Source organism: Nycticebus coucang, chromosome 5, assembly GCF_027406575.1.
Source record: "Nycticebus coucang isolate mNycCou1 chromosome 5, mNycCou1.pri, whole genome shotgun sequence".
NCBI lineage: Eukaryota > Metazoa > Chordata > Mammalia > Primates > Lorisidae > Nycticebus > Nycticebus coucang.
The window spans coordinates 31,692,445-31,809,035 of record NC_069784.1 but is presented as its reverse complement, the minus strand read 5'-3'; the positions used below and the strand labels follow the sequence as shown (position 1 = coordinate 31,809,035).

The window sequence follows — 116,591 nt, the reverse complement described above, 5'->3', positions numbered from 1 at the left end:
GGTTTCCCAGACTGCCTGGTGAGGGGTGGCTAGAACTCAAGAGAAAGTCTTACTGGGCTTGAGCTGTTAGAGAATATAATTGGGAGCTGCTGAGGACCTGAAAATTGAAGTAGCAGAGCCTAGAAACAAAGGTAGCAAGGGTGGCGAAGCCGCCTAATCTGCATATAATCTATCTTTAAATGCAAGCTTAACTTCTGAACTGTACACACCCAGGAAAGACTCCACAGATCCTAGTGGAAAGCCACAGCTGGAAGACTGAAGAAGCTGAACAGATTACTGCTGTCTATTTTAAGAGAGTTTGAATTTTGATAATTGACAGGTAATAAGAACCTTGAGCTTCCTATCAAAACCCCAGAATGGCCATATATTAGTAAAGACTATTCTGAGGACTAGGGATTTGGGGCTAAAAGTAAGGACAAAACTTTTAACATAATACAAAATCAAAGGCTCCATGAAATCAAGGTGATTTAGCCAAAAATTTAAATTAGAACAAAACTTAGCTCTCTTCCGAGTATAACAAAATTATGTAACATATCAACAAAATTATGACCTTAATAAAATACTATGGTCTATCCAAAGAAACAAGAAAATAAGTCTTATGGTATATTAGCTAATGACTGAAGATGTTGAACATCTTTTCTTGTGCTTATATCCTATTTGATGAAGTATCTCTTTGTGTCTTTTGCCCACTTTTTAATTGGATTATTTTCTCTTGGTTAAGTTTCGAGAGTTTTTTATACATACATGTTCTGGATACAAGTTCTTGGTCAGGTATGTGATTTGCACATGTTTTCTCCATCTGTGGCTTATTTTTTCCATTCCCTCTTAGTGCAAAAGTTTTTAATTTTGATGAAATCCAATTGATCGGTTTAATTATATGGATCATGCTTTTAATACCATGTATAAGAATCTGTCACCAAATTCAAGAATACATAGATTTTCTGTTTTTTTTCCTAGAAGTTTTATATTTTTACATTTAGATCTGTAATACATTTTGGGTTAATATTTGTTGTGAAGTGTGAGTTTTAAGTCGAGGTTCCTTTTTTTTTTTTTTTTAATGCATATATAGATGTCTAGTTGCTCCCAACACCATTTGTTAAAAAGACTGTTCTTTCTCCATTGAAATGTTTCTGTACCATTGTCAGACAAATCATTTGGCCGTATTTGTGTAGGTCTATTTCTGGACTCTTGCTGTGTTGATCTACGGTCTCTCCCTTCGGTGATGCCACACAGTCTTCATTACTTTAGCTTCATGGTAATCTTAAAAACAGGAAGTATAATTCCTCTAACTTTCTTCTTTCTTTAAAAGTGTTTTACCTGCGAATGTTAGAGTGAGCTTGTCGACATTCTGTGGGCTTGTGAAATTTTGATTGGGATCGTCTGAGATGGCGTTGGAGTTTTGGCCTATTCTGGGTTTTTTCAAGCTTCTTGAAACTGTAGCTTAGTATCACCAAACTTGGGAGTTTGAAGCCATTGTTTCTTCAAACATTCTGTCAGTACTGCATACTGGCAGCCCCTGAGTTACAAACATCTGACTGACATTATGACTTGCACTCATGAATGGAGGCTGTTACAGGTGATGGGTAAATGTACCTTACATACAAATTTGACTTAAGAACAAGTCTGTAGAACCTCTCTCGTTCGTTAACCCGGGGACTGCCTGTACTTGATTACCATTTTGAAACGCGGATACGACATAACGTAAGTGTTAAGACATTTCTTACTGTTCCACAGGTTCCTGACCTCTGCTCATTTTTTTTTAGTCTATTTTCCATGTTATTAACATACTTTTTATTCATCTGTCTTTAAGTTCATTGACTCTTTCCTCAGTCTTCTATGTTCTATTGGCTCCATTCTGTCTGCTTTTCATATTTGGTTCTATTTCTATCTTTATTTTTTTAACATTTATTGCAGTATTATTTGTGATTGCTTGTTAGAGCATTTTTCTATAGCTGAGTATTTTATATAGAATTTGTGTATTGCTTCTTTGAGCAGTTTCAATAGTTGCTGCAAGGTTGTTAGGTAATCCCAACATGATGTTATATCACCCTTGGCATCTGTTGATTATTTTTCTTCTGCGAGTTGAAATTTTTTTGTGGTACTTTGAAGTTAATTTTGGATTGTAGCTTAAACACTTGACTATTATGGGTTCTGGGTCTTGTTTAAATTCTGTGAAGAATCTCAATCTTTTTTGTTTGAGAAGGTAACCAGCCAGCTAGGTTCTGGATGCAGTTACCAGGCTGCCTTCCGGGGGCTGTGGTTCCAACGTCAGTTCAGTTGTTTAAAGACTGCAATTCTTTTTGGATCTATCTCAAGTTTGTACTACCCACCTGGGACTTAGGAAGTCGTCTGTTGGATAGTTTAGTTCTCAAGTTTCCCGTGGCTAAAGAGGATCGGATCCAAGCATTAATGATTTGAGGATGATCCTTGGGCTTCATGAATAACTAATTTAGAAGGTGCTTTCCTGGGCTCTTCCCTGTCCATGATCTCCCTGCTACTTACTGGTTCCATGGGCTCCCCTTTTTGGTCAGTCCTCTGGCCAGAAACGTGGGAGTTCTGGTTATTACTCTGTTGCTGTCTTTCCTACCTTCATGCTTGGGTCCGTATCCTGACCCATGGGGATGGGGGGAGGACAGAAAAAAATCAAAGGGGTTTTGCTCTATCCTTTTGAAACTACAGCTACACTAAACAGAAGAATCCCCTTCTTGCAAAGTTGGGATCCTATGGGTTTTCATAGCTGTTGGCCACCACCACAGGATTGCCTAGAAGAAGCTTTTGGAAGCCAGTGGGAATATTGATCCAACTAATATGTAAATGTGGTAATTTTGCCTTCTAGGAATCAGTATGATTTTGTGTACAAACTATTGCTCATGGGGAAGTAGTATGATGGACAGATAACCCTATAAAGTGAGCATTGCAATGTTACTCCTTGCCTAGGCTGGGAAGATAGTAATGGTTAATCAGGTAGAACTTATTTATAATTTTGGAAGTGATTATGACATTTTTAAAAGTCCATGCCAAATGGTAGAGTTCTAATTGCTGTCACACTGTATGTGAATCCGAATTTACTTAGAAAATGTCGTGTTTTTAAAGTACTGTCTTGTACCTACATTTAGGAAATACTTTTTGGATCGCTTTTGTTTTTGTACCGTTTTGTTTCTATTCCTTTAGCTGTAGCAGTAGCTCTCTCACTAAAAGTACAGTTCACTTTAACAATTCACAGAGAACTATTTTTCTTTTTTTTTTTTTTTTTTTGGCCGGGGCTGGGTTTGAACCCGCCACCTCCGGCATATGGGACCGGTGCCCTACCCCTTGAGCCACAGGCGCCACCCAAGAACTATTTTTCAAAGAGAAGTTAAACTTGGTATTAACATAATTCATCCATTTATCCTTTTTTAAATAAATTTTAATTGCCTGCACTGTGCAAGATACTATCTTGCTGTTAACATTAGGTCTCTTGGTTATAGAAATTCAGCAGATAAAAGTTGAATTGTGCATTTAAATGTCAGGAGCATGTGCTAAGCCTGAACTTTGTGGTGATTTTCTTTTTTAAGCTTATAAGTGAAGCTAGATTAGCTGACAGTATTTGAAGAAACTAGAATCTCATTAAAGTGCTTTTTTCTTACTCTATTTGTATTTTTATTAACAGAATGATAGTAAATGTTCTCATTCTGTCAACTTCAGTTTCACCTGTCCACTCCTCCCTGTCTCTGCTGTCTTTCTGGCTTAGACTAATGAAAAGTTTGCTTATTGCCATATTGAGGGCAAAGAGATTGAATAGGAAAGGAAATAAAAGCTTTACGAATTTCCAGAGTTGTTAAGGAGAATTTGTATTTTATAACCATGAGGGAGCCACTCAGTTCCTCAAAGGACTGAAAGGGGAAACTGGGAAGCTTACTTAGACTGTCAGCGTAACACTGGTGGCTTCCAGTGAGAAGGAAGCAGAAGCTCTGGATAAGGAAGACTGGTTAGTGCCATATTGTTAACCCTGTGTGGAAACAGAGGCGGCTGCTCTAAAGGGGTGATGATAGCCCACTGTAGCATTAGGCCAGAGAGCACCAGAAGGCAGGGAGTGGAGCTCCAGCAAGTCCAAGTGCAGATGCAGAAGGGCCAGTGCAAAGTAATCAGGAAGGCCTGGCAGGACAGATGTTTTAAAAGGGCCTGGACAGAAGTCGGATTCGACACATTCCTTGTACTCCCTGCTAAAACCAGAATTGTTTGGGTTTATGTGTGGGCAGGGAGGGCTGAAATAGAGGTGACTAGAGCTGGGCAAGGAAAGTGATTCCGCTAGACGTCATCAATGAAGTCTGCAATAAAGCGGTGTAAATAAAAAAGGGGAATTTAAAGATTTCAAAGGAAGGAAGAGGACTTTGTGATAGGGGATTGAGGAAATGGAGGTGGTAAAGGCAATGTTTAGATTTCTAGGGATTCCGTAAAGAATTCTGGCAGAAACTGGTAGTTGAAAAGAGATTTTAGTGGGAAAGATAAATTTACTTCTCTATTTATAATTTGTGATGCTGACAATTCTGCCATGGATGTGACAAGAAGCCCCCAGGGCCTCTAAACTTGTACAGAATCTGATGGTCATGGCTTTCTAGCTCATGTAGACCACATACTCAGAGCCGGACAGCGGACACGCTGAGAGGAAAGCCCTTACAGGGGGCACAGACGGGTAGTGTAGAGGCTGCAGCTCACGGAGACCACATACTCGGAGCTGGACAGGGGACACGCTGAGAGGAGAGCCCTTACAGGGGACACAGACGGGTAGTGTAGAGGCTGCAGCTCACGGAGACCACATACTCGGAGCCCGACAGTGCACATGCTGAGAGGAGAGCCCTTACAGGGGGCACAGACGGGTAGTGTAGAGGCTGCAGCTCACGGAGACCACATACTCGGAGCCTGACAGCGCACACGCTGAGAGGAAAGCCCTTACAGGGGGCACAGACGGGTAGTGTAGAGGCTGCAGCTCACGGAGACCACATACTCAGAGCCGGACAGCGGACACGCTGAGAGGAGAGCCCTTACAGGGGACACAGACGGGTAGTGTAGAGGCTGCAGCTCACGGAGACCACATACTCGGAGCCCGACAGTGCACATGCTGAGAGGAGAGCCCTTACAGGGGGCACAGACGGGTAGTGTAGAGGCTGCAGCTCATGGAGACCACATACTCGGAGCCCGACAGCGACCACGCTGAGAGGAAAGCCCTTACAGGGGGCACAGACGGGTAGTGTAGAGGCTGCAGCTCACGGAGACCACATACTCAGAGCCGGACAGCGGACACGCTGAGAGGAGAGCCCTTACAGGGGACACAGACGGGTAGTGTAGAGGCTGCAGCTCACGGAGACCACATACTCAGAGCCGGACAGCGGACACGCTGAGAGGAGAGCCCTTACAGGGGGCACAGACGGGTAGTGTAGAGGCTGCAGCTCACGGAGACCACATACTCAGAGCCGGACAGCGGACACGCTGAGAGGAGAGCCCTTACAGGGGACACAGACGGGTAGTGTAGAGGCTGCAGCTCACGGAGACCACATACTCGGAGCCCGACAGCGCACACGCTGAGAGGAGAGCCCTTACAGGGGACACAGACGGGTAGTGTAGAGGCTGCAGCTCACGGAGACCACATACTCGGAGCCCGACAGCGCACACGCTGAGAGGAAAGTCCTTACAGGGGACACAGACGGGTAGTGTAGAGGCTGCAGCTCACGGAGACCACATACTCGGAGCCCGACAGCGACCACGCTGAGAGGAAAGCCCTTACAGGGGACACAGACGGGTAGTGTAGACGCTGCAGCTCACGGAGACCACATACTCGGAGCCCGACAGCGACCACGCTGAGAGGAAAGCCCTTACAGGGGGCACAGATGGGTAGTGTAGACGCTGCAGCTCACGGAGACCACATACTCGGAGCCCGACAGCGACCACGCTGAGAGGAGAGCCCTTACAGGGGGCACAGATGGGTAGTGTAGACGCTGCAGCTCACGGAGACCACATACTCGGAGCCCGACAGCACACACGCTGAGAGGAGAGCCCTTACAGGGGGCACAGATGGGTAGTGTAGACGCTGCAGCTCACGGAGACCACATACTCGGAGCCCGACAGCGCACACGCTGAGAGGAAAGCCCTTACAGGGGGCACAGACGGTAGTGCAGAGGGTGTTTTGGTAAGAATAACTGAGAAGGTGCAATGACTAGGGCCTGAGAGAAGATGTTACTTTAAAAAGGAACTGCTGGCTAGGTGCAGTGGCTCACACCTGTAACCCTAGCACTCTGGGAGTCCGGGCCAGTGGATTGCTTGAGCTCAGGAGTTAGAGACCAGCCTGAGCAACAGTGAGACCCCAACTCTACTAAAAATAGAAAAAGTAGCTGTGCACTATGGCAGGCGCCTGTAGTCCCAACTGCTTGGGAGGCTGAGGCAGGAGGGTCACTTGCGCCCAGGAGTTTGAGGTTGCTGTGAGGTATCACTCCACTGTACTCTTCCTAGGGCAACAGAGGACTCTGTCTCCAAAAAATAAAAATAAAAAAAGCCAGGCGCGGTGGCTCGGGCCTACAATCACAGCACTTGTGAAGCTGAGGTGGGTGGATTGGCTGAGCTCATGAGTTCGAGACCATGCCGTCTCTAAAAAGAAAAAATAGCCAGGTGTTGTGGCAGGCGCCTGTTATTCCAGTTACTTGGGAGGCTGAGGCAAGAGAATAGCTTGAACCCAAGAGTTTGAGGTTGCTGTGAGCTATGATGCCACAGCACTCGACCCTGGGTGACAAAGTGAGACTGTCTCAAAACAAAACAAACAAAAGAATTGCTTCTGACTAGAGGGAAACATTTGGAAAGATAACAGAGGCTCATGTCAAATGCTTTGGTCTTCATTTCATGAGATGACCCTAAAGAGTGAGGTAAGAGAGCAGTTTGGGGTTAATGAACATATCCAGAAATAAATACTTTGAGACATGTTTCTGAGGGGAAATGATGAGTGAGTGAGAGCCACAGTGAGGCTCTTCACCATGTGAGGACATTTCTCACCTCCTGACACCTCTTCTGTCCTGAGGAATTCTGCTATCTCCTGGTTCTGAGAATCTATTCCAGGAACAGGTTCAGTGTTCTCAGTTCATTAAACTGGTAGACACAATTCAAGTAAAGATTTTTAAACAAATTTTATTGAAAGAATTTTGATACAGTTCATGATTCTTTTTAAATACATCTACGGTTAAACAAAATATATACATGAATGTGTTCAAGTAGAAAAAGTAGAATATACATTATAGATTTGTATTGCACATAGGCAAATCCTAACTACTTGCTGTCACATATTCAAACCAAATTACAACACAGTCTTTAAAGATTTGACTTTACAGGCTAGCCTTGTACTCTAAAGCATTTTTAGACAGGTTTCGATGCCATAATCTTCACCAAAGGAATGAAACCCAAGCATAAACTTGGCCATATGTTTAAAAACTACTAAAGGCAGGGAGGTAAAGGGTTATAGAGGTGTTCAGAATATACTGAGAAGAGATTTGGCAATTTTTCATTCACATTATTTCCAATATAAAAGACACATTCTGTTTATTAAACTCACAAAAGCTGGGGGTACTTGGGAAAGAATTTCACTGAATTTTCTATTAGACGAAGCAATGAAATTACCTGACAAACAGTTGACAGGATATGTCTAATTCAAAACAGAATCTTCACTGAGGCTAACTGGTGCACAGTATGTGAGATATAAATAAAATTAAAATATTGAAATTCAAAGTAAAGCTTTTCCCCCCACTAGTGAGAAGTGGAAGTTCTACAGTGGAAGCAACGATTAAAAGAGAGGACACATAAGTGAAGAAATAAAGAGAGGCTCTTCTATAATTTAATATTTGGAGGGAACAAGGGGGAAAAAAGGTAAAAGTATTCTGGGACTATTTAAATCACTTAATGAATACATGCAGTGTTGTTTTTATAGAAGCACCTTCCAGAGTTTCAGACGATGGCACATCTAGGATGAATGAAATAGAAGACATGCCATGGTCCTCAAAACACAAATGTGGCGATTTTCCATAATCACAAAGGAGGACTCTGTGGTTCCTGGTTTGGCCATACCGAATATAAAAATTCAAATGACAGGTTCCACAGTCCCAGTTCTGCCAAGCATTCTGTCCAGCAATATGTAAAATGAATAACATCTGTTTACTTCTGTGTATTAAAAAGGCTGCTTGAAAATAAAATGGCCATTGTCAATATTAAGTCACTTATTTCTGGAAAAATACCAAAGAAATGCTAAATGTCTTCTGTAATAAACAATGAAATACTGTTTTTTCCTGTGCCTAACCCTTGCCTATTGTGTCCACTAGTATCTGTAATACACTCGTTAACCAGACATACTGAGCAGGTTAGTGTAAGCCCATGTTAAGTTTGAAAATAAAAGGACATTCTTTTTTACAGTCATTCCAACCTCATGATCAAAATTCCAAATAACAAATTTTTAAAGCTGCTGTAAGAGTTAAAAGTTAAATATTAAGTTTAAACATGGATTACTACTATTTATGAAATAGACTTCTTCCTTTTGAAAAGATGTATATAAAATGTAAATCAAATCCTAATTCCTTCTCCTGCAGTGCAAAATTATTTACACTCCTTGGGAGATAATCCCCTAATAAACTAAGTTAAGGTCTCTTGGGCGGGCAGGAGTTCAGTTTCTCTCCTCACTGGCACAGAAGGTGCAATGTTTTGAGTCAATCCCTTAAGCAGTATTTGGCAAGTGCCAGTAAAACTTTTCTTCCCCCCCACCCCCAGCCTTTAGGGGTCTTAAAAGTGCTTCTGGAGTTCTGATTTCTCTTTTGAACCTACACAGCTCAAGATGAATAGCAAAGGCAGTCAATACACATAAGACAGCACTGAAAGAGTCTAGTGACCGTCCCTGCCCCATCTCAATCTTGTCATAGTGACTGTTCGCTAATTTTATAGGAGAGTCTGTTTAGATCTGCTGCAACGTCTTGGACCTCTGAAGCATTGCTGAATGGCACACCACACATGGAACAGTAGCTGTCAGCACTGATGAGTCAGTGCTCTAGCACTGGTTATCCTGGAGGCAAATCATTTAAACAGCTTCCTCACCTGTAAAGTGGGGATAAAAATTCCTTCCTCACAGGGATGTTAAGAAAATATATTTGAAAAAGCTCTGTGAATCATAAAATCTTCCAAAATCCTCTACAGAAATCTGGGGGTTATATACCATAACACAAAGGGCATATTATCTGCCTGGCACATAAATCCTCAATAAGGGTAATCTCCCTGATTCCTGCCCCCTTCCCTTCTGTATAACTTGCAGTTGGAAATGGTTAAACATTTCCAAATCAGAGATGCCCTCATCAGAAAGACGCACATACATTTGGACTTTAAATAGAACAACATTTCTCTATTTCTTTTCTCCAATTATTAGTATTTTTTTAATATGTAATTTCTCACCATATTTGAGTCTGGTTGCGATCTGGATAACTAAGGCTTCTGAGAAATCACATCTTGAAATAATCCTTCCACTGATAAAACTTCCAATGAATGTTCTCCAGAGAGTAAGATAATTTCATTTTTCACTAAAGTTCTTGTGAATTGGGAGAGAATTTTGTTTTGAAGATGGTGATGAAAAGAAAAACTTTTTAACTTTCTCGTGGATAATGCTTTTATGAAGCATTAGTAATTATAGTTTAATATCTTGGGTTCTGATATGATTTCAGAATTTTAACCTTACTGAATTAAAAGATCTGTTTTATTCTATACAGCATTTAATGCTCAATTTTGCATGGTTTTGAGAGTCTTTAATGCAAAAAGTCTCCAGTACCTGGAAACCAAAGTGGTAAGATTGAAATGATGTCACCTGTGAATTAGCCTGGTTTCTGAAATGTACCAATTCACAGAATATAAAATAAACTCAGCAATTCTTACATTGGATTTAGCCTTGGGCAATTAAAAATCAAGAAAAATTCACTCCTAAGTTAAAGTAATTTGTACAGATGCCGTCTTTTTTAAAGTCAGGAATTGGTTTCATTAAAACAGTAAAAAATAAAAAATATATATTCCATAAGGAATACTATGGAAATATTCCAAACCTCATAATTATAAATGAAAAATGAGACAATAAAGCCCCATTTATAAAGTGCCTTCATGTACCAAAGTGGAGGTCAAATATCCTTTATTTACAAATGATACTTAATCACATTTACAGAAGGCAAATACTACACTGGAAAGGCAGCACAATAAGAGTATAAAGAACTCTCGACTTACAATCAGAAGATCTGAATTCTAGCCTTGGCTTTACCACTAATTGTTTCTGTGACCTCAAGTAAATACAGCTTTTCTGGGTTTTCTCATCTGTAAAATGAGAGGTAGACTGGACTGTCAGTCCCTGCTTTAGTGTAAAATCCTACGCTTAGCAATGTAATATTGTTTCCCCCAGCGTTATATGACGAGGTGCTACCATGTTAATAATCTTTGTAAAAACTGATTATCTCATAGTAGGTAAAAACATAGAACTGTGATCTACCGCACTTTGAGTTAATGATTGGTGGCTTGATAAAGGTGCACAAAAATCACAGTATTTTGGTTCCTGGTGTACATGTGTAGGCTTTCAAGAATGCTGAAATATTCTGGATACAATGGAAATCACAATACCAATGACATCTGTCACGGACTGGTAGGGATGACAGGAGGAGGCACTGACCCACAGGTAAACTAGATACTGTCCTTCACAAAGACACACAGGGCGTTAGCAAGATGAGGAAGTTGTGCATGTTAAAGCCCTTCACAGTGAGTAATCTAGATTAAAAAACCAAAATAAATATAGGTGTACTTCTGTTTGGAGAACTTTACCAGGCAAGGAAAACTTTCCCTGGCCAATACAAATTTGTTCTCCGGAGAATATTGGGGGTTTTTAAATACAGGCAAAATTATGCTCAGATACAGATAGTCTTAGCCTTTTTTAGTCTGCAAGAGTTAGTCTGATACCAAGGACATTCTAAATGTATATTTTATATATTCTATTTGTAACAATAACCAGGTAATTTTTTTCAGTGAAATTATCTACTTTTGTAATACATATGTGCCAAGAACATAAGAAGACAAAAGATTTCCTAAAAATGAGGGGAAAACCTGCATTTTCTTACACGAATTTTTTTTTTTTTTTTTTTTTTTTTACTTTTGGCCGGGGCTGGGTTTGAACCCACCACCTCTGGTATATGGGGCCAGCGCCCTACTCCTTGAGCCACAGGAGCTGCCCCCTTACACAAATTTTTTACTTTTGCACACACAAATCTGACACTTAGTTAAAGCAAGACCGTTAATGCCAAACTGCTAAATGCAATGAGCTGGAAATATCTTGAAACAAATGCAAAATTAGAGTTTCATGTCAGTTTAAGACTCTACATATATTCTATGCCTTATCAAAAGAAGGAAAAAAAAAACTTCATGCATTCGTGTACAGAGAACACTGTTAAATAAATACATATTTTGACAAAAACTTCACTTAGAATGGTGGGCCCAGTGAAGGCAGAATTGGATCTTCACATTGCACTGGTAAATTTACAGACCAGTGCAATTATTGTTAGGGTAGGGAAATAGTTACACATAATTAGTTTTTAAAGGCACACACCCCAAATCTCTGCCTTTATCTAGAGCTATCATTTTAATATGCCACAACCCATTGAATATCCCAAAGTTCTAATGGACTTGGTAGTGGCAGCAAAATTCTAAATGACTACTTAACATTTGTAATGAAAAAGCAATACCATTGTTAGAACATTTCCTTTTGTACTTTCCCTCTTGAAAGACCTCAGCAATTGTTTTAGTAAACACATTATATTAGCGACAGAGCTGCCTGGCAGTAAGCAAACGTTTTGAAAATACTACTTTATCTGCAAAAAGGAGACTACTGACAGTTCCTGGCTATCTGCAGTAGTTTACAAAGAGATGAAGTAAGTGGTCTACTTCTCCTAATATAGAATAATACATAAATTATAGGGGAAAATACTCCAAAACTTGGACAAAATCAATAATGATTTCTGTCACCTCAGTGAAAAAGTGCTTCTTGTTGATCTACATTCTTAATAATCGTTACTACCCTACAGTGTTTTTCTTCCAACAATTTCAGGGTTTTTTTTTAAATGAAAAGCAAATACATGTTGTGATAAAATGAAATATAATGGGGAAATGTTTATCCAGACGATTATCTCTTTATAAAACAGAATACTTAAGTAGAGTGGGCAAGCACTTGTCATCGCAAATGGAAACTTTATTTTTCAAATACACAGGACCTAGAAAATCAACTTGTCTCAGATACCTGTGTTAGGAAGAGTTCTACATAAGCACATTTGCTCTGTATGCTTTAATACTTCAAACTCAATCAAATGCTGCCTTAGGATTCCTAAAAGCAACTGTATTTGGATAAAGCTTACACAGGAAAATAAATTATATGACTTGGTATTTGAAGAATAAAAAGCAAAATTACACTGTCACAACCATTTCTCCCTTCAGTCTACATTGTCGTTTCATAAAATCCACAAAAATGGTAAGGAAAGTTTTATAGGAAAGTTTATCATAAACACAGTAGTTTTTACAGAAATTTAGAATTTAGCAGATGTTTTAAGTTAAAATAGTTTTCTGAACAACAGATGCATATGCAAAGTTCTGAAAATACAGTCCATAAGTAATTTAATGGGATAATTGAATTTGCTTTAAAAAGAAAATTAATACCTTTTATTTTTTGATGAGATAAAACCAATAGAAGGACAATTTTCATATATCTAAATCTATACTGTAAGTACACAAAAAGACAAAATAGGTTACTACCAAGAGTCTTATTTTGTACAGATTACAGAATATCCATTTAAAAAAAATATACATGACCTTTGATGGTACGTTTCTATGCTGGCAAATACATTTTCCGATACAAAGGCACTTTGAAACCCAATATGGTTTGGTTCGTAAGTTTGCAAGGTACAAACAATTTTACAAACATATGATTATACTGAAGAACGTCAACAACTGTGACATTACATACAAAACAGATTTCCATTTCTTTCTTTTCTTTTTTTTTAATAACACTGGTTTTGTGGGAATGAAAGCATTGGTTTCCAGAAGCTTCAGTGAAGACATTCCAGATGGTCGGAGGCCCACAATCTGAATTTCTTACTGGCTGAGATGAAGGGATGGAGGTGAGGACATTCAGCATGAAAACAAAAACACAAAAGAAAAAGGACAAACCAACACCCTGGAATAAAACCAGAAACTTCAGTAATCAAAATGATTTGGAGGGAAGAGTGCAGAAGTCCAGGAAATGTTCTTAATTCTGATCCCTTAGCTGTAAACTCCCGGCAGAGCACAAACAGCTGACTCGACTGGTCGACTTGGTACTGGGGAGTTGTGACAATTTCTCTATTTTAAAAAGCTGGGTACAATGTTTTGTATTGTACAGTACCAGAAAAATTTGGTCCAAAAGAAAGCATAATTTCTTTTCCTTCACTACATGGCTGCAAAGTCAATCTGTACATAAAGCTGTCTCACTCCGGCCTGGAAAAAAAAATTAGAAAATCAAAGGAGCCAATAACAGACTGCACATTTTAGAAAAGTGGTTGGTAGAACAAAAACTTCATGTTTCGAACAAGGATAAGTTATAAAAAAGAATCATCATTTATCCCTGCCCCCCGCAAAAAGGCCATGCTACGTCCCCTGAGTGGTATTTAGAAAAATGAGGTTACCCATCTGCTATTACTCTATTAGAGGACACTATGGTGCCTGACTGATTGGCTACTAATTAAAGTCAATAAATCAACCTAGTCTAAATCCTCCCATGACAAATGATTAGTGAACACTTTAGTAAATATAACCATCTACTGGTTATTTATGTAGCACTCCAACTCCTCTCTTTAATTTTGGATATGAATTTGCTACTAAAGCCTACTGTCACCTAAACTGTTCCTAATCTCTTCTGAATTATCAATTCCCCCTCACACACACACACATTGTAATTTTTTCTATTAAAAACTCCTACATCCCCTTCGGGGCTACAGTCCCAGTCTCACTCTTCTTTATAGCAAAAAGCCTCAAAAGAGGCTGGGCACCCAGACTCAGTGGGTGGGGCACTGGCCACATACACCAGGGTTGGGGGATTTAAACCCGGCCTGGGCCTGCTAAACAATAATGACAAGTACAACAACAACAAAAAATAGCCAGGTATTGTAGCGAGTGCCTGTAGTCCCAGTTACTCGGGAGGCTGAGGCAACAGAATCACTTAAGCCCAAGAGTTTGAGGTTGCTGTGAGCTGTGATACCATAGCACTCTACCAAGGGCAACATAATGAGACTACATCTCAAAAAAAAAAAAAGCCTCAAGAGAGTTGTCTGTATTTGCTATCTACAATTCCTTTCCTCTCTTCTCTGTCAAACCCATTTCAACCAAACTTTTGCTTCCCCACTGCTTCCCCAAAACTGTTAAGGTAGCCTCCAAGTTGCTCACACCAGTGCTCAACTCCCAGGTCCCATCTTGCTATTTAACCTATCAGCAATAAGCACACTTCTGATCATGCTCTCCTACTAAACACTTTACCCATTTTGGCTTCCAGAGAATATTCACTGGTTGCCCTTTTACCTCAGCTCCCTTTGCTGCTGCTTCTTCCTGTCTTTGAACACTCACCAGTGAAACAGACAAAGGCTATAGCAGAAGAAAATGAAGCTTGGTGCACGAGCTGGTAAATCTCTCCCAAAGTCCCTACCCACAAGACTCATCATTATAAAACTTGTCCACTGTGTTTATTTTTTGTTGTTGACCCCCCCCCCCATAATATGTACATAATCACTTCAAAGTAAAGGGTGTGCCTTAGAACTTCAATTAGTGCTCAGGAAGTATAGTAAGTGATTCAATAAGTATTTGTTGAATGAACTAAAATTCTAATTTCTTTTAACCCCAAATGATTTGTTTTCTTAAAGCAAACCATCAGTCACAATGAGTCCTTTCTTTCTTGTCAGTAGCATAGAATGAATGATAGATTGGAATATTTAATAAAAAGGAAAAAAACAGAATGATATATAAAAATCTATTAACACTACCTTCTTACAGTAATTTCTCAAAATGCTGCTTTTCAGGGTGGATTTTTTCCACACATACTATAGCAGGGCTTTCTTTACTTGAAAGGAGTCAGGAACAATTCTAATGGATAAAAAGCTGGAAAGACCTCAGAAGATTGTCAACACAGAAAATATATTTTAATTTTGCCTTATTAAAAAAAAAAGGGCAGCTAGGTGCAGTGGCTTTCACCTGTAATCCCAGCTACTGGGGGAGGGAGGGTGAGGTCAGCAGGAAGACCACTCAGGTACTTTATAGGGAGACTCCCAGCACGTTAAAAAAAGCCTTCCTATGTTTTACATAAATTCAGATTTATGTAAAATATAATTTAATAGCATCCTCTGTAGTTAAGATACTTGTAGCGGAAAAAAGGCAGAACTTAGTATCTGTATGTTCTTGAGCTAAAAATTAAAACAAATCTCACTTTTTCTCATTTTAAAAGTGCTGATAAATACCATCCCTATTAATCTCATCATGGCATCCAATATTCATCCAATATTTGACAAATATTGAATAAATCCTTGCTAAATACAAGGTACTATTATAGAATACTGCTGTAAACACTTGTATTTGATTATGGTTATATGATTTGACATATGCAATCCAAATGACCCCGGAAATAACTATACTTAGGAACTCTTTTGCAAAATTATTGCATAACTAACCTTAAGCGAAAATAACTACCCAAATTGTCTTAATTTCTCTTCTCTTTCAATTAAATTGTTAATGAAAGTAAAACGGGCAAAATGATTTGGGCTCCTTTTGTCTCTGCCATTTTCCTAAGTGCAGCCCTAACGCAGTGAGGATGGTAATAAAAAATAAAGTAGCCCAAGGCAATAAAAAGAAAAACAAAAAGAAAAAAGGAAAAACAAAGAGGCTAGGTAAATCGTATTTGCATAATCACCAGTTAATTACTCAAGCTGATATCTTCCCCTGAGGGGCACAGCTTGCCACAAAAGCTCAGTCTAACAGCAAAAAAAGTCATTTTGCTTCCTCCATCTGTCCTGATGGGACAGCTTCAAGTCTTCCAGCTTCCCATTTTCCTTTTTTCAATTTCCTTCAAAGTAGAGAGAAAAGCAGTATTTCCAAAGAACCCTCTAGTAAGTCACCTGCTCACTGAGTGAAAAACAGGTTTTCTAAAGTTTATTCTCATTACAAAGATGTGACAGATATGCCAGCAGATGACAACAGTGCTCAGGGCCATCAAATATTCTACCACTGGAATGATACCAGGAGGCTGAGGCCGTCTGGGAGAGCCTTAAGAAGTGAAAACCACATAACACTAATTGTGTATCCTGAGAATCATGTACAAACTATACTTCAGTCAACATTTTTTAAACTGGGAAAAACAACTAGTTTTTAAAACATTTACATGCTCCTAAGAAAATAAATGTTAACCTGGTTCCACAGGCTTAGATTGTCTTCAAAAAATATTCATTATTGTTGAACAAATAAGTAAAAAAAAGTTAGAAAAACAAATAGGAGTATGATTATAGAAATTTATTGGTTTAGTTATATTCTCTACCAATCAAAAACCACAGAAATATTCTACTTTAGTTTTTGACTGGTGGACACACAATACTTTTTCTTTTTTTTTTTTTGATACAGTCTCCTGGGTGGCGCCTGTGGCTCGTGAGTAGGGTGCCGGCCCCATATACCAATGGTGGTGGGTTCAAACCCAGCCCCAGCCAAACTGCAACAAAAACATAGCTGGGCATTGTGCAAGCGCCTGTAGCCCCAGCTACTTGGGAGGCTGAGGCAGGGGAATCGCCTAAGCCCAGGAGTTGGAGGTTGCTGTGAGCTGTGACGCCACAGCACTCTACCAAGGGTGATAAAGTGAGACTCTGTCTCTAAAAAAAAAAGAGAGACAGAGTCTCATTTTGTCACCCTTGATAGAGTGCCAGGCATTATAGCTCACAGCAACCTCAAACTCTTGGGCTTAAGTGATTCTATTGCCTCAGCCTCCTGAGTAGCTGGAACTACAGGTGCCCACCACAACACCAGGCTATTTTTAGAGTCAAGGTCTTAGTCTTGCTCAGGCAGATCTCAACTCCTGAGCTCAAGCAATCTACCTATCTTGGCCTCCCAGAATTCCAGGATTATAAGAATGAGCCACCACACTCATCCTGTAATACTAATCTTTATCCTTTAAAATGAAGTCTTACTCTTCCATGTGAAAGAGCTAAATCACTTCAGAGCTAGCAAAATTGAGAGTAAATGTGACTAAAGGGAATAACAATAACTTGGGTCTGGGTTTTCTACTCTGTAAATTATATTGTGAGGCTTGATTAAAAAGTTTAGGTACCTTTCACTGTGCTTGGCACATGGTGGGCTCAGTAAGTGCTAGCTGCTCCTACTGTTATCTCCAGCACTTAAACTACGTGGATCAACTAAAAACAAGCCGAGAAGTCTACTGGCCTCACACGTTGTGGCTGTTCACACCAACCCCAAGGAGGCTGGATTCTAGTAGACTTTAGGTACATATGACGAAAAGGTGGATAAGGAAAAAGTGCACCGTGAGCAAGCAGAGTTAACACATAAGGAAGATTAAAGCTCTCTACAAAAAGGGAAAATAAATAGGGATGGTAGAAAAAATAGTAACCCACCTGGAAAAGAGCGGCTACCTTCTCCCCCTCCAACCCGCACCCTCAAGCAGACATAACAAGGCGTGCTGAAAGACAAGAAGGAACTATGGACTCAGGAGAAGGATGGAGGTGGGGGGTTTCTGACACTTGGGAGCTCCCATTTGGGCTTGTGTGGAGGCTTTGTGGTTCCTTCCTGGGTATTAGTGTTCACTTCTCTTTTCAGGCTAGAGAACAGAGCACACAAAGCTGAAGCAGGAAGCCGGGGCTTAAGACTTAATAGGCAGAAAAGAGAAAGGCAGAAGAGTAGAAAAGATGGCAGAGAAAAAGGCAGGCAGAAGTTCTGTGTCAGGGAGTAAATACAATATTACGTACGTAGCAGGCTTGACTGTCTCTCTTTTTGTTTTGTTTTTTTTTTTTGAGATGGAGTCTCCCTTTGTCACCCTCAGTAGAGTGCCGTGATGTCACAAACTCTAGGACTCTAGGACTCAAACGATTCTCTTGCCTCAGCCCCTCCCGTAGCTGGGACTACAGGCACCCGCCACAACGCCCGGCTATTTTTAGAGACAGTCTCACTCTGGCTCAGGCTGGTCTGGAACCTATGAGCTCAGGTGGCTTCCCAGGGTGCTACGGTTACAGGCATGAGCCACCGCGCCCGGCTTGACTGTCTTTTGTACTTTGTAGAGGGTAATGAACTCCAAGCACAACTAGAATTTTTTAAATGTGTTTTCTTCAGATATTATTTCTAACAAAACAAAAATGTTACAATTGTGAAGTGTGTTATTAAAAATAATTAACAGATGATATTGGCCAGTTTATCTTTTTTTTTTTTTTTAAACAGAATCTCAAGCCATTGCCCTGCTAAGTGCTGTGGCATCACTGCTCATAGCAACCTCAGACTCTTAGGCTTAAGTGATTCTCTTACCTCAACCTCCCAAGTAGTTGGGAGTACAGGGCCCACCACAATGCCCAGCTGCTTTTTGTTGCAGTTCTCATTGTTGCTTAGCTGGCCTGGGCCAGGTTCGAACCCACCAGCCTCGGTATACGTGACTGGTGCTGTAACCACTGTGTGATATTGGCCAGTTTAAAAAAAAAAAAATACCAAATATTAAATTGCCTTCCTAATCCAGTATCTCTACTAAATAAACACACAAAATTTTCCTTCTTCACTACTTGCAAACGATAATTCAGTTTTTAAAAAACTAACGCTAGGAGAAAAGGGAAGAGAGGACCATGTTCTATGCCAACAGCAAACAAACCTTATAGTTTCAGAACTGCATTATCACTTAATCCCAAAAGAATCTAAATACTAAGTGACTTGCAGTATGTATTAGTCTATATTTATACACAACAAGTCATCTTAATCTTTAGCAGTTAAAGATTAATTGGGAACTCTGGAAAATGAGATTAAAAAGGATAATACCTAATATACGGATCTAAAATATTTAGTCACAAGGCTATAGTTTTATAAATAAAAGAGAAAGTTATAATCCTTAACCTTTTGATGTTGGTCTTTTCAGTTTAAAGTCATCTTCATATAAGTTTTAACAAGAACAATTTTAACCAAAAACTATTACTTAAATTCTAACTTAAGATCAGCTATAAGAAAGATGCCTATAAATGTAATAAATGAAAAGATATTAACTTATTGTTGGAAAAAATCCTTCTTTTGCATTTTGGAACTATGGCTACCAGTGTTTTAAATCTTTCTACAAGAAATATCCCTAAAACATTAGTGTGATTTTTGTTTTTCTCAAAAACAGAGCAATTTAAGGCCGGGCACAGTGGCTCATGCCTGTAATCCTAGCACTCTGGGAGGCCAAGGCAGGTGGATTGTCTGAGCTCAGAACCTCAAGATCAGCCTGAGCAAGAGCAAACCCCATCTCTAAAAAAACACCCGGGCGTTGTGGTTGGCACCTGTAGTCCCAGCTACTTGGGAGGCTGAGGCAAGAGAATCACTTATGCCCAAGAGTTTGAGGTTGGTGTGAGCTGTGACTCCACGGCACTCTACCAAGGGCAACAAAGTAAGACTCTATCTCAAAAAAAAAAAAAAAAAAAAGGAGCAATTTAAGTTTTTTTTATCTGTGATAAGTAGAAGTTATAAATGAGATATGATTTTAAAATAAAAAATTAATTAAATTTTACATTCCATGAAATGAAATGAAAATGTTCCACAAGACCTGGTATACACTCTTAGCATAAGGACATATATTACTAGGGTATAAGAAGAAAAGGAAATAAATTAATAAAAAAATGTCAATTTTGCGTATGTCCGAACTAAAACAGTGATTTAAAACAATTTTAAAACCATTACATGTAGGAATGAAAGACACTTCCCACCCCAGGAAAAAGTGTATTCAGCCACTTTCACCACAAGCCTCAAAGAATCCCTGGTCTCTGCAATGAATAAAAGAAAGTTGACTTGACTTTAGGTTGATAAAAAGACTTAAAATATTTTTCAGGGTTTAAAATATGCAAAGCTCAAATGCAGTTTCCAAAACCAAAGCAGCAGCTGAATAAACTTTCAACTTCAGCTATTTAAAAGCCAAAATTTCTAAGGTTACCAGAAGAACCTCCCTCCACCTACTTGAATGACAACTTCAGCAGTTCCGAAGCACAGACACAGCTGTTCGTACAACTCTAACCTAGAAATTGCATTTGTTTTCAGAAAGAAAATTGTGCTGAAGTCTTAGGAGAATATGGGGTATCCTAGAAGTCAATAGAAGTTCACACTATGAGCATGGCATAACTGAGAGAAAATACAGGGTGAAAGAGAGAAAAAAGTCCTGGAAATAGGGAAAAGAAAGGTTACTGCTGGCCTCCATTTTTGTCCCTAAAGCATGTAGGAGGCATGGGAAGGATTCAGACATGCCATGACGGTCTGGCCTGCTTCTTTATGAAATTCATTATGATACTGACTTACAGCATTTGTTACGAAAGAGATCTAGTTGTTAAATTTCTGGAATAAGTGTTACCAATATATTGTTTTATAGTAAAGTCTTGATTACATGTAAGTTTAGGATTAGTCCTAATTACACATAAGATTATTTCATTAATTTATTCCAAAAGCAGTAACTGCACATTTCTCTTTATTAAAGGAGCAAGATTCTGTATCTCATTAAGATCGTTTTTGTAGCTGTGGTTTAAAAAGATCAGTGGGAACCCAATAATATTTTTCTATACTCAGCATATGTAAAGATGGTTTTGGTCAAATACAGTTTTAAGAATTTGTTATCCAAGAAATGTACTATACACATATAGTATTCTATGCATTGGAAACGCAAAATCATGATATATGGTAAAACTTGGAAACAAATACAGTTCATACAAGGTGAAAATGCATATCACAAGATAAAGTAATTCTGTTTTGAGGGACTTCTAAGGCTTCAGAGAAAAAGTAACAATTGAATTGATTAGAGTTGGCATTTTCTCCCATACGGAAAAGTAAACAGTCTGGAACATCTGACACCTAAAAGTACACGGCAATTAAAAGTAGGAAAGAGATTTGTAAAGTCAATTTAAAGTGTGCTAGAACAAAAAAAAAATAGCCAGGCAGTGTGGCAGGTGCCTGTAAAAAAATAAATAAATAATAAAGTGTGCTAGAAAGTTTGGACTTTATCCTGGTGGCATTGAGAAGCCACAAAGGTTTTTATTTTCCAACTTTCTTTGGAAAATTTTAAAGTCCAAAGAATAGTACAAAAATACCTAAATACTCATTTTATACATCTACCAATTGTTAACATTTTGGGATCTTTGCTTTATCTCTCTCTCTATATGTTTCATCTATAATATTTTTATTTCTGACAAAATATTCGAAGCTTAGATCCTTTGATACTTTACCATTAAGTCTTTTAGCACGTATCTCTTAAGAATAAGAATGTTCTTCTATAACCATAATATCATTATCACCTCCAAGAAATATAACACCTATACAATCATATGATTTACTTTGTATCATACAGTCTACCTTCAAATTTGCTTGATTACCCAATACTTTCCTTTGTGGCTATTTCGCCCCCCCACCCCCCACCCCCAGTCCAAGATCCAACCAAGGATCACACATTGCATTTAACTGTGAAGTCTCCTTTAACCTAGAATTGTTCCCCACCTTTTTGTTCTTTCATGAACATTAACACTTTTTACGAATCCATAAGCTAGATTTCTCTGCTTACAATTAGATTCTTCAAACCTTTTATCAGGAGTACCACACAGGTCACATTGTGGTATCACTTGTGGCATCACACCAGGAGGCACAGAACCTGTTTTCAACCACAGATTTTTAAGGCATGGAACCAGTTTCTTTGTTAGATTTATGCATTAGATAACGTTGGCAGCCGTGTTGGTGTCTAGGCTTTTTTGCCACATGTTTCCAGCAAACTAGGCTGAAAAAAGAATTTGTGTTCTCCCTCTCTCCTTAGATGTTATTGACATGATCTTATTTTCCCAACATATACACAACACATACCAATAGAAATCACTCTTTTTATCAGTCATATGACTATGTTAATTCATGATGACACACCTTCAACTGAGAAAATTTGGTTGCATGCACTAATTCACAATTCTAAATATACTATTAAGAAAAAAATCAACAGCATATTAAGCTATTAAATCATACAAAAAAGCTTTAACAGTCTGCTTTTAGCTAAAGTCAGTGACAAGATAGTATTATTACTCCAAATGCCATTTTAGAATTCTTGGCTCCAAATATCACCTAACATGTTTTATAAGAAGTAAAGAAAAATCTACTTTTTCTTGAAAGAACTCAAGTCAGTATGAGGACAAGTCAATACTCTTCCTTAAGAGTATTAACTAATATAAGGCTCTCCCAAATTTAAATTTGTAGTTAAAAAAAAGTACTTTTATGGTTACCTTAGTTTATAGTAGCATACGTGGGTCACTATGGAAGTTGTGGAATAGGCTGTGTTATGGTCCATTATTTCACTTACAAGAAACACAGTTGACAGCGTCCTTTCTGATTCATCTGTGCAAGTTCCAACTTGCTTGTTTTATCAATGTTGCTGGGAGGGCTTCATTTGTTTCCATCTGCGTGGATTTTACGTTTCTTGATTTTTGTGTATCTCAAAACTTTCATAATGACCCACGTATATGTTTAATATAATAGTTTTATTTGTTTATTTATTTATTTTGACACAGAGTCTAACTATGTCACCCTGGGTAGAGTGCTGTGGCGTCACAGCTCACAGCAACCTCCAACTCTTGGGCTTAAGTGATTCTCTTTCCTTTGCCTCCTAAGTAGCTGGGACTACAGGTGCCCACCACACGCCCAGCTATTTTTGTTTGTAGTTGTCATTGTTGTTTTTAGCAGGCCCAGCTGGGTTTAAACCCACCAGCCCTGCTGTATGTGGCCAGTGCTATAACCACTGAGCTACGGGCGCTGAGCCATAGTATTTTTTTTATTTTTTTCCAAAGCAATTGCATTTTACATCCTCACTATCAATACGTGAACATTTAAGTTGCTTTACATCCTCACTAGAGCCATAGTATTTTTTAAACTAGTAGATACAGTAAATTTTAAGACCCTAAAAAGAAGTCAGTAAAAAAGTCATACCTGAGTAAAGATATTATGTGTTTGGCTTAAAATCCACCTGGCATCAGTGTCTGGTGCCACTACTAATTTCAAGGTCCCAACATAAACGTCAGAACATAAAGTCCAAAAGTGCTGTTCTTGTAAACTGTAAACTCCTTGTAACTGCTGCACCTGAAATACAGAAGGAGGTATTCACATCACAGTCAGGGCAAGTATCCCCTCCCACTTAAAGAAGGTGGGGGAGTATTTCTGGATGGTGTGTATTTTGGACAAGGCAATTCTTTACTGTATATAACTATCAAAGAAACTACAGGACCTTTGTATCCCTGGGCCCCAAGGAATTAACAGACAACAGATATTCTTTCCTGAACGCTATAATAACTAAAAAAGAGGGAAGTCTCACAGTTTTCCAATGGCCACTAAGCTTTCCACAGCCCCAGGCAGAGAACCGGTCATCAAACAAACCTCTGCTCAAAGTAAAAAAGATAAAATAAAAAAAGATACAATTGAACAGCACACAAAATCACAAACAGGAATAAACACAAAAGATTTGAAAAGACATACAAGGGTTTACTACAACTACTGCAAGACTGTATCCACTTCTCACCACCTCTACTGTTGTTGGCCTAGTCCACACCAACAGCATCTCTAGTCTTCAATATTATAATTGCTTCGTAACTGGTTTAATTCACTTTGCACTGTATTCCATCTATTCTCAAAATAGCAGCCCAAGTGAGATCCTGTTATTTTGGATTAGATGCCCCCACTCCTTTGTTCAAAAGTCTTCCCAGGGCTTCCCATGTGGCGCTGAGTTAAACCAGTGCGTTAGGTGAGTCGCATGGCCCCATGCCTCGTGGATCCCTTGTTAGTCTCTTTACCTCCTCTTGCTCTCTCGTCATCAGAATCCCAGTCTCCTCACCATTCTTTTACAAGTCAGACAGGCTGCTGTTGCTGGGTACTTGCCATTACCTCTGCCAGGAGTGTTTTTCCTCCTAGATTTCTGGATGGTACACTTTGTTTGGGTCTTTACTCAAATGTCATTTTTCCAGTAAGCCTTTCTCTTGCTATCCTATCTAAAATGACAATATTTTCATTTCTACATTTCCTTGCTTGGTTTTTGTTTTTGGCCTACTGGTACCTTAAATATCTATCTATCTTGTTTTTATACTATTTCCTGTTTCCTCCAGCAGAACTTCAGTTCTATATGGTTAGGAATTCATTTATTTATTTATTTATTTGTTTATTTATTTATTTATAACAGAATCTCACTATGTTGCCCTCAGTAGAGTGCTGTGGCATCATAGTTCACGGCAACTTCAAACTCCTGGACTCAAGTGATTCTCTTGCCTCAGCCTCCTAAGTAGCTAGGACTGTCACATCACCCAGCTATTTTTTAGAGATGGGGTGAGGGGGGTCTCGTACTTGCTCAAGTTGGTCTCGAACACCTGAGCTCCAGCAATCTGCCCATGTGGGTCTACCAAAGTGCTGGGATCACAAGCGTGAGCCACTGTGCCCGCCTTTTTGTTTTGTTTTTCACATTTTGTATCTTCAGCACCTAAAACAGTGCCTGGTCCAAGGAAGAGTTTAGTAAGTAGTATATATATATCATAAATAAAAATACAATTTTGAAAATCTAGACAAAATGGATAAATTTCTGGAAATACAGAAAATGCTGTATAAAAAAAGAAAATAGGAAAGTTGCAGGACAGTTAAAAACTGAAAAGGTAACAAACCTTCCTTTTAAAAAAGCCCCAGACTACAAAACTTTCAAGGAATAGATAACTTGTTAATTTTTCCAGAAAAATAGAAAATAGTTGCTACCTTATAAGAAAGTCAGTAAATCATAAAGTCAATCTCTACGAATCAAATAAGCTAAATTCAACAGCATATTTAAAAAAAAAAATCTTAAAATCTTAACACAAACCTTAAATGGGTGACACTTCTCTTTCTCCATCTCAAAAGCCTAGTTTATAGCTCTTGTAGCCTTCTAACCTTTCTGCATAATTAAACTGCCTTACAAGTTACAGAGAAAATAGAAGCTTGCAGAAAATCTTTCATCCAATACCATTAAATCTTCCAGACGACCCTTACCGATGTTGGTCCTTTTTGCCTTCCCACAGGGGATGCTGTATCCCTGTTCCTGTCTGCAACTAATTTTTCCTTTGTGCCTTGGGTTCTATTCCTTCTCACCTCAATAACTCCATTCCTTTAATAATCTTCTTCACTACCATACCATTCATGTCTTCCTCTTAATTGGACTGTTCCTGCCAGTAACACACATGTTCTAGAAATGTGATGTCCAATACAAAAGGCACTAGACACAAGTGGTTATTCAAAAAAATCAGTTACACTAGCCACATGTGGCTCCCAAAGTGCTGGGATCTATATGTGGGGCTGGGCACAATGGCTCATGCCTGTAATCCCAACACTTTGGGAGGCCAAAGCAAAAGGACTGCTTGAGGCCAGGAGCTTATGACCAGCCTAGGCAACATAGTTAAGACTTCCATCTCTACAAAAAAAAAAATTAAAAAATTAGCCAGTATTCACCTATAGTGCTAGATACTTGCAAGGCTGGGGTGGTAGGATCGCTTGAGCCCAAGAGTTTGAGGCTGCAGTGAGCTATGATCGTGCCAGTGCACTCTAGCTAAAACTATACTGTCCCCCCCCCCCCAAAATGTGCAGATTATAGAACATTTCCATTATCAGGAAATTTCCATAGAATAATATTGTTTTAAAATATCCTATTTTCAAAACAAATACTCTCTTTGCTGAGATGTCTTCTGCTCCTGATACAACATCCATATTCAGGCTATCAACTCATTTCTTTGTTCCCTTTAACAATAACGCTGTCCCTACTTCCTCAATGCATTTTCTACTTAATTCTCTTAAATCATGCTCTCCTTTCCAACATGCCAGTGAACCTGCTCTTATCAAGGTCACAAATGATGTTCATGAAGCCAATCAATGATTGCTTCTCTGTTCCTACCTTGCTTGATACCACAGAAATATGTGACGTCTCTTTCCTCAACTGCCATCCCATGCTCTTTTTATTTTCTAGATCCCTCACTTGATTTCCCACCTGTGCTATAAATCTTAAGTTGAAATTAGAGCTAAGAGAATAGCACTATAACCTCTCTCAAGGTAATCTCATATAATATTAATGTTTTAGATGCTACTCATACACTGATGACTCAGAACTCTTTGTAGTTGTATTCTGTCCCTAAAACTCAAGAACTGCATATCTGACTACTTAATTAACATTTTTCCTATAAATATAATAGGCATTTCAATTTTTATATATCCAGAACAGAACTCTTTGTTTGGGAGATTTTATGTCCTCAAACCTGTTCCAACTCAGCCTCAGTCTTAACAAGTAGCATTACTATCTACAAAATTGTGAACCAACACTTTTTCCCCCTCTGTCAATGTAATCTACCCCCTAAACATAAAAATAACCCAAATGTATATTCACCTCCATCTTCTCTGCTACAATTAGTCTAAGCCACCATTTTTTTCATTTAGATGCTAACAGCCTCATAATTGATTTTCTTTCCTTTCATTCTCCATAGAATTTGTACTCCACACAGCAAACAAAATAATCTTTTAAAAACATAGGCTTTATGACATTTCCCTTACCTAAAAGCTTTCCAATCCTTCACTGACTTAGAATTAAATCTAAGCCTCTTAGTATGACCACGACCCCTATATGATCTGGCCCCTTCCACCCTCTCCAGCCTTTCAAGCCACTCTTCCCTTTATTTATTATGCTTCAGCCACTACAGCCTTTTTTTGTGTTCTTCAAAAACACTAAATTAGTTCCAGCCACAGCACTTTTACATTAGCATTTTCCTTTGCCTGGAACATTCTTCTCTAGGATTTTCCTACGGTTAGCTCCTTATTGCCAAGGTTCCAATCTCCTTGAATACAACTCCTCAGTGAATCTTTTGGAGCTATCTATGCCTATCACCTTGTATTTCAATGATAGTAATTATCACGGATATTATCCTATTTATCAATTTATTATTTACTGCTTGAGTTTCTCCATAGATTGTAAGCTCCATGAGAACAAAGACACACATGTCTTATTTACCATTACATCCCAGTCCCTTAGAAGTGTCCCTGGCACGGAGTGGGAGCTCAAAAAATACAAGTGTATACATTGCTTACATCATTCACTATCCACGTTCTATATTTTAAAATAACTACTCAATTTCTAGATGAGGACGATTTCTACCATATTTTCTTTTGTAAAGTTTAATATTCTCCAAGATTTTATTCTGGTTTGGATAAATGGCATTCATGGTCTGCATGTTGGAAGAAATATTCAATTATACACATATGCTACCCATATTTGTGAAAGCTGAAAACCCTAACAGTTTGGAAACAACATAAAATCCAATGGTTTGGAAGGTTGGAAACTTACCCTCTGATAGCACTGAGGCAGAGTATTTTCTAATGTAGGAGGAGTTCTCTGCATTAATATTCCAACAGACTCTCTTAAAAGAGGAATAACACTAAGAAAAGAAAGACAATACATTTATTAAAACCACATCCTGACAATTCCATCCTGCAAGAAAGTATTATACTTCTCCATAGTAAAATGAGATATATCAGAATAATACAAGGAAAAAAAAGGATGATGTTTCAAATTTTCCATGTGATCAATTTGCTATTTAATGTGAAAGTAAAAAAAACTAGAAAAAATTTATCATTGCATGAAAGACTAAAGTCACAAAACCTAATAATATTGGATCATCTAAAAATTTTAACATAGTACATGTTGAACTATTATTTAAAATGTAACTCCATATGTTCAGAACCTTCCAAGGAATCACAGATAATTATGCTGACTGGCCTTTAATATTTATCAAATATTTGTATGCATTTATCTGAATGGTAGTGATAAGCAAAATACAAAATAATTAATATATCCATTTATTTATCTAATATTCCTCAAACCTGATTACCAGTCATCTTTCCTTATTTATAAAATACAGAAGCCTGGCTACAAACCACAGATGTGGTCAACTCAGCACCTCTAAGGATGAGACCTAAAAACCTATATGTTTTGATGTAGTTAGTCCTCAATCTGTGTTTACAACTATTGCTTTAGGCTATTTGGATGATTAAATGTACATAAAAGAATTACTCATGCAACAGCAAGGGTATTTCTAACTAGCTACACATCCAATTCACCTGAGAGTCTTGTTTTGATTTCATTTCTGACATACTGAAGCAGAATCTTTGAAGAAATGTCCAGGCATATGTGTTTGAAAAGCTCTCCAAGTGATTCCAATATGTCAGGGTGGTAATGCACTATTCTACTACTTGAAGTAGAGTAAAAGGAGAGATCAGAAATAGCTTTATTACACTTAATAGTTTAAACCAATCTCACTTCAAAACTTGTAAAACGCAGTCAGGTGCAGTGGCTCACGCCTATAATTCTAGCACTCTGGAAGACTGAGGCAGGTGGACTGCCTGAGCTCAGGAGTTCGAGAACAGCCTGAGCAAGAGCGAGACCCCGTCTCTACAAATAGATAAACTATTTTGGAAGTTTGCTATAGCAGGCACCTGTAGTCCCAGCTACTGGGGAGGCTGAAGGAAGAGGATCCTTTGAGCCCAAGAGTTTGAGGTTGCTGTGAGTTATGATGCCGCTGCACTCTACCCAGAGCCATAGAGTGTGACTCTGTCTCAACAAAACAAAAAACAAAAACCCCAAAACTTATAGCATCTCAAAATTTTCAAAGTATTATAAAACTTTGCCTGACAATAACTGTAGGAGATTCAAATAAAAGGAACCTCACCTTTCAAGGAAGGTGGCACAGGAAGAGTGCTACCCATCTTAGGCTGTGCTTCCTGACCCCAAACTGTCTGCTACACTATGAAATGTCCTCTCTGAGGGCCTATAAAAAATCATTGATACCTATGGTATCACTACATCACACGACAATCAGCAGCTGTGTCTGAAAGCTGCTTTAAGGCAGGGATTGTGTCTTGTTTGTTTTGGTGCATCTCAAACAGTGTTTGGTAAATAGATGTTTACGGAACAAAGTTACAGCTGAATCCATTAAACATAATTAATTTATATATTTATTTATTTAATTATTTTTTGTGTGTGTGGTTTTTTTTGGCCGGGGCTGGGTTTGAACCCACCACCTCCGGTATATGGGACCAGCGCCCTACTCCTTGAGCCACAGCGCCACCCAATTTATATATTTGAAAAGTATATTTAAGACCAGAGATCAATATTAAATCTTGCATAATGTCTGAGGTTATTAACAGGAAAAAGCACCCTGAAGACAACAAAGGCACAGGAACTCAAGTAGCAGCAGTGAATGCCTCAGTGAAGGAAGAAAAACACGAGCAAAAGAAGGCCATTAAACAATAAAAATAATGTTTGAAGCCTCCCAGTGTACTATCACAGGAGGATTAAAGCCAGCCTGGAAAAGGTTAGAAGAAAAAAATGGATGGTAAACAACTGTAAGTAAAGAATTTTGAACAGTAAAAAATATTGGTTCTTTACCTAAACTGAAGAGTGGGGTCCGGTTCTACCTATTGTGCTGTTGTAGGAATAGACTCCCTTGCTTTACAAAACAGGAAAATAAAAACTATCTGATAGGAGACTAAAAAGGTACAGTCCAAACATCACCACATTGTTCTTTACTCTCTCCATGCTTACTTCTTGGGAAAAAGAATCTGTTACAGAATTTCTTAATATACAGAGCTTAAAATTTTTTTTTTAATTTATTTATTTATTATTATTATTTTTTTTATTGTTGGGGATTCATTGAGGGTACAATAAGCCAGTTACACTGATTGCAATTGTCAGGTAAAGTCCCTCTTGCAATCATGTCTTGCCCCCATAAAGTGTGACACACACCAAGGCCCCATCCCCCTCCCTCCATCCCTCTTTCTGCTTCCCCCCCCCATAACCTTAATTGTCATTAATTGTCCTCATATCAAGATTGAGTACATAGGATTCATGCTTCTCCATTTTTGTGATGCTTTACTAAGAATAATGTCTTCCACTTCCATCCAGGTCAGAGCTTAAAATTTTTAAATTTTTTACTTTCCTTACTATACTTCCTGGAAAATGAAGTATAAAAATAGCTCTCCATGAATTATTTGAGAATAAGAAAAAACATCTTTTTTCTACCTATGTGCCTTCTAAATTTAGGTATTTTGCTAATTTGTTCTTTAATCTTCTCCTTGGGAACTGGTAATTATGTCTAGATATATGAAGCAGAAATCACACTCAATGAAAATCATGACGCCTGGGTTCTAATTCTAATTAAATAGGTTTTGGGAAATCCTATAACTTTCCAGAGCATCAGATTGCTTACCTACAAAATGGAACAGATTAAGTATCCAGGCAATTTCTTCTATATTTAATATATTTTTAAATCAATAATAAAATTAGTTAAATTGTAAGGAATACTACAGGGAGAATATGTTTGGAAATGAAAGAAAATGTAAATATTTTTTACATATAGGGAGGTGGTCAACTATGGTATAGTAAGAAAAAAAGGACAGTGCAACCAAGTGACACGTAACATACACCTGGCGAACCGATTTATGATTTACTCCACCACCCGTTAGGTAATCCTACAAATTGACTTTAGTAAGCAATCAACAAAAAGCAAGCACCTCCCAAGGTATGTTCACATGTTTGACGTGAAGTTTTCTAGAACCAAATGGGACCTTACTCTGGAGTTGTGGAAACAGAAGCCGAGAGCACCAAAGTAACTTCCCTAGGACACACTAATGAGCAGAACTAGGGTATCAGACCAGGTCTTCTGACTCCACGCTCACTTTCGAGAAGTTTAAGTCAACAAACCTTTATCATATGCCTATCATGTATCAAGCAAGTGCCGGATGCTGGAAATAAAAAGATAAATAATACACAATGCCTTAAATCAAAGAAAGTCATAACTCTGTGTTTAAAAGCCGACAGTTGCAGCAGAATGTTTATCTCAGCTCAATTCATAATTGCCAAGTTGTGGAAGCAACCCAAATGCCCATCAACCCATGAATGGAATAACAAACTGTGGCATATGCATACCATGAAATAAGATTTAATATACAAATTCTCAATATAGATATATTTATATTTTCATTATTATGCATAATAATAAATAGATGATCTTTAGGTGTTTAAGGACCTTTTTTCCCCTTTCCTCTGAATAGTCTTTTTAAGTTTTGGGTTCTTGTTCAATTCCTCTCAATTTCTAGGAATTATTTTTATATCAAGTATGTTGATTAATTTGAGTTCTATTCAGCCATAAGAAAAGATGGAGACTTTACATCTTCTATGTTTACCTGGATGGAGCTGAAACACATTCTTCTTAGAAAAGTATCTCAAAAATGGAAAAAAAAATATCCAATGTACCCAATACTAATATGAATATATAAACAACTACATACCCATACAAATGATAAAACATGAATATAGTCTAGCAAGGGGGAAAGGTGGAGGGACTGGGGGGGTGGGGGGAGTGGAGGGTGATTGGCAGGAGGAGGGAGGACAATTGGCCAGATCTCACCTAATGTGCACAATGTGAGGGTGTTCAGCAGGCCCCCTGGGTGAAGGGCTCCTCCACAACTTGAACTTTACCTTGGAAGGGAGAACAATTTAACCCCCAAATTTGTACCCTTATATTAATTTGAAATAGAAAAAATAAAGCCTATAGAGATGGCAATGGAAATCAAGCAACAAACCTACTTAGGACCCATCATTTACAAGGCGGCATATATGAATGTATAGCAATTATAGATTATGCCAATATCCGTTTTCATTTTTCATTAACTTGCAGTGAATGGTTTTCTTTATTGATATACTGATAACTTATTTTTAAATATGTCTTCAAAAATAAAAGGGAGGGAAAAGGAAAAGAAGAGAGCACAGACTCAACTGCAACAGAAGCTGCACAGTATAGGCAAAGAAATTACTTAAGCAATAGAACTGAGACATCTTTTCTAAACCACTTTTAAAATATCTACTGTTTGTTTTAGAATGCTTAGGCTTAGTCTAACCCTCCCGCCCCCCAGAGAGCTAAAACACAATTAGTAAGAGATGGTGAGTCCTATCTGTAATGATTCTTGAGGGGATTGGCCTTCAAACACTAGGGACATTCACTAGGCCGTCCCACAGGCTCTTAATAAGTCACTCAGAAGAACTATCTAGAGACTTATCCAAATCTTTGTTCAAATTTATATTGTACATTCCATGTGTGCAGCCTCCCAAAGTATGCTACTCTTTGACATCCACTTTTGTAAGAAAGAATCCAACACTTTCCCTTTTCTCCTAAAATTCACTTTCACATGAGACCTTTAGTTTAAGGATGCTAGAATTGATAAAGATGTTCCATGATCACAGATAATGCCTTATTAGAATTAAAAAGGGATTTAAAAATCCCAAATGTTAACAATCAAGAACCATATGGAGATAAACATTTTAATAAAATTAATGTTTGAAGCAAATATTCATTTTAGAATAACTAAATAAAAGATATAACTGATATAAGGAAATAAAATAGTACTTTTTTTAAAGTAAAGGTCAATTATGGGTTTTTACTGATTTGGCTATACTATGAAATTTGGAATGGTTGCTTACTTAGGTTAAATTTTAATAAAATGTTCACATTCAACAGCAGCAAGCATTTCAACAAAGCAAATGAATATGTCATAATCATTTTCTCCAATAGCACTTTTAAAATAATGTAAGAATTTCAGTTGCAGGAGCCATAACTATTTCATAAAACTTTGATGGGCGGAGAAGTACCTGCTAAATCACATGGTGAGATGTGATTTAGAAGCAAGGTCAATTCCTATAATAATTTCAAGAGTTATAAAAATGTAAAAGAAACCTGCAGAAACTCTAGTTTTTGACTTTTAAAATTGTGTTGAGCTCAGGAGTTTGTGCCCATATTTTTCTGATTAACTATCGTAATGGGGAATTATAAAACAGATTTCAGCATGGATCTATCTAGCCATAATGAAAGGATATGTAGAAAAAGACAAGCTTAGCAAATTCCTGACTGAGCTAAGACTTAGAGCTGTATCCAAACCCAAAAAGTAAGCATTTGGAAACAATTAGAGGTTCACTTCTGGTTGACTAACCCAATTCTAGCTTTCACAATGAAACACCATTTTCCTATCATATATAAAAGGAGATGAGTCATTAGGTATAAGTTTTCTAGTAAAATAGGGTAGGGAGTTTACCCTTCAAAAGGTGATCACAAATCAAGTTTCTAATCATAAACATAAAATTAATTTGGAGGCTTTAACCTTAAATGTTAACCAATTAAAATGAGCAACAATTCGTTATTATCCTTTACTGCCAGTAACTTTGCAAATGAAGATATTCAAATTGTACTTCAGAAGCAGCTTTCAGTGAAACAGCCTCATCATTTCAATCGCAAATAAAATTATCTAGCAGTAATTGTAAATAAACCAAAGAAAAAGGCATACATTATGAAAACTTTTGAAGAATAGACCAGTGACAATCATGTTTAACAATAAAAAATTTCAGAATGATGCCCCATGAATATATCAATGTACACAGCTATGATTTAATAAAAAAATAAATAAAAATAAAGAAAATAAAATAAAAAATTTCAGACAGTTTAAAACTGTTAACCAAATTTCAGCATAAACATCAAATAACAATTAAAACATGATTATTGTTTTATTCATTTATTATTATTCATCTTTATGAATCAGCTTATAGGCTATATCCTCTTGCATATTATCAGTACTTTTGATAATCTACAAAGAGAAAGAAAACATTTTAAAAATAAATTTGAAAGTCTGACATATGTTACGTACTCAAAAATTTTTAGTGGGGAAACCCCCCTAAAAAAAGCCAAAGAAAATTGACCCATAATTATGATACAATCTACATTTAAATGAAATATTCAGTCACATTTGCATAAATGCAATTAATCCATAGTGGTGGAAAATTACCTATTAATCTAGAATTTCATAAGCCTAGTATAGAACGAATAACCCAAAATCATACCACCTGAGATTACGAATTACTTTGTAATTATACTGAGTCTCTGAAAGCTATGGTTCAAATCAATGAACATTTACGGAGTACCTACTTTACTCAATAATGAAGAAAATCAGAAACCGTACAGTACCCCAGGAACTTGGATCCAGAATCAAGGTCACCCTTTTCCTTAAGCTTCAGGACTTAGTTACAACACCTAATATATCAGCTCTTTGAACCAAAAACAATAATGTATAATGCCAAATCAGTAAATAATTAATAATGTCTTTGTTTAGATATAGCACTTAACAGTTTTAAAAGTGCTTTCAAAAACTGTTTTCTAATTTGATCCTCACAACAACCTTAAGTAAACTTAAGAAAATGTTAGAGTCTCAGAGTATCAGATGGAGGCAAGATGGTAAGAGATCATTTTACAGATGAAAAACTGACTCAGACAGGTTCCTTATCATACACGGTGAAGAGGCAGACCTGGGGGTGCCACTGCCAAGACTAAAGCCCTCCACACACTGCAGTGAATCCAGAGTCAAGGTCAGGCCACATTCACTTTTACTCCCTGTGCTCAACACAGTGCTTGGAACATAATAAACCTTAACATAATTCTGCTGAATGTATTATTTATCTGAAAATTTCAAATGCTAGTGGAAGATTACTGGAACAGGTAGAATAGCCATCGTTTGACGTGACCTTCAGTACTTCACACTAATAGCTAAATAGCAAAATAATAAAGAGCTTCCCAATTTAGTCACATCCAAATAAGTATCTCCAATATTTATTAGAAGGCAAAGCATCATATTCTCTATTCACGAACATAGATGATAAGGAATTATATTCAAGCAGGAACAACCAGCATTCTCAATTTTCAATGTGCAATTTATTACCTTAATAAACGCTCCTATCTTCGTTTTCATGAATGAATGAAACTAAAATCAGACCAGCAATAAAAGTAAAAAATAAATCTTAAAATGAGAAGAGATAATGAATCAATGAACAAATAGGGCAGAAAGCTCCTCAAAATACACACAGCCATGAGAGAAGATTAGGCAAGAATAAATTCATGCTTTTTGCATTAAATACCGTAACATTTATATTGAAAAGCTAATGAAAGCCTGAGGAACTTTCCTGCTCCCTCTGTGACAGACAGAAAGCAGCGGCTAGGCCAGGATGGACACAGGCAGGAGAGGAAGCTCTGGAGGGAAATCTGCATTTTAAAAAGTACAGAAGTAAGGAAACAGAACCCTGTTTAGAAAAATCAGACAGAATAATAAGAGATATTTATTAAGACTATCAAAAATCAAATTAATTACCATTCAGGTAACTTCAAACATCAAAAGTTTTAGCCAGAACAAAAGGGACTTAAGGTCAGCAAGAAAGTCCAAGAGGATTAAGAATAAAGTGCTAATTAATCTCTAGGTTCGACTGGCTATTTAGGAATCTAAGATAAACTACATCTACTAGTTTAAGTAAAAAAACGGTTATAAATTTATATTTGTAAATGATGCAATCTAAATGTTGTTCAAACCTCATCATCTTCTCATGATATAGGCATAGAGCTTTGCCTCTTAATGGCTGTGTTGTTCTGAAGAAATCCAAAATCCAGGAGGGATACTGGAGAAAAGTAGAAAGGGACAATTCTGAAAGTGTAGCAACTCCTTTGCCCTAATGGGCGTAGACCCTCTCTAGGGTTTGGTTTGGACCCTGGCCCATATAATCAGGGGCAGTGGGAAGATGCACCTTTCCAAGGAGCCAAGAATTGGTGGTTCCAAAGATCTAGGGCAGACACCAATGAACTTTTTTAAAATTTTCTTTCTCTCTGTTTCCCCATTTGATGATGAATGAGCAAGAGTCAGTTAACATGAAACACGAGCACGTCACAGTAGTAAGAGAAGCCTCCATTTAAGGGGTTGGTGTCTTCTCTCTCAACCCCCTTCCTTTAGACAATCAACACTTACACTTCCTATGTGGCAGGTGCTCTTCCAGACTTTACACAAATTCATTCATGCAAAACAACCTACAAGGTAGGCATTATTATCATCCCCACTTAAAAAGTAAAAACTGAGGCATGGAGAGGCTAAGTGACTTGTCCAAGGTCAGTCACCCAAACATAAAAGCAGGATTTGAACATAAGGAGTTTGGCTCCCTGGTGATTGTTCTTAACCAATCTCTGATGAAAATGGCGTTCCTGACTCTCTCAAAGCACCTTTGCCTACAGTCATTACTCAAGAGAAGCTGAAATTCAAAGTGTATAAGAGCCCTGGACCACAGAAAGAAATAAAAAAGCCGAGGAAAATATGAACAGTAAAAATGACCTGAGCCCTTGGCAAAAGGCAGTCATAGTTAACAATGTGAAAGTTTTCCACCATCTAAGAGCTGACTGGTATAGTCAAATGACATACAGAAACAAATCCCTGACACCTAATTTCCATTTGGGGTCCATACTCAGGGCTGACTTCCAAAGCCACATGTTTGCTAGCAGCAAACCTAAGAAATAAAAAGCAAAGAAAATCCTTATTTGTTTCTACAGAATAAATTTTTTAAAATATCACTGCAAGAATATACAGTAGAACCTCTGTAAATAATTTAAGTGCAGTTTATACCTAGTGGTGGAGAGCTTGAAATTAAAAACATATAAATTAAGAGTGAACATTAAAAATGAAGAACAAAAAAGGGCTGATTTTTTGTACTTTTTAGAGCAAGTAAATTAAGAGTTTAAAAAATCTTAATAAGCTTTCCATCTTTTTGATTTACTTTTTTTAACATTTATTTTTTATATCTTTTTTATTGTTTGAGATTCATTGAGGGTACAAAGAATTAGGTTACACTGATTGCATTTGTCAGATAAAGTCCCTCTTATAATTGTGTCCCACCCCAAAAGGTGTGCCACACACTGTGACCCCCCCATTCCCTTTCTCTCCTCCCCTCTCCCCACTTGCTCATTCCCCTACCCCCCACCGATATTAGGGATGTTCTAGGTTCAGACATGTTATAAGGTAGGATGACTAAAATGATAATAGTTTAATAAATCTCACTTCTGTTATCTCCTAAATATTGACAAAGAATATATTATTCCTGAGGAAGTCTTACGAAAATTTTGTCAAACAACAGTAAAAACTTATATCTCTTACAACATCATTAAAATTTTTTTTCCTAGAATGGGGTCTTGCTATGTTGCTGGACTGGACTTAAACTCCTGAGCTCAAGCAATCTTCTTGGTTCAGCCTCCTAAGTAGCTACAACCACAGGCACCTGTCACCAAATCCAGCTCACAATGTCACTTATTTACCATATAAAGATCTTAAGTTATTACGCTTTAAGGGTATTAATTTTAAAAAGTAAATATTTTGAACAATTTCAAGATATTATCAGTGCTGGCTTTAGAAACCTCATATAAAGTATTGTTGCTCACTATCATGGTTAAGAAATCATATTTGATAGTCATTATAGCTGGTATAGGGGACAGCAAAAGAAAGTTACACGCCAACTCCTATCACTACAACTCAATTAGTCCCCCATTCCAATACCACTCTACATCATAAAATGTATAAAATGGCAGATGACAGAGTTCACCAGATTGTGGCAAAAATTGTGATAGAAAAAAATCCTTGACATGCTGATAAATCCAGAGGTGTTTCTAATAATTCCTAGTAAATTATTTACATCAACTATTACAGCAATAATTAAAAAAAAAAAACAAAGGCATTACTAATATAATGTTGGTATGCAAAAACTTGCTTAGGAATATAACCTGTAAAGAGATTTTCAAAACTTTGGATACTTTAATTCCAGATTTTGAGCAACTCTGGGAACCTGCACTTATGTGGCATGAAAGTATATTTATTGGTCACATCTATGCTTTAAGCCCTATTTTAATTTGGAAGCATTGTTTTATTTAGCAAAATAAAACTCAAAAAATTAGGTTTGGTATCTGAAAAGTTTTAAACTGACTTGTAGCCTTAGATGTCACTATTAAAAAATCCATGCCTTTAAAAAGTACTGTGTGAAGAATCTAAGTTCTGACAGTCAAAAGTAAGATGGTGGCCATAGGGATGAATATTAATACTTGTTTAATTGAAAAATGAAGTTAAGACTTTCTCTGACACAAAGGATTTTCTCTGACAGTCTGATTTGACTAAGTTGACAACGAAGACTAGCTTTGACAATCAGGTGACACAGGGGATGTTACCATAAATCTAATGAGTTAAGGTTTTAATTAAAATATCTGAAACACACATAATTTAAAGTTTCAAATATGAGCTACAAATAAAAAAATCTAATACCTCTGTTAAGGGCACACAGAGGTGGATGCTCTTAAATTAGCAATTGGACAACTTCCTACATAGGTATATGGTACATTCTATAAGCAGTAACAGCAGATTTTTATTTACGTTTAACATTGATTAATTTCTCTCTAGCTAGCCTATGAAGGTCAATGAAATATAAGAACATGTAAAATGCTAGGCAAAACACTCATCCCTCCTGAACGAGCCCTGCTTCTCCCATTTAGACAAAGGTAGAATGAGTAATTTCTCAGGGAAATACTCTATCTCAATACTTTAAGAAGATGTAACTTTTGATTTCCTTATTTTTTAACCATAATATGAAAATATCTAAGTGGTTAATCTAAGTAACAGAACAAAGAAAGATGAGATTCCTACTTTCTTAAAGTTTGTGAACTATATGGCTCCTGACTGCCTCTATTTAAATCTACAACGTCTAATTAGTTTTTACTTTCTAGGAATCTTTGTTCATGGGTTCGGGTAACTCACTAACTCCATATCTTTGAAGCAGGCTCTATTTTGTGAATTCCTAACTTCCTATTATTGGCCTTGGTTTTCAACATGCTAATGGTAAAGGTATCATACGTAAACACTCCATGAGGAGGGATCTGTATTTAAATCATAAAACCATAAACATTAGAAGAGTCCAAAATCCACATCTGAAGAAATAGCGGGCCCAGAAAGAGCCGAGATGATAACCCAAGCGTCTCTCGATTCCTAATCTAAGCCATCAAAATTCCATAAATATTACAGTACACAAAGCACAAGGACACAAGACTGAACAAGACCCAGTCCTTTCTCGGGCATCGAGACATACATGTATGTATACAATCACCACTACACACAGTGCTACAACGTAAGGAAACAGTAACTCAATAAAAGTAGAAGTATAACAAATAGTTTAGGAAAGGATAAAAGGTTTTGTTTTTTTTTCTTTTTGAGACAGAGTCTCACCTTATCACCCTTGGTACACTGCCCTGGCATCACAACAACCTCAAACTCCTGGATTTAAGCAATTCTCTTGCCTCAGCCTCCCAAGTAACTGGGACCACAGGTGCCCACCACAACACCTGACTCTTTTTAAAGACGAGGTCTCACTCTGGCTCAGGCTGGTCTGGAACCTGTGAGCTCAGGCGATCCCCCGGCCTGGGCCTCCCAAGTGCTGGGATTACAGTGTGAGCCACCATACCTGGCCACGATGAATGTTTCATGGAAGAATCAGCATTAGAATTGAATCTTAAAGAAGTGTTAGGAATGTGATGGACAACAGAGGAGGAAGAAAGACATTCTATATCAGAATACTAGTAGCAAAGGTAACCAGACAACAAAATGTAACACTAGGGCATCCTTCACAGCTAACAAGGGATAAAGCTAAAATAAAGGGTGGAATGAGATAAAGGAACTGCTATGGGGAAAAAAGGGGGCTTGCAAGTCAGGTTAGGGGCAGATAATAGAGCACTCTGATCACAAGATTTATTCTATAAGCAGAGATAAGGCGTCAACAGTTTTCTTAGAGGGAGCCTCCATCAAATTACCATTTATACTTACCCTGTGCCTTGTTTATTTTTACAGTCTAGCTCTGTATTGTGTACAAGTCTATCTCTCACATAAACTACTTGAGAGATCTTTGTGTTCTGCTCCTCTACAACACCATACCACAATCCCAATAAATTTTCTTAAATCAAAAATGAACCTACACACAACAAGTAATCCCATACTATATCAGGTGGTAAGGCATAAATAAGAGGGAGAAAAAAAGGAAAAAAATTGATTTAATTTTTAATCAAAGAACTATACATGTACATGTTTAGACTTTAAATTACCACATACATATATATAGTATACACATATAGTACATATATATATAAATAGCACACAAACTTTATGTATATAAAGTATATACACACACATCTAGTATACTATTATTTTTTATTGTGTATAATAGAAATATAAATTATAAACCACAAAAGAGACATACTAAAGTTTCTTACTGGATTAACAGTTCTGAAATTTCTGTGCATAAAGATATAATATTCTGATTATAAATCTGTTCCTTCCTTTTAGCTTTTATGCTTCAGTAAAGTCAATGATGAAATGTATAGTATTTCCTTAGAAATATACCAGTTGAACAGTTGAAATATACCAACAACAAAAAATGGTAGGGTTAGACTAAAACTAACTCTACTGTGTGCTATTTCAATGGATTATTCAATAGATTATTGAATAACTCATATTGGAAGATGGTGTCTGACTTCTTTTACAAATTGGTTACATTTTTATTTTTATTTTTTTGAGACAGAGTCTTTCTCTTTTACTCTACATAGAGGGTCCTGGCACCATAGCTAACAGCAACCTCAAACTCTTGGGCTTATAAGATCCTCTTGCCTCAGCCTCCCAGGTAGCTGGGAGTACAAGTGCCCATACCAACACCTGGCTAGTTTTTCTATTTTCTAAAAATAGATCTAGCCAGGCTGGTCTTGTTCTTGCTCAGGCTGGTCTCAAACTCCTGAGCTCAGGAATAATCCACCTGCCTCAGCCTCTCATAGTGGCAAGATTGGAGGTATGAGCCACCACACTGGGCCACTTTATGGTATTTTTAAGCAGCTATTTGAAAAGCACCATTTTCCCATAGGAAGCAATGTAAAAAGTTCTTAGGTTCTACATAAGATGTTTTAATTAGGACATAGTGCCAAACTCTGGTACTAAACCACAGTAATTGAATACCAAAAATTTTTTTAAAGAAAAAATTCAGTGAGTTTCAAATAAAAACATGGAAAACACAACCCCCTCCAGTTCCACAATCCTAGTAACCAAAAAACCTACCCCTTCTACCTTGACTAGGAGATTAACTCCCCCCCGGAATAACTAATCCCTAGAACTAGCAGCTGCAACCTTTTGAAGGCATTGACAATTAAGGCATGTTTATGAAAAAGTGTGTGTGTGTGTGTGTGTGTGTGTGTGTGTGTGCAGTGCCAGAGGGAGGAAATGAGTGCAGATTTTGCTTAAGTCAGGAATGTTTCAATATATTTATGGGTAGTTTACTGGTGGGTATGAGAACTGAATTAATGCCTGGTTTACTCAGAACCTAATGAAGCGTCAGGGACAAAGCAGGTGGTTCAGTAAAAACTACTGAATATTTGTTAAATGATATTTTTACATAAAAAGATTCTTCAGTTCAGAATTCCTTTCAGCATTACAACACTTGTTCTGTTACTTCCAATATTCCTAAAACCCTCTGCCAGTATTTCTTAACTAGGCTTCCTCATCAGAACCACAGAATACACCAAATGGTCAGAATGACTATTTCAAAATTCTCCCAAAGATAACACATAACCAGTACTTTTCTAGATGCATAGGTGAGAAGTTAGTAATTCCACACAAATGGACGCCTCTGGTATCAGGACATTCTCTCTCAGAATGCCAGTTAAGAAAGGCTGTTAGACTAACTGGTATTTATAAATACTCTATGATGGTTTTATATATGATTTAAAAAGATACTATGCTATATAATGTTCCCGTATGTTCAATTTTACAATACAAGAACATATAAATGCAGCAAGTTAAAACCTTGACAAACTGCTTACCTTTTTCTTAGTCCCCAAAAGTATAGTTCACAACTTATAACCACTTGAAAGGCAAACCACAAAGGAAATTGTTAGGGAACACCCAAAAACATTTTTGAAAAAAAAATAAAATCTCTACCATTTCTCATATATGACCATATGAAGATATGGTAGCTTCCTAAATGTCAAAATGCTTATTTTTGACTTAGCACAGGCTCCAAATAAGTATCTATTTAACCACTAAAATCAGAAATATTTATCAAAATCAGTATATGATCCAAATCCTGTATTCATGAATAATGATGATCACCTGTAACTTGAAACTTTAAGTTTATATTTTATTTTCTATTAGCATTTATTCTTTTCATTTTGTATCTTTATTTATGACCCTTACTTGTCCTTTCTAAAGCCTATACCTTCATTTGTCTCTAAAAATTGTTTTTTTCTTCACTATGATATGAAATTAATATATTCTTTAAAAGCCTTTTGTACCTAATAAAAAGACTTTCTCTTGGTTAAAAAGCTTGTCTTTGTATTTATAAATAACGATGGTATCCCCCCAAAAGTACAAAGTAGTGTAAGATGGTAACTGGTAAGTAGCAGAAAACTGGTTAGAAAAAAAGAAAAAAAGAAAAAAAATCTAGAAGGCTTCAGAAATACCACACCAGTAAAAAAGGGTTTTTCTGCATCCTGTTTATATTTTTTATTTTCCATCATACACAGATATCCCTTTTCTTTAAGTGAATACAAAAATCAAACTACAGATCTATGTAAATTGGATCATTTTTAAACTGCAGTGCAATTCAAAGCTCTAAGATATTGTTTAGATTTCTGCATTTTAAGTTGTGAACTTGCTTTCCACTCCAATTCACCTTATTAATGGGGGGGAAAAAAGGAACAAAATTCTTATAGAAGTCACAAAATGCTGAAAGTCAAGCTGTCTTTTTCTAAGAAATCACTTTCACTGAGGAAGTGAAAATGAAACACAGAGCAGCCTAAAAAAGACAGGTGTATATTTCCAGGGTATGTTTTCAAATGAGCAACATTAAGCTCAGAGAATATATAAACAGTGCCATCACTTCTCTTGTTGTTGGTGAACTGCAAATACTGTAGGCATGTGTGTGTATTTATACAAATGTGTGTGTACATGTATACAAACATATATGAGAATTAAGGATGGAAAAAAATGACTTTTTTATACTCTATTTTTCTGACTCCTTAAGAGTTTTCATATATTTCTTAAAATCAGCTTTGGTTAATTAGGCAAACTCTTCATCAATTTGAAAAAACTTCTCAGAGTGATTTCCTTGCAATGACTTCATTATCAGGTGAACATTTAAGTAAATTCAATTTGCTTTCTTAACAATAACAATAACAAAGACTGAGCTCGAATTTCTTTATTTTGTACATTGGAGCTAGCTTTTTTTTTTGTCTTCCCTTTAAAAGGTGTAAGTCCGAAGTGTTTTGTTTACCTTAGAGAAATTAGGCAAGAAACATAATGGAAAAATTATACTATCCAGACAGATCCAATTAACTTTCAGGGATAAATATTTACCCTGTATGCATGTGAAGAAAAATATATAATTTAGATATGAGCCTTTATAAGAAAGAATCATTCTCATGTATTGCTCAAAACCTGTCATTTATTGTCATTGAATTTAAGCCTTTGCTATTCTATAAATTGTCCAAGCTTTATTGACTGAATTATGACTATACTATTATTTTTCATCAGCTATCATGCTGACCAAGCTTAACAAGCAGTACATACAGGAAAAGCTCAATAATTTTTTAAAAATACATTTAAGGATGACTCTAAAGAAATATTGTTAACTATGCAGCCTCTGGGTGTAGTGACCCTGATCGATTTTTCTTTACTTCTTTATACTTTTCAGTATTTTTCAAATTTTCTATTATGATTATATTACTTTTATAATCAGAAAAAGCTATAAACGTTTTTTTAGAACTTTATATAAATAATACAAACAAAAATATTTTGAAAAACAAAATAAAATATAACAAAAAAGACAGAATTTTTAAAAAATCCAAAATAAAATCCACAAAAATATGAACATGAATTTCTTGGCTGGTAAAACTATGGGTAATATTTTCTTTATCTTTTTCTATATTTCACTGTTTCTGTGTCAACGTAATTATTTCCAGAATTTTTAAAACTACTTTTAAACATGTGATTTTTATTAAGTCCTCAGCCTCTTCTCTAGTCATAGCAAGTTTACCCTCTGTCTAAAAACTGGCCATTCCCTGCAGTGCTGTTCTTCTCTGCTCTAAGTAGCACTGGGCTTGTGGTGAGCACGTGTGCTCCTTCTCATCACTGCTACTTCCAGGTCACTGCTCCTTCTCCTCTCCCAAACACAGTTCCCTTAAGGCCCAGCCCACCAGATTATTTCTCCTCCTATCCATCTTGATTACCAGCATTACAACCCTAGATTGTTCCCATTTAGTCCCTGAAGAGTTTAGGAGCGGGCTGCTCATCTTTCCACCTCTATCCTGTTCATTACTCTTGATTTTAATGTCCGTAGGAACAATCCATCCAATACCGGGGCCTCTATATTAAGATCTTAACCTTGGAACTGTGATTATACCTTCATAATGAGATATTAATTTGCACCCTTCCATTCTGAATCACTTTCCCTAATACTTCCACTCGAATGCTTCTTCAGAACTTCTAATCCACCGACCCCATCACTTTTTTCTGGAAGCGTGTATCATTACCTTGAAATCTTTATTCTCCTGCCTTGCTCCTGGCTCATTCTCAGTACTCACCTGACAAAACCCCACCTGCGAAATCCACTCCCTGTGTATTGCATACCTATTACCAAGTAGTGGAACGAGAAGAAAAACATACAACAGTGCTGGTTGTTTTCACTTTAAATTCATGACCACAAACCTCAAAGTGGCCCTCAGTGCTGCCAGGCAATCACACTGCTCCCCTTTACACCAAAGGCTTTGAGAACGAGTTGACTGTAGCTGCTACCTCCATTTCCTCCCCTCCCATACACTTTCACCAAGCTGCTCGGGTCAGGCTTTCATTCTTGTCACTTCTCTGAGCATCTGGTCTAAGTTAATTTTCACTCCACATAGGGCTGAACATGCAGATTATTCCTTCCTGTTTGGAAACACGCTCTTTACATGGATTCTAAAACAACGCATGCTGCATGCTTGCGTCTTTCCTCCCACCGCCCGGGGCTACTCCACTTTACCCTTCTTTGCAGCATCTGGCTCCTGACCTCCAGAGCTCAGTCCTCAGGACCCTTCTCATCTGTCAGTACTCATTCTCCGAGCAAACTCATCCAAACTATGGCTTTAAATAACATCCATAAGTTGATGACACTCAAATTCATATCCTCCAACCCAAACCTGTTCCCTGAACTTTGGAGATGTAGATACACAAAAAAACATTTCCCACTCTGCCCTGCTCATGGAGCCTTTCTCGCTGTCCCTCAAACGTGTCAGGCATCTTCTGCCACACTGTGTTTACACCTGAGTTCCCTCAGTCAGGGATGCTGTTCCTCTCAACAGTCCTGTGCCCCGCCCCTTCACCATTCAAGCCCCCATCAAGATAGGGTGTTTGCCTGTCGTGTTTATTGCCTGGCACAATATGGGCACTAAAGCATTTGATTTTAAATGATTGTAAATAATTTTAAGGTATATTGAAGTTTTCTGTTATCTCTAAAAGGTAGGGTTATGAGAACATTTCAATAGGCAAGTCATACATTTCAGAAATGTTTAAAATTTTTACAATCAACATGAACTACTTTGGTTATCAGGAAAAAAGAGCAAATAATAAAAATATTAAACTTTAACAATCATAAAAGGGAATCCAATTATATGACCTAAAACCATACAATTCTGGAAACTACTGAAAAAAGTTTTATAGTTCCATAGGACCTAGACAAAGATAACACAAAGATTCCTCCTTGGAAGCTGAGTATAGCTGGCTAGTTGTGGCTGCTCGAAGCACTATATGGAAAGGGATTCTGAAGCTAAATATGTTTTCGCAGGAAGAAATGCCATATTGAGGGATATTTTCCAGGAAAAGGGAAGGGGTGGGAATGCTGGAAAGATGAATGACATCCCATGACTTTTAAATGTGTATGTGGGGCTGGAAGCGGTGGCTCATGCCTATAATTGTAGCACTTTGCAAGGACAAGGCAGGAGGATTGCTTGAGGTTGGGAATTTGAGGCCACCCAAACAATCGCTAAACCCTCATCTTTACAGAAAAATAAGCTAGGCACAGTGGAGCACTCCTATCGTTCCAGCTATGTGGGAGGCTGGGACAGGAGGATTTCTTGAGTCTAAGAATGAGGAATGTGAGACTGCAGTGAGCTATGATGACAGCGCTGCATTCTAGCCGGTCAGCAGGGTAAGACTCTGCCTCCCCCGGCCCCCACTCTCCAGCACATAAACATACACACACACAAAATCCGTGGACTTTCAACCCTTTATGTTCAGCTGACTGCTCCCAAGAATCCCTCCCATATTTATATACTCTCCACCTAACTGAAATCTCCATATAAATGGCTGAGAGATCTCAAACTTAAACAAAACAGAACTTTTCATCTGCAGTCCTCTTCAAGAGCAAACAAAAACATTATTCTTCTCCCAGTAACAACACTTTTGTTTACTTAGTTGCCCCGGTAAAAATTCTAGGATTCATCCTTGATTCCCTTCTTTCACTTAACCCTGACCCATATAGTCCTATCTACAAACAAACCTTGTTAGCTCTACCCCTAAGCATTTCCTACCTTTACCTGCTTCTATCCATTTCTAAGTTGAGTACCTTAGACCAAGCCACCACAGCCTCTCAACTAGTCCTCCTAACTTTCTGGCTGGGCTGCCTGTTTGCACTCAGGCCCCCTTATAATCTATCGCCACACAGCAGCCAAAATCTATTCTAAAAATAAAAACTAAATAACATCACATCCTTAAGGTTTCCCACTACCCTTGGAATAATATCCAAACTCCTAATCCTGGGTAATTTTCCCAGGCCAATTTCTCCAACTTTGCCTCAAACCACTATCCTCTTACTTCCTATTCCTCAGCCATATTGACTTCCCTTCAGTGTCAAAGCTGTACGCACCACAGCGCTTTTATACTGGTTGGTCTCTAGGCTAAAATGCCCTTCCTCCTGTGACATTGAAATCTCAGCTTAAAAGCCCCTCTTCAGACGTCGTCCCTTACCACTCAGTTGAAAGTGGCAACTCAGGCACTATCACATAATCCTATCTTAACTCTGTAAATAATAAATAACCGTTTGATAGCTAAGTGGGTTAGGTATTAATTTGTTTGCTGACTATCCTATTTTAATATGGAAGCAAAACAGTAAGGATCTTATCTTTTATACCACCCTGGTGAGAGACCGTACTTAATAAATACTTAGTGAAAATGATTTGTGCAGTTTTTAAAATATTTATTATATTCAGTAAATACAAAGTTTTCTTTGTTTTTGCTTATTTATTCATATTTATGCAGGAAAAAATGAATGAGAACAGAACTAAGAATTGCTATTTGGGATTAGAGAAAGTAATTTTGAGTTGAAAAAAATATGAATTTACTTTGATTCAAATTCAAAGTATACCAACTTTTCTGCCAAGCAGAATTAGGTGCTGACTTCAAAACAACGAAGAAAAGGTTTGCCCTTACGGTGCTGGAGAGAAACAATAAACAGGCCATTTCAATATAGTAAATAAAAGCCATGCAAGGGAACTGTACAGAAGAAGTGCCATTCAAATGGAATCTGATCTGAAGACCAGCAATTGTGACACATTCACGTATGTGTTGGTGAGGAAGGAATCGGGGTGTGGGGAGGAAGGTACAAAGTGTACAAGTATTTCAAATAAAGGAAATATGAGCAAAGCCTAGAATCTGTAGAATGCATAACATATTATGGAATCTAAAAGTAATTTAGTATAGCTGGAGAGCAAAGTATTAAAGTGAGAGTACTGAGAGAGAGACTGTAGAAGTCAAGAGGGCTAACATGAAGCCCTGAGAAGGCGTTTGCTCCTAATCCTGGGGGTAAGTGCCACTAAAGGATTTAAGGCAAAATAATTTTTATGTGTAACATAATTCTCATTAATGAAAGACAGTTTTAGCCAACTTGAAGAGTTTAGATGGGGACAGAGAGATCGACTTAGAGATTGTTATATTTTTCCAGGTAAGACATAATAGCAGCCAAAATTAAAATACTAATAGTCGAAAGAAAAGTAAATATTAAGATCCTACTCTAAGAATTATAACACTAATAAAATGAAATGAACACTAAAAGTACAAATAAAGAGGCATATTTTTAAGAGTGAACAAATCTATCAAAAGTTAAGTTTCATAGAATACGGTATCTAAGCTAAACTTTCAAGAAGCATAATATGATTTCCAAAAAAGAAAAGGCATTACAAACTTTATGAAAGATTTACATAGCAGAGTTACTTCCTTGTAGAAATAACTTAAAAAGATTATAAAATAATCTGCATGTTTCAAATGCATATTTTTTTTAGAAATGAAATTTTAAAATCTCCATTTATGACTAATTTTAACATTGCAGTTTCTTCATAATCTATTAAATCTATTCTAAGCAAACTATGAGCTATAAAAATCAACATAGTCTGACCTCTAGTGGCCTTTACTATCATTACAAAAAAGTTTTACTGACATATGGAAAATCATATGGAAAAATTTTAAAAAATAGTCCAATAAAGACAGTGCAGTATGTATGTAAAATTTTAAATAAATGAAGACTTTAAAAGAAAGGAATGAATTGGTCATTTATTATTCTGATAAAGATTAAATTTTAAATAGTATCTGGAAAAAAAGTATCTCAGGGTATGATAAACTTAAGAGATCATAACCATGCAATCTAATTAAGCAAAAATTTACTGGGAATATATACACCTATTCACACATATACCTATACCTATACACTGGCACTCTGGTGGGCAATAGAAAGATAAAGAGCTATGAGACAGATGCTTCCTCAAGAATTTTATAATCAAAACAAGGAGACATATATAAATTTATTAGTGTAAGCATTCTTATGAATTTCTATAATGATGTGATTTTATTTATTTTTTTAGGTTAATGTGGGTACAAACAACTACGTTACAATATTTTATAATTAAAAATAGTTCTAGTAGAGGAGACTGATATTATTTTGCATTTGATAATACAAGACAGATATCAAAGAACTAATATTCTTTTCTTTTTTTTTTTTGAGACAGAATCTTACTATGTCACCCTCAGTAGAGTGCTGCGGCATCATAGCTCACAGCAACCTCAAACTTTTGGGCTTAAGCAATTCTCTTGCCTCAGACTCCCTTGTAGCTGGGAGCCCAGCTATTTTTTGGTTGTCGTCATTGTTGTTTAGCAGGCCAGGGCTGGGCTCGAATCCACCAGCCTTGGTCTATGTGACCGGCGCCCTACTCACTGAGCTATGGGCACCGAGCCCAAAGTACTAATATTCTAACTATAGTTAATACATTTTATGCTTGTAATATTTTACCTTATAGATAGAGTGTTAGATTCAGAAAAATTACTAATGATTTGAATTATGACAAAAAGGTGTAATTTCCAAATACCAAAAAGAAATATCAAATTCTAAGCAAAAAAAAAAAGATAAACACATGAAAAAATATGAATCTACATAAGAATTTCTGAAATACCAAATAAAAACCAGCATGATAATCTGTATTTCACACCTGTAACATATTTATCACCTATTTTCATCTTAATATTTCAAAGTAACATGATACTTACCTTATAACTATAAGCATGGCTATAAGGATCGAACAGATAGGATCTGCTATCATTAGACCAAAATTCTGCATCATGATGGCAGAGGCAATTACACCAATGCTTCCAAGTGTATCTGCCAGAATGTGTAAAAATACACCTAGAAATAAAGCATAATAAAAATCAAAATAATATTTTCTGCTTAATTTAAAATACAAATGTTTCTTAGAACTATATACTTAGTTTTATATTAAAAACTAAAAATAAATTATACTGAAAAATCAGTAAGTATGTATATTTACTAGTATGATTAGTAAATCAGTAAGTATGTATATTTACTCTTTAGTAAATATGAAATAGTACATTAATGAATTTAAATAATATTATACTTTGCAAATAGCAGGTGTTAAAATATTTGACTAGGAAGTTATACTTGCACTTAATGATATAACATAAATCAAGAAGTAGAAAACAAATTGATTTTAAAAACTATTTGCAAACCTTCATCTCTGGCTGAAGGAGTCCAAAAGTTAGTAATTTGTTAGGGGAAGTAAAGTTCATTAGACTGAAATAACAGGTCAAGAGAACATTGCTAACTACAAATATATGTACATACAGAGCCCTCTGCTGGTGATTAAAATTAATACCATTTGGGACTAGAATTTTCTATGGACCATAAAACTCCATTCATCCTCATATAATTATTAATTATCTTAAAGGTTTTGTTTCCTAAATTATTAGAAGTCATCTGCTACACTCCTACTCAATGTGAGAGAAAGCAGGGATTTGAATATTTTAAATTAAATATAATACACATGTTGACCTTTTTAATAATTAAAGATTAAATTGGTAGGATATTGATATTCTAACTACATTAAGAACCTAGATGTAATATTAATATTTAACAAGTGATACTTGCTTGAAACATCATTAGAAGTGTCAAGAACTAAGTTTCATACAGAATATTTTCTGCAGAAACTCAGCTCTAAGACAACAAATTATTCAACATTTAAATCATTAATAGGTAAAATTTACTATCCAGCAAAACAATGTCTCTTTAACTTTAACCAAGCCTGGTTAAAAATAGAACATTCTTCAATAACATCAACTATCCTATCTGAAAATAAATAATGTGTAAAAAGCATTTATGTACTTTAAAAACACTTATCTTTTTCTTTTTTGATGTTAATAAGCCAACCAAATCCTGCATTCAAACTTCATCTACTACAGAATTTCTACTATGTAAAAATTTAAAAAAATAGAATTTTATATCAAGTATTATACCAAATATATAAATATCCCTCACAACTTATATACACTCTTTTATTTGCATAGAGTTTTGACTTATTATAATCATTCTTCTCAATCATTCTCTTAGGAAATACTTTCCCAAAACAAACAAAAAAAAATTTTGTCAGGGAATACTTAATATCTAGTTTGCCTATGGTACTTCAAACAGCTAAGAATTAAATACATTAATAATGTTGGGACCACTGTAACTTTTAAAAATAAACTGCAAAAAAAAATTACATCAAAATAGATCGAAAGTCCTTAAACTACAAACTCTTATATGTGATAATACGTTTTTAAACTTTTATATTCTTCAATCAGTATTTTCGTAGAATCAGAAATGAAAATAGCTATAAACATTGAAAGGAAAAAAAAAGAATCATATATTCTTGATTTTCCTTAAGTTGGAAAGTCCCTCATTAACATGATTTATCAACCTGAAAACTGGTTTTAGTAGCACGTGTCACTAACTATATTAAGCCCTTCTTACTTTATAGTGACAGTTTAAGACAAAAGTTACTAAAGAAGGAAATAAAATTAATATGTTTAACTTATATAAAGTTAAAAGCCTTAGAAAACGTGATAGAATACTGATAATTAACTCCCCAAGAACTTAGTAAGCCAGGGATCATACTCACAATGTAGCAAATAATTAAAAAATTCAATTAACTCATAGTTTTTCATTTCTGAGTATGTACATAGTTGTTCTGCAGGATGGTTTTACTACAAGGCAGTTATGTCTTTCCTTCAGATATTTAGTGGGCTGCTTCTATCATTGTAAATTGATGGATATTCAGAAATATAAATTCATTTTCATAGGAAGACAAATCTAAACTTCCTTTTCTCCAAATTGTGATCATTAGCAATACTTATTATTAAGGCTAATTAATAGGAGTTGATACAGATGCATCAAATATGCATGATTATAAACTATTTCAGCAAATGATGTTTTAAAATAATTCTGAGGTCTTGGCAATTAAGTTCACAAACTTGCCACTTGATTGCACTGTACAAACAACTCAGTAAGGTTTTATAACCTTGGTATATCAGTGTGTCATAGTTGTGTTCACGTTGACATGTGGCAGAGTCTTGAGGAGTGGCGTCCATTATTGTTGTTCCAAGTTTTTGTGTACCACTGCAAGAATGTTAGTGTTTGAACTAGAGCAATGAACAAACATTTGTAAATTTCTTGTTAAACTTGGCAGGACTAAAAGTAAAATCAGAAACATGTTAATCCAAGTTTATGGGATTAATGCCATGAATAAAATGGTAGTGTACAAATGGATTAAATGTTTTTCTGAGAAAAGAGAAAACATCACTGATGAAGAGAGGTCAGGGCAGCTGGTAACAAGCAGCACTGACAAAAACATTGCAAAAATTCATCAAATTTTGTGTCAAAATCATTGTGAGAAGCATAGCAGACCAAGTAAACTTTGATAGAGAAACAGGAAAATCTTATAACTGAAAATTTTGGTACAGGAATGATGTGGCTCTTACACCAGCTCACATAGCACTATGAGGGAGTTATTAGCCAGTAAACAAATAACTGTATTGGAAAACTCTTCTTACTTATCTGATCTGGCCCGCAATGACTCTTTTTTTTTACCTGAAGATATAGGAAATAGTGAAGGAAGACATTCTGATGACATTCAGGATATCAAGAGTAATAGAGTAACAGGTTTGCTAGACATTCCAGAAAGAGTTCCAAAACTGCTTTTAAGGGTGGACTAGATGCTCATGTGGGTACACAGCTTCCCAAAGGGAGTTCTTTGAAGGTAACTGTAGTGATATTTAGCAATTAGGTATGTAGCACTTTTTCTAGGAAGAGTTCCCAAACTTAACTGTCAAATCTCATATTACTTTATAAATGGAAAATTAGTGACTGGAAGATACACTTAAGCCTTCTGAAAATAAATTCCTCAGTATGGAGGAATATATTCACAGTGAAAAACTAAAAAGCAAGAGTAATATCAAGGAATAGTTGAAAAAAATAGGTGGCACAGGACTTTACCTAACAATTGCAATCAGTGTAACTGGCTTATTGTACCCTCAATGAATCCCCAACAATAAAAAAAAAAAAAAAAAAAAATAGATGGCACAGAAATTGGATCAGAAGCCACTGAGAAAAGCAGACTTCATGAAGTCAAGAGTTAATAAAGACAAGAAGACAGGGAGCTCAGAATTAGAAAACCTTGACAATAAAGTCTAACTGGAAACTCTGAACCAAAGATTGGTCTGCCTTCCAAAAAAGGAAACTACAATAGTTCAAAGACAAGATTGACTTTCTCCAGCTTATACAACTTTGTGATACACATCATATTATACAACATGTAAGCCCTTGTTCAGTATCATCTACTGATACCTAAGATACAATAGAGTTTTCACTTTGTATCACATTTTTAGCTCTAAATTTTCTACAGCATGAAACATTATTACCCTTGGAAAAACTATGTAATAATCCTACAAAGCAAACATGTTACTACTGCAGGCAATTCTCAACTTAATATGGATCGGCTTTACAACTTTTTGACTTTACAAGAGTGTGAACCCAATACTGTTCAGTGGAAACTGTACTTTAATTTTGATCTTTTTCCAGGCTAGTGATAATGTGGTATGATACTGTTTTGTGATGCTGGGCAGCAGCAGCAAGCCACAGTTCCCAGTCAGTCATGCGATCGCAAAGGAAAACAACCAATACTGTGCTCCACCGTATTCAATAAAGTGTATGAGATATTATTCAACACTTAATTATAAAATAGGCTTTGTATAAGATGGTGTTGCCCAACTTCAGGCTAAAGTAAGTGTTCCAAGCACATTTAAAGGAGGGTAGGCTAAGCTATGACGTTTGTTAGACTAAGTGTTAAATCCATTTCAACTTCCGATATTTTTAATTTACTATCCATTGTAAGTCAAGAAGCATCTATACTATGTATAGCATTACTACAGTCATAGTAACTAACGCATGGGTATTACTTATATTTAAGCAGTACAGTTTCTGAATATTTTGTGTTTCTTATTACATCTAAGAAAATAGTCGAGTGATAACTAAAAGAACATCTGCTTATATATCTAACAATGCATACAAAGTAATCATTACACTAAAAAGGGTAACATTCTAAATGCAAATACTATGTTATGTATTTTTCTTGAAGGAAAACTTATGACAACTCAAAACTATGAAACCAATTTCACAAAGTGAGAAACATACAATTGCTTATCATACCTTGTAAAATCTGTCTGCTGGGTCCTGCTGTTTCTTTTAGCGAAGGGCCATCTGTAGAGAATTAAGTTAAACTGTTTTACAACATGTTTTCAATTTCTGATTGCAATTTTTACAATGCAGAATCCTTTTCATTCAAATGCGTGACTTTATAGACACATCAGACCTACAAAATTTTTAAAATTTAATGAAGTAAACGAGTGGAGATAAAGAAAATAAAAATCATAGGAAATTTGAAACATTATAAAAACCTTCTAATACTCATAAAGTGTCTTCTAATATTTTACAATTGGAAAATTCAGAGAAAACCAAATGTACGCTTGAAATTATGAGAGGTCCAGGATAGAATCCAGGAGAACTTGACTATTGCAAACAGTAGTTTTTCAATAGTTTCTACGCTGAAGTAGCAAGCTTTGCATACAGAAGCAACAAAAACATTTTTTTTCCATTTTGCCTTTATGATGAAAAGATTTTAAAAACCTATAATTTCTATATTTTAAAACTTTGAAGATTACTAAAGCAGAAAATATAGGTAAGCAAGGCAAAATTAAGATAAGCAACATCCATTAAAGGAATCATCGGGAAGACTTACCAGGTGTCTGATCCCCACTAACAGAGAATCTGTCTATAGTCCTTTGTTCTTGACCACAGCACTAAAAAGATCTACACACCCTTACACCACTGGCTTTGATACTCTGCAACAATATAAAGTGCAAGCATAAGGCTGCACAATATTTTCTGTGTAAACATGGTACCACTAAGTCAGAAGGAAGATGTAGCTACTCTGAAAATCCCAGCAATAGTCAAAAGTGTGAGGATATATAGCTTTTCAAAATTATTTTGGGCTGCATGTGAGCAAAGAATTTGGAAAGCAAGGTTTTAAAGCATACCAGTGTAATTGTAACAAAAAATTCAGAAAATTTTAGAGACTGACATAGGCAATAAACAAAAATAGACAAGTGGGGTTACATCAAATTAGAAAGCTCCTTCAAAGAAAAGGAAACAAACAAAAAATAAAACAGTCCCCTACAAAATGGCAGAAAATATTTGCAAACAATATATCTGATACAGTGTTAATATTCAAAATAGATACAACAGATACAGAACTCCTACAAAAAAAAATAAAAACCTGATTAAAAAAATGGCCAAAGGAACTAAACAGATATTTCTCCAAAGAAGACCTGAATGGCCAACAGTTATATGAAAAGGTGTTCAACAGCACCAGTCATCAGGGAAATATAAATGCAAATGAGAATCAGGAGATATCAAGTCTCACTCATTAAGATAACTATTATTAAGAAAACAAAAGACAACAGGTATCGGCAAAGATACATACAAAAGGAAACCCTTCTACACTATCCGAGGGAATGTAAATTGGTGCAAACAGTATGGAGGCTCCTCTAAAACTTTAAAACAGAACCACACATAATCCAACAATCACTTCTGGGTATATATCCATGGGTATCAAAATCAGGATCTCAAAGAGATATCTGTACCTCCATGTTCACTGCAGCATCATTCTCAATAGCTAAGACATGGAAGCAACCTAAATGCCCAGCAATGGATAAAGGCATAAAGAAAATGGGGTATATATGCACAACGGACTATTTTTCAGCCTTCAAAAAAAGTTCCACCATTCAGTAGAACAAAAATGAAATTGAAGGACAGTCTGCTGCATGAAATAAGCCAGACACAGAAGAATACTACATGATTCCATTTATAGGACAGATCTAAAATAGTAAAATTCATAGAGACAGAGAGTAGAATGGTGGCTGCCAGGAGCTAGAGTGAGGTGGAAATGGGGAAAGGATATGGGTCAAAGGGTATAAAGTTTCAGTTATGCAGGAGAAATAAATCCTAGGGCTCTTTATAGCATAGGTATAGTTACCACTGTATTACATACTTAAGAATTTTCCTAGAGAAGAATAAGAATAAAGAGGGCAGGAGGAAACTTTTGGTGGTAATGGGCATGTTTTGGCATAAATTGTGGTGACAGTTTCATGGCTGTATACTTATCTCTAAACTCATCAAGTTGTGTAGATTCAATATGTATAACTTTTTGTATAAATAAATGCTCAATAAAGTGGTCAAAAACTTTTAAAGATTAAAAAATTAGGGGCATGGACTGCTCACTTTCCAAGGCCCTTCTCATACTTCCAAATCTAAAGCTTTAGGAGTCTATGTGGCAAATACACATAATATTTGAGCATACACTCTAAAGAGTAATCAAATTGTGTCACCTAAGCAGCTTCTATTAATTTATACTTGATAAACTATTTTAAATATAATTTAAGATAAAAGATTAAATTGGTAAATACTTAATGCTATAAATGCTAGGATACAGAGATTTCTAAAGAAATATGAAGGTAAACATCAGGAATAAACATCAAAAATTATAATAAAAATGTAAAAAGTTGAAAACTATTTTTACAAGCCTATATAGTATAAAAGCCCTCCTCATATTTAAAAAGTTATGATTTTGATTTGCTAAATTGAAATTATTCCTCATTCACTGACACTCACTTAAAATAACGGCTTTTTATTACCATATACTCGCTAAAAAAAAAAAAAAAGAAAAAAAAGAAAGAAAGAAAGAAAAAGCAATATCCTGTAGGGGGCGCCTAACACAGCCACACACAAACCCTTTCCTCTCCCGCCCCCTTCCTCCTAAGAGGAAGACACGAAGGATCTGGCTAGCCCCACCCCCTGAGAAGTTCACACCGAAAGACCCTAAGTCTCCAAACAAGCTGTGGAATGTGCCCACCTCCCTAAGTCTCCAAACAAGCTGTGGAATGTGCCCACCTCCCTAAGTCTCCAAACAAGCTGTGGAATGTGCCCACCTCCCTACAGCCCCATATAAAAGGGTCGCTAACTTCCCCGAGGCAGACACCACCTTTGCACTGCCCAGGCAGGTTACCTTTCCCTTCCACAAACCTGTGAACATCTCCTCTGCAGCCCGGTCTCTGGGCGCCTTCATTTACACCTTTTAGATAGTGCCAAAACCCGGGACTGGAGGCTACTGGTGGCAGGTTGCTGGCCTTCCCAGTCACTCCAGTTTGTCTAGATCCGACTCTGTGACCCACACGTCTGTCAGAGAGTCCTAGAAGATTTCACCCCAATTGCCATTTAAATGTGAGTAAGGTCTCTAAATAACTTCCAACTGAACCCCCTGCTCGGCTCTTTACCTCCCTCCCAGCCTCTGTGTCCTCACACCCCCCCCCCCTTCTTCATTCACTCACGTCTAATTAGAGGGTTCAGTCCTAGCTCTGTGCTCTCCTTCCAGGGTTCAGGACCTCATATGCTTTCAGTTTTGATTTTTCGCTTTAAGCCCAGTGCAGGACCCTCTTTTAGGCCTCTTTTATGCTTCTTAAGGTCTGGGGGCCTTAAATTCTCTGAGAAAAAAAAAGGAAAGCCTGACCTTTCTGTCTTTGTTTTTTCTCCTGGTTCTTGGGAAACAAGGGATGTCTTCTTTTCCACCCAAGTAGGGGAAGGACATCTGAGACATGGGAGCTAGCCCTTCCATCTGCCTCAACAGAGACACCCCAGGGGTATCGCCTTCAATCTCAATACAAATTAGAAAACGAGATCTTAAAAATCCTTAATAAACTTAAATAAAATTTCTCCAAAAATAAAAATGGCAGAGGGAATGAAATTCCCTATCTTCAGCCCTTACTCTTCCCTCTGCTCTTACCCTCCCTATACAAATCTTCACTCCAATACCTTCCCCTCTACCTTCACCAGACTTCCTTCCCATTTTCCCTCCTCCAGGGATTTCTCCAGCTCCTAACCTTCCCCAGAGCCTCAAAGCCCTCTGCTCTCCCTGCATGCCGCAGACCCCAAGACTTCTCATGGCTTTCATCCCCCTAAAACAGCCACATCACCTTCCCCCCGCCCAGTTAGGGCTGCTGTCAAGATGCAGAGCTGCCAGGCAGTGCGGATGTGCCAGCTCCTGCAGCTCCCACAGCCAACACAAGCACAGGCGTGGGCCCCAGCAACTGCCTTGCCCCCTACCCATCACCTGCTTCTCTCTGCCGCACTGTGGGAATCCACCACCCCCACCAACTTCCCCCTACCCATCAGTTTTATACGGAGGACAGAGAAAAGAGAGAAAACAAAAGTAAAAGGTTTTTTCAGTAGCAGCTGACATTTTAAAACTCCAGAGATAGTTACTCAAAAGGCTCAAGTGAGAAGACCACACTGTTCTATAGAATGGAACTTGCCCACTACTACGACTGGAGTCCCTAAAATAATATGCCTCAAAAGGCATCTTTCACTGGAACCCTAGAATTGTGTATTTTCAACAAAGAAGAAAAGCAATAGAAGGGACAGCATAATGGCCTCAAAATAGCAGATTATATTCACCTTCTGGAACTAGTGGTCCCCTAAATCGACATGGGAATGGCTTTCAACTGACTAACGTGTCTGACTCAAAAATAGGCCCAACTTCATCCCACGAGATGGCCTTAAGTAACTTAATCTCTAACACAGGTAAGTAAATTAATTCTAATAATATCAAAGCCACATTCTCTAGTCTCCCTAAATTTTAAAGACCTATTTCTCTCTCCTATCTCCATCATTAAAATAAAAAATAAAATATAGCCCCCCTCGCTCAATATATTCCACAGTTTCTCAGTTCTCTGGAAGGTAAAATCATCTTGCTCATCCTTTTATTACTTTCCAGTTGCCCCCCCACCAACCATCTTAGAGGCTTAGATTTAATCATGGCAGAGGAAAGGGGGCCTTTCCACTTTTCACAGGACACATGCTGTTTCTACACCAACAAGTCTGGTCTGCTTCCAGAGGGCATCACCCCACTCTGAGAACAAGCTACCGCCTATGCTCTCAAAGTGGGGGACCCTAGCCTATAGGACTCAGGATCTTACCCCTGTTGAGCACCCTCACTGCAATCCTCCTGTTATTAACCATTGCCACTTATGTCACCCAATTCTTGTCCTCATTTATTCAAGACAAGGTAAAAAAGGTGTTAGCAGCAATTGCAACCCAATTTCTATCACTCCCAAACCCTCTCCCAATATACCCCAAACTCACACAGTTCTAACAATACCTGACTCATCCCAGTAAGGACAACTATGGCCCTCTCCAGCCAGAAGAAATTTCAAAACACAGACTATTGTCCCCATCACCCCTTTTAACAAGATTCAGAATGTTGGGGGGCCTAATGTGGCCACACACGAACCCTTTCCCCTCTTGCCCCCTTCCTCCTAAGAGAAAGACACAAAGGATATGGCTAGCTCCACCCTCTAAGAAGTTTGCACTAAAAGACTCTAACTTTCTAAACAAGCCTTGGAATGTACCTATCCCCTATGGCCCCATATAAAAGGGGTCTCAAACTGAAACCCGGGTGCAGACGCCACCTTTGCACTGACCAGGCAGGTCACCCCCTTTCAATAAACCTGGCATTAACATTTCCTTTGCAGTTTCATCTCTGGGCGCCATAATTTATACCTTTCATATCCATTGCCTTATAATGAGTTAATCCCATGATATATAAAAATAATGTGACCCTGGGAAACATTTAGACAGATTCATTAGAAAAGAATTTGACTGCAGTATCATTTTAATAAACTATTTCCACTAGGAAACGTAATCTGTACAATTCCTGTTCATTTGGAGGCTGTCCATTTGAAAGTTTTTAGACTGTACTCACCATGAGAATGAAAGTGCCCGTGTCCATGAGCATGATCGTGGCTGTGTGCAGCACCGTGTTTCACTTCATGACTATGGCAATGATCTACATGGCTATGTGTCTGATCGAGAGCACCATTGAAGAGGGAATGACTGTGTCCATGGCCTAGAAAATGAAATGTTACAACAGAAGGTATATAAACATATATAAATGGTTACAATAATACTGATACATGTGAAAAGAATCAGCTCTAAACTCAGATACAATTGAATAAACATCTACTTGTAAACAGTGCTACAGATTCATCTTGAAAACTATCTTGATTCTTGCTGTGGAGTACAGGAAGAAAATAAAAGCCTAGAGCAGTGGTTCTCAACCTTCCTAATACCTCCTAATGTTGTGACCCTTTAATACAGTTCCTCGAGTTGTGGTGACCCCCAACCATAAAATTATTTTCGTTGCTACTTCAGAACTATAATTTTGCTATTGTTATAAATCGTAATGTAAATATCTGATATGCAGGATGTATTTTCATTGTTACAAAGGAATTGAGAACCACTGGCTAGAGGGAAGTAATAGACCTTGCTGGAATGAAAGTGATTGGAACTGTATGCAAATACTTAAAGAGATCAGATAATGTTATTCATTCATTCAAGAAATATTTATCTATTCATTCATTCAAGAAATATTTACTTATCAAATACACTGTGTTATAGGCACTGGGGATAAAGCAGTTACAAAATAGACGAAATGCCTGACCAAAATTTTGCAAAGATTGTTATACACACTAACAAAGATTAAACAAAATTTATGCACAGGGTCACACTGAGGCAGAAGCAGGGAAGCTGTTGCATTTGGTAACAGAAAAAAAAATCATTAAAATTACATTAAAACAGGTAGAAAAACCCAAACACAAAAAATGTAGGTTCCTCTCTTTGTAGCACACCTGAAAACAATTGAACCATCAAAAAACAGGCTATACAAGCTATTCTAAAGCATGCACACACACAGAGACTGGATGTTATTCAATTTGAAAACATCGCTTAGGTTTGCAAAAATTCTAAAAACCAGTAAATCACATCTAGACCCACATTATATGACAAAAACATGACTATGAGAAGATCATCTTCCAGAATGGTAGAGAGAACCTCATTGAGCTATCTCTTTTAAAACAATAAAGCCACAGGAAACATAACTAAAAACCAACCATTTCAGAACTGGCAACTATTCAAAGCCACAGAATGAACTGATTATCTACCCAAGAGAAACTACAGAATGTCTATAAGACAGCTGGGTCTCAAACATTTTAACTTGGGGCTATTTCCATTCAACCTCCCTTCCCAGCCCTTGAACAAAATAGTCAAAAGCCAGCAGGACTGCAGACAATTGAGAGATCTCTTTTCATGTTTTGTTAAAAGCACCATCTTCTCAGCACAGCCAATATTTTGTCCAACTTTCAGTTCCCTGGGAAAAATCTCTGTTCTCAGTGACATGAGATCAGCTCAGCCTGGCAAAGTGATGGTAGAAGCAATGGCCACAACAATGGTAATTCCTAGCAGTATCTCAGCTGCAGAACGCTGTAATTTCATTTGGGTCAAACAAGAGCCTAGCTGAGAATTAAAAGGAAATTCTAGAGAACTGGATGACTGTAAGGAACTTAGAAAATTGCCAGTGAATTCCTGGGGATTTAAAAGGTTGCATGCACCTTGTGTACAAGCCCAAGAAAGCCCTGAGGAAAAAGAAATCACCAGTCACTCATTTCTCACCAACGTGGATGTCCTACATAAGCAGACAGTGAATGAAAGCTAAGACTGTCTTCTAAACTGCCAGTTTGAAAGTGTGCTTTCTCACAAAGAACCCTCCAGCAAAAGAGGAAGACTTAAAAGCAAGGCATTAAATCTTCTGACTAATCACATTGGCTGACCACTTCATGATACCAGTCCAGGTGTTACTCCTAGAAAGATAGGTTAAAATTAAAATAAGAAACTTAAAAGAGCTAGCAGAGAACTCCATGGCTATACACTGCAAGAACACACAATCTACTAAATTGATACAGGAAAGGCTCACAAGAAAAAAAGCAATGCAAAAAAAAAAAAAGAAATGCACAAGAACAATAAATTTTAGAAGGGTGATATAATTTGATACCAGAATTGTTATAATGTATTATCTAAACTGTTCAGTTTCATCTGAAAATTCCAAGACACACAAAGAAACAGGTAAATATGCCAAATGCAAAGAAAAAAGCAGCTAACAGAAAATGTCTATTTTGGATTTAGTAAGAAAAGACTTTAAATCAGCTATTACAAGTATGTTCAAAGAACTAAAGGAAACCATATTTAAAGAATGGAAGTATTATAACAATGAGTCACCAAATAGAGAATGTCAATAAACAGATGAAAATGTGACGAAAAATTAATCTATACATTCAAGAAACTCATCAAACTCCAAGTAGAATAAACTCAAGCAAAACCATATCTGGAGATAACATAATCAAGCTGATGAAAATCAAACACAAAGAGAAAATCTTAAAAGTTGTGCAGCCAGAGAAAAATAAGGAGTAAGGGCACATCAGTAAGATGAATAGCTGACTTCTAAAAGAAACCACAGCAACCAAAACAGAGTAGAACATTATCAAAATGCTGGGAAAAAAGATTCAATCAAGAATTCTATATCCAACTAAACTATCCTTTAACCATAAAGGAGAAATCAAGACATTTCCAGATTAACAGAAATCTGCCCTCCAAAAATATTCAGGAGACTTTCTAGCCAAAATAAAAGGACACTAGATAGTACCTCAAAACCAAACAAAGAAAAAAGGAACACTGGTAAAGGTATGATAGAAGAGAGGACATACATACTATGTTTGTAACTATTTTAATCTGTTTTAAGAGGCAATTATATAAATCAATAATTATAACCCTACATTGGTAGGCTGTGTAAGCATGTGATTTGATATTAGCAGTACATTGGAGGAAAAGGGAACAGTAATCTGTTGGGGCAAAGTTTTTGCATATTATTGAATTAAATTACTAATAATATGAACTAGATTGTTTTAAGATCCTACTTATAATCCCCAGGGTAACCTTTAAGGAAATGAAGAGCAGATTAATAAAGTGATTGGAAAATTGCTTGTTCATACTGAGGGAAAAAGGCAAGTTAAGCCTAATTCATCCCATTGCAAAAATAAATTACATATAGATGAAGGACCAAAATAGGTAAGAAAAAAATGTCAAACCAAAAGTTTAAAAGCACTAAAATACAAGAGATTAAGTTTATGACTCTGGAATAGTAAATTCCTTAAATAAAGCAAAAACATGCCAGGAAAATTACAGGACAAAAAAGAGGGAAAAAAACAGAATATACAAATTAAAATCCTCTACATAAAAGCATAAAGACAAACTATAGACTGGGAAACGGTATTTGCAACACACAAAAGATTAGCATGTAAAATGTATTTTAAATGATTATAAACGGATTAAAAATAAGATAATAGAACAATACGAAAACATATGAACAGGTAATTCTAGGAGAGGAAAAAAAAATGCCAGAAATTAAACTTCACTACTTATCAGACAAATACCAAATATAATGGGATATCATTTTTATCAAATTATTAGCAAAACTGTTTTAAGCCCACAATACTAAGTGTTGATGTGAATGGGAGGAAATTAGTACATGCACTTATTTTGGGGAATAAATGAGCATGACGCTCAACCTGGAGGGCAATTTGCAAAAGCCTATTGAAACTGAAAACGTATATATCCTGTGTTCCAGGAATTTTATATACTCTAGTACAGTGCAATTCAAAGAACTTTCTGGCCAGGGGTGGTAGCTCACGCCTGTAATCCTAGCACTTTGGAAGGCTGAGATGGGCAGATCACTTAATGTCAGGAGTTCAAGACGAGCCTGAGCAAGAATGAGACCCCATCCTTAGAAAAAAAAAAAAAAAAAATAGCCAGGTGTTGTGGTGAGTGTCTGTAGTCCCAACTACCAGGGAGGCTGAGACAGGAGGATCTCTTGAGCCCAAGAGTTTAAAGTTGCTATGAGCTGTGATGTCATAGGACTTTACTGAGAGCAACAAAGTGAGACTTTGTTTCAAAAAAAAAAAAAAAAATGAACTTTCTCAGAAATGTTTTATACCTGCACTGTCCAATACAATAAATAGCCCCAATAGGGCTACAGAGCATTTGAAATGTCATTAGCATGACTGAGGAACCAAATTTTTAATTTAACTTAATTAGCAAAAATTTATATTTAAATAGTCAGATGCTACTAATACATACCATATAGGGTAGAAACATCTCTGCAAAAACACGTGTTCACAGGATAGGCTTTATATGAATTAAAAAAAAAAAAAACGGAACACTTGAGGTCTATCCCTGGCACACTGGTTAAATAAGCCACAGGTCTGGAGTTTTATGCATGGCTATTAACAAGGTAGACTAATATACACCAAAGGGAAGGATCTCAAAGACATGTTATACAATGAATATAATTATAGAGTAAATTTCATACACATCCACAGAAAATTTTCTAATGTGTTTTTTTCCTAATATTTGCTTGTTTGTCTTATATAAATGGTATCATACTAAGCAGACAAACTACAGAGGTCTGGAGGGATCCACACCAAACTGGTAACACGCACAGTTTTGAGAAGGCACTGAGATGGATGGTCCTGGGGAAGCGGAAAGGATGCTTCAGGAAGACATCAGTAAGAGTCTACAGACATATTATTACTTTTATTAGATCAATACAGAGTTTAATGTTGAAAATTAATTATTTTCTAAAGTAAACATAACAGAAACTTGGTAGACAATAAAGAAACAAAGGGTTCTAACCATCATACCAGAGCCATGAGAATGTCCATGACCTCCATGCTTGAAAACAAATATTCCTATTAGGTTTACCACAAACCCAAGAATTGAAACAAGCAGTAATCTCTCATGGTGTACATCTGGAGGGGCTAATGCTCTCTAGAAAACATGTAATACAAACAGATAGCATTGATTCAATTTCTGATCGATCAACTGGCAAAAACATAAGGCAATATTAAACATTTTGTTATTTTTAGAATTAAAAGCACCCAAAAAGTATCTGCCAAAACAGTTTACCAAAATAAAACCAGTACTCACATACTGCAGAAAACGTAACAATTACACAACATTTTAAAATATAGATATTTAAAAATATGAATATTTGATCTTAAGACTTGCTCCTTTTTGATATCTTAAAATAGTGCCTTTCATTTTAAGTTCAATATCTTTTAAGTTTTCCACCTTTAAAAGAATATATATACTAAATATTAATGATTCATTGGCAAACTCGGAGGACCTATAATAGGGTCCAACTGACCTCACTATCCAGATCGCACCTTTACTTTTCATAGCATTAACACGTCATCCACAGTTCATAACGTATCATACTTTAATTATTCTCAATTCCAAGAAGTTTCACGTATATTTAATTTTTTCAACTATTTTGTAAGCTCCTCTTACACGCACGACATCAAATCTAAGACCTTCCTCAATAAACACTTAATGATAGTTGAAAATAGCGCTATTAAATATATCTTTAATTAAGAAATATTCTAATTCCAAACATGTAACTTAAAACATTATCTACTATACCTCAACTCCTTCTGAGAAAATAAAAAAAGCAGTGAAGATCAAAAATAGGCCATTGACAAAGCCAGCCAGAACTTCTGCTCTAACATACCTAAAAGAGAACAAAATAATCAACTGAATTATTAACTTACTTCTTAAAAATCAAATAAATTTATATATGTTTAGAGATTCTAAACCATTTTATATAGTTGTAAGTGGCCAGCAAAGTCCTTGTATTTACAATACATTTTATTTTACAAATATTGTAGAAATCAATAAGGAAATACATTTTATTATGAATAATTTTTAATCGCAGAATGTCACATAACACATACACATCTAGAAGCCAATCAAAAGACCTTCTTAAGGTAAGTAGGTTTAGAAAGACCTTTACAGAAACTTAAATCTCAAGTTGCCACTGGAGAAGCAAGAACCAGACAAAAGGACAAAGGAAGAATCCAAAGATAAAAAGTAGAAGGGGTCTAGCAAAAGGGGGTTTTAGAACCTATTAATTCCTCCTTTCTGAAGAAGTCCTTATGTTTTCTGCTTTGTACCTTTTAGCCTTCAAATTTAGAAAAGTGGAGTTTTGATTTGAAGGAAAATAAAATTATTTTTGAATTAGCCCAGAGACAACTTGAGATTTATATTTCTAACATTCTTGACTCAGATTAATAAAATTTAGCATAAACTTTCAATGACCTACTTTTAGAATCAATTCTAGCTTCACATAATTCTAATTAAACTATTTTTAAAATACCTGTCTTTTGCTCCATGGACTTCTGAAGCTTTCTGCTTCCTACCTGTGTGAAGCATTGGGGAAAATTTTTATTTTTCCATACAGCATTTTTGGCTTAGTTAAAGTCATCAGAAACAACTTTAACTTAGCATTTTTACATGTTGAAACATTATTCAAAGAGTGATAACAGCAGTTAATCTGTCCGGTCTTTCAACAACATAATGGGAACACTGTACTACTCCTTTTCCTAGCTTCTATGTTAACTTCTAGATAATAGGATTTTTACTGTAAAAATAGTTTAAAGAGAGGTCTTTAAAATGTACTCTATCAAGTTATACTGGAATTTGTCCTCTCAAGTACATTCCAACATTGCATGTATTTCTATACTCAAAATATGCATATTTCTAACCTTCTACCATCTAACACATAAAATAAATTATTATTTGTTAAAGTATATTTTCTTTTTTCTGGAGAAAAGCTCATTACATTAAAATAATTTGCAGCCAGCTTTCCATAACTTACACCTAAGAATTTATCTAATAAATCAGCCAGGTTACTGTCCAAAAAATAAAAATCATTTCCTTTTAACCTACCTTTCCAGTCTCATAGCTAAGGTCTAATTGAAAGACTTTTGTGCTTGAGTTCTACTAGATTTCGAGATCAAAGGCAAGAAGGTTTTTCAGGCACCTTTTTGTTTCTAATTCTTAACTTAGTTGGTATAGTCCACAAAATTCTAATAAATTGTTGGACTCAAGTGATTTAATAGGCTTTAATATATTTGCTAAGCTTGGATGCAGGTTTAAAATTAAAAATTTGTGAAAATCAGACATACTTGCCTTTACAAATGAGTATGTTTACTCGAATAGAGTGAATAAGTCTTGGAATTAGAACATTTAATTCATGAATATACTGCTGGCTAATTAAGCATAGCTAGCATTTGGATTCTCTAGCCAGGAAGCACAAACACACACATACCACACAACTCAAGATTCAAATATATGTCTATAAACGTGTGTATGTATCTACCTACTGGACCTATCTCACTTTCATGCTAGCTTTGCTCTTTCAAAAATAAGAGTAAGTTAAGACACAAAGATGACTTTTATATAAAGAAACAGTGAAAAGTCTTTGCTTGCTCTCGGATTCCTCTACTGTTTTTTCTACTGAAGAGTCAGCCTATTATGATTATCATGAACTGGAAGTTTATAGGGATTCATGCCTAGGCTTAGCATGAATAAATCAGTGTCCTTCTGATGTACTAACACCAGCAGTTTACTACTGCTGCTACTTACTACTATAACAATTATTCATAGTTTCAGCTATTATACCAACTTTCATTCTTTAATCTTCCCCCCGGGCGGGGGGGGGGGGGGGATGTTAAACACATAAGAAGATGGATTAAGAAAAAGGTGAGAAGAATATTACTCTCTTATATCTACCAGCTGAATATTAAAATCCGCCACAGAGGGTGGCGCCTGTGGCCCAGTCGGTAAGGCGCCGGCCCCATATACCGAGGGTGGCGGGTTCAAACCCGGCCCCGGCTGAACTGCAACCAAAAAAAAAAAAAAATAGCCGGGCGTTGTGGCGGGCGCCTGTAGTCCCAGGTACTCGGGAGGCTGAGGCAAGAGAATCGCTTAAGCCCAGGAGTTGGAGGTTGCTGTGAGCTGTGTGATGCCATGGCACTCTACCGAGGGCCATAAAGTGAAACTCTGTCTCTACAAAAAAAGAAAAAAAAAAAATCCGCCACAGAACTGAAGATATTCATACCTATTCCTAAACACCATCTTACAGCACATGACATTGCATTCTAGTTGGAAAACAATAAATGCCTAAGCATTAAAAACCCAGCCCCGGCCAAAAAAAAAAAGAAAAAAAAATCTATTATTCTAGTCTATACCATAAAAATAGTATGTTAGTATTTCTTGTCTTAATTTATAATTTTACAAATAACCATATCGCTTAGGTTGTAACTAAAATCAGCAACTTCTGCCACAGAACTTCATAGCTCCCTTTAGCACCTGTCACATGATATGGCTATTATCCTATTTTTACAAAACTGTTTCCCCTTCAGGGCAAAAGTTCTTCCAAGGCAGGAGTTATGTCTTCTCTATCTTTTTATTATTAGAACTAGCAAAATATTCAACTCATAGTAGACCCTGAATAGATACCTGAAGAGAATAAGAATATGTGGAAAAAAAAAACAACAACAGTATGTGCTTGCTAAAGAAGAGAAGCAGAGGTTGAAAGAGCGAAAGAGTGAAAGAATAGAGAACGGGGCATAAGAGACAGTGCATATAAGCGGGTGCGTGTAAACATGAGAGGGAGAGATGAGAGGAACTGCCCAGGAAAGGAACAGGTTGGGGAAGGAGAATCAGTGGAAGAAGGAAAAGGAGACTGAGAAGGGGAGAGGAAGAAGAAATAGAGCTGAAGGGGTTAAGAGAAGAGGAGGAGGACAGTTAGACAAAGCCTCTTCAACAGTAAGGAAAAAGAAAGAATAAGAGAAGAAAGGTATGGGGGTGCCTAGGAGAGGATGAGAGAGAATGAATAGTAGGATGAGAACAAAAGATAGAGAGAAAATAGGAAAGATGAAGAAATATGAAAGAGCGTTCTGGGCCCAGAGCGGTGGCTCACGCCTGTAATTGTAGCATTCTGGGAGGCCAAGGCGGGTGTACTGCTCTGACCTCACAGGTTCCAGACTAGCCTGAGCAAGAGCAAGACCCCACTTCCTCACACCCTGAAACACTTCCCGGGTCCGTCTCCAAAAAAAAAAAAAAAAATAGCTGGGCTGTGTGGCAGGCACCTGTAGTCCCAGGTACTCAAGAGGCTGAAACAAGAGAATTGCTTGAGCCCAAGAGTTAGAGGTTTCTGTGAGCTATGACACCACACCAGCTTAAAGACAAAGTGAGCTTCTGTCTCAAAAAATAAAAAAATAAAAAGAGCATTCACAGGAGAAAGGGAGGGAAGTGGAGAAAGATGGAGAAAAATAATACAGAAAGAAAAAGAGAGGGAATAGTAAGGAAAAGGGGATAGGGAAAGGAGAAAAAGAAGATATTAGCCCTGAGGTCTATTTACACATAAGTATAATTACACTGCAAAATATTCCATGAGCTCAAAAAAGTAAACACTCATGCACTATAAAATCTACTGCTTTCCTCAATCAGAAATGGCAAAAGGCAAATTTTGCCTCTAAGATGATCCAATATAGTCCCTTGCATTAACATACCCTCCAAATATTTGAATATTTGTCCAAATCAGCAAAAGCGTCAGAAGTATTTTACATAAAAGCAGAGCCAAAGAAGAGAAGTAACATAAAACTGTATCAGGGAATAATTTTAAATAAATTAACAGCAATGTATCCTTTCAAAAAGAAAAAGAAAGAAACATGACCACTTTTTACACTGGAACTTTTTATTCTTCTAAAAAACCCAATAGGTTAAGAGTTGAGAAATTCCCCTGTATGTAACAATCTCACCTAAATGTTTCTGATAAAATCAAGATGCCCTAACCACCAAGCAAAAGAACTAAAATGCAAATAAATGTACATGTTGTAGATTCTAATTACATACTGTTCAAAACCAGGTAAAACTAATCCATAAAATTATGACAGTGGTCACCCTGAGGGAGGCAGGTGGGAAGGAACTGGAAGATGCATGAAGGGTGTTTCAAAGGTTCAAGTTACACACGCATGTTTAATTTGTAAAAAGTCATTGAGCTTAAGATTAGCGTATTTTTCTATATATCTTCTACTTAAATGAAAAGATTTTTTTAAAGTCTTACCCATAAGAGAAAGCATCATTATCTCTCCATTTTGAAATAACAGAAGCTGCCAAGCCAGCCAAAATGGCAGTGCTATCGAAAAACATGTGAAAAGAGTCGGAAATCAAGCCTAAGCTGGAAAAGAACAAACAGATTGGCATATTATAATAAAAACCAAATAGTAGGCATCCTTCTCTAAATATCTAAGAGTCAGCGTCTGTTCATCAGAAATTAACCTAAAAAGATAGCATTTAAATATAATATGTAGAAAGATACCAGAATAATTTTTAAATATCTAAAAAGGAAACCCTCACACCCTGTACATAAGGAAAGGCCCAGCTGCTGCTGGTAGAAGCAAAGCCATCTGCCTCTGGGCAAAAGCTAGGAATTTCCCCACTCTTTGGTCACCTGTAAGGTCCACTGCCACTAAAAGAAAAGTAGAAAAAACAGCCATCTCTAACTGCGGACAGGCTGAAAACTAAACTTCGTGGGCCCAAGATCAAAGCAAAGGCTTGCTATTCTTGGGTGCCCTGCTCTTCCCGCTTGATCCTGTGCACCAGGCTGCAGCTGGTGGGGACAGGCAAGGAGAGCAGGAAGGTGCAGGACTCCCATTCTCGTCCTGTGTCACTACCCCCACCAAGCCGTGAAGAAAACACGGGCAAGTGACAGCACAAAGGAAGATGTGCAGGACTTGCTGAGAGGCTGAGAGCGGAGCTAGAACCCTGAAAAAGCCCTCCAGCCCTCCAAATCCCACACTAACTAGAGGGCAGTAGGAACTACCGGAAAAATTTGAAGTTCATGGCTTACTGAAATTAACTAGCAAGAACAAAACAAAATATCCTGTTCAACTTCTTTTTCTTTTGAGACAGATCCAGTTCAACATTTTTTGGACCCATGTCTTAACAGGGTCTCACTCTGTTCCCCAGTAGCTAAAGTACAGTAACTTATCATAGCTCGCTGCAGCTTCACCCTCCTGGGCTCAAGCAATTCTCCAGCCTCAGCCTCCCAAGGAATTAGGACAACAAGTGCATACCACCACAACCAGCTAATTTTTAGAATTTTTCTGTAGAGATGGCATCTCACTATTACCCAGGCTGGAACCAAGCTCCTGGCTTCAAACAAACCTGCACCTTTGGTCTCCCAAAGTGCTAAGATTACAGGCATGAGACAGCACCCATGGCCCCAGTTCAACTATTGAACATCTAAATTCAAAACTCCTAATGGCCACAAAGATATTATGAAATAATATTATGAAAGCAATCATGTATTAACAGATCAGTCTTCAAAAATAAACTTCTGGGCCAGGTGAGGTCTCCCACACCTATAATCCCAACACTTTGGGAGGCCAAGACAGGTATATTACCTGAGCTCCCGGGTTCAGGACCAGTCTGAGCAAGAGCAAGACCCCCATCTCTAAAAATAGCCAGACACTGTCGTAGGGAGGAGTCCCAGCTACTTGGGAGGCTGAGGCAAGAAGATCACTTGATGCCACAACACTCTACCGAGGGTGACAAAGTAAGACTCTGTCTCAAAATAATAAATAAATAAATATATAAATAAACAAACTTCTGAAGTCAGAGTACCTGGGTTCAAATATCAGCTCCACATTTGTTAGTTCTGTGACCATCACATTGCTTAACTTCTCTGTACCTCAATCTAGCCTATAGTCAAGCAGGGTGATAAAAATGTCATAATTGTCATAATTGAGCTCATGTCAGTGTAACATTTATCACAGTGCTTGTCACATTAAAGCCTCATCTATATTCCTATTGTTGCTATAATTATTAATAAATTGTTAATTATTAGTAATTATTAATACCTTATAGTAACTGGTATCCCCAAGCATAAACACAGAACATTAGGGTAGATGCCAGAGTTTTTATCAGTTGGAAATGATCCAAACTAAAAGTCAAAAGAACAATCTTCACACAAATAGAAAAAGTAGTTTTTAAATTTCCTCATAATTTAGAATAATTATAGAATTGGAAACGAAAGTAAAAATATATTATTTACCCACAAGAAAAAAACACAATAATTTATAAATCTCTACTAAGTAGTATAAAAGATTTTGGAAAAATGTCTTAAACTTTATTATGAACTTTATTTCTTTCAAATATTCATTAGAAAGTTTAACTGTCTCATCTGATACTTAACTGAAAGCAGAATGAAAATGAGTGAATAAATGAAAAAGCTGCATGAGAAAACTGATAACCTGAAGACAAAGTAAGGGGCATGCTATTCATGCAATTTGAGAGATGTACTATTTTAACAATATGCTGGGATACTTAGATCAGCAAAAAAATAAGCACTTGAACCATAACACTAAAAATAATGACATAACTTTATTATACTTTGAAGTATGAAAGAGACATTTGAAGAATTTCTCTGTACTGTTGTAAAACCACTAATAAAGACACTGTCTATGATTTTGTTTTCTACCTCATGAGAAAGGATTAATAGGGTAAAATACTGTTAAAACCTGATTTCAATTCTGATTAAACAGTATAGTTATATTCACTTTATGGAAGGTTATCACTAAATTTAAAAGTCAATTTCATTAATTACATTAGACTACATAGTTAATAAATCTTTTTTCTCCCTATGCCTCATTTTTAAATGTTTTTATTTCTTAATGCATTATATTATATATATATGACCTTTGTTTTAAATGACTATAAATAAACTTTAAAAAGCTGGGGATTGGGTGGCACCTGTGGCTCAAGGAGTAGGGCACCGGCCCCATATACCAGAGGTCCTGGCCCCGGCCAAAAAGAACTGCCAAAACAAAAAAAAGCTGGGGATTTACTTTAATGAAATAATTTAATAATATTTTGATAATAAAATAAAAAATAAAATTTATTTTAAATAAATATAAACAAATAAAGACTTAATTGATATACTGGTCTACACCTATATTTAGTAAAACACAATGCCATGGGTTGAATTGTGTGTCCTCCTGTCCCCACTACCCAAATTCATATGTTGAAGTCCTAACCCCCAATACCTCAGAATGTACCCTCCATGATTTAGAAACAGGTTCACTGCAGATATAATTAGTTAAGCTTAGGCCATTAAGATGAGTCCCTATCCAATATGACCCATGTCATTATAAAAATGGGAAATTTGGTGAAGAAACACACAGGAAACCACCATGTGAAGATAAAGCAGATATTAGGTGATGCTTCTACAAGCCAAAAAAGGTCAAAGATTTATAGCAAACTAACTGAAGCTATGGCAGACTCATAGAACAGATTCTTCCTCAAAACTCTCAGAAGGAATCAAGCCTGTAGCCTCCAGAACCGTGAAACAATAAATTTCCATTCTTCAAGTCACCCGGATTTTAGTATTTTGTTATATCAGCCCTAGCAAACTATTACATATTATTTTTTAAATAAATTTATTTTATATACATTCAAAAGACACTACACATTGCCTTAATGGGGGAAAAAGGCAAATCCCTTTTGCATATTACAGGATTCCAGTCCCCTCCCTTTTTTTGTGAGACTCCTCACTCTGTTCCCCAGGCCAAACAGCGTGTCTGTGAAGTCAGCCTAGCTCATAGCAACCTCAAACTCCGGCTCAAGCAATCCTCCTGACTCAAGCCTCCTAAGTAGCCCAGACTACTGGAACTCACCACAATGCCCAGCTAATATTTTCTATTTTTAGTAGAGACAGGGTCTTGTTCTTGCCCAGGTTGGTCTCAAACTCCTGAGCTTAAGCAATCCTGCCACCTTGGGAGATCACACACATGAACCACCATGCCTGGCCAGTAAAGATATAGCATGAAAATTTTAGTATTCTTCAAAATGAAATTTTATTTAAATTTTAAGTAAATTCAATTTTCCTTAAAATATTATTTTATTTTTGGTATTTAATAAAATGTGACTCTACCTAAAAAACCACTCCCTATTCTGAGATAGAAGAACATCACATTTTCTTAAAGCACTTCAATATGAGATCTTTTGCCTTAGACCTGATATCATGATTTAAAAATACTTAGCTACAGGGCGGCGCCTGTGGCTCAGTGAGCAGGGCGCCGGCCCCATATACCGAGGGTGGCGGGTTCAAGCCCAGCCCCGGCCAAACTGCAACCAAAAAATAACCGGGCATTGTGGCGGGCGCCTGTAATCCCAGCTGCTTGGGAGGCTGAGGCAAGAGAATCGCGTAAGCCCAAGAGTTAGCGGTTGCTGTGAGCTGTGTGACGCCATGGCACTCTACCCGAGGGCGGTACAGTGAGACTCTGTCTCTACAAAAAAAAAATACTTAGCTACAAATATACAGACAAATGCATGTGAAAAAGAGTTTGCTTTTAGTTCTCTGCTCATCTATTATAGATAAAAAATCTTGCTCCCAAAGAATGTCAATCTTACTATACATCTTCAATATCAGCAAATATTTCTGATTATCATTTAAACTATATGGCATAAATTTCCTTGAAAAATAAAGGTAGCATAGAGACTAAGATTATATGATTTAAACATCAAATGTTTACTGTAACTTCAGTAAATCATGATTTAAAAATAGTTGCTAAAATCAGCATCCTTATTTTAGTCTCCTTTTTACGCACTGCTAGTTTCTCTGAGACATACTTTTTCAACTTTTTAAAGTGACTACTTTCTAAAGACATTTTAATATAGAAGACTTAGGATACAAAGGAGAAACCTGAACACTAAAGCAAAACAAAATAAATGTGAGCAGAACATATATGGCAAAAGAAACTTTTGAAAAGGACTTTAAAAACAAAGAAAGGGAGAAAGAAAACCTGTAAATTAAGACAGACTTAGGAGACATAGCGATTAAATACTAAGTGTGGATCTTGTTTGGATTTTGATCCATAAAATCAAATGTTATGAGACAATGAGAGATAACTAGATATTAAGGAAACATTACTGTTTATAGGTGATAATGATAGGAGTTATGTTAAAAGGGGGAATGCTTATCTTTTAGAGAATCATACTGACATAGTTATGGAGGAAAGTGTATCTTGTATCTGTTTTAAAACAATCCAGTGATGGGACAGGGATAAGAGAATAAAATGGACCATGTATTGGGTGAATGGGTACATGAGGTCCATTAAACTCTCTACTTTTATATATGTTTAAAATTCTCCACAATAAAAAGTTTTGGAAAAGGTCTATTGATAAATAACCTAACAGTATATTTACATTGTTTGTTAAACGTCAATTCCAAATTGAAGATACGGGATCGTCAAAATTCACACCTCCTTAACAACTGGTTCCCATGACATAGAATAAGGAAAAACACTGACCAGCACTTTATTATCAAAAAATTAGAAAATTCTTAGAATCCTCACATTAAAGCCAATAAACTAATGAATTGCAGTGAAATAACTCATAACTTTACTACATTCCATTATATAATGTCTTACTTAATTTTAATTTAGTAGAAAAATATGTCATTAATAAAAGCACTTTTCTTTACCAAGGAATTACTTTACAAACATACGCTGTGACACTTTATGTAGAAGTAAAATCAAATGGATATCCGGTATTGCCTTAAACATTTAGTGAACAAATATTTACTTTGTTAACACGAAGACATTTACCTACAGAGTTACCTGAGTTTCTTTTGTATCTGGGGAAAAATGTTTGCAACAGGTTTGGTAAAAAATCCTACTAAATTAAATTTCTTCATAATAAAGTAAAAGTAAAACAGAAGAGTATGAAAACAAAGCAAACTATATTGAAATAGTAGACAAAAAGCATGCCATAGTAAGGGAAAAAACATTACATGACAAGTTCTATAGGTTCTACTGCTGATTTGGAAAGTAAAAAATTCCAGGCCTCAATTTTTTACCTCTAAAAGATGTTAGATGAGTTTTTCTCTCTCTCTCTAGTCTCACTTCTAGAACCTACAGTATCCACATATTTCCTTTCATTCCCTAGTAGAGAATCCTAACCTTCAGCAGAATACATGGTTGACTGCAATGGAGACCACATTTGCAATGTGACAAGACCATGTGATAAAGTTTTAGTGAAAGTATTTTGTGTTAGCAGCCAGATAAATCCACTTAAGAGACAATGAATACAACTTCTGGTATGCCTTTCTCTGCATACCAGACGTTACGCTGCCAGGGATGGCTAGAACCCTAACAGCCATCTTGGAAATAAAGTTTTATCTTGTTTAAGCAAACACTGTTTGGAAGTTTTCCTGTAATTTGAAAACACAGTTAATCCTCGATGGTATAAAACCACACTCTTACCATGTTACCTTGAAATCAGTTACTCAGCAATAAATAACTGAATGAAAACTAAAATACTACAAGGAGAACACCCTAGAAGCAAAGAAAAATTCCATGTGGTATTCCTATCTTTCCCCCTAACTTCTCAGAACGAGAGAAAGAGTTTATCGAGTTTTATTCCTATCTTTCCCCCTAACTTCTCAGAATGAGAGAAAGAGTTTAAGGTTTTGTTGGTTTTTTTCCCTCCTTAACAGGGGTAGTTAGCACATTTGGTGTAGGTAAAGTAATTTAACACATTAATTATTCCCTCATTTTCTCATTCTTCATTCAGCAAATATGTATTTAGCATCCACTATGTGCCAGGTACTAAGTAAGGTACACGAAAAGACAAAAAAGATCCCTGCTTTAATAAAGTCCACATTCTAGTGGAAAGGTGAAAGGTAGTGGATATTTAATGGGATAAAAATACACAAAGAACTTAGCTGTTCTTCCACTGAAGATACACCTCACCATCAAAAATAAATTAACTATAATTAAGTTCTTCCTTTAAAATGAAGGTTCTGAACAAAAGCCAGGACCATTTAACATTTGTTGCTACTAGATCAATTGTTTCTATGAACCTTATTTATGAAGTGTTTTATCCATGTTTTCATGTCCTGAGGGGAAAAAAATTCTTGATATTTCATGTTCTCAACAACTTGAAATTTATTTTTGAAGAATGAAACTGAACATAGAGATGACTGTGACAAAATGGGGTTTGATAAGAAATTTCATCAAAGAACTTAACTAATTGAACCTGTAGGAACACAGATAATCTGGTCATATAAAAAAATTATTGGTTAGTCTACAAAAGGAACTAAAAATTTTACTGTCTTAATAAAACATAAAAAGTCAGATTATAAAAAGGCCACACAGGGCGGCACCTGTGGCTCAAGGAGTAGGGCGCCGGTCCCATATGCCGGAGGTGGCAGGTTCAAACCTACCCCCAGCCAAAAAAAAAAGGCCACACAAATTTCTAAATCTGGCTAAATATCAGTGCGAAGAGTTATGTACCCCCAAAAACACCAATAAAAATTGACAACAGGGAATACATCGTTTTAGTTATGGAGATTAACATACATGAGCATAAGAAGTTGAAAAATGATCTGCTAAATGATCTATGTATGACAGACACTAGAGCTAGGATTCAAATCTAGAAGATATACACATTGAAAGAGAATAAACTGGAAGGATACAGATGAACAAGTCACCTAAAGGGCAGAGGAACAAATCACCTAAGAGCAAAGGAGCAAGAAAGTCACCTACCACTCATGTCTTTGTTACCCACTGATATATACTGACTTGTGAAACAATGGTTTTAGGAATTCTTCCATAGATCTCTATAGATCAAAAGAGTTACTATATACCTCACTTCCTGTGAAAGAGGTAGTTTAGGCACTTCAGATATGAATCCCTTGAACAAGATACTACACAGGGTGATTTATGCAATGGAAGGCCATGATGAAAACTAAAGTATTGCCATATAAAGTAACTGTAGCAAAGTATGCATATATAAGCTTTGATACGGTCTTGATACAATTAGCACATATGCCAAAATTATGGCATAATTTAGAAAGAGAGAAGTGTAAAATATACTATAAATATAATATGCTTACGATAAAAGTATAATTATTCAAATGCAAGTTAAGACTACAGTGCTTTTAACCTCTACAGTACATTAAAGGGTGTCAATACATTATGAAATTTAAAAAATTAATAATGTTAAAATATCCTTCAAATATATGATTCAGATTATTCAAAATAGCTATCATGTGTATTAAGATTTCATTATATTAATATGCCTTTTATATCCAAGTGTTGACTAAACCAATATCATTCATAAGCTGGCTATCGAGTATTGACAGTTGAATTGAAGGGAAGCCCATTTTTTTCATGTTAAAAACATACTATCACAAATCCTGATGATATTACCGTTGGTTGATCTCAATAGAGACAAAGATCAAGGACAATAATTCTCCCTGAAAGTAGCCTTTAAAGGACAGAGATTAAGTCTATTTAATTAATAAAAAATAAAGCATAGCTACCATAGGTTCTTAATCTGGGGTCCATGTAGGAAACCTATGAAAATTCTGAAGCCTTATAAAAATTTCTGAGTGTTGATTTTCATCAGATTCTTAACTGAGTATGGGATCTAAAGACAGAATTAGTACACCTAGAAGTGTGATGGTTATTGTTAGCAGAACAACTCCACTCCAACTCCAATTTAAGGCCTTAAATTATTCAACAGCACATATCTGAATACAAGCAACTACATTCCCATAGAGTTACACTGGATTTTCTCTGAAATTCCTAAAGCAGTTTCAAAACAAAAACAAACCCCAAATTTGACACCAAAACCCAACAACTCAAGAGACTCAAGCTTTAAGAAAACTATAAAGGATTATTCACTTAAGTCAAGACGATGGAAAAACCATGAGACAGTTTCAGCGTTAAATTAAAGAGAAGTGAACGACACATATTTCTCTGGATATCCCTTCATAAACCTTTTCCCCAATCAAAACCTTGTAACAAATTAAGTAGAACATCTCCGATATTCTCTCTCGGAACCTTAAGGGTGAAATCCAAATACCACTCCCCCCCAAAGCAACAGTGATCAGGTTTCTCTCAATTGCAACAAAGTGGGCAAAGCTAAGGTGTGCAGTTAAGAGGTGAAAGTCTTCTCTATTTGCCAATATAAGGGGGGGGCTTGTCAGTCTTGTCTGATAGAGGTGGAGAAGATCACAGGAAGGCTGCACCTGACAGGCCCCGGATGTGAAGAAATGCAGCCCTGCCAGACTGGTGCGGGTATGAGAAAGCAACTCAGCAGCAGAGGTGGTGGCAAAGGTAAGACCTGATCCTCCTGGTGACGAGCTACGTGGCACTAAGCAAACGGTGCTTGGTCTCCCCAACCCCCTGCTTCCGCCGCAACCATTTTCCCCTTTGGTTACCAGTTGCTCCAGATGCCGTAGAGTAGTTCCACAAAAGCGAAAGAGAGGTTCAGGCACAGGAAGAAAAACAGGTTTCGAGACGTCTTGTCCGACAGGATAGACCTGGGCATAACACAAGTGGGGAAGAGCAGGGCGAGTCAAGGGGGTGCCAGGTCCCCGAAGCTGGGTTCCCCCTTTCAAGACGCTCCCATCGCTCCTTCCCTTACTGAAGGGAGTTGAGGGGAGGTCACCTGACACTCCCTCCCTGGACCTTGGGACATCCTGAGGTCTGGGCCCTCTCCCGTTCTGCCGGACCACCCCCTCCCAGCAAACACAGCTCCCCGCACCTAAACCAGCCCGAAATCTTGCCGAACAGATTGAACTTGGGTGGTTTGTATTCATCGTCCTTGATAGACAGAGGCAACATCTTCTCTGCCCGGCTAAGGGCCGGGTCTTCTGCCCTCTAGAATTGGCTCCGTGGGGGCGATGGCAGTGACAGTAGTGACGCCTCAGACGGGAATCCCCAAGTGCTTGTCCCGCACCGCGCGCCGCCGGGAAGCACACCCAGACACAGACACACACACACACCCCGGAGCTCGCTGACTTCCGGCCCAAGCCGCGCAACGCGTCCTGGGACAGAAAGGAGGGGGCGGGGCCTGCGCCGCGGGGGCGGGGCTACTGAGGGAGTGGGGCGGGAGCTGTCCTGGGTCTTTGGAGCAGCGGACCGAAGCGGCAACCTTGAGGGGCGTGTGAGAGGCTAGCCTGGGGTAGGGTCCAGTCCCTGGGGCTCAGGAGCAAAATCGTGAGGTGGCAACCTGTACGCTGGGCTGGCAGAAGCTTGAGAGCCCGTTCGTGCCCACCCTCACTGCCAACACCATCCGGTGTTCCCGGATGCACTGGCTCCCGGCGCCAAACTTTACCCACTGCCCCTTCTCCCACCATTGGCATCAAATCCTGGTGCAGGAGGTAGCAATGCTTAATACTGCAGGCAGCCACATGTTCTGCTGCCAGTCCTCAGGAAGCGCAAGGAATGTTATTGATGGGTGAACTCGAGAGATATCCAAATCCCAGTAATCCATCCGGTCCACCCCCTGTACCGCAACGCAGGAGGTGATCAACCAATCTCTTTCGGAAGAAAGACTGTTAAAGGTGTTATAGGAAAGAAGCTCTTAACGGTAGGTTCAACGAGACCCTGTTTGAATTGAGTTTTGGTGAGCGCACTGCTTCCCCTACAATCTCAATCCGCTAAACTCTAGAATTCGTGCGCGTCCCTTTCGCTTCCAGGTCATTCCCGGGTTGCTGTCGGAGCCTTGCTGCCAGTTTCAGGGAAGTGCAGGCAGAAGCTGACTCCGCGGCGGGGCTCCGGGCTCGCAGAGCTCAGGCAGGCCAGGCCCGCTGGCCCTTCCAGGGCCTCCGCGGTCGTAGGAAGCCCTCGCGCGGGCGCCTTTCCGAAATTATTTGGATAAGGTCAGATGGTCCGCCACGTGAGCGATTAAAAGTTGTTACCTTAGGGAAGAAATGGGGGAAGAAAAGGACTGGCTTTTGGAGGCGGGCTGGAAACTACAAAACCGAGCTTCTTGGGAATGCCTTTTAGTCTAACAGGAAGTGGAGCGTCACCGAAAGGGAGGGGTGGCCACTCGGGGACTGTCCCCCTGCTCCAGGCACTCACTTTGCAGGCGGCGCTTTTTTCCAGGTTGTCCAGCGAATGAGGAGGGGTAGATGCATGCTGCTTGATTTCGGGTGATGGGGGGAAATGAGCCAGCGAGACGCCCCTTCCGTTTTATGATAACCAAGCTGCCAGCAAATAAATCGGCCGCCCCACTGCAATATTCTGCATTCTAGGTAAGGAGACCGCAAAATGCTCTAGTCTTAAATTTTTGTGTGTGTGCTGAAGATATATGCACGTTTTATTCGCGTTCCGGAACTTTGTGTGCGTGTGTAGGATAGTAATTTGTTAGTTTTAATTTTGAAAATATGTACCTAGTCTTTAATTTTAAAAAATGTTCATGTTAATAAAAAGCTGCTGTGTAAAAACAGCTAGCTTCCAGATATTAAGTTCTGGTAAGATCGTTTTGTCTTTGCCGTCTTTAGCATATATTTTATTATTTTAATTTAAACAAAAAAGATGCTTTTATGTTAGCACTTTCTCTTCCACTGCTGGGGAAACATTAATTGGGTGCAAACTAAGATAAATATTTCCATGGAAATTAGGCTTTTCCAAACTGCTTTATTTCAGTATGATATAACTAGGGGTGGGGGAAATAATAATCAAATTTCAGCAGCTGATTAGCATTCTCCTAACTCACAAGGTCAACTGCAATTCCAACCCATGTTTTTGTATTGTGCCTTTGGAGAGGAATTTTCTGTTTTATCCTGCTATTAACTACAAATCAGAAATTGGTCAGATAGTTTATGGATAAAGCTTCATTACCCTGTTTCAAACAGTTTGGAAATACAGTGGAGAACTGATGTTTAATTTTAGTTACATCTGTTTCCAGAGGCTCTCCCGCTCCTAACCCCTAATGATGTGAGATAGTATATATCTAAGTATTCCCATGAGGACCTTCTTCCCAAAAGTGGCAGTGCTACTTTACATCTTTCAATCTTGGTAATGACCAAATTCAAAACTAAAGGCATTTTATTTGCAATATAAAAAGATGGATACACTTTATATCAGGAAAGTTCTATGAGTGGAAAATGTTAGGCTGTGCCTCACTTCTTTTATCATCTTGAAATTATGTTTGTCTCTCATATGTTAATCTATGTATGTTGCCACATCAAAGTTTGTTTCTTTCATTTACTCAACAGTCAATTAATGAGTGTCTACTATATGCCAGGCTTTGTGCTGGGCACTGGAAATACAAAGCCAGGTAAGTTAAAGTTCTTTCTCTGGAGGAATTTTACAGAGAGAAACTGATGTGAAGAGAGGGGTGTTGTGACAGGGGAATCAGTCCAGTATTTTAGAACTGTACATGTTTAGATCTGCACAAGGAATGCCCTTAGTGCACTGAGAAGGGACATCACTCTGTGAGTCTTTCTCCCTATACACCGTAGGGATCATGGTGAAACTTGCCCTTTTCCCTGACATTGGTTTGCTGAAAGATTAACTCACAATTATGGTAGGTTAATAAGAGAAAGGTTTATTGCCAAAAACCATGCACATGGGGGGGAACCACAAGAATGATTTCCCAAAGTCTCAGTGATGGTCGGTGACTTTTATAGATGCCTTTTGGAAGGGAGGAGGAAGAGTGTGGAAAGTATAGGTGCAGTAAGTGGTACTAGGGGAGATGTGTAGATGGAGGGAAACACTGATTTGTAAATTAATGTGAGAGATGTGCTTTAAATGACCTTGGAGCCAGATCTGTTAGCATGTGATAAGGAGGCCAGAAGCCCCTGTAGATTTAGGTAGATTGAGGAAAGGCTTCAGTCAATGTTTCCTGATTATGAATGGTGTTTAAGTCAAAATAATATTTCTCCCAATAAATCATATTTTGGGGTGAAGTTTCCTTAGCTCCTTCAACACCAAGCCATTCCTTTTGCCCCTCAATAAGTTGTATCATGGAAGAACATGACTGAACAGTCATGTCCTTCAACTCTATTCATGTGGTCAGTATCATACAAGTCTCTGATTAGATGCAGCATCTTGAAAGTCTCCAATCAGAATTCTTTCTTCCTTAATATAAGACTAATCTTACAAGATTATAAAATATAGTAATGAGCATTTTTTAACTAATAAATAAAATTCTACTCTGAACTTTTAAATATTTGTTTATATCAGTCTCCTACCAATTAATTCTGTCAGGTTAGCTATGCAGCTTCTATGGGGAAAAAAACCTGCCAGCTGCTCAGACACACGATTGAGGACTGTGGAAATGAAAACAGAATTAAGGGGCAGAAGCTCATCTCCAGCCATGATTCTAGCTCCTTTTGGACAATAATCAGCAAAGAATAGGAAAGACACCATCTGTCATTTCTCAGTCATCAACCCTGGCATTTATCTACAACCCTATTTTAGACCCTGTGGTGTTTTCAGTGCTTGAAATTCCATGCCCTAGGAACTGTTGATGAAAAAGAGAGTTGTAATGATGGCTAAGACTACAGATGCATATAAATGTAGAAATTGAATATAACCATAAATTGCTAAGGAAGGAGCTAAGAAAATTTCACCCCAAAATATGATTCCTTGGTATAAAGAATGTTTTAAATTAAAACACCATTTTTAATTAGAAAGCACTGGCCTCTCCTCTGTAAAACCTGGGTATTTGTATTTGCATACACATAAACATGGCCCTAAGGTCATTCGAAGCAGGAGACCTTTCTCTCAGGTTAATCTACAATTCAATCTGTTTGCCTCCATCTACACATCCCGCTAGCAACCACCTACTGCACCTACACTTTCCAGTTTCTTTACCCACCCTCCCTTCTCAAAAGCATCCTTAGAAGTCACTGACCATCACTGAGACTTTGGGAAATCATTCTTGTGATTCCTCCCATGCGCATGGTATTTGGAAATAAACCTTCCTCTTCTTAATCTACCACAATTGTGAGTTGATCTTTCAGTGAACCAACCAAAGGGAAAAGGCAGGTGATCCCTACAGTGTTTAATGTGGTTGGCAGGATGTCAAAGCCAGTCTGCTCTCCTGAAAGCTGCAGCAGGAAGATTGGAACCCTGACACCAGCTGGCATGTGGTGAGATATTTTACTTACCAGTTGGGGCTCCCCATCTTCCTCTCAGTGGACTCCAGTTGAGCAGATGGTAAAAGATTGTCATCCTTTCCATATTTACAATTAATAAGAGAAATGGTTTTTGTTGGTGACTAGTCTTGAAAGAGACTCTGGTATTAGTATATTTTTAGATACTTTGTGGCATATGAATATTCATATTTTTTGATTCCATCTCCTCTCCAATATAGCTTTTATCATTATTGTTGTTATTGCCTGTTCTTGTTTTGTCACTTGTCTTTCTGAATTGTTTTGTCTAAAGAGGATTACCATAGGGTAGAACTCGGACCTAGCTCCCCGCCACCTGACTGTTCAAACCGGCTCTGCATAGTAACAGTTACGTGGTTCTAGCTAGTCTGGGGACTTTTAAGATGAATTTTGTGAGTCCCTGAAATAAAAACCATATCTCATCCTATTTTATGTCTCTGAGCTTGACTTTGTGACTGAGTGGGAATTCTCTCCTCCTCAGTCTCCGCCATCTGGAGGGCGTGTTTTGTCTGGAACACATCAGGCAGCCAGTCTGGAAAGACTTGGGAGTCCAAGACATGTAAGACTGTGTGTACCGAACGTGTCAAGCTCTGAGGAGTGAGTTTTTGTCATTGTCTATTCTATCATAAGTCTATTTCTGAAAGTGAATTTTGGGGAATCTTGGAAATGGCCTTCTCTATGAAGAGCCATTGGACCTTGTAAAGAGTCATTGGATTGAGTTACTTTTAGAACAAATATACAATGGAAAATTCTATTAGTGGCCCTAAGATGCATCCTTTAAACTAGATAAACTCCTTAATTTAAAGAAAATTTTGGAGTGCTCTCATCTTAAGCAATTGCCTTATTTATAGTTCTAAGAAGATCAAATTGAAAGAAAATCAAACATCAGTGTTGCAGCTAGCCTTAAAAACTCCCCTAAATAAACTGATGAGCAGAAATCTGAATTAGAACAAAAGTTAAGATCCACCTTAAACCCCCCTCCAACTTATACTCCTCTCTATCCTCAATTACTTCTCCCTGATCCCTGAGAAGATCTTTCAAACAACAGGCGGGACCCCAGCCCCAACCCCCTTCACAAGGTGAAATGATGGTGTAAGTGGCCCTTGTCTGTATCCTTATTTTTACCCTGTCTGTGGCCCCCGTTTTTTACTCCATCTGTGACTTGTTTGTGGTTTGTCTGAGGGAAGGAAATGAGAAAAGCACGAGAAGGCCTCCCTGTTGGGAACCATGCTATAGTGTTTTAAGAAAGGGTTTACGTTAGACTGTGTCCTAACTATATCTCCAGGAAGATTAAGAACTTTGTATGAACAGGAGTAATTCAAATACCTTCTTGTTCAGGTGATTTTGGTATCCCTTGAGATAAAATTAGTTTTACACTTGTTGTTCAAGTGTCCAAGGATTGTAAAACTGCCACCTCTGTAATATTTCTAAATTTGCTAGATTCAACTGTAAGCCTATGTTCTTAATTTTAAGCCTCTGAATTCTGTGAGGCCTAACGGCATGTTTCCCATGCTTAGGCCCACAGCTGTAGGACACAGTCTAGCCCACATGGCCCCTTCTTCCCTGCTCCAACTTTGCCCCCTGACTATTCTGAGAGAAACTAGATGTTCCACTTTACTGCTTTCTGTCTTAAACTCGGCACCTGGTAAAGGACACAGATTCTGTTCTTTGCGGCCATGTGAGAATTAGGTGGGCAATGAAAAGACATCAGGAATGATGCCTATGTTATAGTTTCAGAATATATTTTTTGGTAATTTAAATCCTTAAAGTCATATTATTACTGGAATTTCTTCTTGGGTGAGTCCTTGCTCTCAGAGATTTGGGAGGGTGTGAGCCCATGGACCACAAATCAGTGGTGAGGTAAGATTTTTTTAGATAGAGAAGAATACAGAGGTAGTGAAAATTTTCAGAGCTTCTGGCAAAGGGGAGGACCCAGGCGGAAGTCTTCACATGCATCCTTGTCCGGGCGTTTGTATTACATTTTGGCCAGAACTTGGTAGACGAAAAACACGTTTACAAACTTAATGAGTATGTTAACAAATGACTGAATACAGTCCCTCTCCTGGGGCAAGATTTTAGGTCTTTGCAATTTTTTTCCTCAGAATTGAGGTATGTGCTCCCTACCCAAAGTGGAACCTCCCAGGGGTGTTTCAGGCTACTTTGCTCATAACCTTTCTAGAGTCTGGGGGATGTGGCCTGGAGAGGACAACCTGTTTATGCCCAAAAAAAAAGATGGGGGGAATCCCTGTCTAACCCTGAGTGGGAAAATCCTACATCAATGTTAATATTCCATGCAATGGCTCTCATTTGTAAAATATAATAATTTGGTTGTTTAAATTATTTGGGAAACTGAGTCTTTGTCAAAGAATAAGATTCTTACCTTTTAAACCTTCTAATTATCAGTTTAGCCAAGTGAATAATTAACTTCATAGTAAACTCTGATCCTGTTTTGTGAAAAGAGGTTTTTTTTTGAGAGTAAGAAAAATTAGACAGAAAATAAAATGGCATTGTGTAAGAAAAGATCTTGTGTCCTGAAACAGAATGGTTATTTAAGAAAATGAAAAGCAGGGCAAAAACAAAGGGAGGTTTAGAATGTTTGTTGATTGTCTGTGCAGGTTAAATAAAGCTCATAAAAGAAAATTTGTAAAGGAATTTGCATGTTATCCATTTGACTCTGTATTGCCTTTAGAATCTTTTGGCTTGTAATCCTGTTTGAACAAATGTTTTGCCTTTGATATTTGACAAACTTTCCAAAATCAAAACTCTAAATTTGGTCTTTTTGAAATATTAATACCACTGAAAGTCTGAGAAGGACATAGTAGGCATATTTGGTATGTTAAAAATGTTTAGGAAATATTGCCAAATATGAAATGGTAGTTAATTTTCTGTGAATTATATTTATATACGTATGTTTCAATATTATAAAATACTGGTCTGTCTTAGTGTATATTGTCAGTAGTAATTTTAATTCATCTCAGAAAGTGTCTTTTGCAACTGGCTGAGTCCATAGTTTGTCCTTCAAGGGAAATAGTAGAGAAGGCTGGCATATTCTCTTGAATTTAAATTTCTGATGACTTTGGAAATTAAATACTGTCAAACTAAAAGCAAACTTCCAGGACTTTAAGTAGATGGTTAACATGTCCATGATTATTGCTACCCTAACTTCAAACAGAACAGAAATCAGTTACATGGAACTGAGCTGATTTGTTATGGCTTTTTCTTTGAAACATTGCTAATTCTTTCTGTGTTCTGTTTTCCAGTAGTCAAAAAAATCATTTTCTATCATTTAAGCTATTTATAGCTTTCAGCAACATATGTACTTAAGAGCAATATTTGAAGCATTTATTTTTTTTCTCTCTCCTTGATTTCTCCAAGATTTGAAAACCATTTGTAAATATTCTTAATTTCTGACAGTACAGTCATTTGCATAAGTTCCATAAGAATCTGTTTTGTTCTATAGGACATGATGGGGGCACTGGTTATTTTACCAAGGCTTTGACTGAAATAGCATTTTTCAGAGGTGTCCAGACTACCTTAAGAAATTAAGGTTGATTTTATAAGGCCAATAAAAAAAGTCCTTTAAAAAAAAAACTAGCCAGACACCCATCAACAACGTTTCCTGGTCTGCAATAAGTAAAGAATGTCACTTTCTGCCTTGGCACCCATAGCACAGTGGTTATAGTGCTAGCCATGTACACCGAGGGTGGCAGGTTCAAACCTGGCCTGGGCCAGCTAAACAACAATGACAACTGCAACAAAAAATAGCTGGGTGCTGTGGCAGGTGCCTGTAGTCAAAGCTACTTGGGAGGCTAAGGCAAGAGAATCACTTAAGCCCAAGCTGAGGTTGCTGTGAGCTGTGATGCCATGGCACTCTACCAAGGGCAACATAGTGAGACTCTGTCTCAAAAAAAAAAAAAAAAAAAGAATGTCGCTTTCTGACAGGTCTACAATAAAGGAACCACAATTTTCATGGAGACCTCAAGAGAAGAGGAATTTACCCAATGCATACAGATATATGATGGCACAGATGAAACCTTGGCTCATGAGAGACTTTTAAGTCTAACCTGAGATTCCTTATTAAAAGTTCCAGCAAAGCCAATTTTAAAAAAGAGAAAAGCCTAGATGGCTAATAATTATTCTTACTGCACTTTATGCAAACAGTCAGACTCAGTATACTGAAAATACAGTTTATTTTGGCAATTAAATTAGTTCTGCTATAATTTATTTTTAGTAAAGTGAGAAATCGGAGAAAGAAAAGTGGTTCAAAAGAAAAAAATCTGTGGCCCACCTGTATTAGATTCCAGCCTTATCCGCAATACCAGCTCATAAAGTGAGACGTAACTTTTAATAAACTAATCTGTTGAACAAGGATTGGCCAAAAAAATACAGAATTATATAAAACAGTTATATTTGCTCTAAAGCCTTAAGGCTTAACAAAGATTGCCTGTTGGCTACACTGGAAAAATTTATGCAGTATTGAACACTATCTGCTGTGTCTACATACATACCTCAGGGAAAACTGGAACCTAAATATTCACTTAAATTGCCCAGAACTTGAAGCCTGAGGGAATTCCTTGTGGGACTTGTCTTAATTGGACTTTGGACTTTGAATTGTGGGAAAAGGGGGGGAAGAATGTGATCTGTGCACCCACACCATTAAGATAGAACTCTTTTACTAACCTATTCCCAAGAATAGAAGACTGGGTTAATGAAATGTGGGGAAGCATGCTTAGATCTGTTCTTTTCTGCTTATCCATTCTCATCCTAGCTTATGTTCTTGTATCTTTTTCAGCCATCTTATTACTAGATTACTAACCTGCTCTCTCCATGGTTACCAACTCAGCTCTTAATGTGTGAAACTTCTAGGGAAGTTCCAGACGAGGGGAATGAAGGAGCTAAGGAAATTTCACCCTGAAATATGATTCCTTAAAGAATATTTTAAATTAAAACATCATTTTTGATGAGAAAACACTGTCCTCTCCTCTATAAAACCTGGGTAACCTGATTTAGAATCAGAAAAGGCTGTTGATTGCATACAAATAGGCCTGGCGTTAAGGTCATTTGAAGCAGAAGACCTGTCTCTCAGGTGAATCTACAATTCAATCTGTTTCCCTCCATCTACACATCCCCCTTAGCAACCACCTACTGCACCTATGCTTTCCAGTTTCTCTACCCCCCTCCCTTCTAAAAGGCATCTTTAGAAGTCCCCTACCATCACTGAGACTTTGGGAAATCATTCTTGTGATTCCCCCCATATGCATGGTATTTGGAAATAAACCTTCCTCTTATTACTCTATCATAATTGTGAGTTGTTGTTTCAGCAAACCAACCACAGTGAAAAAGGCAGGTTTTGCATGATCCCTACACAAACATGTTCAGAGGTTTTGCTCCATGACATTCATCCTCTGGTGTCACATGGATAAACATTATAGATACTTGGCGTAATGTGAATTTATTCTGCTTCTGGACCCTCAAGAGAAAGATTAAAACAAAAGTAGAACAGCGTTAGCGCCAACCCCATGGGAAGCCATCATCTGCTTCATTGCCTAAATTAATTTTTAGAACACAGAATAGCAAATTACAATTTTTAAAATAATTCAAATCTTATGGACAATGGTATTAAAAGCATTATTTTTTAAAATTTTCTGCTGATTGATCGAAGCATTACAGAAAATTCTTTGATTTCCCTTAATAGTTCCAAGAGAGCCTGTCCCCATCAATCACTGAAGCCATAAGGAAAATTGTTTTTAAAAATTAGACTTTAACACAATGAGGTAAGTTACCATTATTTTCTTTTTGTTTTTGTTTAATTGTGGTAAAATACATAAACCATAAAATGTATTATCTTACTCATTTTAAGTATACTGTTCATTAGTATTAAGCAGTTTCACATTGCTGTGCAAAAATCTCCAGGACTTTGTCATCTTAAAAAACTGGAACTTTATACCCACTAAGCAACTGTCCATTTTCCCTTCTCCTCAGTCCCTGGCAACCACCATTTTTCTTTCTGTTTCTGTGAATTTGACTACCATAGATACTTATTATAAGTAGAATCATACAGTTTTTGTCTTTTTGCTACTCACTTAGTATAATGTCCTCAATATTATCAATGTCATGGCATGTATCAGAATTTCCTTTGATTTTAAGCCTGATAATAATATTCCATTGTGGAGCTGAGCACTGTGGTTCATGCCTGTAATCCTAGCAGTCTGGGAGGCCGAGGTGTGTAGATTACCTGTGTTTAGGAGTTCTAGTTCAGTCTGAGCAAGAGCAAGAAACCCTCACATCCCTCACATCTCTACTAAAAAAAAAAAAACTAGCCAGGTATTATGGTGGACATCTGTAGTACCAGCTACTCAGGAGGCTGAGGCAAGAGGATTGCTTAAGTTCAAGAGTTTGAGGTAGTGAGCTATGACACTACAGCACTCTACCTAAGACGATAAAGTAAGACTCTGTCTCAAAATAATAATAATATTTCATTGTATAAATAATATTCTATTTCCTGAATGAATTATGCATTCATTCATCAGTGGACATTTGAGAACTGTCGGTGAAAAAGGGAGTTGTAATATTGACTAAGGCTAAGTTGCATAAAGCAGCTTCTGCCTTTTGCGTATTGCAAATAATGCTACAATTAACCTGAGCAAAATGCCAATACTTTTATCTAAGAAATATTATTTCCTACAGAGGATTTTTGTTTCCTTGGACATGAAAGTTCTTACTTGAGCCAGCGTCTTAGAAAATACTGTTAGACTTCTTTTAGGTACATTAAAATAGTAGTCCAGATTATACATACACAGTTGAAATATTCTTGTAAACTAGAACAAAGCTGAAAGTAGAGACTTATTGGAAGACACAGAAAATATAAACTACTCAAGGATGAGAGTTTGGTTTGATTCTGACCCACCACTCTTTCTGTGGCTAGGGAAAAACCGTTTAATACTGTATTCTTAAGCTAGCTGTCTCATCTATAAAATGGGTGGATTTTTTTTTTTTAATTTCTCTTCTTTCTGAAGATTTAAAACTTGAATTTAAGGCATTATGTAACTAGAAGCGGGAAGACCTTTGACAGCTTTTTGTCACTGTTGCTAAGCTGCTTGTTCATTACAGTCCTGGTGCCTGACAGTGCTGGGTGCAGGGTAAGCACCTCTAAATATTTATTGACCTGGATATTTTGACCTTCTAATAAAGTGAGAATGCTCACATGAATTGGGATTGCTTTAATCTTAGGTTCATTATCTAAAAATAGTTAAAAGTCATAATTCATATGTATGAAATCTCGTTCTTCAGAGAGGAATGATTTTAGGAAGGGTTCTGTAGAATATTCCAGGGATCTGTTGTCTAACAAAATAGAGTTTCATATCGGAAGCTCCAGTATCAGGAATGGTAAAAGTAAAGTATTTGCAGATGTACTTGGTTTCTTTTTGACCCATTTCTAGAGCTCATCTTCCATGGCCTTGTACTGAGCTAAAAATGCTTTTCTATTTCTAGGCTTTCTTCTTAGGCTGCATTGACTTCTTGGATTCTGTGAATCATGGATGTTGCTCTTAGGCATAAGGCCACTCTTACTTCTGCCCTAATATGTGTCCATTGGATTGGTCATCTCCAAACATCATCCTCATCCTCCTCATCATCAATAGCTACAATTAATCAGGAGACAGTTATAAGGAGAAAGTTACAAGGCTAAAAAGAACTTTTATCTAGCAAAATTCAGACCAGTGCATTTTGAAAGTAGAGAGGACCTCACTGTCTCAGTAACAAATTGCTGGATTGCAGGAGACAGGCGGTGCTTTAAAAAGACTCTGCATAATATTTACATGTTATTTCCCTGTAAATCAGTGATAATAAAGCAGACTGTAATTAACTGATAACAGCTACCTGAAGCAATGTTGAGAAGGAATCCTTTGTGTAGGAAAGAGGAAAGCTGGAAAATACCAGGACTGATGACCACCTTTTGCTATGGATAAAGGGGTAGGATTGAAGAGGGAAATAGAGACACAAGTACTTAGTGTCTCATATCTCTGTTTTAAATGCTGGCCTTGTTCTTTCTAACCCAATTTACCTATAAAGAAATGGCTCACTTAACCTGGCTGCCAGGAGAAGGACTCAATATTTAATGTTACCAGAGATGCTTTTCTCACATCTTGGGGTAAGAAATAACCAGTTGGCAGCAGCATCTATCTATTTGATGGTGATATTGAAGTCCACATAGCTGTTTCTCAATGTTTTAGCAATTCTGTTTTAGAACTATAGTCTCAAAAACGTAGTAAGGGTAGGACTAGGCCTTCTACATAACACTGTTGAAATTAGTTATCAACAATCATAATAAGAAAAGATGGATCACTTTATTGCCAGTCTGTAACACAGTTGATCCAGATTGTAGTCATCTAAATGATCCATTCATGTCACTGTATAATTGGTCATAAACACAGCTAGATCACAATGTAAATCTGTGACACTACATGGAATCTTCTATGATTATTAGTAGTATAAATTTAAAATATATTTTGATTCCTGCCTTACTATATTTACTGTTAACACAAAATAATTTAAGTTATTTTGACATATTGAGACTTGTGAAAACAAAGTAACAGGAATTAAGATGAACCTTGTAAGACTACGTGGGCTCTTTAGAAAAAAGGGAGAGGAAATCATTTAGGAAGAAGAAGATGGAGTTGGTAGATGAGAAGAGCTGCAGGGCATTTCTAAAACAACAGTGAAAAGAATGAATTTCCTGAATGTGGGTAAAATCCTAAAGTCAAAAACTCCTCCCACCGTACTGTGGAGCACCTGGAAAAAACTTGTGAAGAAAAGTGCACTTTCATGTACTATATCTGGCACTTTACATTTTATTACACACTGAAGTAAATTCTAGTTTGTCCTGCTTAAAATGTTAATACAGACGGTTTACTGTGGGCGGTACTGAACCGATAGGGTCAATGTGCTGACTTGCTTTTCTGCTGATTGTGCTGAAGTCTGTAGTCTTTGTCAATTTCTGAACCCAAATGAAATTTTCCTTTCTTAACTAGGTAAGGCTTTTTTTCTCTGTTTAAATCACGTACATTGCATGCCAGATTAAGGTTCTGATCACTCTGACCTCTTAAACATCCTGTAGAAATTCACAGCGACAATACTATCTAACAAATAATGGTTTTCCCCTAAGGCAAATTAGCTCTTTCACCAAGAACTTCATAGATACACATGTTCAACAGTATTTTAATGTGGAACATCTTTGAAAAGATGTGAAAAAATCAGAGATCTGGACCTCTTTTCTTTATCCGGTGACTTGGCAAAAGACCTGAAACCAGAAGGGTAGCCTGCGTACCCTCGAGGTCACATTTCACAACTGGCTCTCCTAGTCACCAGTGGGTGATAACCCAAGTCTTTTATATAGGGTAATGTCTCTTGGCTTAATTCAGCCTTTTTTTTTTTTCTTTTTGAGACAGTCTCACTGTGTCAACTGGATAGAGTGTGGTGGCATCATAGCTCACAGCAACCTCAAACTCCTGGGTTTGAGTGATCCTCTTGCCTCAGCCTCCTGAATAGCTGAGGCGACAGACACCCACCACTACACCTGGCTAATTTTTCCATTTTTAATAGAGGTGGGGTCTCACTCTTGTTCAGGCTGGTCTCAAACTCCTGAGCTCAAGCAATCCACCTGCCTTAGCCTTCCACAGTGCTAGGATTACAGGTATGAGCCACTGCACCCAGCCAATTCAGCCTTATTTTTACATTTAATTTGAATTAGTTCTGTTACAGTTTCAGGTATCCATTGACCTTTAGGATATTTTAAACATAAATTTCTTCATTCCATTTAGCTACAAAGAATTGTGAATACAAAAAAAATGGGCCAAACCCCATTCTAGATTACAAAAGTGCCCTCAAGATACAGTCAGCCTGAAAAGGGAATTAGAGGCATAGTCAGTAGTCACTGGAAAAAGGGCTAGTAGCAGGCGAGGCCTGTGGTTCAAAGGAATAGGGTGCCGGCATATGCCGGAGGTGACGGGTTCAAGTCCAGCTCCGGCCAAAAACTGCAAAGAAAGGGGTTGGGGGGAGCTAGTAGCACTGTGTTCAGAGTTCACTGGAAAGCTAAGGACTGAGAGGAGTGAGGGACACATTCCCAGGGAAGGTGATATTTGAAAGATACTTGAGGCACAGAGTGTAGGAATTTGTTAGAAATAGAGAGGGAAGTGCATTCGGGATAGAGAAAATGCATGACCAATGCTCACAATCAGCTCACCGTATGTAGGTAGCATTTAGGGGAAACTCCTTTTGGAATTTGGTCCCAGATGCCCCTTTATCTCAGTTTGAACAATATCGGTCATCTGCAGCCATAAACCTGGCCAGAAACTCCTCATCGATTGGACAGCTGTCTCTTCCAGCTCTCTCTCTCTCTGTGTTCTCAGAAGAAATGCCTGGGTTCCGACTCAGTCTCTGCATTCCACCTGGAGTGATTTTATCTCTTGGCAGCTGTGGCCCTTTTCTGAATATCTATATTCTGGAATCATCAGTTTGTAGGCAAGTACATATTCTGCAGGGTGAGCCAAGGGAGAAACAATCTGTAGAGTATGAGGCAAGTCTCATAGTGAAATGGCTGAGTAGTTACCGTTCTTCTACCATCTGTGATATCAAAATAAAAATGACAGCTTCTCACCGTACAGCACCAAGCTGCTCATTCCTTTTCTACCTCATGAGTCAGAGGACAAACTAATCTTTGTTCACGCTGTGCTGTGGCATAATTGTTTTCAGCTTCTCTCTGGGTAATCGTTCCTTTTGCAGTCTGAAGGAGCTAGCCTTGAGAAAAAGATTCTCCCAGAGTGTTCCTTCCAGGGAACATTGATAGATGACATAGTAAATAATTGAATAGCAAGTAATTTGAAAATTCAAATTAAAAGGCTTCCATTTAAAGACATACATATATACATGAGAGAATTTGCATTGTTGTTTAATAAGACTGTATATTATTTACTTTCTTAATCTTCTCTCTTTTTTTTTTTTTTGTGAGACAGAGTCTCACTTTGTCACCCTCAGTAGAGTGCTGTAGCGTCATAGCTCACAGCAACCTCATACTCTTGGGCACAAGTGATTTTCTTGTCTCAGCCTTCTGAGTAGCTATGACTACAGGCCCCTGCCTCAAGGCCCAGCTATTTTTAGAGGTGGGATCTCATTCTTGCTCAGGCTGGTCTTGAACCTGTGAGTTCGGGGCAGTCCACCTGCCTCGGCCTCCCAGAGTGCCAGGATTACAGGTGTGAGCCACTGCACCTGGCCTTGCTTTCTTACTTTTATATCTACATTTAACAAAATATCTTATAGTTTCATATAATGCTTTTTCCAAAGCTACTTCAGTTCTCAGGTAAATATTCCTGACATGATGACCTAGCAATTCCTCTCCTAGGTATATACCCAAAAGGAATGAAAACATGTCCACATAAAAACTTATGCATGAATGTTCACAGCAGCTCTGTTCCTACTAGCCAAAATGTGGGAACAACCCAAAGGCCCAGTAGCTGATGAACAGATAAACAAAATGTGCTGTATCTGTACAATGGAATGTTATTTAGCAATAAGAAAAAAGAGGTACTGATGTATGCCTCGTGATATATAGAGTTTTATCTATATAAAACTTGACGACATTATGCCGAGTGAAAGAACCCAGATGTAAAGCCCACATAGTGTTGATTCCATTCATGTGAAATGTTTGGAATAGCAAATCCATTCAGACAGAAAGTAGTGGTTTCCTGGGGCTGGAAGAGAGGTGTGGGGGTGAGGGGAATGGGAATGGGGAGTAACTACTAGTAGGTCTGGGGCTTCTTTGGGGGGTTATTAAAAATGTTTTAAAATGAAGCTGTGATTGTTGCAAAACTATGAATATATCAAAAACCACTGAACTTTGGTGAATTTTATGGTATGTGAATGCTCATTAAAGCTGTTGTTAAAGATCTCCAACAAAACAAGTATGAATTCTTATATTATCTTACAGGTAATTTAGCGGCAGTCTCATGTGTTAATGTTTTGATACATTCTTGTAGAATTTGTGCTAAAAATGTGGAAAGAGTTGTGAACTATGCCATCAGATCTAGATTCTTGCCCTGGCTCTGCTGCCGATTAGCCGCAGGCAGCTGCATGAGCTGAGCCAAGTTCCTTACCCCTGGACCTTGGGTTCTTTACCAGTAAAACAAGGAAATTGGCTTAGGCAGGCTCTGAGGTCCCTTTCAGCTCTCCGAGTTTATGCTTTGTGCAGGGAGACATGTAATTATTGAGGCAGTTTTTAGAGACATGGCTTTGTCCCTTATTGTTTGAGAATAATCTGTAGAAGTGGGTTTTGCAGAGGCCGTCTCAATAGAGTCCTCCTCGTCATGTTCAAGTGTGTCTTAGTAGGCAACTTATATGTAGAGCAAGGTTTCTCAACCTTGGCATTATTGGCCTGTTAGGCCAGATGATTCTTTGCCATGGGGGCCTATCTTGTGCATCATAGGATGTTTGGCAGCATCCCTGACATCTCCCCACTAGGTAGCAATAGTATCTCCCTTCCAGTTTGAACATCAAAAATGTCTCCGGACTTTGCCAAGTGCCCCCTACAGGGCACAATTGTCCCTGGTTGAAAACCCCTGGTGTGCAAGGTACCTGAGTAACAATGTATCAAAACAACAAAAAGATGTGTTCTTTACTACTAAATTAATAGGCACACACACAAACCATTCTAGGAATCTTTGAGGGGGAAGGATTTTTGGTTTGTTTTGATGACATTTATTATATTTATCAAAGTTATATTTAACCTACCAAGAGAAAAGACAGGAAGGGAATAGACTAAGAGGTGTTAGGTCCTTTTTGGAATGAGGCAGGGCCTCAGTAAATATACACGGACTTAACTTGAAAAGGGAAAAGTCAAAACCTAAAGGGAGAGTTTAGATACTGACAGCGAGAGAACTGGGAGGCGGCTACATTTACTGCTTAGTTCTTCCCAGGTGACACAGAGGACATTCAGATAGGTTCCTTCTCATATCTCTTGTTCAAAGTGGGATTTAGATGATAGGTTTGGAACTTTCTCTGGAAAAGTACGGAAGATGCAGGGATGTACAACCTTTTTTTTTATTCCTCTGCTGTACAATGGAAGAATAAGAATTGTCTTGGGCCCTACCTTAAAAACACAAACACTGACAAAAGCTGATTAGCCAAAAAAAAAAAGTCCGTGCTTACTTTCCACGATATCTGACACCACAGAGAAGCAAAAAAGCGTGCCCACAAAATCAGCATGCAGCCTGTGGGCCACAGGGAGGAGACACTACCAGCTGCGAAATTCATATAGCCATGAAGTCATCATTAACTCTCCAAACTGTCCTGAAGCTGTGTCTGATGGGTCTACAGTAGAGCTCTAGACTTCACCTGTTCTCCAAGTACAGTGTGCCACTCGCACTGCCATCTGTAAAGTCCTTGCTCTTCTTGGTTTTCTATGCAAATGAAAAAATTTACATCATTTTATACGCTGCATTATTTAATAAATACCACATGAAATTTATGTCTCTAAAGACATAAATTATCCGTATCTCCTGAAACCTCTGAAAGAGGTAAAATGGGGATTAGAAGCTATCTGAAGGAGGAAATTTCTGTGATGAGCCCAGGGGATAAACTCCTACTTACATGTAAGGATAAAAATGAAGCAGTCGCTCATGGGTGTCAAAGTGCATATTTATAGTAACTGAGTAATTAACGTTCATTACTTATTTTAGACTAGAACTGCCAGGTAAAAAGTTACTGGTGTCTACTTTAGAAACTGGAAACAGTTCTGTGTAAGTTTTATAATATGCTCTTCCCACTTAGCAGAACATGAACACGAAGGCCTTAATCCTGGTTTATTTTAATGCAGTTGTCAAAATCCTTCTTTACTCTGAGTGCTTATACCTAGCCACTTTTATGTAGAACTGAAATATGTTTTATGGGACCTGCTTTTGATTCAGTATTAAAAGTATTTTCAAGGACTTTGAGCCAAGATTATTAATTCATAATGGTCTATCTTTGGTCTACTACATTTGGTCGGCATGTTTAGTAAGAGGGTACATAAAATGCAAACATTGTACTCTGAAGGCTTAAATTGCTGTCCTTGAAAAATAATCATGGTAAAGCTGAGGTTACTTTGAAAATAATTCATTTTATTCATATTTTAAGAGTGAAGCTTGATAGAAGGGGAAACACAAAATTGCTCTTCTTAATAAAACAAGCTACAGAGAAAGTCCAGGATAGAATACCCTTGAAGCTCTCCAAAAATCCCATAAAGGTAGCATTGCTTTTAGATCTGGACTGTTGAAAAGTGAGAGCTGCTGAATGGCCATGACCTTTCCCTGGTCCTTGTGGATAAGACCTTCCTTTGCTTGCATGTGGCCACAGCACATGGTCACCTCATGGAATGTGTGTCCCTATCCTCAGAATTCCCCATTCTTCCAAAAGTCAAAGGAAGGTGTTAAAGATAAGACTTATGTGGTCTTTCTTGGTCCCTGAACTATAGAGAGAAAACTATCTACAGTTACAAAACCACCTTCCAACATGAAACAAGGTCACAGGACATGATGCTCACTAACCCAACCCCTGCCAAGTCCCTCTGTAAAAAACAGAAAAAATTGGTTAGATACCATTTGGCAAGTAAAGTCAGATTCAATTTGGTATATCATATTCTATTAGATAGGAAGATTCAGACTACAGTAGGATCGCCTGTGGAACGCCAGCTTAGCTATAATTGCCTAACTTTAGCCACAAGATATGAAATCAAGAGCTTAGATATTTCTGTATATGTATATACACACTGCACTTTTCCAAGAGATGGGAAGAAATAAAAAATATATAGAGGTTGTGTTACACCAAGAAGGACAGTGACAGTGGCTCTTTACAGTTAGCATAGCATACATGTGGTTAGTAGCAAGAAGTTTTTCTGGCTTTATTGTGTTCGTATTACGCAACAGATGAGAGTAACTGTTTATCATGTAACCTAAGGAAAGAAGTTGTATTGAAAGTGGTTAAGACAGGGTAGACTATAGTTTTAATTAAAGTCTTCAAGATTAATACATATTTCCTTCTTTCTAAGAAATCTACTTTTTTCTTAAGGGTATTTTAAATATATTGTTTAAAAACACCTGGTTGATTTTTGCTTCTGGTCTTCACTTAAGTTAATTTCCTTGAATGATTCATTTTTCTCACTTTAGAATTCACAATTAGAATCTACCTAAAAGGCTTTTGGAGGTTTGTGGAAGAATAAGTAGTATGGAACTAGAGGCACCAATGGCAGAAGAATGTGAGACAAAAGAAATTGAAAGCCCACAGTGCTATACTGGGAGGCAGCAGGCAAGGAAATAAAATTTTATTTTATTTATTGTTTTTTTGAGACAGAGTCTCACTGTGTCGCCCTCAGTAGAGTACTGTGGCATCACAGGTCACAGCAACCTCAAACTCTTGGGCTTGAATGGAGAAGCATGAATCCTATGTACTCAATTTTGATATGAGGACAATTAAGGACACGGTGGGGGTGGGAGAAGGGGAGAGCAGAGAGAGAAAGAAGGAGGAAGGTGGATGGGGCCTTGGTGTGTGCCACACCTTTTGGGGTAAGACACAATTGTAAGAGGGACTTTACCTAACAAATGCGATCAGTGTAACCTGGTTTCTTGTACCCTCGATGAATCCCCAACAATTAAAAAAAAAAACTCTTGGGCTTAAGCAATTCTCTTGCCTTAGCCTCCCAAGTAGCTGGGACCACAGGCCCCTGCCACAATGCACGGCTATTTTTTTATTGTAGTTGTTATTGTTGTTTAGAAGAACCCACCAGCCCCTGGTGTACGTGGCTGGGCACCCTAGTTATTGAGCTACAGGCTCCAAGCTGGAAATAAAATTTTAATGGAAGCCACAGAATCAGAATTCCAGATCTCTAAAAAACTGTATGTGAGATTTTACCTCTTCTCATATAAGTGAGAGATTCAATTATACAAAAATGTTTGACCTGTGAATATCGAGGCCCTAACTATCAATTATTTGTTCATTATTATTCTCTGGCCATCTCTGGAAAATCTTTCAGTTATAGTAAGGAAGATGGGAGAGATTTATCTGACAATAATGCCTTATGAGCCATGAGAGAGTGCTTTGGAAACTCAAGAGCCTCAATTCAACCTGGATTTAAACCCAGAAAGTATAACCCATAGCCCATAATAATGGACAGCCTAGACTGGGGCAGATTTTCCTGATGGAAATCCTGGCTACCTTATCTTAGTTAGTAATTTGGGGAGATTTATTTAATCTCTTTGAGCATCTAAGCTATTAAATGGAAATAACAGTAATAAAGGATAAATTAGATCCACTCACATTGCTGATCAATGTCTTCCAGTGGTCTCCCATCTAACTTGGAATGAAATATATACTTGTTGAGGCTAGCAAGTCCCCCCCCTGCCCCACGTAGCCTTTGCTTATCACGTCATTTTGATTGATTCTTTTCATAACCTCTACCCAGAATTAGCTTTTGAATTTATCTTGTTATCTCTCTCCTTATCATGTCCTGTGCTACTAATACCCTGTTTCCCCTAAAATAAGACATCCTCCGAAAATAAGACCTACTCACAGGAAAGATAAGACGTCCCCTGAAAATAAGACCTAGCACATCTTTGGGAGCACACCTTAATATAAGACACTGTCTTATTTTCAGGGAAACAGGGTACCTTGTCTTTCTCATCAATTGCTGTATCCACAGAACCTAGAATAGTCCCCGGCACAAAGTAAGTGCTCACTAAATATTTGTTTAGTTTGTTGAATGGATAAGTACCTACTATGTCATATGAAGCATATAGTACTGGGCCTGATAAGTAATAATCCTCCGTAATTGTTCGCCACTTTATGTATTATGGTTCTGCTTCTGATTTTATTTGGAACTCAATTTACTGCTACCAAACGTAAGCTTAAAACTGATGTTGTACTAAGGCATCAACTAAGGGAAATATAATCTAATCTGAAAAGTAATCTTAGTTCCAGATTTTAGTGGTAAAATGAGAGAAAATTTTAAAATGCTTAATTCTTCCAATTTGGTGCACATGAAGATTTTTTTTTGTTGTTTGCAACGGCAAAACAAAACAGGCCCCAAAGGGAAAGAATATTGAACTCTATTTTTTATCTTTTAGGCCAAATCATCTTATCAAAGAGAAAGTGAAAACTGAATTTGCATCAGCTAAAATGAGATTGATCTGACTCTTCACTGGAAAAACAACATAAAAACACAGTGACTAGTAGAGGGCTAACCTTCTGTGTTTCATTTCCATTTCCACCGTAGGTGTTGCCACATCTGCAAACTTCCGGGAAGAGTAATGGGGATCCGAGTGCTCCGTTTCTTGTTGGTGGTCATCTTGGTGTTACTCCTGGTGGCTGGTGCTTTGAACACTTTACTTCCCAATGTCAAAGAAGACAAGATGCTCATGTTACGCAGGGACCTCAAATCCCAGGGCAAGTCCGCCCTGGATTCCTTTACCCTCATAATGCAGACATACAACAGAACAGATCTCTTGTTGAGAATTTTGAATCATTACCAGGCAGTACCACATCTGCACAAAGTGATTGTGGTGTGGAACAATATTGGGGAGAAGGGACCGGATGAGTTATGGAATTCCCTAGGGCCTCATCCTGTCCCTGTGATCTTCAAACAACAGACAGCAAACAGAATGAGAAATCGACTCCAGGTCTTCCCTGAACTGGAAACCAGTGGTGAGTAGCAGCTGGGTTCTCAGCCTGGAAAGGCTGTAGCCAACTGGAGCCAGGGCAGGTGTACAGACATGTGGCCTTCTACTTGTCTTAACAGTCTAGAGCAGGGGTCCTCAGACTACGGCCCGCGGGCCACATGCGGCGGTGTGAATTGTATTTGTTCTCGTTTTGTTTTTTACTTCACAATAAGATATGTGCAGTGTGCATAGGAATTTGTTCATAGTTTTTATTTTTTTTTTTTTAAGGATAAAGCTCTTTTATTGTATACATTGAAACACAGGGGCAGCCTCCATGTAATGTATAATCTGCCATCCTTCTGGAGTGTTCTTCTTCTAGAGTATTGGAACATTAAATTGGAGGATTAAGTGCCCCATAGTTTTTATTTTTAAACAACATTCCAGCCCTCCAGCGGTCTGAGGGACAGTGAATTGGCCCCCTGTTGAAAAAGTTTGAGGATGCCTGGTCTAGAGAAAAATGGGGAAGTTGGCCATGTGCCATGGCTCATGACTGTAATCCTAGCACTCTGGGAGGCCAAGGCAGGCAGACCACTTGAGCTCAGGAGTTCAAGACCAGCCTGAGCAAAAGCAAGACCCTGTCTCTAATAAAATAGAAAAATTAGCTGGGTGTTGTGGCAGGAGCCTGTAGTCTCAACTACTTGGGAAGCTGAGGCCCAAGAGATTGATGTTGCCACAACATTCTACCCAGGAACACAGAGTGAGACTCTGTCTCAAAAAAAAAAAAAAAAAAAAGAAAGAGAAGAAAAAGTGGGGAAGTTAATCATAAGGAACAACTTTGAAAAGCGTTAGGGCAATTTCTAATGTGTCAAGAAGCAGTCTCTTAGAAAGGAAATCACATCTATCTTGCAACAATGACAAAGGCATTAATATTGTAAAAAAGGATATGCTATAATTACATGTTATGGCATTACACCAAGCAGTAAGATGCCTTTTAGCTTATGCTTAATATATTTTTGCCACTCCCCTTTTCCTCCCATTTGTAGCAGTGTCATGGGGTTGTAATTTGCTTAAAAGAATCTTAAGCTTTATTAATTTATAGATTTAATAGTTTCTGGGATGTTGGATGATTATTTGCCCTACAGGCAGTTATAGAAATCAATTACAATTAAAAAAAAAAAATTATCTACTGGGCAAATCTTTCCAAGAATACATTTCTTATTTACTAATCTGGTCAGAAAATACTTCATTTGAATAATCTATATAGACACTATCTTAACTAGTTTTGTTTTCTTTTCCAAACTGTTCAATTTTTTCCCTTTCATTTCAGTGGTGTTAATGGTCGATGATGACACGCTCATTAGTGCCCAGGACCTAGTTTTTGCTTTCTCAGTTTGGCAGGTAAATGTTGCTCTTGCCTTTATGAAACCATTTGTATGAAATCTTCTCTGGTGCTTAGCTAAAGAAACATGGGAAATATGTGAATGAATTACCCTAAACAGTGTAGACAGTATTGTCTAAGAGATAGATTAATCAAGATTTCCTGCCCTTAATCAAGCTCAATCAACTTTCCTGAAAGTTACAATGTCTTTTATCTATGAAAACTGACAATTGAGTTCACAAACTCATCCTTGAAAAAGTGTAGTGCACCTCCTCACTGAGTATCACAGCAATTGCCTTTGAGGCACTCCCTTTGAGAAGCTGTGCACAGACACCAGTGCCTCCACCCTTCAAAGCAATTTTGGAACTCTTTTTCTGGAATGGCCATCAGAGCAGTTGTCTTATTACCCTTAAGGTCCTGAATGTTGGCAAAATTTCTTTCTTTCAATATTTCCTTTATGTTCAGGCAAAAAAAAAAGTCATTGAAGGCCACAGCAGGTGAGTAGGAGGGTGTTCCAATTATTTGTTTACTGGGTAAAAACTCCCTCACAGATAGTGCTTTGTAAGCTGGTGCATTGTTGTGATGCAAGAGCCACACCTTTCTCATGCCAAGATTTTCAGTTCAGATATTTTCCCAACTGTTTTTTTATCAGTGTTTACTCTATCTGCTATGCTTCTCACAGTGGGCCGATGATTTTGATGCATGGTTCAATGAATCTTTGTAATGTTTTTGTGGGTTCTGCTCCTTAGTGGTTGCCCTGACTTCTCTTCATCAGTGACGTTTTCTCTCCCTTTAGAAACACATTTAATCTACTTATACATTGCTGTCTTCTTCCTGGCATTAACCCCATAAGCTTCAACTAACATGTCCCTGATTTCACTTCCACTGTTGCCAAGTTTAACAAGAAATTCGATGTTTTTTTTCCAAATCCTAATTTGAATAAACAGACATAAATTGCTCACTATCCTATAAAAGCAACTCTTTATTATTGAACATGTATTAATAACAGCTGACTTTTTCAAGTTGCACTACAATTTTCTAAAACCCAAACTGCATACAGATACTCTGAAGCTCTGTCAAACAATTAAACACTACTATCCAATAAAAGGTCTAATTTTCACTATTGTAACTTTTTTTAATTAGCCACTTGCAACATAACAGCATTAGATATTAATGGTAAAGGCCACAGTACTCTGCAGGTATCAGCCTTTTAAAAACTGGAGTTCTTAACTTCAGGCCTAGTATAGTGATCAACAAATTGAAAATTTTCCATATCAGCAGTTTTTCCAGCCCAGCAAATAAAAGCTTCTTAGGCAAAAAGTTCTAATGTAATCCTTCAGCTGTGAGATTTCTGTTTAAGGTGAAAAAAAAATCAATTAACCTGAAATGGAGATAGGAGATGCAGAGTATGGGGAGTGTGGTTAAGTAGAACAATAATTACAATTGGATGAATGTGATGTGGGGCTTTATTTATAAAAATATCAAAAACAGTTTTAACCCTTAGACCAAGGTAATCTGACTCCTTAAATTCAGTCTGACCCGTAGCTCACATAGTGTGAGGACTCGAGTTTGTACATAATCAAGCAGAACTGGACTAGACATCCACCTCGGCCTCTGTGCTGGCCCATGACCTTCACTTTCAGGGCTTTCTCTTTCCTCCTGTAGCCATCTGTGACATTTCTTTTCTTCTCCTATGGTGTGCAAATGTCACCCCTTCTCTGAAGCCTCCCATCCTTTATCCCCCATCTGTTGACCTTCCTCTTGGCCTCCGGCAACACAGTTGTCCTTCTATCCTCAATGTTCCCATAAGATTTACCCAGCTGCATTTACAGCTTCTTCATAGTATTGCAATTTCTTGTTCACATACCCCTATCATGCCCTCTCTAGACTCTGAGTTCTTTAAAATGATCTGTGTGTGTGTGTGTAAGCACGTATATGTCCCTCATTCACTGTCTATTCAATAAATGAATGAAACTCAAATTATTTGTGAGAGTGAACTAAACTTTTCAACCCAGTAAGTCCTTTCCTCTTTCCCATGCTCCAGTGTCTTTCATATGCTGATTTTTGTTTTATTTTAAGTCAGTCTCCCCTTATTAATGTTGTATTTTGTCACCGCTTATTACTTCTTCAAAGATACTGACACATCACTCTCACTTACATATACACATTTATATTTGTTTATATGATTTCATATTTTTTAAAAAATACTCAAGTTGAAAAAGAATAAAATATTTTGTTTAAAATCAAAAGCGACTTTTTATGAGCATTAAAATCAGCTTGAAAAATAATAAAATCATACATGTAAGCCAAGCACAGTAGCTCACACTGTCATCTCTGTGACTCAGGAAGAGAGGCAAGAGGATTGCTTGAGGCCAGGAGCTGAGACCAGGTTGGGCAACAGAGTAAAACCACCCCATATCTAAAAAAAATAAATAAATAAATAAGAAAAATTATCTGGGCATGGTGGCACAGGCCGTTGGTCCCAGATGCTTGAAAGACTGAGTCAGGAGGATCACTTGAGCCCAAGAGTTCAGGGTTACAATGAGCTACGATTGTGCTACTACACTCCAGCCTGGGCAACAAAGTGAGATCCTGTCTGTAAGAAAGTTAAAAATAAAAAATAAAAATCTTACATGTAGATCCATAATTTTAAGGATTCCTAAGAGATTAGAACAGTTTTTCAAAATAATCACATTATGTCTTATTTCCTACAATAAATGCCATATCATGTAGTCAGTTTTTCTTGCACAAATCCCAGTCACCAAAGAGTCCAGTCCTTCAACATTTGCTGTTTATTCATATCAGATATTGTTTGAATTAGGAGAACATTGGTAAGGTTAGGAAATTTGTTTTCAGAGAGATTTGGGTTGTGGTAGAACTTGACTAGTAAATTTGTCAGAACAGATTTACAATGTTGCCTGGAGTTGGATGAGATTGAGATGTAGAAGGCAAGAATAAGGAAAAGTTGACAGATCAGTTTCATTCTCTCATGACAAGTCATTACCTTTTCCACTGTGTCTTCTCCAAAGAAATGCCACACTTACGTGTTCTTTCTCCCTCTTTTCAGCAATTTCCTGATCAAATTATAGGATTTGTTCCTAGAAAGCACATCTCTACTTCATCAGGTGTGTACAGTTACGGAGGTTTTGAACTACAAACATCAAGTCTTGGAAATGGTGACCAGTACTCTATGGTGCTGATCGGAGCCTCATTCTTCAACAGCAAATATCTTGAACTCTTTCAGAAGCAGCCTGCAGCGGTGCATGCTTTGATAGATGAAACGCAAAACTGTGATGATATTGCCATGAATTTTATCGTTGCTAAGCATATTGGGAAGCCTTCAGGTATCTTTGTGAAACCTGTACTCATGAGCAATATGGAAAAAGAAAGCAACAGTGGCTATTCTGGGATGTGGCATCGAGCTGAGCACTTTCTTCAGAGGTCTTATTGTATAAATAAACTTGTTAATATCTATGATAGCATGCCCTTAAAATATTCCAACATTATGATTTCCCAGTTTGGTTTTCCATTTGCCAACCACAAAAGTAAAATGTAAAAGTATAACAAAAACAAACCTGAAAACTGCTTGGTCTTTGAGTAGCTCTTCTGTGCTTTGTATTTTTTTCTTTTAAGCAACATCATGAACTTTTATCTACTGCAGAAGCTGTCTACAGTAGGGGAAAAAAGTACAGTGCATCTAGGATATAGAATTCATGAAACTTCACAAACCAAGAAGCTGCTGGTCTTATTCAGACAGGCGTTCTCTTGAGGAGTTTCTGTCTGGGGATAATGAGACCTCGATCAGCGATTTTATTGTTTATAGTCTGAGACTGTTCCATGATTTTTTTGACTCCTGGCATTTGCCTTAAGGACCTGTAGCAAGCTGTTTCCAGGATTAGAAGCCCAAGAGAAGCATTTCTGCACTTTTTCACTAAAGGTTGATTGTTTTAATTTGAAGCCTGAAATGCCTCTTTAGCAAAAGCCTGTATCATTCGAAAAAGCCATGTGAAAATACTCTTAGTCCTGTGTGAAAATAAGAGGAAAATTTGCAGCTACCAGTGCTTTTATGGTCTTTCCAACCAACTCTTCAAAGACTAAGAGCCCAACACAGTTTTGATGCAAATGTGTACTTTCATTTTTGTTGATAAGTCTGTTATAACTGAGAGGGTTAATTTTAGTGGCTGAAGGATATATAGTTGTTTGCTTGATTTTTGTGAACATTTACTGCATGGAACACAAAACAATGCAGCCTGTGTTTCTTTTATGCAGCTTGTATGCAGCAAGGATATTAAATGTGTTACTAGATTCTGATCCTCAGAATGTACATTAATTCTTATATTTTACATAGTGTGTGTTATTTAAGAAATGTTTAAAAAAAATTCTGAGAAAATAAATAATTAGGAACCAACAGAATTTAAAACCCTTAGTATCAAAAGATCTTTACTGTTAGAACATGGATTATCTCATGGATACTAAAAAGTTGTGTGTGTTACAGTGTAGAATGTGAGCTGTGAGGTGGCAGGGCCCCCATACCTTGGGAGAATGTCCAGGAGATGAACTCCCCTCTACTAACTCTCCTCAGCAAATAACAACTTATTTTCTCTAAGCTTCAACTTTTAACCCAGCAAAATAAAAACATGTTTTCCTTAAAACTTTAGCTTTTAACTTTACAGCTGCACTTCAAAGCAGTCACGTACATTTTCCAACTAATCTTGTAGATACGTAGTATTGCCCATATTGTAGAGGTCACAATAATAACAGATGATGTTCACTTGGGACTCTGTGCTTGTTTCTCTTCTTATAATTAAATTGAAAATGTGTCTTACTTCCTTGAGAAACAACTTTGTACTCCCTCCTTAAATATAAAGCTGTTTGGGCACTCTGGTGCTGATGATAGAGAAAAATATCCCAGAACTCCCGATCCCTTCTTTACCTCTCCATTGCATCTCTGTCTCTTACGTCTTTGTCTTTCGTGTTTTATTTCGCCATTTCCCACTGATCCCACTCTGGTTCATTTACTTTTCGCACTGGTTCATGGAAGGTGGCGCCCAAACAGGGACCAGAGTATGGAGAAAGTACAAGTAAAAAGATGAGGAAATCCCCCAAGTTAACCATTAACTCTTTACACCCTTTGCTGTGAAACTGTGCAGTTGGTGATTTAACCAGGGAGAATCATCGTCAGGAATAATAAATTATGGGACAGTCTGTCTCAAAAGAGTGATAACTCTTTATTCTAATGCTTAAATCTATGATAAAAACAAGGGGCTTCCATGTTCAAGTTGCTCAGTTAGAACGCTTTATGCACTTAGTTCAGGAAGTTTGCCCTTAGTTTCTTGAGGGAAGGCACTGTTAATGCTGCCATTTGGGAAAAAGTAGGAGAAAAGTTACATTCTCATTATGCAGCCCATGAGCCTTCTAAAATTCTTATTAATATCTTTACTCTCTGGGAACTAATTAGAGATTGTTGAAATCCCAGTGATGAACAGGAATGCACCCCTCTCCAATCTGTACAGCGTTTATCTCCTGCTCTGGCAGAAGAACCCCTTCTCCCTGAATTCATTACAAGATGAGGGATGAAAGTATGGAAAGGAACGTTCTTCTACCTCAGATGAAAACAGACCTTTCCGGGCTGGTAAGTGTTGTTGGACTTCAGATGTTTATTTTATTTTATTTTATTTTTTAAATTTTCTCTGTACATGTACATGTGTTTATTTGCTTTCCACTTTTTGCCTTTACAAAATTAAAGAGGCTTAAAATTTAATAACAATAACAATGTTTAGGATAAGGACTAGAAACAAACCTCGCAAAGAAAGAACGGAGATAAATACATTCAGAAAAGAAATCAGATGATTGCTGCAATGAAATATTGAGCAATAATAATAATAATAATGCAAAAAAAGTAACATTCATATTGTCAGATAAAACTATGTCTATCATAGAATGCTTTGACTCTGAGGTTCAGGATGGAGTCATCAGTTAACTTTTTTTCCAAAGACTCAAAAAATATAGAATATTTATTTTTAAAAATAAAAATAAAAGATAATTTTATAAAACAGATCATGCCAAATCTTATAGACAATAGAAAAAGAAGAAATACTTCAAAATCATTCTATTTCATCTGGATATACCTGATATTAAAATTGGAAAATATATATTATTATAAAGGGAAATTACAAACATTTCACTTATAAATGAGGGTATAATATCCTAAACAACATATTAACAAGTGAAATTAAAAATTATTGTTCAAGTAATGTACTTTGGTCAGAATTAAATCCAATTTATGTAAGAATTAGTCACTATTTTCTTTTTTTTTATTTTTCTTTCCCTTGGCCCCTCCCTCCTTCTCTCTTTCTGCTCTCACTTTCCCCCACCCCTCACCGTGTCATTAATTGTCCTCATATCAAAGTTGAATACATAGGATTGATGTTTCTCCATTCCTGTGATGCTTCACTAAGAATAATGTGTTCCACCTCCATCCAGGTTAATACAAATGCTGCAAAATCTCCATTTTTTTAAATGGCCGAATAGCATTCCATGGTATACATATACCACAGCTTGCCAATCCATTCCTGGGTTGAGGGGCATTTAAGCTGTTTCCATATTTATCGTAAATTGAGCTGCGATAAACAGTCTAGTGCAAGTGTCCTTATTTGATAAAAGGATTTTTTTCCTTCTGAGTAGATGCCCAGTAATGGGATTGCAGGATCAAATGGGAGGTCTAGCTTGAGTTCTTTCGAGGTTTCTCCATACTTCCTTCCAAAAAGGTTGAACTAGTTTGCAGTCCCACCAGCAGTGTAAAAGTGTTCTTTTCTCTCCACATCTGCACCAGCATCTGCAGTTTTGAGATTTTGTGATATGGACCATTCTCACTGGGGTTAGATGATATTTCAGGGTGGCTTTAATTTGCATTTCTCTAATAATTAGGGATAATGAGCATTTTCTCATGTTTGTTAGTCATTCGTCTATCTTCTCTAGAGAAGGTTCTGTTCATCTCTCTTCCCCATTGATATTTGGGATTGTTGGCTTTTTTCATGTGGATTAATTTAAGTTCTCTATAGATCCTAGTTAGTAAGCTTTTGTCTGATTGAAAATATGCAAATATCCTTTCCCATTGGGTAAGTTGTCTGTTTGCTTTGGTTGTTGTCTCCTTAGCTGTACAGAAGCTTTTCCATTTAGACTTCAGATTTTTAATCTCCTTTAAACCTACTTTGTCTTGCCCCTCTTCACGCCCTTCTCCCCCACCAAAGCTCAAAGAATTTGCCTCTGTAGCAGCTTAAGTTCCTGACTGGGAGGCCTATTGTTCTAGCAACAAATCAAAAATTGGGCCTATTAACAGTTTCAAAAACAAATTTCTTAACATAAATCAGTGATTGCCCCTGAAAATTGCAAAAGAAAGCAGCAGGCAGCTGCAAAAGAAATCCTCCTCCAAAGATCAAAACGAACTCTGAGCTAAAATAACCTTCAAAACAACTATGTAAGCGACAATAGCACCTTGCTTTCTTAAGAAGTGTAATCATCAGCCACATGGGCTGGGTTCCAGTACAGAGGATTGGGGAAGTCAGCTAGCTGGCATCGCAGTCCAGGGAGAGCCATATAGTCGCCTTCAGGAGCTGCTTGAATATACAGGCTGGTGATCCATGTTTTCGAGCCTCTCCTGCCCCTCCCAAAGCCAAAGCCAAAACAAAAGCATTGAAGGCCAAGAAGGCAGTGCTAAAAGGCATCCACAGCCACAAAAAAAGAAGATCCGAACATCACCCACATTCCAGAGGCCAAAAACTCTGAGGCTCTGGAGGCAGCCCAAATACCCTCGGAGGAGTGCCCCTAGGAGAAACAAGCTTCCACTATGCCATCATGAAGTTCCCCCTGACCACTGAGTCTGCCGTGAAGATAGAAGACAACAACACACTGTGTTCACTGTGGATGTCAAAGCCAACAAGCACCAGACCAAAACAGGCTGTGAAGAAGCTCTGTGACATTGATATGGCCAAGGTCAACACCCTGATCAGGCCTGATGGGGAGAAGAAGGCATATGTTCCACTGGCTCCTGATTATGATGCTCCTGATTATGATTGGATGTTGCCAACAAAATTGGGATCATCTAAACCCAGTCCAGGGGCTAATTCTTCTTTTTTTTTTTTTTTTTGTTATTTTATTAAATTTGTACTTTTATTTTTAGAATACTTGTGTATACAGAAAATCGCATGCATCTTTCTATAGCATAGCATGTAAGATAATAAAATATTTATTGAAAATACATAATGCTAATGTTTTGGTATCTGATATGTAAGAAATTTTTAACTATATAAACATGAAACAATTTTAGCTCAGATTTCAGTCCTTCATTTTGAATATCAAAAATGACAAGACTTAATCACTTGAGCAATAGAAAGAAGCCGCTGAATGTTGCTACAAAGTAAATGAGAATGATTAAAATTACAAATAATATTTTTCTAGTGAATACAAATAGAAATACCAGTGAACTAAATAAGAAAACAAATTTAAGTAATAGAAGTGAGTTCTGCAAGCCCATATAACTAACAGGTAGCAAAACAGGGATTTTTCAAGTGTGGTTGATATCACAAAACTGATGTTTCTAAATGATTTTCTTTTCTGCCTTTTGGGACTACATAAAATTATCAGCTCTAATGCAAGGTTAAAAAAATGAGGAACTTTTCAGAGCTTTCACCTTGTAACCCTCTTTGAAACACCGGTTGAATTACTATGATTTTTTTTTTTTTTTTTATTGTTGGGGATTCATCGAGGGTACAATAAGCCAGGTTACACTGATTGCAATTGTTAGGCAAAGTCCAGCGGGCTAATTCTAAAGATACAACTTTTCACCGTAAAAAAAAAAGTAAAAAAATTTTTTAAAAAAAGTGTAAGCATTAACTCTTTGTACCCTTTGTTGTAACTGTAACTATGCAGCTGCTATTAAGTTAAGGACAAAAGTATAATAAAGTTCGGAAAAAGCTGTTTATTTCGCCATTTCCCACCGATCCCACTCTGGTTCTTGCATTCAGAACTTTTTTCCGTAAAAAAAATCCAGGGTACTATTCATAGTGATGAAACCTAAAGTACATAGGTACAGGAAAAAATAAGAATTGCATCATAATGGAGGAATTCTGCAGGGAGTGTGCATCAGTTCATTGTTAAGGTTACCCATTCTCTGTTATGTGAATTATTATCCATGTTCCAACCATCACCTGGGTTTAGTCCTTGTTCACTCCTGGGGGCAAGGAATTCTTAATTAGGCTTTTTTCCTTCTTCTCTTCTTTCTTCTTCTTAGATAATACCAGTATATCCTCAAAATTGCAAAGCTGTGAGGATATTACAATAACCATGATTAATATTCTAATAATGAAGTCTTCGTACACTTAGGTCCGTGGATGTTGTTCCTTCACATTGGAGTTTGTGTGTGTCTTAATGCAGTCAGATTTAAAAAATAAAAAACTACAAAAGAACTTGTAACCTTATTAAAACTCAATGTCAATCGTCTTCTTTGCCCAACCTTGGTAGTACCTTTTTTGCCTTTTGGGATTTCACTAATAGATAAATACAATAAACTTTTACCATTCATGTGTTACATGTTAATTAAGTAAACTCCTGTTTTCGTAGTTTGTGTTTTCACAAATTTCTGTCTACAATAATATTTTACTGAGAATAAGGTAGAGATACAGCCATATTCCCCCATTTCCCAATGGAAAAATAGTCTCAGATTTCATTTCCCATGTTGTGTTTTCAAACTTGTCATGTCGCATAAGTTTATCGTATGTTTTCAGATGTTCTAGTGCAAATATGAAACCCAAGAGTAGTTCATTCTATATTACAAAGACTCTTGCACTGTGTCTAGACTGCAAGTAAAATCATTTCTCCCTGAAGTTCTCTTATTCTTGCCCCCAAATAATCCAGAAAAGAGATTCTGAGGCTTAAAACTTAAAGAGAAGCAGCGTAAGCTTAGGGGTTGAATATACACCTTTGCCATTAGAGCACTTGGTCTCAAATCTTTGCTAGACCTCATATTCATTTAAGTACTCAGAGCCTCAATTTCCTCATCAGCAAAATGGGAATAATATCTGCCTGGGGTTCGTTTCAAGGAATAAAGGAGACAGCTTGCATAAAACAGAAGCACGAATGGCCTGTTCATTTTAGATGATCAATAAGTGAAGCTATTGGGAGGACAGTGTTATTGACGACAAGGAAGAGCTTAATCCTGCAGTTTACCCCTGAGGTATTAGAAAGCCTCTGCATCTGCCAGGTGAGAAACTCAGGAACTTATTCCTAGCTAACAATGGCCAAGGAACTGTGACAATTTTATCTCATCTTCATTATTCTCTTTATTTCAAATACCTTTTTTTGCATCATTAAAGCAGTACCTATTTATTCTAGCAAGTTTGACATGTTTGGAGCAGTATAAAGAAGAAATCCAAGTCTTTCTATGTATTCCTACAGACTTTTCTAGGCATATATTGTACTAGCATGATTGATTTGGCATTTCAAATAAACTATATGTAATGAATTATACTGCTGTTTTATTTGACTTTTTTTACTATTTAAAAAAGCAGTTAGATAGTCCTTGCCTTAAACAGACATCTTTGAGCATATCTATAATTATTTCTTTAAAATCAAGTCCATGCAAGTTCACTACCTGGATCCATCTAGTAGTATGTATGTTTTTCAGGTTTTTTATACATATTGCTAAACGCCTCCAGATGTGTTGCCATGGCTACCCTATTCATATCACATCTGAGAAAAGCTGTTTCCCATCAATCTTCCCAATGTTGCATATTAATTGAAAAGTTCCTTTCATTTACTTTTTTTCTATGTAGAAAATTCTTGAATGCTGCAGGATGTGGAAGGCTGCTGCTCATTCAGAGAATTGCGTTGAGAAGGCTGGAAAGGGAGGCAATCAATTGTTAAAGGCAAAATAAGCTTCTGGAAGCAACTAAAGTGCTTCTGGAAACTACTCCAAGGGCTGCAACATAGAAAGCGAATTGCTGACCTTTTCCTGGCCCCAGTAATAAGCCATTTGGAAACAACACAAAATGTTCACATTTTTTTCCTTCGGAAAGAAGCAAAGGTCAAGAGTGGATAAGCGTTGGGGTGCGGAAGAGAGAAGTTCTTCATTGTGCACTGTGAGTACCTGCACTAGGGGAGGGTGGGAAATGGTGGAGGGAGTGGAGGATAATGCTGCAATAGAGGAGAAGCGTGGAGGTACTGAGATCTCAAGGCGTGCGGCAATGGCTCACGAGAGATTATGGCATCCTGGATCCCACGCCAGTGTTTATCCTTTATTCTCCCACTAGTGTTCTTTCAACTTTGCTTCCTCTCTTCTCCTTCCCTCTTTTCTTCCCCCGTCCTTCTTCCCTTCCCTCCTTTTCTCCCCTTCCCTTTTCCTGAAGGACCTTTTAATGTAAAACCCAATGATTTTCAAAAATGTACTTACCATGGATGAAATGCAGAGAACTTTTGAGACACTAGAAAAAAACATGCCCTGAGTCCTGCCTCCACTGAATTTCTCTAGCTGCAGAATTCTCTACCTGCTGTAAAATGTCACAGGTTGCTTTTGTTCTCCAAGGACATTATGTATAGAGACAACTTTGCAGTTACCGAGAAGATAAAAGAATTTTTTTAAAGCCATCACTGATAAAGAAAGAACAGTTGAGCTAAGAATTAAAAAAAAAAAAAAAAACTTGGTTGTGCAATAGTAGTTGTGTCAAAATTATACTTTATAGCACAAGAAGAAGCAAGAATAAATGTGGAAGAAAACAATTTCAGGAACCTACTTCAGCTGTAGTTCAAAAGGGATATTTAAACAAAGTGTTTATTTAATCTGGAGCTACCTTGAGCCTCTTTCCCTTTTCGTATGTCAATATTTCTTTTATTTGTAAAGAAAAAGAATCCAAATTCTTGCTTGGAATATTTTAAATAGTTTTTTAATACATCTGAAGAAAGCATTCTTACTTTATAGGGTAATTCTTAACCTGGACTAATTTTGCCTACTAGGGGACATCTGGCCATGCCTAGAGACGTTTTTGCTTGTTACAACTGGGCGTGTTCTAGTGGCGTCCAGGGAAGGGAAGCCACCACCCAACATGGGTTAGTGATGCTGCTGAACACCCAGCAGTACACAGGACAGGCCTTCACTGCACAGCAGCAAGCATCCCAAACTCCAGCAGCACTGAAGTGGAGGGAAGTGTTGGGCATCATGTAATAGAGTATCTGAGTAATGTGTAATCATATGGCACACACTTTGTCACAATGCAAGTTACATTTCTGAAGTTTTATGCCATATAACAAGCCTATTGGAACCAAAACTTATGGGGGGATGTGCTCATATTACCGATAAGACCTCAGGTTTATGATCCATTTTCTTTTTCTTGAGGGAGAGTCTCACTCTGCCTGGGTAGAGTGCCACGGCATCACAGCTCACAGCAACCTCAAACCTCTGGGCTTGAGCAATCCTCTTACCTCAGCCTACTAAGCAGCTAGTACCACAGGCACAACACCAGGCTAGTATTTCTATTTTTAATAGAGCTGGGGTCTCATTTTTGCTCAGTCTGGTCTCAGACTTCTGAGCTTAGGTGATCCACCTGCCTCGGCCTCCCAGAGTGCTAGGATTATAGGCATGAGCCACAGTGCCTGGCCAGGTGCAGGATTCTGTGACCCCCAACTGTGATCAAAAAGTCAGAAATTTCCCCAGTGCAAGTTTATTTTTGCCACACTTTTTTTTCTAAACCATATGTCTTTTTAAGACTTTTCACACACAAAGAAATAGAAAATGGGGCTTGATTTTCTGGGAAAGGCATATGAGTTGAATGAGTATCTATTTCTGAACCCCCAGAGCAATGTCATGTATTGATAAAAATACACATTGTATGTTTTGATAATGTCTCCAGTTAGAGAATGTCAGGATGGTTGAGTTCAAATAAACTAAATGTAAATTCTCAAATGAGCATGCACAGGTGTGTACAGGTATGTGTGTTCAAATATTCTTGGTTTAAACAATAAACAACTAGTGACGATGATTTATATAGGAAAGAATCGTGACATGGGAGAATCAGGAAACTTTTTTCTTTTTCTTTTTTTTTTTTTCAGTTTTTTTGGCTGGGGCCAGGCTTGAACCCGCCACCCCCGGTTTGTGGGACCAGCACCCTACTCCTAAGCCACAGGTGCCGCCCAGAACTTTTTTCTAGTATCAGCTACCTGACCAAGTTATTTAAAGTTATCTGGGCCTTAATTTTCACATCTATAGACGAGAAGGACAAACTAATCAGTAAATTTCTTTCCAGTCGTAAAGTTCTGTGACCCTAAGTCAGGGTGTTGAAGTAGTAGGTTTTAAAGTAACCATGTTATACTTTCTGGCAAGAAAAATAATTCCCTAGAGTTTAGCTCTGTTGGAACTTACTGTCTCTCCCTACATCCTATTTCCCCAAGAAAACTTTCTCAAAGTGAGTTACCACTTGTTGTAGTGTTTTATGACCAAAAGACATAGTGATGATGGTGTGATGAAGATTATGGTAAGGTCATCATTCGGTTGTAAAATCTACTGGAAGAGGTTATGATTTAAAAGATATCTTACTCTTTAAGAAAGCT

The 116,591-nt window shown here is 37.4% G+C and overlaps 2 protein-coding genes across 9 annotated transcripts; one reads left to right on the top strand and one right to left on the bottom strand.

Annotated features, from left to right (window-relative positions):
* Window positions 1-7,132: 7,132 nt before the first annotated feature.
* Window positions 7,133-79,852, bottom strand: SLC30A7 (solute carrier family 30 member 7). The gene is made up of 11 exons (XM_053591578.1): window positions 79,580-79,852; window positions 79,254-79,355; window positions 70,086-70,199; window positions 65,597-65,684; window positions 64,816-64,942; window positions 59,991-60,134; window positions 54,326-54,376; window positions 49,837-49,972; window positions 27,644-27,734; window positions 23,242-23,391; window positions 7,133-13,536 (listed from the first exon to the last, which is right to left on the bottom strand). The coding sequence occupies exons 1-11, from the start codon at window positions 79,657-79,659 to the stop codon at window positions 13,489-13,491; spliced, it is 1,131 nt and encodes a 376-aa protein (XP_053447553.1). The 5' UTR covers window positions 79,660-79,852; the 3' UTR covers window positions 7,133-13,488.
* Window positions 79,853-79,931: 79 nt separating this feature from the next.
* Window positions 79,932-107,306, top strand: EXTL2 (exostosin like glycosyltransferase 2). Of its 8 annotated transcripts, XM_053591894.1 has the most exons (10): window positions 79,933-80,407; window positions 80,517-80,699; window positions 80,926-81,074; window positions 82,041-82,102; window positions 83,850-83,921; window positions 84,424-84,539; window positions 89,638-89,716; window positions 101,236-101,663; window positions 102,945-103,015; window positions 106,063-107,306. In XM_053591894.1, exons 7-10 carry the CDS (start codon window positions 89,712-89,714, stop codon window positions 106,549-106,551), a joined length of 993 nt encoding a protein of 330 aa, XP_053447869.1. In that variant the 5' UTR covers window positions 79,933-80,407; window positions 80,517-80,699; window positions 80,926-81,074; window positions 82,041-82,102; window positions 83,850-83,921; window positions 84,424-84,539; window positions 89,638-89,711; the 3' UTR covers window positions 106,552-107,306. The 8 variants fall into 8 exon arrangements, with proteins under 8 accessions (XP_053447871.1, XP_053447873.1, XP_053447869.1 ...); XM_053591895.1 differs by lacking the exon at window positions 83,850-83,921 and having other exon boundaries at window positions 84,424-84,501; XM_053591892.1 differs by lacking the exon at window positions 83,850-83,921.
* Window positions 107,307-116,591: the final 9,285 nt, after the last annotated feature.

Excerpts from the sequence above, each read along its gene's own strand:
- EXTL2 (XM_053591893.1), top strand. Across the intron at positions 101,664-102,944 it reads CCCTGAACTGGAAACCAGTG|TGGTGTTAATGGTCGATGAT; the intron begins GTGAGTAGCAGC and ends CTTTCATTTCAG. Across the intron at positions 103,016-106,062 it reads TTGCTTTCTCAGTTTGGCAG|CAATTTCCTGATCAAATTAT; the intron begins GTAAATGTTGCT and ends CCCTCTTTTCAG.
- SLC30A7 (XM_053591578.1), bottom strand. The coding sequence starts at position 79,659 with ATGTTGCCTCTGTCTATCAAGGACGATGAATACAAACCACCCAAGTTC. Across the intron at positions 49,973-54,325 it reads CAGCAGACAGATTTTACAAG|GTGTATTTTTACACATTCTG; the intron begins GTATGATAAGCA and ends CTTTATTTCTAG. Across the intron at positions 13,537-23,241 it reads CACATAATATCTTTACTCAG|GCCGGAGTGAGACAGCTTTA; the intron begins GTATGACTTTTT and ends TTTTTTTTCCAG.